This window comes from Haliotis rufescens, unplaced genomic scaffold, assembly GCF_023055435.1.
Source record: "Haliotis rufescens isolate VD_foot unplaced genomic scaffold, xgHalRufe1.0.p SCAF_3, whole genome shotgun sequence".
NCBI classification, from domain to species: Eukaryota; Metazoa; Mollusca; class Gastropoda; order Lepetellida; family Haliotidae; genus Haliotis; species Haliotis rufescens.
Genome location: NW_025964001.1, coordinates 45685739 through 45822466, shown reverse-complemented (window position 1 = coordinate 45822466; position 136728 = coordinate 45685739). Strand labels below are relative to the sequence as shown.

At 43.6% G+C, this 136728-nt stretch overlaps 3 protein-coding genes across 6 annotated transcripts; 2 read left to right on the top strand and 1 right to left on the bottom strand.

Moving 5' to 3' along the window:
- Positions 1–47966: 47966 nt before the first annotated feature.
- On the bottom strand, positions 47967–96610 carry LOC124124478 (beta-1,4-glucuronyltransferase 1-like). The gene is made up of 2 exons (XM_046487660.2): positions 94896–96610; positions 47967–49373 (listed from the first exon to the last, which is right to left on the bottom strand). Exons 1-2 carry the CDS (start codon positions 95967–95969, stop codon positions 49179–49181), a joined length of 1269 nt encoding a protein of 422 aa, XP_046343616.1. The 5' UTR covers positions 95970–96610; the 3' UTR covers positions 47967–49178.
- On the top strand, positions 78261–83912 carry LOC125384260. Of its 2 annotated transcripts, XM_048403012.1 has the most exons (5): positions 78261–78396; positions 82133–82421; positions 82622–82717; positions 83153–83257; positions 83510–83912. In XM_048403012.1, exons 2-5 carry the CDS (start codon positions 82179–82181, stop codon positions 83546–83548), a joined length of 483 nt encoding a protein of 160 aa, XP_048258969.1. In that variant the 5' UTR covers positions 78261–78396; positions 82133–82178; the 3' UTR covers positions 83549–83912. The 2 variants fall into 2 exon arrangements, with proteins under 2 accessions (XP_048258969.1, XP_048258968.1); XM_048403011.1 differs by lacking the exon at positions 78261–78396 and having other exon boundaries at positions 80797–82421; positions 83510–83911.
- Positions 96611–96654: 44 nt separating the features above from the next.
- LOC124124456 (sushi, von Willebrand factor type A, EGF and pentraxin domain-containing protein 1-like) lies at positions 96655–133792 on the top strand. Of its 3 annotated transcripts, none has more exons than XM_046487642.2 (11): positions 96655–96832; positions 100782–100870; positions 101561–101746; positions 107635–107714; positions 108423–108525; positions 110509–110730; positions 121757–121942; positions 122326–122538; positions 123694–123927; positions 124865–125521; positions 125900–133792. In XM_046487642.2, exons 2-11 carry the CDS (start codon positions 100798–100800, stop codon positions 125986–125988), a joined length of 2043 nt encoding a protein of 680 aa, XP_046343598.1. In that variant the 5' UTR covers positions 96655–96832; positions 100782–100797; the 3' UTR covers positions 125989–133792. The 3 variants fall into 3 exon arrangements, with proteins under 3 accessions (XP_046343598.1, XP_046343589.1, XP_046343605.1); XM_046487633.2 differs by having other exon boundaries at positions 101558–101746; XM_046487649.2 differs by lacking the exon at positions 110509–110730 and having other exon boundaries at positions 101558–101746.
- The last annotated feature ends 2936 nt before the right edge of the window (positions 133793–136728 follow it).

Sequence of the window (136728 nt, the reverse complement as noted above, 5' to 3'; positions counted from 1 at the left end):
AGATAACTACCAGATACGACAGTTTCATCGATGACATCAGATAACTACCAGATACAATAGTTTGATCAATCACATCAGATAACTACCAAATATAACAGTTTCATCGACGACATCAGATAACTACCAGATGGACAGTTTCATCGATGACATCAGATAACTACCAGATACGACAGTTTCATCAATCACATCATATAACTACCAGATACGACAGTTTCATCTACGACATCAGATAACTACCAGATAAAACAGTTTCATCGATGGCATCAGATAATTACAAGGTAAGACAGTTTCATCAACGACATCAGATAACTACCAGATAAAACAGTTTCATCGACGACATCAGATAACACATCATATAACTACCAGATAGACAGTTTCATCAATCACATCAGATAACTACAAGATACGACAGTTTCATCTACGACATCAGATAACTACCAGATAAAACAGTTCATCGACGACATCAGATAACTACCAGATAGACAGTCTCATCATTCACATCAGATAACTACCAGGTAGACAGTTTCATCAATCACATCAGATAACTACCAGATACGACAGTTTCATCAAACACATCAGATAACTACCAGATACGACAGTTTCATCAAACACATCAGATAACTACCAGATACGACAGTTTCATCTACGACATCATATAACTACCAGATAAAACAGTTCATCGACGACATCAGATAACTACCAGATAGACAGTCTCATCATTCACATCAGATAACTACCAGATAGACAGTTTCATCAATCACATCAGATAACTACCAGATACGACAGTTTCATCAAACACATCAGATAACTACCAGATACGACAGTTTCATCAAACACATCAGATAACTACCAGATACGACAGTTTCATCCATCACATCAGATAACTACCAGGTAAGACAGTTTCATCAATCACATCAGATAACTACCAGATACGACAGTTTCATCTACGACATCAGATAACACATCAGATAACTACCAGATAGACAGTTTCATCAATAACATCAGATAACTACCAGATACGACACTTTCATCTACGACATCAGATAACTACCAGATAAAACAGTTTCATCTACGACATTAGATAACTACCAGATACGACAGTTTTATCAATCACATCAGATAACTACCAGATAGACAGTTTCATCAATCACATCAGATAGCTACCAGATACGACAGTTTCATCTACGACATCAGATAACACATCAGATAACTACCAGATAGACAGTTTCATCAATCACATCAGACAACTACCAGAAACGACAGTTTCATCTACGACATCAGATAACTACCAGATAAAACAATTTCATCGACGACATCAGATAACTACCAGATAGACAGTTTCATCAATCACATTAGATAACTACCAGATAGAGAGTTTCATCAATCACATCGGATAACTACCAGATACGACAGTTTCATCTACGACATCAGATAACACATCAGATAACTAACAGATAGACAGTTTCATCAATCACATCAGATAACTACCAGATACGACAGTTTCATCTACGACATCAGATAACTACCAGTTAAAACAGTTTCATCGATGGCATCAGATAATTACAAGGTAAGACAGTTTCATCAACGACATCAGATAACTACCAGATAAAACAGTTTCATCGACGACATCAGATAACTACCAGATAGACAGTTTCATCTACGACATCAGATAACACATCATATAACTACCAGATAGACAGTTTCATCAATCACATCAGATAAGTACCAGATACGACAGTTTCATCTACGACATCAGATTACTACCAGATAAAACAGTTTCATCGACGACATCAGATAACTACCAGATAGACAGTTTCATCAATCACATCAGATAACTACCAGATAGACAGTTTCATCAATCACATCAGATAACTACCAGATACGACAGTTTCATCTACGACATCAGATAACACATCATATAACTACCAGATAGACAGTTTCATCAATCACATCAGATAACTACCAGATACGACAGTTTCATCTACGACATCAGATAACTACCAGATAAAACAGTTCATCGACGACATCAGATAACTACCAGATAGACAGTCTCATCATTCACATCAGATAACTACCAGGTAGACAGTTTCATCAATCACATCAGATAACTACCAGATACGACAGTTTCATCAAACACATCAGATAACTACCAGATACGACAGTTTCATCAAACACATCAGATAACTACCAGATACGACAGTTTCATCTACGACATCATATAACTACCAGATAAAACAGTTCATCGACGACATCAGATAACTACCAGATAGACAGTCTCATCATTCACATCAGATAACTACCAGATAGACAGTTTCATCAATCACATCAGATAACTACCAGATACGACAGTTTCATCAAACACATCAGATAACTACCAGGTAAGACAGTTTCATCAAACACATCAGATAACTACCAGATACGACAGTTTCATCAAACACATCAGATAACTACCAGATACGACAGTTTCATCCATCACATCAGATAACTACCAGGTAAGACAGTTTCATCAATCACATCAGATAACTACCAGATACGACAGTTTCATCTACGACATCAGATAACACATCAGATAACTACCAGATAGACAGTTTCATCAATAACATCAGATAACTACCAGATACGACACTTTTTTATCTACAACATCAGATAACTACCAGATAAAACAGTTTCATCTACGACATTAGATAACTACCAGATACGACAGTTTTATCAATCACATCAGATAACTACCAGATAGACAGTTTCATCAATCACATCAGATAGCTACCAGATACGACAGTTTCATCTACGACATCAGATAACACATCAGATAACTACCAGATAGACAGTTTCATCAATCACATCAGACAACTACCAGAAACGACAGTTTCATCTACGACATCAGATAACTACCAGATAAAACAATTTCATCGACGACATCAGATAACTACCAGATAGACAGTTTCATCAATCACATTAGATAACTACCAGATAGAGAGTTTCATCAATCACATCGGATAACTACCAGATACGACAGTTTCATCTACGACATCAGATAACACATCAGATAACTAACAGATAGACAGTTTCATCAATCACATCAGATAACTACCAGATACGACAGTTTCATCTACGACATCAGATAACTACCAGATAAAACAGTTTCATCGACGACATCAGATAACTACCAGATAGACAGTTTCATCAATCACTTCAGATAACTATCAGGTAAGACAGTTTCATCAAACACATCAGATAACTACCAGATACGACAGTTTCATCCATCACATCGGATAACTACCAGATACGACAGTTTCATCTACGACATCAGATAACTACCAGATACGACAGTTTCATCTACGACATCAGATAACACATCAGATAACTACCAGATAGGCAGTTTCATCAATCACATCAGATAACTACCAGATACAACACTTTTTTATCGACGACATCAGATAACTACCAGATAGACAGTCTCATCATTCACATCAGATAACTACCAGATAGGCAGTTTCATCAAACACATCAGATAACTACCAGATAGACAGTTTCATCTACGACATCAGATAACACATCAGACAACTACCAGATAGACAGTTTCATCAATCACATCAGATAACTACCAGATACGACAGTTACATCAATCACATCAGATAACTACCAGATAAAACAGTTTCATCGACGACATCAGATAACTACCAGATACAACAGTTTCATCGACAACATCAGATATACTACCAGATACGACAGTTTCATCGATGAAATCAGGTGACTACCAGATACAAGAGTTTCATCGACGACATCAGATAACTACCAGATAGACAGTCTCATCATTCACATCAGATAACTACCAGGTAAGACAGTTTCATCAAACACATCAGATAACTACCAGATACGACAGTTTCATCCATCACATCAGATAACTACCAGATACGACAGTTTCATCTACGACATCAGATAACACATCAGATAACTACCAGATACGACAGTTTCATCAAACACATCAGATAACTACCAGATACGACAGTTTCATCTACGACATCATATAACTACCAGATAAAACAGTTCATCGACGACATCAGATAACTACCAGATAGACAGTCTCATCATTCACATCAGATAACTACCAGATAGACAGTTTCATCAATCACATCAGATAACTACCAGATACGACAGTTTCATCAAACACATCAGATAACTACCAGGTAAGACAGTTTCATCAAACACATCAGATAACTACCAGATACGACAGTTTCATCAAACACATCAGATAACTACCAGATACGACAGTTTCATCCATCACATCAGATAACTACCAGGTAAGACAGTTTCATCAATCACATCAGATAACTACCAGATACGACAGTTTCATCTACGACATCAGATAACACATCAGATAACTACCAGATAGACAGTTTCATCAATAACATCAGATAACTACCAGATACGACACTTTTTTATCTACAACATCAGATAACTACCAGATAAAACAGTTTCATCTACGACATTAGATAACTACCAGATACGACAGTTTTATCAATCACATCAGATAACTACCAGATAGACAGTTTCATCAATCACATCAGATAGCTACCAGATACGACAGTTTCATCTACGACATCAGATAACACATCAGATAACTACCAGATAGACAGTTTCATCAATCACATCAGACAACTACCAGAAACGACAGTTTCATCTACGACATCAGATAACTACCAGATAAAACAATTTCATCGACGACATCAGATAACTACCAGATAGACAGTTTCATCAATCACATTAGATAACTACCAGATAGAGAGTTTCATCAATCACATCGGATAACTACCAGATACGACAGTTTCATCTACGACATCAGATAACACATCAGATAACTACCAGATAGACAGTTTCATCAATCACATCAGATAACTACCAGATACGACAGTTTCATCTACGACATCAGATAACTACCAGATAAAACAGTTTCATCGACGACATCAGATAACTACCAGATAGACAGTTTCATCAATCACTTCAGATAACTATCAGGTAAGACAGTTTCATCAAACACATCAGATAACTACCAGATACGACAGTTTCATCCATCACATCGGATAACTACCAGATACGACAGTTTCATCTACGACATCAGATAACTACCAGATACGACAGTTTCATCTACGACATCAGATAACACATCAGATAACTACCAGATAGGCAGTTTCATCAATCACATCAGATAACTACCAGATACAACACTTTTTTATCGACGACATCAGATAACTACCAGATAGACAGTCTCATCATTCACATCAGATAACTACCAGATAGGCAGTTTCATCAAACACATCAGATAACTACCAGATAGACAGTTTCATCTACGACATCAGATAACACATCAGACAACTACCAGATAGACAGTTTCATCAATCACATCAGATAACTACCAGATACGACAGTTACATCAATCACATCAGATAACTACCAGATAAAACAGTTTCATCGACGACATCAGATAACTACCAGATACAACAGTTTCATCGACAACATCAGATATACTACCAGATACGACAGTTTCATCGATGAAATCAGGTGACTACCAGATACAAGAGTTTCATCGACGACATCAGATAACTACCAGATAGACAGTCTCATCATTCACATCAGATAACTACCAGGTAAGACAGTTTCATCAAACACATCAGATAACTACCAGATACGACAGTTTCATCCATCACATCAGATAACTACCAGATGGACAGTTTCATCAATCACATCAGATAACTACCAGATACGACAGTTTCATCTACGACATCAGATAACTACCAGATAAGACAGTTTCATAGACAACATCAGATAACTACCAGATACGACAGTTTCATCTACGACATCAGATAACTACCAGATACAACAGTTTGATCAATCACATCAGATAACTACCAGATACAACAGTTTGATCAATCACATCAGATAACTACCAAATATAACAGTTTCATCTACGACATCAGATAACTACCAGATACGACAGTTTCATCTATGACATCAGATAACTACCAGATACGACAGTTACATCAATCACATCAGATAACTACCAGATAGACAGTTTCATCAATCACATCATATAACTGCCAGATACGAGTTTCATCTATGACATCAGATAACTACCAGATAAGACAGTTTCATCGACGATATCAGATAACTACATCGATGATATCAGATAACTACCCGATAAAACAGTTTCATCGATGACATCAGATAATTACATGGTAAGACAGTTTCATCAACGATATCAGATAACTACCAGATAGACAGTTTCATCGATGACATCAGGTAACTACCAGATAAGACAGTTTCATCCATGACATTAGATAACTACCAGATACGACAGTCTCATCGATGATATCAGATAACTATCAGATACAACAGTTTCATCGACGATATCAGATAACTACATCGATGATATCAGATAACTACCCGATAAAACAGTTTCATCAACGACATCAGATAACTATTGAAAGCTAACTAGACAGCTACACATTCTCGACGACTGGCTTTCTGAGAATAATTAAGCTCATGTTAGGCAATGTCAATCTGTTGTTAGGCTATGTCAATCTGTTGTTAGGCAGTGTCAATCTGTTGTTAGGCAGTGTCAATCTGTTGTTAGGCAATGTCAATCTGTTGTTAGGCAGTGTCAATCTGTTGTTAGGCAGTGTCAATCTGTTGTTAGGCAATGTCAATCTGTTGTTAGGCTATGTCAATCTGTTGTTAGGCAGTGTCAATCTGTTGTTAGGCAATGTCAATCTGTTGTTAGGCAGTGTCAATCTGTTGTTAGGCAATGTCAATCTGTTGTTAGGCAGTGTCAATCTGTTGTTAGGCAGTGTCAATCTGTTGTTAGGCAGTGTCAATCTGTTGTTAGGCAATGTCAATCTGTTGTTAGGCAGTGTCAATCTGTTGTTAGGCAGTGTTAATCTGTTGTTAGGCAGTGTCAATCTGTTGTTAGGCAATGTCAATCTGTTGTTAGGCAATGTCAATCTGTTGTTAGGCAGTGTCAATCTGTTGTTAGGCAATGTCAATCTGTTGTTAGGCTATGTCAATCTGTTGTTAGGCAGTGTCAATCTGTTGTTAGGCAGTGTCAATCTGTTGTTAGGCAGTGTCAATCTGTTGTTAGGCAGTGTCAATCTGTTGTTACGCAGTGTCAATCTGTTGTTAGGCAGTGTCAATCTGTTGTTACGCAGTGTCAATCTGTTATTGGCAAGGTCAATCTGTTGTTAGGCAGTGTCAATCTGTTGTTAGGCAGTGTCAATCTGTTGTTAGGCAGTGTTAATCTGTTGTTAGGCAGTGTCAATCTGTTGTTACGCAGTGTCAATCTGTTGTTAGGCAGTGTCAATCTGTTGTTAGGCAGTGTCAATCTGTTGTTAGGCAGTGTCAATCTGTTGTTACGCAGTGTCAATCTGTTGTTAGGCAGTGTCCATCTGCTCAGTATCACTTCCGTGTGTCTTTTAAGTTTTTCCCGGGAGTATGGTACATTTAAATTTGGTTATATCCGGAAATAGGACTGAAAGATACGCACTTCCACTAATGCTATATTCGTAGAGCTAATGGAATATATAGCATATGGTGGACACGAACACCTCTGGGATATATACAGGCGGTTTCACTTGGACAAGAAGGGTCTATGTAACGTTGCTGCTCGGACCTAAATAACCTGGTACGCTATATATCTTTCTTCGTATATAAATACAGACATAATAGTTTGGTATTGATAAAACATCACAAACAAATACGTACAATTCCCAGTAATCATTTATTTGTGCGCCATTTTAATTATATATTTTTTGTATTTATCGTGTAGTGTGTCGTTTTATTGGAAACTAGCAGAATGTTGACATCGCGATGTACATATCTTGGTGTGACGGCATGGCCACCTCTCTTGAAGACCATGAGGGTGGAGGGACTCAAATGTCATCTGGTTGTGAAATCATCTTTGTCACCGGATTTATGCCCATGCTACCATCCATTGGTTTGTCTGGGCCGTGAAATAGCTGTACTGAAATAGTACACCCCCACCCCCCCCCCCCCCCCCCCACCCCCCCCACCCCCCCCCCCCCCCCTCTCTCACCGCCACCACCACCACCACCACTTCACTACCTGAAACGGGAACATTCCCATTATTTAAATGTAGATTGTGTTCCTCGTCACACGTCTCATTTCTTCATTTAACCACAGTCGACATGTCCATTCTAATCCCGTGCTATGCACTGCCTGAATAGTCCTATGCGTGAACCAGTCACCAGGTGCACCCCACGTCCCAGGTAATCCTACAACAAACAAACACTGTTTGTAACCGTGACCCCATAATAATTACAACAACCCATGTGACGTCATCGAAGGAAAAAGCCTGTCGTCCGATGGTGTCGGCCGAGCAGCGGAACAGAACGTTACCTTGAGACCAATCCGCCCAGAGTGGAGACTCACATACTTTCCTAGGGGAAGAAGGGAAAGGGGAAGGGTACACACCTGCTATTAACACTCTGCACCTTGGTACAACGGCTTAACGCGCACATGTTGGGATTATGAGGGTGGTCGTAATGCTGGTTATTTTTGTTTTCGTTTAAAATTAACCAGGGTGACCCGGGTACATTGGTTTAAATCTTCCAAGAAAAATTATCTATTGACATTAGGAATTAATAAAACAGTATCAAGAAATTTTTCTTATTCTGTAAAGTCATTTGGAAGAATTCTCAATTACTAGAATTTAAAAAACAAAATCGGCTTCTGAAACTTTGGGGGATAAACTGCTACCCGTACATTCGATTGCCACACCGTCACCCACACCACACAGGCCACACCATCACTGACACCACACAGGCCACACCGTCACCCACACCACATAAGCCAAACCGTCACCAACACCACACAGGCGACACCATCACTGACACCACACAGGCCACACCGTCACTGACACCACATAAGCCACACCGTCACCAACACCACACAGGCCACACCATCACTGACACCACACAGGCCACACCGTCACCAACAGCACATAAGCCACACCGTCACTGACACCCCACAGGCCACACCATCACTGACACCACACAGGCCACACCGTCACCCACACCACACAGGCCACACCATCACTGACAGCACACAGGCCACACCGTCACCCACACCACATAAGCCACACCGTCATTGACACCACACAGGCCACACCATCACTGACACCACACAGGCCACACCATCACTGACAGCACACAGGCCACACCGTCACAAAAACCACACAGGCCACACCGTCACCCACACCACACAGGCCACAGCATCACCCACACCACACAGGCCACACCGTCACCCACACCACAGGCCACACCGTCACCCACACCACACAGGCCACACCGTCACCCGCACCACACAGGCCACACCGTCACCCACACCACACAGGCCACACCGTCACCCACACCACACAGGCCACACCGTCACCCGCACCACACAGGCCACACCGTCACCCGCACCACACAGGCCACACCGTCACCCACACCACACAGGCCACACCGTCACCCACACCACACAGGCCACACCGTCACCCGCACCACACAGGCCACACCGTCACCCACACCACACAGGCCACACCGTCACCCACACCACACAGGCCACACCATCACTTACACTACACAGGCCACACCGTCACCCACACCACACAGTCCACAGCGTCACCCACACCACACAGGCCACACCGTCACCCGCACCACACGGGCCACAGCGTCACCCACACCACACAGGCCACACCATCACTTACACTACACAGGCCACACCGTCACCCACACCACACAGTCCACACCGTCACTGACACCACACAGGCCACACCGTCACCGACACCACACAAGCCACACCTTCACCTACACCACACAGGCCACACCATCACTGACACCACACAGGCCACACAGTCACTGACGACAAACAGGCCACACCACACAGGCCACACAGTCACTGACGCCACAGAGGCCACACCACACAGGCCACACCGTCACTGCCACCACACAGGCCACACCATCACCCGCACCACACAGGCCACACCATCACTGAAAGGACACAGGCCACCCCGTCACCCACACCACACAGGCCACACCGTCACCCACACCACACAGGCCACACCGTCACCCACACCACACAGGCCACACCGTCACCCACACCACACAGGCCACACCGCCCCCCACACCACACAGGCCACACCGTCACCCACACCACACAGGCCACACCGTCACCCACACCACACAGTCCACAGCGTCACCCACACCACACAGGCCACACCGTCACCCGCACCACACAGGCCACAGCGTCACCCACACCACACAGGCCACACCATCACTTACACTACACAGGCCACACCGTCACCCACACCACACAGTCCACACCGTCACTGACACCACACAGGCCACACCGTCACCGACACCACACAAGCCACACCTTCAACTACACCACACAGGCCACACCATCACTGACACCACACAGGCCACACAGTCACTGACGACAAACAGGCCACACCACACAGGCCACACCGTCACTGCCACCACACAGGCCACACCATCACCCACACCACACAGGCCACACCATCACTGACAGCACACAGGCCACACCGTCACCCACACCACACAGGCCACACCGTCACCCACACCACACAGGCCACACCGTCACCCACACCACACAGGCCACACCGTCACCCACACCACACAGGCCACACAGTCACCAACACCACACAGGCCACACCGTCACTGACACCACACAGGCCACATCGGCACCCACACCACACAGGCCACACCGTCACCCACACCACACAGGCCACACCATCACTGAAAGCACACAGGCCACCCCGTCACCCACACCACACAGGCCACACCGTCACCGCCACCACACAGGCCACATTGTCACCCACACTACACAGGCCCCACCGTCACCAACACCACACAGGCCACACCGTCACCCACACCACACAGGCCACACCGTCACCAACACCACACAGGCCACACCGTCACCCACACCACACAGGCCACATCGTCACCCACACCACACAGGCCACCCCGTCACCCACACCACACAGGCAACACCATCACTGACACCACACAGGCCACACCATCACTGACACCACATAGGCCACACCGTCACTGACACCACACAGGCAACACCATCACTGACACCACACAGGCCACACCGTCACACACACCACACAAGCACCATCACTTACACTACACAGGCCACACCGTCACCCACACCACACAGGCCACACCGTCACTGACAGCACACAGGCCACACCGTCACCCACACCACACAGGCCACACCGTCACCCACACCACATAAGCCACACCGTCACCCACACCACATAAGCCACACCGTCACCCACACCGCACAGGCCACATCGTCACCCACACCACACAGGCCACATCGTCACCCACACCACACAGGCCACACCATCACTGACACCATACAGGCCACACCGTCACCCACACCACATAAGCCACACCGTCAGCAACACCACACAGGGCACACCATCACTTACACCACAGAGGCCACACCACACAGGCCACACAGTCACTGACACCACACAGGCCACACCATCACCCACAACACACAGGCCACACCGTCACCCACACCACACAGGCCACACCGTCACCCACACCACACAGGCCACCCCGTCACCCACACCACACAGGCCACACCGTCACCCACACCACACAGGCCACACCGTCACCCACACCACACAGGCCACACCGTCACCCACACCACACAGGCCACACCGTCACCCACACCACACAGGCCACACCGTCATCCACACCACACAGGCCACACAGTCACTGACACCATGGACTGGGTCTCTGACACAACACAGTCACTGACACCATGGACTGGGTCTCTTACACTTCACAGTCACTGACACCACTGACCGGGTCTCCGACACTTCACAGTCACTAACACCACTGACTTGGTCTCCGACACTACACAGTCACTGACACCGTGGACCGGGTCTCCGACACAACACAGTCACTGACACCATGGATCGGGTCTCCGACACAACATAGTCACTGACACAGTGGACTGGGTCTCCGACACAACACAGTCACTGACACCATGGATCGGGTCTCCGACACAACACAGTCACTGACACCATGGATCGGGTCTCCAACATCACACAGGTGCTGTGATCATGACCAATGAAAGGTAGACCTTGGACGCAAACACCTCTCAGGCTTGGACAGATCAATAGTTTTTAGTTCACAAACAAACAAAATCGATAAAAAGCAATCTCGTGTTTCTAAAGACGTAGAATGAATTCACTGTCTAATTCCCGTAATTCCGAAAGCTATACAAACATTGATTTTATCTTAGGCCCGTCTGTCCCACAATGTCATGGTGCCATAGCACTGTACGGGTAGAATGCCACAATGTCTTTGTGCCCTAGCACTATACGGGTAGAATGCCACAATGTCTCCAGTCCCTAACACCGTATGAGTAGAATGACACAATGTCTCAGTGTGACTGACACAATGTCTCAGAGCCCTAGCACCGTATGTGTAGGATGACACAATGTCTCAGTGTGAATGACACAATGTCTCAGAGCCCTAGCACCGTATGTGTAGAATGACACAATGTCACAGTGTGAATGACACAATGTCTCAGAGCCCTAGCACCGTATGTGTAGAATGACACAATGTCTCAGTGTGAATGACACAATGTCTCAGAACCCTAGCAACGTATGTGTAGAATGACACAATGTCTCAATGTGAATGACACAATGTCTCAGAACCCTAGCAACGTATGTGTAGAATGACACAATGTCTCAGTGTGAATGACACAATATCTCAGAACCCTAGCAACGTATGGGTATAATGACACAATGTCTCAGTGTGAATGACACAATGTCTCAGAACCCTAGCACCGTATGTGTAGGATGACACAATGTCTCAGTGTGAATGACACAATGTCTCAGAACCCTAGCAACGTATGTGTAGAATGACACAATGTCTCAGTGTGAATGACACAATGTCTCAGAACCCTAGCAACGTATGTGTAGAATGACACAATGTCTCAGTGTGAATGACACAATATCTCAGAACCCTAGCAACGTATGGGTATAATGACACAATGTCTCAGTGTGAATGACACAATGTCTCAGAACCCTAGCACCGTATGTGTAGGATGACACAATGTCTCAGTGTGAATGACACAATGTCTCAGAACCCTAGCACCGTATGTGTAGAATGACACAATGTCTCAGTGTGAATGACACAATGTCTCAGAACCCTAGCAACGTATGTGTAGAATGACACAATGTCTCAGTGTGAATGACACAATGTCTCAGAACCCTAGCACCGTATGTGTAGAATGACACAATGTCTCAGTGTTAATGACACAATGTATCAGAACCCTAGCACCGTATGTGTAGAATGACACAATGTCTCAGTGTTAATGACACAATGTATCAGAACCCTAGCACCGTATGTGTAGAATGACACAATGTCTCAGTGTGAATGACACAATGTCTCAGAACCCTAGCACCGTATGTGTAGAATGACACAATGTCTCAGTGTGAATGACACAATGTCTCAGAACCCTAGCACCGTATGTGTAGAATGACACAATGTCTCAGTGTGAATGACACAATGTTTCAGAACCCTAGCAACGTATGTGTAGAATGACACAATGTCTCAGTGTTAATGACACAATGTCTCAGAACCCTAGCAACGTATGTGTAGAATGACACAATGTCTCAATGTGAATGACACAATGTCTCAGTGTGAATGACACAATGTCTCAGAACCCTAGCACCGTATGTGTAGAATGACACAATGTCTCAGTGTGAATGACACAATGTCTCAGAACCCTAGCAACGTATGTGTAGAATGACACAATGTCTCAGTGTTAATGACACAATGTCTCAGAACCCTAGCACCGTATGGGTAGAATGACACAATGACTCAGAGCTCTGGCACCTATGGGTAGAATGACACAATGTGTCTTTATCCTTGCAACGGATAAGTAGAAAGGAAGTTGGAGGCATTTCCTCTGTGAGACATCCAACACCTCCTTACAGTGTCTAGATGATGAGTATCGAGATGTTTTCCTGTGTCTGGGCAGATTTGATGCGAAGATATCCAGGGTAGCATGCAAACTGAACGAGTACATGCGATCATGTGTCCAGCTTTATAGAGGGCCTCTATGGTCTACTTCCAATGCACGTGTGTAGCTTGATCGTAGCATGTACATGTGAAAAAACATCTTCCGAGGCAAGGGAGTTGACTGACTATAAAAGTCCAGTTTCAACCCTTGCCGAACTAGGCTGGTATTATGGAGTTACAATTTGGCTGGACTAACGAGTCTATGCATAGTCCAATCAAAATCGCGCAACGAAATCGAAATCCGGTTCGTAAACTGTCATGTAGATTTCGGTCGATTGCAGGATTTGCAAAGCACGTGCACAGCCAACTCGGTGTCAACAGATATTTTCCGAATCTTTTCATGTTTTTAATCAATTTGCTCATATTATTTTAATGCACTTCGTGATGTAAGATCCCTTTTATCACAATATAGATCTTGATTATCGATTAGATCGTCTTGACTGAGCGGCGCCATTTTCTTTGAAGCAATTGCAAGTGATACGAGGCGTGGAATCTGAATGGTCAATAGGAGAGGCATAAAGGGGACATAACTCGTAATAGCCACTTGTGGCGCTCCGATCAAGCCAAGGAATTCCAGCATAGTTCGGCAAGGGTGGTCAGTTAACTATCTTGCCTCGGGAATAGGTGAAAAACCTGAAACTTGAGGGACTGGTTCATATTGCGAGATTTACCCACTTTGGGATGTTGTTCACCATAGACTACCACTTCACAGTAATTTACACTTGTTCGCCTGTACATGTAAGACAGAAAAAGAATTATTAAGCTATAAGGAGACATTGGAGACGTGCCCTCGAGGACGATTACGATGGACATTGGTGTTAGGTATAGTAAGCCCTTTCACAGAAGTAACAACACATAGAGGCCACTGCTTTCTTCCTGTACAGAGTGAAATTCTCTATGGGAAAACACAAGTACACCGGAATATCTTTAAGATGGCAGCAGACAGTAACACTTATCCATAAGAGTATTCGTTGTGAAGGGCACCTTTAAACTTCGGGTGCAATTCAGAACTGTGCCAAAAATGTCTTCTAAAATATAATATATATGGACAAGACACATTTCAACAAGTGTGGGGTTTATATCAAACGGCTTAACGTTGAATGAGAAACGAAATACGTATGTTAAGTTTGACAGTTCTGAACACAGTACTATTTAAGATAGTCAGTCAGTTTGGTAAATCATTCAAAACAAGCATGAAATACTCATATCCCCCGACAATATGTCCGGTTGTGTGCAATGCATTAGCTCATGTGAAGTATGTTCACTGGACCTTTTTGTAAATGGCGTAATTGCAGCACTAAAAAAGTTATTACTGGTGTTGTTTTGCCATCTCCAGTTTATGATAGAATATGTAACCGTATTTGTTATGAGTTTATGTTATTACTTAAACAATAATCAGAGAAGTAAGGGAGTTCTTACTTTACTTAGAGATTATGAGAGCAGGGGTCACCATGAGGTGTACTGAGAAGTACAGCACCAATCATCTGATGATCTGAGTAGTAGGCTGGAGTGTCACAGCACTGGCATGATCAGTAAACAACAAGTCCAGTGTAGCTCCAAGACAGTGAGTTGGAGAGTGAATGAGTTGACTCATTTTCCGCACATTAATGAAATCTTAAAGTTTCAGCTTTTCCCTCAGATCACAGTTGAAATCCCCAGTAACTAGGACATGTTCACATTCAGGCTGCTTGGAGAGATCCTGACATGGGTCATTCGTGATGCTTTCAGTGACTAGTTTTAGTCCAGGATTGATACAGCCTGCTTTGATCCGTCTGGAATGAGTACATGCATGGTGATATGTCTTATGATCCTTAGTCTTCAAGGGAGTCTTCCTTTCTTCAGATTGATTCTGCCTATAACGGCGATGGGGAGACGACAAACAGCACCCTGGAGTGAAACTTGTTGAAACATACACAGCAATACCATGTGTTGTGACTCCTGGATATGGTTGATATCCTGGCAGGTCTCTTTCACTGTAATCATTGATGTGTGTTTCTGTGAAACACAAAACATCAAGCACACAAACAAACTTACACTGCGAGGTAGTTGGCTGGTTCGGGTGCCACTGTTCATGTTACCGGTACCCACTGTGAGGAAGTAGGCTTGTTCGGGTGCCACTGTTCATGTGACCGGTACCCACTGTGAGGAAGTAGGCTGGTTCGGGTGCCACTGTTCATGTTACCGGTACCCACTGTGAGGAAGTAGGCTGGTTCGGGTGCCCCTGTTCATGTTACTGGTACCCACTGTGAGGAAGTAGGCTGGTTCAGGTGCCACTGTTCATGTTACTGGTACCCACTGTGAGGAAGTAGGCTGGTTCAGGTGCCACTGTTCATGTTACCAGTACCCACTGTGAGGAAGTAGGCTGGTTCGGGTGCCACTGTTCATGTTACCGGTACCCACTGTGAGGAAGTAGGCTGGTTCGGGTGCCCCTGTTCATGTTACTGGTACCCACTGTGAGGAAGTAGGCTGGTTCAGGTGCCACTGTTCATGTTACTGGTACCCACTGTGAGGAAGTAGGCTGGTTCAGGTGCCACTGTTCATGTTACCAGTACCCACTGTGAGGAAGTAGGCTGGTTCGGGTGCCACTGTTCATGTTACCGGTACCCACTGTGAGGAAGTAGGCTGGTTCGGGTGCCACTGTTCATGTTACCGGTACCCACTGTGAGGAAGTAGGCTGGTTCAGGGTGCCCCTGTTCATGTTACCGGTACCCACTGTGAGGAAGTAGGCTGGTTCGGGTGCCCCTGTTCATGTTACCAGTACCCACTGTGAGGAAGTAGGCTGGTTCAGGTGCCACTGTTCATGTTACTGGTACCCACTGTGAGGAAGTAGGCTGGTTCGGGTGCCACTGTTCATGTTACTGGTACCCACTGTGAGGAAGTAGGCTGGTTCGGGGTGCCCCTGTTCATGTTACCGGTACCCACTGTGAGGAAGTAGGCTGGTTCGGGTGCCACTGTTCATGTTACCACTACCCACTGTGAGGAAGTAGGCTGGTTCAGGTGCCACTGTTCATGTTACTGGTACCCACTGTGAGGAAGTAGCCTGGTTCGGGGTGGCCCTGTTCATGTTACCAGTACCCACTGTGAGGAAGTAGGCTGGTTCAGGGTGCCCCTGTTCATGTTACCAGTACCAACTGTGAGGAAGTAGGCTGGTTCGGGTGCCACTGTTCATGTTACCGGTACCCACTGTGAGGAAGTAGGCTGGTTCGGGTGCCCCTGTTCATGTTACCAGTACCCACTGTGAGGAAGGAGGCTGGTTCGGGGTGGCCCTGTTCATGTTACCAGTACCCACTGTGAGGAAGTAGGCTGGTTCGGGTGCCACTGTTCATGTTACCGGTACCCACTGTGAGGAACTAGGCTGGTTCGGGTGCCACTGTTCATGTTACCGGTACCCACTGTGAGGAAGTAGGCTGGTTCGGGTGCCACTGTTCATGTTACCACTACCCACTGTGAGGAAGTAGGCTGGTTCGGGGTGCCACTGTTCATGTTACTGGCATGCACTGCGAGGAAGTAGGCTGGTTCGGGTGCCCCTGTTCATGTTACCGGTACCCACTGTGAGGAAGTAGGCTGGTTCGGGGTGGCCCTGTTCATGTTACCAGTACCCACTGTGAGGAACTAGGCTGGTTCGGGTGCCACTGTTCATGTTACCGGTACCCACTGTGAGGAAGTAGGCTGGTTCGGGTGCCACTGTTCATGTTACCGGTACCCACTGTGAGGAAGTAGGCTGGTTCGGGTGCCACTGTTCATGTTACCGGTACCCACTGTGAGGAAGTAGGCTGGTTCGGGGTGGCCCTGTTCATGTTACCAGTACCCACTGTGAGGAAGTAGGCTGGTTCGGGTGCCACTGTTCATGTTACCGGTACCCACTGTGAGGAAGTAGGCTGGTTCGGGTGCCACTGTTCATGTTACCACTACCCACTGTGAGGAAGTAGGCTGGTTCGGGGTGGCCCTGTTCATGTTACTGGTACCCACTGTGAGGAAGTAGGCTGGTTCAGGTGCCACTGTTCATGTTACCAGTACCCACTGTGAGGAAGTAGGCTGGTTCAGGTGCCACTGTTCATGTTACCGGTACCCACTGTGAGGAAGTAGGCTGGTTCGGGGTGCCCCTGTTCATGTGACCGGTACCCACTGTGAGGAAGTAGGCTTGTTCGGGTGCCCCTGTTCATGTTACCGGTACCCACTGTGAGGAAGTAGGCTGGTTCGGGGTGGACCTGTTCATGTTACCAGTACCCACTGTGAGGAAGTAGGCTGGTTCGGGTGCCCCTGTTCATGTTACCAGTACCCACTGTGAGGAAGTAGGCTGGTTCGGGGTGCCCCTTTTCATGTGACCGGTACCCACTGTGAGGAAGTAGGCTTGTTCAGGTGCCACTGTTCATGTTACTGGTACCCACTGTGAGGAAGTAGCCTGGTTCGGGGTGGCCCTGTTCATGTTACCAGTACCCACTGTGAGGAAGTAGGCTGGTTCAGGGTGCCCCTGTTCATGTTACCAGTACCAACTGTGAGGAAGTAGGCTGGTTCGGGTGCCACTGTTCATGTTACCGGTACCCACTGTGAGGAAGTAGGCTGGTTCGGGTGCCCCTGTTCATGTTACCAGTACCCACTGTGAGGAAGGAGGCTGGTTCGGGGTGGCCCTGTTCATGTTACCAGTACCCACTGTGAGGAAGTAGGCTGGTTCGGGTGCCACTGTTCATGTTACCGGTACCCACTGTGAGGAACTAGGCTGGTTCGGGTGCCACTGTTCATGTTACCGGTACCCACTGTGAGGAAGTAGGCTGGTTCGGGTGCCACTGTTCATGTTACCACTACCCACTGTGAGGAAGTAGGCTGGTTCGGGGTGCCACTGTTCATGTTACTGGCATGCACTGCGAGGAAGTAGGCTGGTTCGGGTGCCCCTGTTCATGTTACCGGTACCCACTGTGAGGAAGTAGGCTGGTTCGGGGTGGCCCTGTTCATGTTACCAGTACCCACTGTGAGGAACTAGGCTGATTCGGGTGCCACTGTTCATGTTACCGGTACCCACTGTGAGGAAGTAGGCTAGTTCGGGGTGCCACTGTTCATGTTACTGGCATGCACTGCGAGGAAGTAGGCTGGTTCGGGTGCCACTGTTCATGTTACCGGTACCCACTGTGAGGAAGTAGGCTGGTTCGGGGTGGCCCTGTTCATGTTACTGGTACCCACTGTGAGGAAGTAGGCTGGTTCGGGGTGGCCCTGTTCATGTTACCAGTACCCACTGTGAGGAATTAGGCTGGTTCGGGTGCCACTGTTCATGTTACCAGTACCCACTGTGAGGAAGTAGGCTGGTTCGGGTGCCCCTGTTCATGTTACCAGTACCCACTGTGAGGAAGTAGGCTGGTTCGGGTGCCACTGTTCATGTTACCGGTACCCACTGTGAGGAAGTAGGCTGGTTCAGGGTGCCCCTGTTCATGTTACCGGTACCCACTGTGAGGAAGTAGGCTGGTTCGGGTGCCACTGTTCATGTTACTGGTACCCACTGTGAGGAAGTAGGCTGGTTCGGGTGCCACTGTTCATGTTACTGGTACCCACTGTGAGGAAGTAGGCTGGTTCAGGTGCTACTGTTCATGTTACTGGTACCCACTGTGAGAAAGTAGGCTGGTTCGGGGTGCCCCTGTTCATGTTACTGGTACCCACTGTGAGGAAGTAGGCTGGTTCGGGTGCCACTGTTCATGTTACCGGTACCCACTGTGAGGAAGTAGGCTGGTTCGGGTGCCACTGTTCATGTTACCACTACCCACTGTGAGGAAGTAGGCTGGTTCAGGTGCCACTGTTCATGTTACTGGTACCCACTGTGAGGAAGTAGGCTTGTTCGGGTGCCCCTGTTCATGTTACCGGTACCCACTGTGAGGAAGTAGCCTGGTTCGGGGTGGCCCTGTTCATGTTACCAGTACCCACTGTGAGGAAGTAGGCTGGTTCGGGTGCCACTGTTCATGTTACCAGTACCCACTGTGAGGAAGTAGGCTGGTTCGGGGTGCCCCTGTTCATGTGACCGGTACCCACTGTGAGGAAGTAGGCTTGTTCAGGTGCCACTGTTCATGTTACCGGTACCCACTGTGAGGAAGTAGGCTGGTTCGGGGTGGCCCTGTTCATGTTACCAGTACCCACTGTGAGGAAGTAGGCTGGTTCGGCTGCCCCTGTTCATGTTACCGGTACCCACTGTGAGGAACTAGGCTGGTTCGGGTGCCACTGTTCATGTTACCGGTACCCACTGTGAGGAAGTAGGCTGGTTCGGGTGCCACTGTTCATGTTACCAGTACCCACTGTGAGGAACTAGGCTGGTTCGGGGTGCCACTGTTCATGTTACTGGCATGCACTGCGAGGAAGTAGGCTGGTTCGGGTGCCCCTGTTCATGTTACCAGCACCCACTGTGAGGAAGTAGGCTGGTTCGGGGTGGCCCTGTTTATGTTACCAGTACCCACTGTGAGGAATTAGGCTGGTTCGGGTGCCACTGTTCATGTTACCGGTACCCACTGTGAGGAAGTAGGCTGGTTCGGGTGCCACTGTTCATGTTACCGGTACCCACTGTGAGGAAGTAGGCTGGTTCGGGGTGGCCCTGTTCATGTTACTGGTACCCACTGTGAGGAAGTAGGCTGGTTCGGGGTGGCCCTGTTCATGGGACCAGTACCCACTGTGAGGAAGTAGGCTGGTTCGGGTGCCACTGTTCATGTTACCGGTACCCAATGTGAGGAAGTAGGCTGGTTCTGGTACCCCTGTTCATGTTACCAGTACCCACTGTGAGGAAGTAGGCTGGTTCGGGTGCCCCTGTTCATGTTACCGGTACCCACTGTGAGGAAGTAGGCTGGTTCGGGTGCCACTGTTCATGTTACTAGTACCCACTGTGAGGAAGTAGACTGGTTCGGGTGCCCCTGTTCATGTTACCAGTACCCACTGTGAGGAAGTAGGCTGGTTCGGGTGCCCCTGTTCATGTTACCGGTACCCACTGTGAGGAAGTAGGCTGGTTCGGGGGCCACTGTTCATGTTACCGGTACCCAATGTGAGGAAGTAGGCTGGTTCGGGTGCCACTGTTCATGTTACCGGTACCCAATGTGAGGAAGTAGGCTGGTTCGGGTGCCACTGTTCATGTTACCACTACCCACTGTGAGGAAGTAGGCTTGTTCGGGTGCCCCTGTTCATGTTACCAGTATTCACTGCGAGGAAGAAGGCTGGTTCGGGGTGCCACTGTTCATGTTACCGGTACCCACTGTGAGGAAGAAGGCTGGTTCGGGTGCCCCTGTTCATGTTACCAGTACCCACTGTGAGGAAGTAGGCTGGTTCGGGTGCCACTGTTCATGTTACCGGTACCCACTGTGAGGAAGTAGGCTGGTTCGGGTGCCACTGTTCATGTTACCGGTACCCAATGTGAGGAAGTAGGCTGGTTCGGGTGCCACTGTTCATGTTACCGGTACCCAATGTGAGGAAGTAGGCTGGTTCGGGTGCCACTGTTCATGTTACCACTACCCACTGTGAGGAAGAAGGCTTGTTCGGGTGCCCCTGTTCATGTTACCAGTACCCACTGCGAGGAAGTAGGCTGGTTCGGGTGCCACTGTTCATGTTACCAGTACCCACTGTGAGGAAGTAGGCTGGTTCGGGTGCCACTGTTCATGTTACCACTTCCCACTGTGAGGAAGTAGGCTGGTTCGGGTGCCACTGTTTATGTTACCAGTACCCACTGTGAGGAAGTAGGCTGGTTCGGGTGCCCCTGTTCATGTTACCGATACCCACTGTGAGGAAGTAGGCTGGTTCGGGGTGGACCTGTTCATGTTACCGGTACCCACTGTGAGGAAGTTGTCTGGTTCGGGTGCCACTGTTCATGTTACCACCATGCACTGCGATGAAATAGGCTGGTTCGGGTGCCACTTGTAAATTGTATTTTCACAATAATTCACCATATACATTGACCAAGTTCCTTTGTCAAGTGGTATACATCTCAATTAGGTAATTATAGTAACGGTTCTCAGACAACCGTACGCAGATGTTTTTGAGAATATGTAAACGGTTTCCGAGTTAGGCTCTTTCGAAGGAAACATTCGTAAAAACTTCCAAACTATCAAAAGGCACCATTTTACCACTAGACCTATTTATATGCCAAGTTTGGAAGAAATATTGTACGTTTTTCAAGATCTGTGCCAAGTTTGGGTATTTTCAGTGTTAGTCAAAGTCGTTGCCATGGAAAATCGAAAAATATTCTTTCAAAAATCCCAAAGTATCAAATTTCACCAATTTTCCACTAGATCTATTTATGTGCCAAGTTTGGTGAAGAAATATTGTTCGGTTTTCAATATCTGCTCCGGAAACGAGGACTACCGCCATTTTCAGTCTAAGTTAAAGTCGTTGCCAGGGAAACTCAAAAAATATATTTTCTAAAAATCCCAAACTATCAAAAGGCACCAGTTCACCACTAGACCTATCTATGTGCCAAGTTTGGTTAAGATATCTCTCATGGTTTTTGTGTTCTGCTCCGGAAAGGAAATGTGACGGACGGACGGACGGCACCAAATCCTATATCCCCCTTACACTTCATGGAGGGGGATAATAAACTCGAATTAGGAAGCGAAAGGACTCAGTATCAGTACAGATTAACTGTCCCAAAAACATAAACATTGTTCATAGGGTCCTTCCACATACTTTAGAGAATGATCTGAAATACTATCTATTTTTTGTTTTATTTATGATTAACTATTATCCTCCTATTTGCATTGTCGATCATCAATGAGCGTTACTGGTGTACATGCAGTCAGAGTATCTATTATATGGTCTCTGATGCAGTCTAGTCGGACAGTGGTGATACGCGAGACAGCATGAGTGTATCCCCCGTACAAATTCCATAGTTTCTAAACATAACATTAAATTAAGATTCATGCCAAATGATATTTCAAGTCGCACTACATGTATCTGCTTAGATAATCCTCCACAGTAGAAAAGGCATGTTCCGCAGTATTGTGAGTCACGCCATTGATGTTTCAGCAAGTATCGCACTGTGCAGGAACTAAGCCAGGTTCATCCGGCCGTCCCTGTATCGTCACGGTCGTCAACTTGAACGTTCTAGCGTCTAAACATCATACATATTATCATAAGGATGTGTGAGGGAACATTTCGTTATTGAAGAAAAACTAAACATTACGATATAAAAGAAGATAGCTGTATGATTCAAATAATCCAAGTTTTAATCAACTACTTATAAAGTAGACACGGCCCCATGTTAACATGCATATGATAAACGTTTATTTGTTTTATACATTATTTGAAACTTAGTGCATGTATTTTTCACTTGATACGTTCGTGATAATGTAGGTTATAAGCAACAATAAAGGCGTGTTGGTCATCTGCAGGACACTGCTGCACATCTAAAACACAAATGGTGTTAATGAAATCTGCAAATAAAACACCATATATGAAAGTCATCACACGTTTCGATTGTAGACCCTTCATAAGTGAGAATGAGTGAAATCAGTTGACAGTCGGTCGGGAAAACGCCACATTCATCATGGAATCTCATTTCTCCAGATCACATGTCTGCTTCTTCGTGTACCATCATCTAAGAATGCGTGTTCAGAAAACTGAACAATTGCGAATCCTGTCCTCCCTCTTAAAATGTCGTGACTGACGCTTATAATAGATATTGACATACAACGCCGCGCTTCGTATTTCACGGATGGTGGGTTGTATTATCTCCGCGTGATCTCTGACGTCACACCCACCTGGTCTTCTTCCTGGACAAGTTCACAGACAGAAGCAACACTCAACAGTGTGCTGCCGTTAAAAGCCTCCCCGTTTGAATTCTTATATTGGAATTATTGTGTATTGATGGGAACACTTGTACATATATATTTGCACAAATACTCGTAGAACCCTTTTCACACAAGGTGTACAAATTAGGACAGTAAGGTGTGTAGCAAGTATGGACCATGAGTTCATAAACGACCGTTTCTTGTTAATATGCGTATCCACGTGCTGGCCTGATGTGTGTGTGCCCGCCATGCATGAAGACACGCCCTGCTGTCTGCACACTGAAGATTATACAGTCAAACAAGATCAAACACATCAGGCCATTCCACCCGATATTGCCTACTACAGCACATCTTTGTCAGTAACAGAGCCGCTCCTAGCAGTTCCAAAGACATCCTCGGTGTGTACATCCACGGTACACAACTACAACGGTTTCCCACATACCAGACACGTGTTAACCTTTAGACCCGATGTATTCAAATAATAAATACACAGTTTGCGGCTAGTTTTTTAGTATCTAAACACTTTTCATAATCGAAACATGTTTCTCTATCCATTAAAATCATTAAGCCCAATAAATCACAAGAAATAAGAAATTATCTCTCTGCATCCAGAGACCATATTATATGGTCTCTGCTGCATCCAACCCCACCATTCAGCCTTGTTTTAGGTCACGTGACTTAGTCTTTGACATCAGTACTTCGTGACAATGCGCATCTCCATGGCAACACAATTGGTTTTTGGATTCAAACTAGCACTACTTTAGTCCTGGGTAATGTGTGCGCAGTTTGCAGGTAGTCAGCTGTGCTATGGTATCAGGGGCCCGGATGTGGCATGGTTTCTGGGTGAGAACGCTGTGACCACAAGGCTAAACCACCGATAATAATGACAAGCTGGAATTGCTTGTGGTGATATCATGACGTCACACCCGACTTCCCTAACGACGTGTGTAGTAACATGTCGACAGGAATCACTCAAAACAGCCTAGTTGGCTGGGTGCGCACGATTGTCTCCCCAAACCCTTCCACCCAATACCCCCACACTTTGTTAAAACAACAAAGGGAATTTGCCTTCTGTAATAGAAGAACAGTCATATGAAGGTTAAAGCTGATTAACCCATGAGTGTAACGATAAGCTCAGAAGGAATACGCTGAAGATCTCATGATCTTATTTATTTCCCTTTACTGTGTTGTAAGGATTTAATTGCGCATTTTGTTAATGAAGACCACCCACCCAAATATACCCCCAGCTTCTTTAATGATGTTGACATTAAGAAACATATAATAGTATTAAATCACTTGATAATTTAAGTTAAAGTTATTTGACTGAAAACGTAAACTGTTGTCCGAATCATGTGCTAGAATGTTTGCATTTTAAGTGCACACACACACCTGGATCCAACCCTGTGGTCTATTGGATAGTTTGTATAATTGAATTATTTGTGTGCAGCACGTCATACAACTTAAATCAGATGTGATTTTGAACAATTGTTGGATGCAATTTATGAGATTTCAAAAACTGTGAGCAGCATTATTTCCCCGTGAAGCAGCAGCCTATCTTGGTTAAACATTGCAGTTCAAGCGGCAGTGTCATTGCTTATCACATACAAAAGAAAGGCAGAACCATGTAGAAATTGCGGGGAGTATTTATAAAGTCATAATGTTTTTCACGCCTGATAAACACTGATTTATGGCTACTTATAGAAAATATCTATAGCGGTGTGAAATATTGATTGTGAAAAGGAGTTCGTGACATACGATGAAACAAATACAGGCTGACTACGCAATTATATTAATTTGCATAATTTCTCCATGTGGGTAGGTGATGTGTCACCTTCGCAGACGAAGCCCCGAGGAAGCGTGGCGTCCACTTCTGATGGCTTTCAGTCCGGGATATCAACGGTAGTTTTCGACAAAATAAAAATTCAGCCCTAGGACTGCGAATACAACACCACGATAGAAACAGTCATTTAGATCTAACTGGTTCAAATGTCAACACTGATAATGTAATTGATATAGTTCTGATAATGGTATTACTTTGGTAGTTAGACGTCACTGGTTGCGTAGTGGGTAGAATGGCAAGTAGAGTGAGGTAAATACTGGTATATAGCTATGAAACACCATCTTTACCAGCGCAGTTCTGGTTGATAAACAACTGGGTTGAAGTACATCTGCAGGGGTTTATGGTCAAAGGGAGATCACTCCCGCGCGTTGTGCTTACATAAACACATTTTTCTATATCGAGATTTGAGCTAATGTGCACGTTTATTCAAACAATATTTTTTTATGTAAAAAGTGACGAAAATCTCTGTATCGTTCACATTTCTATACTTCAGTACATATAATTAAAATTCACTTATTCACACACTTTATTCATTTCCTGTATGGTTAATCACGGAGATCACGCCATGTCACTCCTACAAAACAGAGATATTTCCACGTCACACGATCCCCTGAAACTGTGCCTACGAATAGACCATGGACTACACCTCGACCTACAGTAGGCCTGGTCACATTTATCTGACGACACGCTGCAGCCTCCTCCAACACGGGACCTTACAGCTGAAACGCCAGTGCCTCAACTCAGGTACTCTGTGGTTCGGATACAGAAGCGCATGTAAAATATACCCCAAAGTGCCATTCCCCTTCACATGCTGTCGTGCCTTCGTTTGTCTCCCAGAACCTTGAAAATAAATTGAAAAAGGAGTCCAACTCCAGTCTAGAATGATTTGGCAAGCCTATATTACCTCAGCGCGAGGAAGTTAAGGATTGTTCTGGGCTCCATTTGGACTTATATAGTTTATATTTTGTAACTATATATTTTTTCATTGAGATATAACTAAATGTCGGTCTATGTATTCACTAACCTCATCTGAACAAGGAACAAGTGAAAAAAGAGGTGGTCAAGATAGACATATACACCCGGGAGATTCAATGTTATCGTATAGGCTGATGAACACGTGACAACATCGCAGCCAGTATGCATTTAATAAACCAATACTTCTGATTGGACAGTTGTTGCTGTCTAAATATATGTGTCATGTCATGTCAGTTTCAACTATGGGTATTTAAAGTGGGAATCCCGGGGTATTTGTCAATTGGATAGAGGTTATATAAAATAGTTTGTCTTAGACACGTGTTTCTAAATGGGTAGAAGTATCTGACGACGGGACGGAGACATAGATCTGGGTACCTGGTGATGGATGGAGAGAGAGAGAGATCTGGGTACCTGGTGATGGATGGAGACATATAACTGGGTACCTGGTGATGACGGAGACACAGATCTGGGTACCTGGTGATGGATGGAGACATATATCTGGGTACCTGGTGATGGATGGAGACATAGATCTGGGTACCTGGTGATGACGGAGACACAGATCTGGGTACCTGGTGCTGGAGACATAGATCTGTGTAGCCGGTGATGGATGGAGACATATATCTGGGTACCTGGTGCTGGAGACATAGATCTGTGTAGCCGGTGATGGATGGAGACATAGATCTGAGTACCTGGTGCTGGAGACATAGATCTGTGTAGCCGGTGATGGATGGAGACATAGATCTGGGTACCTGGTGCTGGAGACATAGATCTGTGTAGCCGGTGATGGATGGAGACATAGATCTGAGTACCTGGTGCTGGAGACATAGATCTGTGTAGCCGGTGATGGATGGAGACATAGATCTGGGTACCTGGTGCTGGAGACATAGATCTGTGTAGCCGGTGATGGATGGAGACATAGATCTGGGTACCTGGTGCTGGAGACATAGATCTGTGTAGCCGGTGATGGATGGAGACATAGATCTGGGTACCTGGTGATGGAGACATAGATCTGTGTAGCCGGTGATGGATGGAGACATAGATCTGGGTACCTGGTGCTGGAGACATAGATCTGTGTAGCCGGTGATGGATGGAGACAGAGATCTGGGTACCTGGTGCTGGAGACATAGATCTGTGTAGCCGGTGATGGATGGAGACATAGATCTGGGTACCTGGTGCTTGAGACATAGATCTGTGTAGCCGGTGATGGATGGAGACATAGATCTGGGTACCTGGTGTTGGATGGAGACATAGATCTGGGTACCTGGTGCTGGAGACATAGATCTGTGTAGCCGGTGATGGATGGAGACATAGATCTGGGTACCTGGTGCTGGAGACATAGATCTGTGTAGCCGGTGATGGATGGAGACATAGATCTGGGTACCTGGTGATGGATGGAGACATAGATCTGGGTACCTGGTGCTGGAGACATAGATCTGTGTAGCCGGTGATGGATGGAGACATAGATCTGGGTACCTGGTGCTGGAGACATAGATCTGTGTAGCCGGTGATGGATGGAGACATAGATCTGGGTACCTGGTGCTGGAGACATAGATCTGTGTAGCCGGTGATGGATGGAGACATAGATCTGGGTACCTGGTGATGGAGACATAGATCTGGGTACCTGGTGATGGAGACAGAGTTGTGGGTAGCCAGTGATGGAGACACAAATTTGGGTACCTGGTGATGGAGACTCAGATTTGGGTAGCCGGTGATTGAGACATAGATCTGGGTACCTGGTGATGGAGACAGAGATCTTGGTACCCGGTGATGGATGGAGACGTAGCTCTGGGTACCTGTTGATGGAGACAGAGATCTTGGTACCTGTTGATGGAGACAGAGATCTGGGTACCTGGTGATGGAGACAGAGATTTGGGTACCTGGTGATGGAGACAGAGATCTGGGTACCTGGTGATGGAGACAGAGATCTGGGTACCTGGTGATGGAGACACAGATTTGGGTAGCCGGTGATGGAGACAGAGATCTGGGTAGCCGGTGATGGAGACACAGATCTGGGTACCTGGTGATGGAGACAGAGATCTGGGTACCCGGTGATGGATGGAGACATAGATCTGGGTACCTGTTGATGGAGACAGAGATCTTGGTACCTGTTGATGGAGACTGAGATCTGGGTACCTGGTGATGGAGACATAGATCTGGGTACCTGGTGATGGACACAGAGATCTGAGTACCTGGTGATGGCGACAGAGATCTGGGTACCTGTTGATGGAGACAGAGATCTGGGTACCTGGTGATGGAGACAGAGATCTGGGTACCTGGTGATGGACACAGAGATCTGGGTACCTGGTGATGGACACAGAGATCTGGGTACCTGGTGATGGACACAGAGATCTGAGTACCCGGTGATGGATGGAGACCTGGATCTGGGTACCTGGTGGTGAATGGAGATATATGTAGTATATACCTTGGTAGCAGGGTGGTTATGAACCATGTACTTCTGGGAAGGAGAGATATTAGTTCAAGAACTCTCAAATAGACGCAGAAATTTATATTTTAATTGCCACTGCAGAGCCAACTCTCAAATAGTTGAGCGTGGCGACAGATCTCAATAGTTTAGCGTGGCGACAGATCCCAATAGTTTAGTGTGGCTACAGATCCCAATAGTTTAGTGTGGCTACAGATCCCAATAGTTTAGTGTGGCTACAGATCCCAATAGTTTAGCGTGGCGACAGATCCCAATAGTTTAGTGTGGCTACAGATCTCAATAGTTTAGCGTGGCGACAGATCCCAATAGTTTAGCGTGGCTACAGATCCCAATAGTTTAGCGTGGCTACAGATCCCAATAGTTTAGTGTGGCTACAGATCCCAATAGTTTAGCGTGGCTACAGATCCCAATAGTTTAGTGTGGCTACAGATCTCAATAGTTTAGCGTGGGGACAGATCCCAATAGTTTAGTGTGGCTACAGATCTCAATAGTTTAGCGTGGCGACAGATCCCAATAGTTTAGTGTGGCTACAGATCCCAATAGTTTAGTGTGGCTACAGATCTCAATAGTTTAGCGTGGCTACAGATCCCAATAGTTTAGTGTGGCTACAGATCTCAATAGTTTAGCGTGGGGACAGATCTCAATAGTTTAGTGTGGCTACAGATCTCAATAGTTTAGCGTGGCGACAGATCCCAATAGTTTAGTGTGGCTACAGATCCTTATAGTTTAGTGTGGCTACAGATCCCAATAGTTCTTGCACGTGGTCGACTCTTTCATCCAGGCATTCCACTGGGATATTAGGAAATCTGTAACCGATAATAGGATGTTGATTTCATATCAGACGTTGTACATTTCATACTTCCGTGATCAATATTCAATAAAAGTAATTAAGTCAAACAGTTGTAGATTGGCGATGTCGAAATGAGGCAACACTCGTTCCTCGTGCCCAGCACAATACATCATAGGGTTGGTTTGGCTGGCAGGCAGGCAATTTGTCGGGGCGACAATCTCGGCAAATACACGCGCCTTGGATATTACAGGAAAACGTCTGCAAATCGTGTTGGTGTCGCCATTAGAAGCAGATTGTGTTTGCAGATTTAATGTCGATGAAAATGTTGTTATAGCCACGAGTCTTTCATCTGGGACTTCAAACACTTTACACTTTCTCTAATCTGTTTAAGACGGAAAGGAACATCAATATGACGATTCCGACTAAACAGATGAGTCTCGGGCGGACAGAGGTCGCTGCAGCAGTCTTACCCTCTGGCGCTGGAGCCGACCAGTGAACTGAAGATCTCTTAAAGGTGCGATAACTGATCTGCAGCAAAGTCAAGTTGTTTTCAAACTAAACGCTCACTTGCCTTCTTCAGAACACGTCACCTATCACAGTCACATTGTGTTCTCCTCGGCGATTTCCTTTCGCTGATACGTCGCTTTCAAGATTATTGCACATGTATATGTGTGTCCGTGTGTGTGCGTGCGTGGTGTATGCGTGTGTGACCCCCTTTTGTTATAGCCCGCGCCAGGCAGGGTAACAACAAGTACCCTCTTTTAACGTCTTTTGATGCGGCTGGGGATGGAAAAATTGCTCTCCGTTAAGACGCTCTGTTCCATATTAACCTGTCCTTGTAGAAACCCCGCTTCTCTCCTGTGCTTGTAGTGGCACATCCTCTCTCCTGTCCTTGTAGACACCCCGCCTATCTCCTGTGCTTGTGATGGCTCATCCTCTCTCCTTTGTTTGTAGAAACCCCGCCTATCTCCTGTGTTTGTAATGGCTCACCCTCGCTCCTGTGCTTGTAGAAACCCCGCCTCTCTCCTGTGCTTGTAGTGGCTCATCCTCTCTCCTGTCCTTGTAGACACCCCGCCTCTCTCCTGTCCTTGTAGAAACCCCGCCTCTCTCCTGTGCTTGTAGAAACCCCGCCTCTCTCCTGTCCTTGTAGAAACCCCGCCTCTCTCCTGTGCTTGTAGACACCCCGCCTATCTCCTGTGCTTGTAGTGGCTCATCCTCTCTCCTGTCCTTGTAGACACCCCGCCTCTCTCCTGTCCTTGTAGAAACCCCGCCTATCTCCTGTTCTTGTAGAAACCCCGCCTCTCTCCTGTGCTTGTAGTGGCATATTCTCTCTCCTGTCCTTGTAGACACCCCGTCTCTCTCCTGTGCTTGTAGACACCCCGCCTCTTTCCTGTCCTTGTAGAAACCCCGCCTATCTCCTGTCCCTGTAGACACCCCGCCTCTCTCCTGTCCTTGTAGAAACCCCGCCTCTCTCCTGTGCTTGTAGACACCACGCCTCTCTCCTGTGCTTGTAGACACCCCGCCTCTCTCCTGTGCTTGTAGAAACCCCGCCTCTCTCCTGTCCTTGTAGACAACCCGTCCTCTCTCCTGTGCTTGTAGACACCCCGCCTCTCTCCTGTCCTTGTAGACACCCCGTCTCTCTCCTGTCCTTGTAGAAACCCCGCCTCTCTCCTGTCCTTGTAGACACCCCGCCTCTCTCCTGTGCTTGCAGTCATTCATCCTCTCTCCTGTCCTTGTAGAAACCCCGCCTCTCTCCTGTGCTTGTAGACACCCCGCCTTTCTCCTGTTCTTGTAGTGGCTCATCCTCTCTCCTGTCCTTGTAGACACCCCGCCTCTCTCCTGTCCTTGTAGACACCCCGCCTCTCTCCTGTGCTTGTAGACACCCCGCCTCTCTCCTGTGCTTGTAGTGGCTCATCCTCTCTCCTGTCCTTGTAGACACCCCGCCTATCTCCTGTGCTTGTAGTGACTCATCCTCTCTCCTGTGCCTGTAGACACCCCGCCTCTCTCCTGTTCTTGTAGTGGCTCATCCTCTCTCCTGTCTCTGTAGACACCCCGCCTCTCTCCTGTGCTTGTAGTGGCTCATCCTCTCTCCTGTCCTTGTAGACACCCCGCCTCTCTCCTGTCCTTGTAGAAACCCCGCCTCTCTCCTGTCCTTGTAGACACCCCGCCTCTCTCCTGTCCTTGTAGAAACCCCGCCTCCCTCCTGTGCTTGTAGTCACTCATCCTCTCTCCTGTCCTTGTAGAAACCCCGCCTCTCTCCTGTTCTTGTAATGGCTCATCCTCTCTCCTGTGCTTGTAGACACCCCGCCTCTCTCCTGTGCTTGTAATGGCTCACCCTCCCTCCTGTGCTTGTAGAAACCCCGCCTATCTCCTGTGCTTGTAATGGCTCACCCTCGCTCCTGTGCTTGTAATGGCTCACCCTCGCTCCTGTCCTTGTAGAAACCCCGCCTCTCTCCTGTGCTTGTAATGGCTCACCCTCCCTCCTTTGCTTGTAGAAACCCCGCCTATCTCTTGTGCTTGTAATGACTCATCCTCGCTCCTTTGCTTGTAGAAACCCCGCCTATCTCTTGTGCTTGTAATGACTCATCCTCGCTCCTTTGCTTGTAGAAACCCCGCCTATCTCCTGTGCTTGTAATGGCTCATCCTCGCTCCTTTGCTTGTAGAAACCCCGCCTATCTCTTGTGCTTGTAATGACTCATCCTCGCTCCTTTGCTTGTAGAAACCCCGCCTATCTCCTGTGCTTGTAATGGCTCACCCTCGCTCCTGTGCTTGTAGACACCCCGCCTCTCTTCTGTGCTTGTAGTCACTCATCCTCCCTCCTGTGCTTGTAGAAACCCCGCCTATCTCCTGTGCTTGTAATGGCTCATCCTCGCTCCTGTGCTTGTAGAAACCCCGCCTATCTCCTGTGCTTGTAATGGCTCATCCTCGCTCCTGTGCTTGTAGAAACCCCGCCTCTCTCCTGTGCTTGTAATGGCTCACCCTCGCTCCTGTGCTTGTAGAAACCCCGCCTATCTCCTGTGCTTGTAATGGCTCATCCTCGCTCCTGTGCTTGTAGAAACCCCGCCTATCTCCTGTGCTTGTAATGGCTCATCCTCCCTCCTGTGCTTGTAGAAACCCCGCCTATCTCCTGTGTTTGTAATGGCTCATCCTCGCTCCTTTGTTTGTAGAAACCCCGCCTATCTCCTGTGCTTGTAATGGCTCACCCTCGCTCCTGTGCTTGTAGAAACCCCGCCTATCTCCTGTGCTTGTAATGGCTCATCCTCGCTCCTGTGCTTGTAGAAACCCCGCCTCTCTCCTGTGCTTGTAATGGCTCATCCTCGCTCCTGTGCTTGTAGAAACCCCGCCTATCTCCTGTGCTTGTAATGGCTCATCCTCGCTCCTGTGCTTGTAGAAACCCCGCCTATCTCCTGTGCTTGTAATGGCTCATCCTCGCTCCTGTGCTTGTAGAAACCCCGCCTATCTCCTGTGCTTGTGATGGCTCACCCTCGCTCCTGTGCTTGCAGAAACCCCGCCTCTCTCCTGTGCTTGTAATGGCTCATCCTCCCTCCTGTGCTTGTAGAAACCCCGCCTATCTCCTGTGTTTGTAATGGCTCATCCTCGCTCCTTTGTTTGTAGAAACCCCGCCTATCTCCTGTGTTTGTAATGGCTCATCCTCGCTCCTTTGTTTGTAGAAACCCCGCCTATCTCCTGTGCTTGTAATGGCTCACCCTCGCTCCTGTGCTTGTAGAAACCCCGCCTATCTCCTGTGCTTGTAATGGCTCACCCTCGCTCCTGTGCGTGTAATGGCTCACCCTCGCTCCTGTGCTTGTAATGGCTCACCCTCGCTCCTGTGCTTGTAATGGCTCACCCTCGCTCCTGTGCTTGTAATGGCTCACCCTCGCTCCTGTGCTTGTAATGGCTCACCCTCGCTCCTGTGCTTGTAATGGCTCATCCTCTCTCCTGTGCTGGCTCATCCTCTCTCCTTTGCTTAACTACATTTTCCATTACTCAGTATGTATCACCAGAGACCATAATCACCTCTTAGTACATATCAAAATGGATATTAAACTGAATAAAGTTTGAAAAGCTAAACAAATCGTCAGCGATAAAACATTCTTTTTTAAAGAAATTGAATTAATGTGTGTTATTGTCCCCCTTAAAGGGTAAGTAAGTTCCACATCATTCACAGTTTTTTTAATGTATGCTAGACTTCGAAATGAAACTAACATTGGTTAGATTTATGGCCAGAATTGCTTACAATCGCCAGCACCTGAAGAGATGGTGTATCGCAAGTCCCCGTGGTCCCTAGTGTGGTGGGCTAACTTTAGTTGTTAGCGATCTATAACCTGTTTTCATATTGTGATGCTGAATGCTCATTATTTTAAATATTCTCGAACTAGTTTTAGCTAAATTCTGTAACCTGTAACCTTGGTTCTCAGCGTTGAAGCATGACCTGTAACCATGGTTCGCAGCGTTGAAACATGACATGCCACACTATGCATGTGTAGCTACACTCTTCAAAAAAGAAACGCACAGGTAGATTTTAAGTCAGTTTATTGTACCTAAGAAAGTCGATATATTTAATTTAATATCATAGATACAAATATGACTATGGATCTCGATAGTCACATGTCGTTGTACAAAGGAATTTAAAACTGTTCATTGTCATGTCACATAAGGCCACAAGATTGCTCGTGTGACTCGCCCCGGGCAGCAATCACTGCTCTGCATCTCCTCGGCACTGACTGGATAAGTGTATAAATTAGGTCCTGCGGGATTCTGCGCCATTCTGCTTGTAACGCGTTGGCCAGTTGTGGGAGTGTCTGCGGCGTGTTCTGACGTTGACGTACACGTCGATCGAGCTCATCCCAGAGGTGTTCGATTGGGTTGAAATCTGGAGATCTCGACGGCCAGGGCAAAACGTTGATGTTGGCATTATGAAGGTAGTCTAAAGTGTCACGAGCTCTTTGCGCTGGAACGTTGTCCCGTTGAAACAGCTCCCTCTAGCGGTCAATTATTGGAAGAAGGTGAGGTTGAAATTGTCGAATCCACGTACACAATGTGGGGCAAAACGCTAATTTCGACGACGATAAACACGCTGTCTTCCATCTCGCCGGTGAAGAAGAAAATTGTGATTCCTTGCTGAGCCACACTCGTCTCCAGTTTCTCAAATTCCAAGGCTATAAGGTATGGCACCAACGCAAGCGTTGCTGTCGATGGATCTGTTGCAAAACAGGGACGATAACTGGTCTTCTGGGTCGGATTCAAGCCTCGCGAAGATGGTTCCTGACAGTCGGGTCCGATATCCTCCTCAAACCAGGGATGTGTCCTGCAGTCTCCGTAGCTGTGGCATTGCGATGACGTAGGTGGAGCTGTCGAATGTAGCGATCCTATGCAGGGGTGGCAACTCTTGGTCGGCCGGTTCCCGGAGGGTCTGCAGTGGAATTGAACTGTGTGTATCGGTCAAAAATACTGAGTACTTCTACAGTGACCGAAAGGAGAGTTGCCCGCCATACGCGTTGATGCCATATTATCAGGAATATTTCCAATTATCAAGGGTTAATACACTCAACGAGGTTTTCAACTTTCTTGGAGATAAAACATATTTATTTACACACCAATATAATGGCTCCAGCTATCTAAGTCGCCAAGATATCAACAGATACTTGTAAGATTGTCGGCCATTTTTCAAGATGGCCGCCAAGATCACCAAAGGTCACGTCAACGATGTCACTATATCTAAATTTAACCGTATTGGTCTGATGTATATTGATGCCAAATTTCATGCTTTTACCACAAAGTGCACGATTCTTTTTATAATATGCCATAATCCGCTTGACTAGTGGTAGACGTTGAAGTGGCATGCAACAGAGGTGAGGTGAGGTGAGGTGAGGTGAGGTGAAATGGGTTTAACGTCGCGTCCAAGATTATTGCTCTTATATAGCGACGTGCATATACGTGTGTGTGTTTGTGGTGCTGCTTGTACTAGTCCGGACTGATGCCGATTTATAGTGCTAAAGTACTCACGGAAATGAAAAAAATCTGTTTTTTCGATCTCAGATTTTAAATAAATGCAGTTAATATACAAAATATATAAATATTCCAACAACTTAATTAGTACTTATTGGGCCTTGGCACAAATACAGCGTATCAAAGGTTTTTATGTCTTTTTACACGTAAAAGTGTGCGAAAATATGAACAAAACAGACTATTGTGAAACTGAGCATAACCAGGTGTTAGTAGATCAAGGTGAATGTCCATGACCTTATGACACCTTGACGACAGGTGAACAGGTGCTTGAAACCCAGGTGCATGTGATTTGTGAGTGGTTAGTGATTTGTGAGTGGCATTGTGGGATAGTGAATCATCGTCAAAGTATCGCAAGTCCCCGTGGTCCCTAGTGTGGTGGGCTAACTTTAGTTGTTAGCGATCTATAACCCATCTCAAACAACAACTTACATGTCATTATTATTATGTACATAAACATAGCTGTTATTTTTATTGTTGTCTTGATAACTTTTTTCCAGGCTAATTTGCATAATGCCTATAGCCTGTTTCTGCCATGTCAATTTGGACTTAGTTTTATTTTTGAATGTTGAAAGTGCTTACAAATTACCTCCTGTAAAGTACATTTTGTAATGAGCACTGAGATAAAACTAGCAAATCCAGACTAGTACTTTTCCAGTTGTTTTGTTATTTCGTATTTACATCTACGTAATGCTTTGTAGCGATTATTAAATCCAGCAAAACATTTTTTTTTTCATTTCCATGAGTACTTTAGCTCACTGAGATACCATACCGCTATTTAACATGAATACCCCGCTCAGACACAGTATACTGACTCCGAGCCGACCAGTCCTTGTTTTAGACCCTTAATGCCGAGCGCCAGACAGGGTAACAACAAGTACCATCTTTTAACGTCTTTTGGTTTGACGCGGTCGGGGATCGAACCCCGGACCTTTCGCTCTCCGGCTGTACGCTCTACCACTAGACCACGAAGGCGGTCGGCGTGCAACAGAAGACTGCGATTGGATTTGTCCTATGGCGATGTTCCGAGTCTCGGCATTTTTGAACTTGAAAACTGTTGACAATTGGTTCACAAATTATTGGCTTATGCTTGCCTTTTTGTAGCCACTACCACGAGTTACGAATGCCATAACTTGCACGTGCATTTTGTTTTACTGTTTTCCTCCATGACATTTTTGAACAAGTGTGAAAACAATGCCGATTAAGACATTGCAAATCGACAATGGCTGCGTTTTGACGCACCATCTGTCGAATATCAGGCCACCAACATTTTCCAAAAACATATATCCAATTTATATACCGGATATTTTGTGTAGTCAGGTTCAATGAACTTCCTGTGCAGTTCTTTTTTTCAAGAGTTTATATGTATGATGATCCCAGAAATTACTATTTTGAAAGTAATCATCACTTAGTATTTGCTGTGCCAGGAGAGCGGAGGTTCGCTGGTTCGACCGAGGCCGCGACACACCATTATACGTTAAAAGATGGTACTTGCCGTTGCCCTGCCTGCCGCTCGGCCTTAAACTGCGGCATGGTGTTATGCCTGCATCACTTCGTACTTTCCTCCCACATCAAGCTGACACGCCTTTTTAAAACTGAAATACTGTTGAAAGCGGCGTTACAACCAACTCACTCACTCATCCATGTGATTGGATTAGTCACTGGAAGTGTTGCCACCACGCCATAGATGTGCTGTACAGCCTTGACACAGCTGTTGGCATGTCAGTGTGTGACAAACCTGTGCCAAGCCCAAACACAACCCGTTACACTAACATGATAGCATGGGTGTACCTGTTTATCCATTTGAATATTTCTTTTCTATCACGATCTACTCTGTACACTTTCTGATCTAGTTTGCCACACGGACCATTAAACACATATGTCCAATTTAACCCATGCAAGTCTACACTATTTTGCAAGTCTAGATTAAGGCAGTTTCAAGAAAGTCTATTGGCTCTTATGTATAATATTTTATTAAGATGATTTAAGAACTGTAAAAAATATATTCATTTCAGAGACGATATGTTGATCTAATTCGGATCATTCATACCTCTGTCCAATGATCCAGCACTTCGAGTCTTTATGGCTGTGGGGGAATGTCGATATACGTGTTACAGCTGCATCGATGCATCAGTGATTGATGGTATGAGTATCTGTACGCGACTTCCACGCACGAGGACGTACAATGAGCCAGGGGACGCATTGAAACCGTCCCCATCATTGACGACAAGCACGAGCACTGGAGACATATACTGTTGAAATTGGGTTTAACGTCGCGTCCAAGATAATTGCACAGCGACGTACATGCACGTTTGTGTGTGTGTGTGTGTGTGTGTGTGTGTGTGTGTGTGTGTGTGTGTCTGCTTGTACTAGTCCGGACTGATGCCGATTTATAGTGCTAGTCCACTAAGATACCATGCCACAGTTTAACATGAATACCCCACTCAGACAGAGTATACTGACCCCGAGGCGACCAGACCTTGTTTTAGACCCTTAATGCCGAGCACCAGACAGGGTAACAACAAGTACCATCTTTTAACGTCTTTTGGTTTGACGCGGTCGGTGATTGAATCACGGACCTTCCGCTCTCCGGGCGGACGCTCTACCACTAGACCATGGATCGGTCTACAGCAGTTTGAAAACGTCGACTCCAGAGAATAACTAGTCCCGATCATCCGCCGAAACAGATTCCTTTGGGCGTGAAAGGCAAAATAGCAGTGAAAACTAAACTGACGGCCAAAAATGAAATTGCAAATATTTAAAAACACAAGTCCAAACTAAATCAATGCAAAACACATCGCTCAAACACAACAATGCTCCACGGCACGTGTTTTTATGTAGAAAATGTGAAAAAAGAGAAAAACACATGTCGCTTGGGCAGCCGAAACTACACGTGCATAAGGGTATATAAATGATACGGACGGCACGTCAGACACACACACTGGTACAAAAGCACCACAGAAATGCCACGAACAACGCGAGCGGGCCCTGGGTATGATACGGGTGGGAGCCGTTTTCACGGATGAAAGCCGGTTCTATCTGTTCAGAGCTGATGGAAGTCAGCGTGTTTACAGCCGAAGGGGAGAACGAACGGCGGCATGTTGAGTTCAGGAGGTCGTATCGTATGGTGGAAGGGGTGTTATGGTGTGAGAGGGATTTGTGGGCAGGAGAAAACACTACTGGTCATCGTAAACGGAAATTTGACAGCTCCGCGTGACATGGATGATATTTTTTGTCCGATTGTTCTACCATTTCTTGCTTCCTTGCAGCCAACAACGTCAACGCGTGCCGTGGCATGCACGCTCCCCAAACATGTCCCCCGTAGAACACCTCAGGGATGTAATAGATCGCCGTGTTTGATAGCGACCACATCCTCCAGCCAAACGACAAGAACTGAAGAAGAATGTATCCCACGTGACGTCATCAGACTTTTTCTGTGCGCCGGAGAGTTTTTGCGTGTCTTGTAACAGGAAGTATACACGCTATTAAGGTGACGTGTCACTGAATTTGAGCGATTTTAGATGCTTGTGCCCTTTGTCCATTACGTCGTTGAAAGCTTTCGTTTGCTATCCCACCTCAAATCGGGCAACTGCCATGCCAATATCGGATGCTGTATGCCAACCATTACGCTGATTTCGTTGAGATTTTTATCTTTTCAATACATTTTACTTCATGCATCAATCTTTTGTGGTTTATAAACTAGAGTGATTTAAAACTATGGTCAAGATTCTTTTGGCCGTCAGTTTATATGAATGGATTATTCAACGATGACACCAAGTGTTCGCGAAAAAGGGTGAACATGTCCCGCCCTTCCGGTAGCACCCACCACTCACAGAATTTGCATAAAAAATATTTCAAGTGTCCACCGCAATGATGTTGCTGGCATATTGCTAAAAGCGGCGCAAAACCATACTCACTCACTTGACCTTAAATATACTGAACAACAAAAGTTCCTCTGACACTGAATAAGATTTCATGCAAAGTTATGTTTTTTACCAAATTTGAAACAATTTCGGTTTGCAACAGATAAAAGACTCCTGTAAGTGTTCAAATGGTTTAATTTGCCATACCGACTTCAGAAAATGCGTGATTTCATAAAAAAAGCATGAACATGCCAAAATGTCAATTTACAAATCAATAGCGTGTGTGTTCACCTCTGGTTGCGATGCAAGCAACACATCTTCGTCTCATGGAATGGACCAGGCGTCGCACAAAGTCCTGTGGGATATCTGTCCATATCTGCTGGAGCATGTTTCGAAGTTCCTGGAGTGTCTGTGGAACACATGTTCGAAGGCGCAGATCCATCTCATCCAACATGTGCTCGATTGGTGAGATCAGGGGAGCGAGCCGACCAGGGGATGACATTCACGTTGCTTTGTTGAAGAGAATCCTGAACAAGTCGAGTAATATGAGGCCAGGCGTTGTCATGTTGAAAAGTAATGCCTGGGCCACGACGACGCAAAAACGGTAGAACAGGGCCGATAATCTCGTCGCGGTAGCGCTGTCCATTGTGTTTTCCCGCTACCACTATCAAACGGGTCCTCTGTCTTGCTGTAATCCCACCCCATACCATAACGTTGCCGACCCCGAACTGATCTTCTTCCATGACACAATGATTTACGTATCTTTCACCTCGACGTCGGTACACTCGAATCCGTACAACGCTGTGGCTGAGTAAAAAACGAGACTTGTCAGTGAATAAAACTTGTCCCCACTGCATGGCCGTCCAGCGTAGACGCTGTCTACACCACTGTAGACGTGCTTGACGGTGGTTTCCTGTCAAAATGGGACGTCTGGTGGGTCTACAGGCGACAATCACTGCACATCTGAGGCGACGACGTACGGTTTGTGAAATTATTCGTCGAAGGCCAGGGATGCATCTTGCAGTCACCGTTGCTGGCTGGAATCGATTTCGTAGGTGTGTTGTTCGAATCCAGTTGTCTTGTCGATTATTGGTTACACGTGGCCTGCCACTCCGAGGATGGTCTCTGACTGCATTCGTCTGTTGCCAAAGTTGCAATAAACACCAAATGGTGTTTCTGTGGGCGTTAAATTCTCTTGCAACATCACGTTGACTCGATCCTGCTTCAAGCATACCAATGCCTCGCAGACGCTCATTTTCGGACAGGTGTGGCATTTCGTAATGTTGAATAATTGCGTAATTTTGTTGTTTTTCCGAGTGGTTGATGTCAGCACGATGCTAAACAATGTATACTGAACACCAAAAGAAACGCGAATCAAGAAGGTATAGGAAACATGATGTATTTTGTTTCAGCTGGCATAAACATAATAATGATGGATACAACACAATTCATTAGCAATAAGAAAGAGTCAGTTCTCTGGACATGCTGAAGTCAACTGGGTACACCTCAATACCTGGTATGGCCCCCATTTGCATTCACAAGCGCGACACACCGTCTGTGCATGGAGTGAATAAGACGGTTGATAGTGTTCATGGGGATGTGACGCCACACCTGCAGGATGGTAACCTCGAACTGTGCAGCTGTCCTTGGCCTCGGACGCGCCATGTTTAAACGTCTCTGCACTTCATCCCACAAGTGTTCAATAGGGTTGAGATCAGGACTAAGAGCCGGCCAGGGCATGGGTTGATATTGTGCTGTTGCAAGAAGGCTTGAGTAATCCTGGCGGTGTGGGGACGAGCGTTATCCTGTTGAAATTGGAAGTTGCCATGTCTTGCAAAAGACGGTACAACCTGGGGCCTCAACACCTGATCGATGTAACGCTGAGCAGTGACACCATGGCCCCTACCAGCTCCAACGTTCTGAAAGATAACAAAATCAGTTCTCTGATTTAACCCTATTCCACCCCAAACCATGACACTAGGTCCACCCCACGAGTTCCGTTCAAGGACACACTGGACATGATAGCGCTTACCGCGACGTCGCCATACTCTAACACGTCCATCGGCACGATCAACACGATACCGACTTTCATCAGAGAACAGAACTCTTCTCCACTGCTGATGACGCCAATTCAAGCGTGCTTGGGCCCACTGTAGTCTCAGGAGACGGTGACGTTGAGTGAGAACAGGACCTTGTGATGGTCGCCTGCATTGAATCCCTCTGTCACGAAGTCGCCGTCTTACTGTGTTGGAACTTACAGCCCTCCCGTGGTTTCCAACGACGTTCCCAGCAGTTTCACTGGCCGACAGGAAACGTTCTTGCAGATGTGACCTGTGAATGTGACGGTCCTGACGTTGTGTTGTCACACGTGGTCTGCCGGTACAGTGCCTGTCTCTGGTGCTGTTGGTTGTCTGGAATCTTTCCTGCAGACGGTAGATGGTGGAAACGTGGACGTTAAAGGTGTTTGCAACTCTCTGAACACTCTCACCAGCCCAATAGCCCCCTCTCGATCGACCTGTGACAGTCGTGGCATTGTCACTGACGTTGATGAGTGAATGATTCACAGTGACACTTTCGTGGCTTTTAAAGACAACATCTTCACGGACAGTTTTTGCGGCATACGCAGCACGTGCATTTTGTGCGTATCCATCCCACACTGACTTCAACGTCGGTGCGTTTGAGCGCTGTGGATTAAGAGGTCACTGCCCTTAACTCTGGTTAGGGTCATTTTGAAACAATTAAAGCCCATTACAATGGAACCATAGCAGCCAACCGTTTTCACAACCATTTTCCCATATTAAATAGGAACTTGAAGATTTCGCGTTTCTTTTGGTGTTCAGTATATATGGAATCCCGTTAACGCGAATGTTTTTATACCCATTCTGGGGTAGTGAAATGCATGGGGCTTGCATAAAAGTCATTTTTTGCATGGAATGTATGCTTTTCTGTGGCGGTTGCGTTTTTGTGACTTGATTCCATACATGTACTACAATATTGAAAACCAAACTTTACTTGTTTGAAAAATACACTAAAATATTGGTGTCACAGGAACTTTTGTTGTTGAGTATATATTTGGATTTGTTATCTTTGCCTTCAGATTGATTTAAATGAATTATTCACAATTGAAATTAGGATTGTAGAAAAGCAAAGCAGTATTGAAGAATGTATGATAAATGGTAGATTTAAGAAAGAGTAGAGACGAGTTAACTGCTGCTTCTCCGGCTAAGGAATGGTACAAATAAGGCTACTATGTTTTGTATTCTCGCACATGCCAAAGGTAATCACTTATCTTGGTAAAATGAACATCAGTGGCCCAACATTGCTTTTCTTAAATTTGGTTGCCTTGGAAATCACAATTTCTTTGTATGGAGACGATGTTGAATCAATTCGAGAGATGACATTTGTACAAGATTGTAATTCAGTAACAGAGAGCACATGTTAGCCTATATGCACACGCAATTCGCCCAGGTCTTCATATATTCTCCATAAAAGGAGGATCAAAGAGAAATAACCTTTTTAAATGGTCATATTTTCACAAATAATTCTCAACGTTGATTCACAGTGGAACTCTTATGGCGAGGAACACCGACAGATTATTGCTGACACGGTAAGCTGTCCTTGGCAAAGTGATACAAGACCAGAGCAAGCTTCGCAGTCCAGTACTGTAACGGACGCAAGGCGTCGAGCCTCACTGTACCCAATACGAACATAACTGGTTCTTTTCCTACACGTCAGATTTTGATATATGGTCCCAAAAGTATCATTTTAAAGTACATGTACTCTGTACTTGACTCAGATATCAAAACATTATATTTGTCTATTGTACCACATGAACGTTCGCGATATTCGAGAAGCACGTTTCACCAGGATGTAGACTTCATATATATACTCTGCCAAAAACAACAACGCAAATGTGAATTTAGATGTACATTTCAACATGTGGTAATCGATTGTTACAAATTGGCACACAATGTCATTGAGCCAGGTTCCATATGGCGCGCATGGAACAGTAGATTGGCAGGACCTGGATGGTGTAATTCCTGACACATTTAAAGGCTGTTGTGAGTGTTGCCGTGTGAGGTCCGGCGTTGACGTTCGCTTCTTGCATAATGGAAATGCCGTGTGACCGAAAATCTCATCCGTGTAACATTGTGAAGTTAAATTCCCCAGAACTTGAACCAGTCTGTTCTACCAGTGTAGGAAAAGACTGCCTACATCACAATACCACCACCAATTCTGTCCCTATCTATATGCAGTTTTGTGCATCGCCTGTAAACATGACGTCAACCATCCGCACGGAGTGTGAGTGAGTTAAAGTTTAACGTCGCATCGGCATTATTTCAGCCACATAGCGACGAAAACAAGTTGACATGTACATAATTTAGTCAAGAATACAAAGCTATATTTAATAACAAATTTGGGCATAACAATATTACCGCACGGCGAAACCTGTCTCCATACTCTTGGCACAAGGAACGTTGCAGCCGACGATGCTCGTATTTGCGCTCGGCCGATGGCGTTGTTGCGTTGGGCTTCCATCCGTCCTGGCATGATGTTTTGTTCATTTGCTGTAAGATTGTGATGGCATGCACATGGAAACCCAACGTGTGTATTGCCCAACAAGTGTTTTTTTTTGCACGTGCATGTCATGTTGGTGTGGCGCCAGGCTCTCGCGTAGTTGCTTTCGAGATGTTTCCATGTTTTCACCAAAAAATTTTCAGGACCTTATTCTTTCCACACAAATCAATCCCAATCCATGCAGAATTGATCAATTCATTTCGGGTATTAATTTTGTATGGATGTCGGCAACACTGTCAGATATTATGATTTGACTACTTTTGCGTTTCTTTTCTTTTTTACAGAAAATATATTCATACAATCTAGGAAGGTGTATTTAGTTGATGAAACGCAGGCTTGTAACTGTAGTAGCAAAATGATGAACAAGACTTATTCAGTTTCAGAATAGATAGTTAGTTTGTGTGACTGGATAATCGTCAAAAAAACCTCGACGTGATGACGCTGTTTTGGTGAACATCGATGCTGCAGCATGTATTTACGAGAATATTACCTTCGCCTTGAGCTGGAACCCTCTTGGAGTCGCATGTCCACATACAAGACACGCAAGTCTGATCAGCCTCGTGAAGTCCGTGGTAAATGTGACAGCGATTACAAGCTCGTGCTGCACGAGCAACCAGCTGTCACTCTGCCCACAAAAGCACCTGACAAAGACACCGTTTGATTTGGTCTGTGTTAACGCATCACGATTTGGTGATCAATTTGTTTGCATGCCACACGCAATTCCGAATTTATGTTGGCTGACATTACAAAGCTAAGTCAATTCTAAATGTCAACGCAATGGAGGAATCGAAGAGGCTCTCATGTTTAACAGGAATTGAATTTCTTAATTCATTTACCTTATTGAAATTCGGATAAATAAGCTAAATAGCTGAAAAACGATTCGGCTTTACGAATGGAAACGGTCACCTTTTTGCTTTTGCTTGATTTTAAAATCCCTTCTTTCAGAGACTTCCTATAGATTTCCATATGGTAATTTTACTTAGACCTGGAGTAAACAGCTAGTGTAAGAACACCAAACGCCATGGACAGCTTTAGTTGCTGTACATGCCTTCAATATTACTCTTACAGTACAGCCTATTTTGTCATCCGTTTATAGAAAGATGTAGAGGCATTTGCTTGTGTCAGAAGGCTTGCTCTGTTCATAATGTGTTTGCAGACGTCGGAGATCATAATGGATTCAAGTAATATTTAAAAAGTAAGGAGTTTCTTTCGTTAGATGTTTGTAGGTTGTAAGTAGTTATTGTACTAATCGCGCAAATAAAATAGATGTATACAGTTAAAACTTAACCTGACTTGGCCCTGGTAGGTCGAATTCATAAACAAAAGCAGTTAGAAAACATAGAACTTCCATATTTCTAAAAGTGACCAAAGCAGAATTTTCATATTTGTAAATGCGTTTCTTGGAAGTACTTCTATTGGACTCGTGGAAGGGGACACACCATGTTCTGATACCAGGGAAGGAGATCTATGCTCAACAACAAAAGTTCCTGTGACACCAATATTTTAGTGTATTTTTCAAACAAGTAAAGTTTGGTTTTCAGTATTGCAGTACATGTATGGAATCAAGTCGCAAAAACGCAACCGCTACAGAAAAGCATGCATTCCATGCAAAAGTTGACTTTTATGCAAGCCCCAAGCATTTCCCTACCCAAGAATGGGTATAAAAACATGTTATACGTTAACGGGATTCCATATGCAATGTTTAGCATTGTGCTGACAACAACCACTCAGAAAAACAACAATATGCGCAATTATTCAACATTACGAAATGCCACACCTGTCCGAAAATGAGCGTCTGCGAGCCATTGGTATGCTTGAAGCAGGATCGAGTCAACGTGATGTTGCAAGAGAATTTAACGCCCACAGAAACACCATTTGGTGTTTATGGTAAAGTTGGTAACAGACGAATGCAGTCAGAGACCATCCTCGGAGTGGCAGGCCACGTGTAACCAATAAACGACAAGACAACTGGATTCGAACAACACACCTACGAAATCGATTCCAGCCAGCAACGGTGACTGCAAGAAGCATCCCTGGCCTTCGACGAATATCTTCACAAACCGTACGTCGTCGCCTCAGATGTGCAGTGATTGTCGCCAGAAGACCCGCCAGACGTCCCATTTTGACAGGAAACCACCGTCAGGCACGTCTACAGTGGTGTAGACAGCGTCTACGCTTGACGGCCTCAGCCACAGCGATGGACGGATTCGAGTGTACCGACGTCGAGGTGAAAGTTACGTAAATCATTGTGTCATGGAAGAAGATCAGTTCGGGGTCGGCAGCGTTATGGTATGGGGTGGGATTACAGTAAGACAGAGGACACGTTTGATAGTGGAAGAGGGAAATCTCAATGGACAGCGCTACCGCGACGAAATCATCGGCTTTGTTGTTCTACCGTTTTTTGCGTCGTCATGGCAACATGACAACGCCTGGCCTCACATTGCTCGACTTGTTCAGTATTCTCTTCAACAAAACAACGTGAATGTCATCCCCTGGTCGGCTCGCTCCCCTGATCTCACCCATCAAGCACATGTGGGATGAGATGGATCGGCGCCTTCGACGTCAACCACGTGTTCCACAGACACTCCAGGACTTCGAAACATGCTCCAGCAGATATGGATAGATATCCCACAGGTCTTTGTGCGACGCCTGGTCCATTCCATGAGACGAAGATGTGTTGCTTGCATCGCAACCAGAAGTGGACACACACGCTATTGATTTGTAAATTGACATTTTGGCATGGTCATGTTTTTTAATGAAATCACGCATTTTCTGAAGTCAGTATGGCAAATAAAACCATTTGAACACTTACAGGAGTCTCTTATCTGTTGCAAACCGAAATTGTTTCAGATTTGGTTAAAAACCCATAACTTTGCATGAAATCTTATTCAATGTCACAGGAACTTTTGTTGTTCAGTATACGTTTTATGACTTGAAAGTAAGATGATCAAATGTAAGGTGATCTGTTTTATTCAGTTTTCAAGGTAGAATGCCGATTCAGTATCTGTATTATTTTCAAATTCGCAACCTGATGTTATTGACAGTGTGTAAATCGGCACGGTTCCTTTTGCCGACGGTTTATCAGATGTAATGTAACCAGTCTCTGTGTCTTGCATAGAGTGTGCCGCACTCGGGTACTGCAATCGGCAATGGGTGACTGCGAGCGGTTATACGTAGCAGTGAACATGGTCAATAGCGCTTTACATCCTACATCTGCACATGTTTTTCTTTCAGTTCGTTTTGGTAGTGTACGTTCGCTGCACAAATAATGCCACCTGACTGCCGAAGCTTACCTGGATTGTAACCACGTTATCAAAACTCAAAGATAGTGTTTATCGCTGACAAAATGGATATTTCGTGACAAAAACTCTATGAAATTGTGTGCCATTACTGTAAATAATATTCCTTATCGTCGGAATGGTTTGTTTTCACTCTATAAGTATTAGGACACATGCAGCAATCTTCGTTAATTAACCATCGCGATATTTTGTTATTCTATTTCAAGTGGCGAGGACTAGAGCTTCATATGTGTTACTGTATACCGAACCAGATCGTCCACTTTACTTCTGACACACCAACAGAAAGAACATAACATACCATTATTGTGATTCGTTTATGCAGAAAATACACTAGTTATACACCACATGGATTGAAGGCAAAATGTATACAAAATCATATCTGCTCAACAGGAATTCCTAGAGTAGAATATACTTACCCCAGGCTTAAATAATTCAAATGAAGACGACACAACTTACAAACTCCCCCGTGTAACTCCCAGTTTAAAACTGTTTCAATGGTCTTCCTTGTACAGAAAGCCGAAACGTGCGCTCAGTAGCAATCCTGACATGCCATATAGTCAGGTTACAGGAATGTTAGTCACATCGACGTCGTCCATGGTATCTGGACTGCCATGTTCTGCGTAGCCCGAACTCTGGGACACCAACCAGTCACTTCAGACTCGTATCCTGCTGAAACCCTGTCCAGTTCGTTCAAGCATTGTATGCCATTTAATATAGTTTCCCATTCCTGCAGTTACATGGTATCAATATATAGCTATCGACGTTACATGGGAATAAAAGAAAATTGAAATCATTCAAGTAGTTAAAGGCACCTCTTTCACAAATTGTCCTGTATGACAAGCCCAAAGTCCCCCGCATCTTCTGGATACCAACGTACAGAAACTGGGCACATAAACAACCAAATGTCTCACAGTTCGTCATCACAACAAACATTACACATATTCCATGTTTCCCGATTTGTTTCAATGGCAAAATGAAGTACATTTCATATTGTGTGGTTACGACTTGATATTGGCCGAACCATTCAGTTATCACTTGACTACACGTAACCATTATAATACCAAAATACAATGTGTTCTTGTGCTTGTTAAAGCTGTTAGCTGTCATGTATGCTCATGACCCGCCTTACAGTACCCCATCAATTAACTATCTATGCATATCTTGCCACATCACCTTACGGACATTTGGTATATTATAAAAAATAACATGACGAGTTGTGGCAATGATTCCTGAAAGAAAACATTACAGGCGTCGAACAAGTGCCTCCATACCATTTTCCAAACATACATCTGTTTCATTAACTATGTCATTTGTAATACATGAACGTGTAAACAGATATTGCACGGATATCATCCTTTGGTCATATAACCCCTCTGCTACTCTGTTACCAAGCAGACCTTCGCTCTACCACGAAGCACCCACCCACCTCAGGTAGTTGTGGACCATGAACTGTTTGTAGACACCACCGCTTTACCCTCCGTGACATGGAAAGGTAAATCGACAACCGCCACATCACAAACATGTTCCGGTGGAGTTTGGGTACTTGACTTTCAGTTCATCCTTAAACTTTGTAAACAGAATTTTGTTCTTGGTAAGTTCCTGGTTCTTGGTGGCGTGGAAATCCCCCCTCCTCTTGAAGCCTCTGTGGGCCAGGAATGCATTGTTGAGTACAGCGAACTGGTAGCCGGACACGTGCAGCTCGCACACCTGCAACATGGAACATAGACTGTCATTTAGTCCCAGAAATAAAGTTATCTTATTTTTACATACACTCACACGCTATGAAAAATATAATGCAAAGGGAGCCCAGAACAATTTTTAATTATTCCTAGAGCTGAGGCAATCTAGACTTGCCCAATCATTCTTGACTTGCGTAGGACTTCTTTAATATATTCTCTAGGGCCTTGGAGAAGGACTACACGGAACACATCACAACTTGTAGTTAAATCTAAAACGTAGTCAAACAGTAAACTGTATACATAGCATATACGGTGACACATTGTTCTTGTTCATAGTTTGACTTGTTGGAAATCCGTGTTCAAACTACCACAGCTCTAAACATGTTGAATAAAGATAGTCAGGTATGGATCTGGGTTTAAACGATTATCGGTGCACTTAAATGTGGTATGATACGAGGTAAACGGTAGTCCAGTTACATCACAGCGGCCTGCAAACATTTGGTATGGACCAGACTAAGTCACCGAGTCATCCAACCGATCCCCTTCAGCCGGCTCTCACGACAAGGGTACGATACCAATTAACAACTCTTGATTTTGATGATGTGTACAAGATGTTTCAAGACATTGTTTAATTATTGACCTAAGTTGACTGGATATGGTGGAGAAGTCCCTTGTCCCTCCCTTTGGCGATGCAAACAAGGGTTAATATTACAGTCCGTTAGGCTCCAAATGGCAACGACGAATTGCAAAATAACTCAAAATCGGGAATAGTCTATTAAATGCCAATACGGTACACGGCAATGAATACGCCTCAACCCAACAATATCAGGTTTTTATATGTACAAGTTGACATCTTGAACGGGCACAAAGGTAGGAGGAACAGTGCAGACACGTACTGTACGTGTTACGTGGTATACGAAGATGCACTACTCAGCCGATGTGAACCAGTTGATTTTTAAGGTGTATGATTTCTTTCAATGAGAAGCAGAAAGAGGAAAACCATTTCATGCCATTAATAAATACTTGAAACGAGCTTCTAAAGCTCTTGGTGTGTCTCCTAACAAGCTGAAAAATGTCCGTCGTCGAGACTCCAGCAATCAGAAGCAGGTGGGGAACATTTCAAAACCATGTAGGGTTGATATATTAGACGGTTTTCAGAAAAAAAGCAGATGTGCAACTTCACTAAGACTCTTGAAGAAATACCTTGGAACTGAACATGTTTTAATTGTTATTAAATACAATCTATGGTAACTTTTTCATAGATGTGGATATACTGATACAAAAAGATCAGCGGGGACAAAAGGGTTGTGTTATGTGAACGATCTGACGTCCTTTGTCTCCGAAATCATTATCTTCGAACCATCAAGCAGAAACGTGAAGAAGGATATAAGCCTGTTTTCCTAGACGAGACGTGGTAAATGCCTGTGACACAGCAATAATACCCTTAAAGGATATAGTGTGACGTGGCTGCAACGGATGGACATGACCTTTCCTTCGAGGGCTGCAAAACCACAACTCTATGTAATGATTGAATTGAGATGGTTGACAATTACACAAAGGTCAAGGTCACGCCGGCTTGGACATCACCCTTTCCACTGTGATCTGAGAGTGTTGATATGGGGTATCGTCAGATACAACGTTGGACGATTGAACACAACGTTAGTGATGGGGATAAAAATAACGAACAGCAGATTTTGTTGGGTACAGGGTATTCATTGCCGTGTACAGTATTAGCATTTAATAGACTATTCCCGATGCAATTCATCGGACTGTAACGCCGCACTCGGCATTGTTTCAGCTGTATGACGGCGGTCTGTAAATAATCGAATCTGGACCAGACAAGCCAGTGATTGACATCATGGGCATCGATCTACGCAATTTGGTTACGATGACATGAATCAAGCAAGTCAGCGTGCCTGACCACCAAATCCCGTTAGTCGCCGCTTATGACAAGCGTGGTCGCCTCTGAAGGCAAGCATGGGTTGCTGAAGACCTATTCAAACCCGTATCTTCACGGGTCTTAACTAGTACCTGTTCCTATCTATTAAAAACGTTATTTCTTCAATATGTCAGTTGCAGATGTTTGTGTTCACAGTGCAAGTACAGCACAATATGTTTAACATGACTCTAGAAGAAAACCCCGTGGGGATTCCTGGTTGGAAAAGGTCCCCAGCAATTTACGCTGTTCGTAAGACGCGACCAAATGGATCGAGTGGTTCACCCGATCCCGTTAGTCGCCTCTTACGACTAGCATAGTCGCCGAATACGGCAATAATGGGTTGCTGAATACCTGTTCTAACCCGGATCTTCACGGGTGCAATAATAAATGACAAGTCCCTAAAGACATAGGCACTTCCGGTTTAATGTCATCACTTATTGTTAAGGACAATACATGCCTAATACAATACACCTTCAAAACAGGTAGGCCCTGCTTCCAGGTACGTGAAGAAGAAAGAAATATTCTGTCCCATTTCCCATGCAAAGTATGCAGTCAATTCATTGAGCGTATGGGCAGGTGGGTCTCTTTGTCGAACGCGACGGCCTTAAATGGGACAGAAGGGGATAGAATTCCTCAGAATCAAATCCAGAGATTTGAAACAAGATACTGATGGAAAGTCAATATTTGTAATTGCAGGACATTGTTCTTCAATTCCGTAAACCGGAAGTGTGCATGGTACTGACAGTTTAGTCTGTGCAACAAAAGCGACATTCGTAATTTGTTTGGATGAAATTAAGCCATTTTCCAAATCTGTTACATCTAAAAAAAGAAAACCCACATTATTCCATGGTAATCTTGGCTATGTTCCTCCTCAACTCTTTCTTTTCACTAAATACTTTATTTGGTATTGAAATCTTTTACACATTTCATGCACTACTTCGTTAAAGTTGATCAGTCTGAGAAAATACGGGTGTTGCTTAACTAATTTCCATGTGTATAAATGTTGTGTAGATGCAATCATTATCACCCCCAAATGAACCGCTTGGTGGTTACGCTAGTCAGCTTGGTTATCACGCCGTCATCACTGTTTTCACCGCGGCCTTATTGTAACGCGGGTATATAATTATTTTTGGTGAGCTCACATCAGCATATACAAATTCTACACACGCTCGCTCAGTATTCACCTGACGGCAAGAAACGTTCAAAACTAAAAAGAGGTTGATATTCACAAAACGTTGCATGTTTACAAATGATCAAACATGTATGAGTGAGTGAGTCAAACGTCACATCGGCAGATTATTGCACTTCTTCAAAAACTAATACCGGAAACAGGCCTAGACGCTACAATATTGATAGGGCTAGTGTATTCCGAAATAACATTGATGTAGAAGTTATAAGACAGTTGCGAGATAGAAGTGATGCTGTTTGTTATGACAGTTTTGATGTTGATGTTGATACTGAGGTCAATAGGTTAGCTGAGGACATAACGCACGTGCTGGTCGATGCCGCACGGACTACCTTCGGAGTCAAACGAACTACATCTCCCTGTAAACCACGTGAGCGTCAAGACGAATAAGCCCTGGTTCAGTAAGGAATGTCGGGACATTAGACGGCTTTACCGTAAATCGAAACGTCGTTTCAAAAAAGTTCGTAATCAAGTAAATTATTCAATGTATCGCCATCATGGCAAGTTGTATAAGAAATGCTTAAATAAGCATATAAGGGATCATAAATATGAAACAAATATAATGTTACGTAATAAATTTAAACACTCGCCCAAAGAGTTCTGGAAAACACTTAATTCACAGGTGAATGATAATAATTTACTAACACCGAACATAGAAGTATTTCATAATTTTTTCAAATCGATTAATGCCTCATACCTCGGCGACATTGATGTTATAGAAGAAGATCTCAACCCCTGTTCATATGATAACTCGACTCTCAACAGAGATATTACTTTAGAAGAAATACGCTCAGCTATCTCGCGACTGAAGCGTAATAAATCCTCAGGCCTTGACTTAATTGAAAATGATTATTTGATTGATTCAATTGATATTCTGGGTGACTTTTACGTTTCGTTTTTTAATTTGATTTTATCCACTGGTGTTATCCCTGACTCTTGGTTGACGGGAGTGATTCGCCCAATATATAAGAAAAAAGGTGACTCTCTTGACCCGAACTCTTACAGGCCCATTACCATTCTGAGCTGTTTAGGAAAGTTATTTACTTGTCTTTTGAATTCCAGATTAAATAGTTACTTAGAATCAAATGAAATTCTTAGCTCATCGCAGGCTGGCTTTCGAGAAAATATGTCAACACTTGATAATATATTCATCTTAAATATGCTAAATCAGTATTTCAAAAAATCAAAACGAAAACTTGTTTGTGCTTTTATTGATTTCACAAAAGCGTTCGACGGTATTTGGAGAGTAGGCCTATGGTACAAGATGTTATCATACAATATAGAGGGGAGATTCTTCAAGTTAGTGAAAAACATGTACAGTAATATAACATCTTGCGTTATGGTTGATAACCAAATTTCAAACTTCTTTTATAGTTATTCCGGGGTTCGACAAGGAGAAAATCTCTCTCCATTATTATTTTCGATTTTTCTCAATGATTTAGATGTATATCTTGAGAGCAAAGTTTGTAGGGGCGTTGACATCACTTGTGTTCATGATGATTATGTGTATATGTGTATTAAATTCTTTATTTTGTTGTACGCAGATGATGCGATACTTTTAGGTGAATCCCAGAAAGATCTTCAAAATTCTCTTGATGTGTTCAAACAATACTGCGATGTGTGGAAACTCAATGTTAACATTGCCAAAACTAAGATTATTATATTTGGAGGAGGCGTGGGTAAAAAATCTAAATTATCTTTTCAACTTGATTCTAAACCAATTGAAATTGCAGATAATTATACGTATCTAGGTATCAACTTTCATCGCAATAGAAGATTTAATACCGCAATAAACGATTTACTGTCTAGCTCCAAAAAGGCCATGTTTGCACTCCTGAAAAAATCAAGAAACCTCAATCTAGCACTTGATACTGTAATCCAATTGTTTGATATCTTAATACTACCTATAGCCTTATATGGATGTGAAATATGGGGTTGTGAAAATGTTATAAACATTGAAAAATTTCACCTTAAATTTCTAAAGTTTGCTACTGGGTTGCGATCATCAACTCCTAACTTTATGGTTTACGGTGAACTTGGACGTTTTCCTGTGAACATTACAATTGCTAAAAGAATGATCTCATTTTGGTATAATTTAGAAACCATATCTTCTCCTTTCAAGTTGTCATCACGCATCCTTAAACTGTTCAAATTAGATCACACCCTCAATATTAGTAATAGTAACGTATGGATATCTCACATAAAAAGTATTTTAAACAGTTGTGGCTTGACATATGTATTTGATAATCCTGGTTGCGTTTGTAAACAGTGGCTTGTCTCTATGGTAGAAACAGTACTTAAAGATCATTTTATACAACAATGGAGGGATGATATAGATAAAAGTTCAAAAGGTAATTACTATAAATTGTTCAAAGATTTACCGTCGTTTGAAAAATACCTCCTGTTACCTGATTATTTCTCTCGACCTATTATGTCATTTCGGACATCGAATCATTATTTACCTGTAGAGACAGGCCGCTGGAAAAATATACCCAGAATCAATAGAAATTTATAACCTATGTAGCTCACCGGCGATAGCCGACGAGTTTCATTATTTATTTAAATGCTCCTTTTTTGATACCATGAGATCACATTATATTCCAATTTATCTTTGTAAATGGCCGAATCTCGCAAAGCTCAAGGTTTTGTTTACCTCAAATAATTGCTTAATCGTGAAAAATATCTCCAGATTTATAAGAATTATTAATAATGCTGTCAGAAGATGAGTACAACACTATAATCTACAACTTACCAAGTGATCACTACAATTAATTGTTTATGTTATAACTTCATTTGTATTGTTCCTGTACCACCTATGGTGGTTTGTTGGAATAAAACATTGATTGATTGATTGATTGATTGTAGCGACAAGCATGCACGTGCGTGCCTGTGTGCGAATGTGCGTGCGTGCGCGCAGCTGCTTGTACTAGTCCGGACTAATGCCGATTTTATAGTGCTAGCCCAGAGATACCATTCAGCAGTTTAACATGAATACCCCACTCAGACACGGTATACTCACTCCGAGCCGACCAGTCCTTGTTTTAGCCCCTTAATGCCGAGCGCCAGGCAGGGTAACAATAAAGACCATCTTTAAACGTCTTTTGGTAAGACGCGGCCGGCGATCGAACCCCGGACCCTCTGCTCTCCGGGCGGACACTCTACCACAGAGGCGGTCCATGTATGAAGAAAGCTACAAATATTATTTAATGTACTACACATTACAATTACAATCTTCAGTACCTACCCGTTTAATCTAGGATATGTAATATTGACATTATTTCGATCATATCTTGGTAACATGCTTGCGACTAGGAAAAGCAATATGGCGTCTTCCCCTTCTCGGGTCTTCCATGAAGAGAGTTCCCCTTTCCCTACTTCTCGGATCCACAGCCAGAGGAACCATCGGCGGTCAAACAACTGTAGGAAATGCCACGTGTTAATCTATACAGAATGTGGAAGGTCGGTTTCAATTGTCATCCTGTACGAGGGCACATAAAGCCAAGTTCGGTCTTCTTTCTTGCCTAAGTAATGTCAACCCCATTTACATAATAAAAAAAAGCAGGTCAAGATGTAATATCACTGGTGACTTACTAAGCTCAGTAAGAATGTTATGGTAGATACAGACTTAAACACCAGAAGGTCACCATTAAACTATGGCATTTTAACCGCTGCCAAACTTTCTCTTAATGTGCTAATTAATCAATCAATCAATCAATCAATCTGCTCTCACTATCTGAACACGTTCACAGCAGGCAGCAGTCTGATATTTACCCCTCGCCCAATCACACAGATGACCAAACACACAGGCTGTTCCGGCGCCGTTACTTCCGTAATTTGATTGAAGCGCGTAAACTGTCACATCAAACAAGAGGAAGTTTTCGAAATAGGAGTATTTGCCAAAACCCTAGGGTTTAAGAAAACTTTCACAATGCTTTCACAAGTTTAACAATTATCACTGGCAAGGAAGATTCTCGACTCAAGGGCACTGTGTAACAAACTGGAAATAATACGAGGAGGTGGGGTGATTGTCCAAATCTCCATGGTTTGTAATTGTTTAATTGTGAAACATTTAGCAATAGGAAAACGTCAAGTAACGAGCGGCGTTTAGACACTTAAGTGGCCCATACACTATCAATATGATTTACAATATTATTGGTACAATACTATTGATACAATATTCGTTTGTCCACCAATTGCACAATATTATTGTTCAATATTGTGCTCATTTGTGAAGCATCTGTCAGTGCAACTAGATGGATCTTCTCCAGCCCCAGACTTTTGTGATTCTTTCACTTTTCTTAGTTCTTTTCTACAATTTGTGCGTAGAGCATTTAATTTCCTTTTAAGTTCTTCCTTTGTTGCGTTTGGAAAATATTCACGATAGTTCAGTAAAAGCTTTTCATATGCCAATTCCTTTTTTGCTTTGTTACTGTAGTCATCACTCTTGACCTTCCAAAGGGCTGGCAATTCTCTGTAGACATCTATGCACTCAAGTAAGAATCTTCTTTCTTCTTCTTTATTTTGAGAGGACATGTTTTCTCTTTGAAGTTTGAACCCTCTATGAAATATTGATCAATAATATTGAAACTGACCACCAATGACACAATAATATTGAGGAACCTTCAATAAAAATCTACAGAGTTTTGATTTCTTCAATATATTGTGCAATATCATTTTTTGCTTCAATACATTCCACTAACTGTCAATATTATTGTCAGTAATCTATATTGACAATAATAGTGTCAATCAAATTGATCGTGTATGGGCCACTTTACATAAGATAGCTACGCAATAAATCGCAAAGAACAATGAAGAACGAAGCGTAGTTTATTTCACGATTGTTCCTTCATGACGTCATCTGTGGAGATTCGCAACTTGATGACGTCGTATATTGGACGACGTTATTTTCTAGAGGTTGGTTGGTTGTTGGTTTGTTGTTTAACGCCGCACTCAGCTATATTCCAGCTATATGACGGCGGTCTGTAAACAATCGAGTCTGGACCAGACAATCCAGTGATTAATATCATGAGCATCGATCCAAGTAATTGGGATCGATGACATGCATCAACCAAGTCAGCGAGCCTGACCACCCGATCCCGTTAGTCGCCTTTTACGGCAAGCATGGGTTGCTAAAGATCTATTCTACTCCGGATTTTCACGGGTCTATTTTTGAGAGAGAAGTGTCTAGAGTTAGTTGTTCCCTATAGATGTAGCTGGACAATGCAGATGAAGCACTGGCCGAACGATTGCGCCCTAAACTGGGAGAGATATGAAAATCGAAATTGGGAGAAAATGTGCAGATAATCGACGTGAAAATTGTGAGAATACCAAACTGAACTCCCCTGTACATAGAATGGAGCTGTCCGAGGTCGGATTGTATTCATGGTGTCATCAAGATTTAAATACGGGTAAATGTTTAAAAGCTTGTACAATTTATTGACATCTTTAAAAAGGCTGTACATAATGTTGATATATCATATAAGAAATAAACGACCCGTGGCCGTTGTTTATCGTTCAATAAAACACTGCAGACATTGTTTTATTGTACCATAAACAACAACCACGAGTCGTTTATTTCTTACATATGTGTATTACTATCATAGAATGTCTACAGCTGTCCTGTCAGAGGGAGCCACATACATACAATTCGTTAACCTGTCACTGTAGCCATATTAAGGCTGTTTATTAACCTGCACCTGCATTATAATGTCTTGTTTCGTCTCTGGTAACAGGCATCTACCTCCCATACCGTAACATGTCGTGCTCTATCCTGAACATAATAGCACCAGAGCAGAAAGGTGGATGTTGTTTTACTATACAGTCGGTTTTCTAGGATAGGCATATCAATGGTTGATTGATATTTGGGCGGTCGGGTAGCCTAGTCCCGGGGGTAAAGGGGACTTATTCTGCCGAGTCACCTGCGGAGAGGCACCATCGGGGAGATCTCGCAATTCGTTGACAAAGCCTAATATATTATCTCAGCGCAGGTGCTTAGGCAATCAGTAGACATGGAGCTCGATGTCGCGGCGACATGGACAAACCAAGCTACACGCATTGCCTTCATTCCTTGGCAACTCTTCCTAGGTTTAACTGCCTTTTCTAAATGACCCTGGCATTCTCACTATACACATTCCAAATGTCAGAGCAGTAATATGTTCTACTAATAAGTCATAAGAAATGTCAAATAATCCAAGAAACTAATATCCCTCCGATATGCTATTGACATGACCAGAGTGGCCAGTATGTGTGTTCGAGAATGACGTTCGATGTGGTGGTCAGCCATCTGTAATACCGGGAGCCGGCCTCCGCTAATGATAGTGTCCATGGCTCCTTGTACGGTTTTTTTCACGTGGAGATTCAGTGGACACAACACATATACAATCCTGAATAGAAAAGCAGCTACTGCTATCCCGTGGGTGCGTCTGATGATTCTGTGTTAACAAAACGACGCCTGTCGGAGTAGAGGTCAACATGTCATACACCTAACGTAATCTGGGATTTAGACCAAGTGACTTTTTAAAGCTAAAAAAAGGGAGCCTGAAATGGGGTGACCTTACCCCAGACAAGACGTTTACAGTACAGTAAAATATTCATCAGGTAACCGCAATGACCATGCCTTCACACCCTAGAGTCTGGGTTCTATACGATAAGGTCAACTTTGTCCGTGGTTAACCAGTTCATAGGCCCTAGAGCAGTACGTGAATGCTGACAAAACACGGAGAGTAAGAGTTGTAGATGTGACAGTAAGTTGGTTAGGGTGGCTAGACGAATCATCTGTGTGATCAGTGGCAGCGAGTAATGCTTCCTATTACTTAACCCGACATTCAGAAGAGCACTAGCGTCCGGGACGACCACCAAACGTTATATCCCAGACTGAACGCCAAACAAAGTGTATATATATAGTTACATAAAACGCCGTATCACCAATAGTGCGTGCATTACAAGCCTAATCACAAGTTTGAAGAAGTTACACATTACAGCTTTACATCTGATGTAAACGAATTTTCAGCAAGCGTGAAATACTCATATCCCGGCCAATGATACTTTCTATTGAGTGCGCGACACAAGCCCTTGGTCATAAAAGCTGTCTTGGACTTGTTCTAAAGTTTGCTAGTTAACGTCTTACTCAGTAATATTCCCGCTTTGTGTCGGCTTTCTGTAAACAATGGAGTCGGGGGCAGACAATCCAGAGATCGATATTGTGAGCAACGATCCATGACCTCGGGTAATCATGACATGCGATCAACCATGTCACCTAGCAATCAACTATGTTACATAGCCCCACCACTCGATCCATTTGGTCGGCTCTCACGACCAGCATAGGTTGCTGGGGACCTATTTCAACACGGAATCACAACGGGGTTTTCTTCTAGAGTCATGATAAATATATTGTACTCTAGTTGCACTGTGAACGCACCCATCTGCGACTGACATATTGACGACATAACGTTTTTAATAGATAGGAACAGGTACCAAATGAGACCCGTGAAGATCCGGGTTTGAATAGGTCTTCAGCAACCTATGCTTGCCTTAAGAGGCGACCATGCTTGTCGTAAGCGACTAACGGGATCGGGTGGTCAGGCTCGCTGACTTGTTTGATGCATGTCACAGATCCCAACTGCCGAGATCAATAGGGTCAATCACTGGCTTGTCTGGTCCAGATTCGATTATTTACAGACTGCCGTTATACAGCTTGGATACTGCTGAGTGCTGCGTTAAACAAACAAACAAACAAACAAAACTTCAATCGTGACTGTAAACGGCACATGATAAGGGTACATGGAGGTACGATGTGGATAAATGTCCCAATATTTGAGAGGCATCAACAAACTTGGACCGTGATAGGAGAACACATGAATGTGATGTGCACACTACAGACAGTCCTCGGTGTAGGATCTATACTCTGCGACAGACCCATCCGTGACCACCGGACTACCGGACCTGGGAGGGTAAGATGCTTGAAGGAAGGTGCGGGGATGTTGTGTACACTGAGTGAGTTAAAATTGTAACGTCGCATCGGCGATATTTTATCCACATAACGAGAAAAGGTTGACATATATACAACTGAGTTATGAATACAACGTTATATTTTATCATAACAATATCATTTACAACCGTCTAAAACCACCAGCAACCAAAGCTCGGCCACCTCTCAGGGGATCATGGGGACTTACGGTGCCTCAACAACCTGCATGATACTCCAGCAGGGTTTACGTCATCACTTTGGCTACTGGTGATTGTGCACAATACTAGCCAATATTAAAAAATGCTCAGCAATGAGTTGGCTTAAAACACTGGTAAATGATAGTTACATTGATTATGATAGGAATTGCGAGTCACGCAGGGGGACAATAATTTTACGGTACTTTAACCTCCTGGCCAAAGCCTTCAATAATCTTTGTTGACAAAAGAATCAAACCAAATTGAAAAACAAGCAATTTGTTATTCACAAACATATTTAAAATTTATGATACAGACCAATATCTTTCAAGTAGTTGAGAATGAGATGCCCGCTTACACGGGCAAAAGATCTTTCAGGTTTACTGTATGGTAATGTTAATCCTTTGCGATTGCAAAATTTACACTAAAGCAAAATAACTGAAATGGTCTGAAATAACTGTACGGGATGAGGAGTTGAGATAACAGTTTGTCAAGAGCTGCTTTAGCTGCAGCGTCGGCTTTGAGTTTCCTATTATGCCTACATGACTTGGCAACCAGCAAAATAAGATGTCACATTGGACAGTAGAAAGATCATTATAGAGTTCTGAGACATCTAGGATTATAGGGTGATAGGACTAGGCACTTTTAACTGCCTGAAGGCAAGACAATGAATCTGAAAATATGATAAAGTTTGTACATTGTTGTTTGATATAGATCAAAGCTGTTAAGATAGCTTTGGCCTCAGCAGTAAAGACTGAACTATTATCTGACATTCTTGAGAAGACAGTTTTGGATCCAATGATGGTGGCACTTGCAACTTTGCCCCCGTCCTTGGACCCGTCTTAAAAATGGATCTGTGAGGATTATATTTTGTGCGTAATTGGTTGCATTCTTTGCATATACCAAAGTATTTGTTTCGGACATTTTTAGCTGGGTGAGAGTGAGGTCTACCTCTAATTCACCATCTGCCATGGAGGAGAGGACAGAAGTCGGTAAGGAGATATGATATCAAGATCTTTTTTGAGATGCACTTATGTGTGGTTAAGTTCTTATTCCAAGTGGTGGAATCTGATTTGACAAATTTCGAAACAGGTTTACAAACAGAAGGTTGAAAACACAATTGTATGCTGGATTTTACTATTTAGGGATGTATAACAGTGATAGTTTAATGCGGCGTCGTTTGAGGGAAGGCTCATTGGCTTCCCCACACAAACCGCCCACACGACAGGTCCTAAAACGGCCCAAGACAGAGCCTTAGTCCTTGGTGGTGTACAGTGTCTAAGCTGCTGTGGAAGGCTCCACCACAGACAATGGAACCATAGTTTGGAGCGTATTAAAGATCTGTGCAAGTGAAGGAGAATTGTCTGATCCCCTTCCCACTGTTGTGTACAGCTGTAGCCTGACTGTACATTTTAAGCACACACAAACACAGACGCCAAATGTCACAGCGGGGGCTACTGTTAGATCACAGTAGGAAAATCAAGAATGCACAGTTTTCAAGTTAACAATTGTACATAGCTATACAGAGTTGGACACTAGACAGCCTTTGTATAGTAGGTCTACGGTGGTATAGATAGACTGATGGCAGACATGCAACATAACTATGTTTCTTTGTTTGCACTGCGCAATATTCCAACCGTGTGGCGGCAGTCTGTAAATAATACAACTTAATCATAAGAAACACAATTCTGTAAAAACTACTTCACTGACGGTCATGAATAACATTGTCAGAATCATGGTCCCATAGTTCCTATACAAATACTATATACTTAATGTTTGATAGTGATACTGGATATATGGAATCCTGTGTCCACAACAAACAGACATGAGTGATTAGTTTGGTGTATCCTGGAATATAGGAATTTGTCATGGGGTGAGAGTAAGGTTGGCACCGTGTCATAAACTGCGTGTCCATAAACTCGTGCGAAGTTATCATTTTTTAGGATGGTCGTACCCAAGCAGTGAGTGAGTTGGGTTCAACTCGGCTTTTAACTGTATTCCAGTTATATCGCGGCGTGTCAGCTAAATGTGGGAGGAAAGCCCGAAGTGATGCAGGTCTCAGACGTTTACCACGTCGATGAAATCTACGAGCAGGGGCATGGTGCTGACAAACCTAGAAACATAATCGGGGCGAACCGGGATTCGAACCCACAATCATTAGTTTCTGGTGCGCCCAAGGGACACAGCTCTGCACAGCGAATCGCGGCGCCTTAGACGACTGGGCCACCCGTGCCCCCCCGTACCCAAGCAAGTCACGTAAATTTGGCTGTGATGATTAATCGCGCGATTAGTATCTACAACAAAAACACTCCCCCGACACCCACATGTTCACACACTGCCACACCTACCCCGACGCCAACATCTTCACCTATATCAACATCTACCCTACACCAACATCAACATCGTAACCTATATCACCGTCTACATCTTCATCTATACCAACACCTACCCCGACATCAACATCTACATCTTCACCTATACCAACATCTACATCTTCACCTATATCAACATCTACCCTACACCAACATCAACATCTTAACCTATATCACCGTCTACATCTTCATCTATACCAACACCTACCCCGACATCAACATCTACAACTTCACCTATACCAACATCTACATCTTCACCTATATCAACATCTACCCTACACCAACATCAACATCTTAACCTATATCACCGTCTACATCTTTATCTATACCAACACCTACCCCGACATCAACATCTACATGTACATCTTCACCTATACCAACATGTACATCCTCACCTATACCAACATGTACATCCTCACCTATACCAACATGTACATCCTCACCTATACCAACATCTACATCCTCACCTATACCAACATGTACATCCTCACCTATACCAACATGTACATCCTCACCTATACCAACATGTACATCTTAACCTATACCAACATCTACATCTTCACCTATACCAACATGTACATCCGCACCTATACCAACATGTACATCTTCACCTATACCAACATGTACATCCTCACCTATACCAACATGTACATCCTCACCTATACCAACATGTACATCCTCACCTATACCAACATCTACATCCTCACCTATACCAACATGTACATCCTCACCTATACCAACATGTACATCCTCACCTATACCAACATGTACATCCTCACCTATACCAACATCTACATCTTCACCTATACCAACATGTACATCCTCACCTATACCAACATGTACATCTTCAACTATACCAACATGTACATCTTCACCTGTACGAGCGGGGTCGGGTAGCCTAGTGGTTAAAGCGTTCGCTCGTCACGCCGAAGACCCGGTTTCGATTCCCGACATGGGTACAATGTGTGAAGCCCATTTCTGATGTCCCCCGCCGTGATATTGCTGGAATATTGCTAAAAGCGGCGTAAAACCATACTCACTCACTCACCTGTACGAACACCCACCCCGACCTACATCTTCACAGGAAAGAAACTCCCTCAATGTACTACTCAGAAGTGTGACAGTTAGTATAATTTAGTGACAATGCGTAAAAGAATGTAAACTGTATATGTGAAAGTAGTATATTCCATGTGACCACAAGACGATGTTAGCCCATGTTGATAAATATATGGCGCTATCTGCAATAATCGAACCACCATTCACCGAGAATCAACATCAATCAATATTTAGCACAAAGACTTTGTTAGAGATAATGGATGCTATATAAATGATTCATAGACGGTCGTAAAACAAGGGTATAGCTATCCAATGCAATCGATTATGGAATAGGTAGCTGGTCCTGTTAGTTGTGTACTCGAGATAATCCATTAGCTGGGCAGTTATCCGTGGACCACATACTAGTACATATCTTGCAATAATGCTGAGACGCAGTGCATTGTAACTGGACACTTTAGTCCATCTTCCCCTTCTCAATATGAAACAAGCTTTTCTATACTGATACTCTTCTTCAACGACAAAGGTCACCGACACAGTTCTCCTCTCATCTTCTTGTTGCTGAGATCACTACCCATGGTTAGCAAAGAATTCAAAGAAACAACTATAATTCCCGTGTGCGTGACCAGAATATCACCGCCTTCGTATTAAACAGAGCCTGTTCCCATAATTCGCTATAGTTTGGTAGTTGCTTGTTGGCCCACTCAGAATTCACCCACCAGCTTTACGACGGAGGCCTGTTTATAACAAACCGGTGAATGCCATGACCAATGTCCCAACCGCCAGGTACGCTGCCACGCGATCAACCAAGTCACTCGATCCCCATGTTAGTAAGTTTGTTGTTGAACGCCGCACACCGCAATATTCCAGCTGTATGACAGATACAGCGAGTCTGGACCAAACAATCCAGTAATTGACATAATGAGCATCGATGTAGGCAGTTGTTATACGATGACACGCATCACCCAAATCAGTGAACTTGACCACCCAATCCCGTTAGTCGCCTCTTACGACAAACATAGCCACCTCTCACGGCAGCATTGGTTGCTCAAAACCGATTCTTACCCGGGTCTTCATGGGTCCCCATGCACAGCCCTGTATATATAGGTCCGTGCCCCATGTACGTCCGCTCTGACGACAAGATTTAGCAACTGATGATCTATTGTATCCCTTAATGCCAACGGGGCTGTCAGTTTAGATGCGGTTCAAGAAATGAATAAAGATGCCACGTCAGACTAAATAGTCCACGCCACTTGAAATAGAATGACGAAATATTGCAACAATTTTAAAGAGGGTATCTGTCTGCATGTGTGCTAATACTTTCAAAGTGAAGGCAAGCCATAAGGAATATTACTCACAGAAATGAAAAAAGTGCCCTTTTCAAGATATATCAATTTTGCTAGCGATTCAGATCATTGAGATTTGATCAGGTGGTTACAATTCGGGTAGGAATCGGCAGTCAGATGACTGCGTTATATTTAGCAGTGACCTTGGTCAATAGCGCTTTCAATACTGCGTCTGCTGGTAATAAACGCGCGCTGCACACGCTGCTAAATATAGCCGCTCGCACTCACATGACTGCCGATGACTGCCCATGTGTCGACGTAAGCTTATGCTTCTCTACTCGTATACCTCTATCTCCATAATGCTTAACATGTACATGTATATGTAAAATTAGGTGTAAAGCTGATTGATTGTTTGATCCTCAGTCGAACTGTAACCATAAAAGTCAATGATGATACTAGAGGTAAGGACGTCACGACCTTTGTTGTTATGACACAAATATGGTTTGTAAAAATGACCACTAGTATTTGCCCCAGTGTATTGGTGATAGTGAACAGGCAAGCTGTGTTTAGAGCTCTACTCCGCCCTATGTAAGTCAGTCTTCTTCCGTATAAACGCCAAATGAGTCATGGCTACTAGTGTTCAATCAACATCCAATGGTTAAGTAAACTTCAAGTAGTTTGGCTAAAGTGAGTGGTGACTGAATTGGGTTTCACGCGCTTTCAACAGTATTGTGCAGGGAAATCTTGCCGTTTCAGGCGTGGGATTTTATCAAACTGCTGAAAAAGATAAACTGCCTGGCACCAAAAATACACTGTTGCAAGATGTTTTTACCAAAAATATTTATATGTTTATTGTTTAGACACGTAGTTATAAACAAAAATATCCCTGGTTTTGCAGATTCTCTCCAAAAGAACAGCGAATCCTGGCTCGCCTAAAGGGCACAATTCCGTACTTCAAAAGGTTTGGTCTTTGCGATCTCTATGTACATGTTGTTATTTTATTTGGAATTTGATTCCATTTTGTTGCTTTATCGCCTGTTATTTGGGGTACCGTTTAACATAGCGTTCCGTCGGTGTGGAGTTCACATTAGACAGGCGCCAGGTGGGAGACAGATGCAGCCGCCAGCCATGACCGCAGTTTATTAGTAGAATCAATCATCAACGAACACCCCTCCCATCAATGTTTAGGAAGCCGTGTTTGAGAAACGATGACATTCGGAAGTCAGGGTCTTGGCCCTTGTCTGCTCTTGGAATCCAAGGTAATTGCACGATAAAGAATAGCCCTTGTGTCCCACTAAACCAACACCAGTTAATGAGTAACGCCAATGTCCATGATAGTCAGGCGGTAGTGGATTACCTGTTAATTCCACAACCTCCTGACTGTTGTGATAATGGGTGCCCTTGAGCACAATCATAGAAGTTGCAGCAGACGCAGAACCATTAGGTGCGGGATATGTTGTACCAAGGAGGGTAACTAAAAGGTATTGTAAAACGATAGTTTCTGTGCAACCATCTTCATTATGTTATATTATACATCCTGTACCAGTTTGAAACTATAGCTTCGTTTCGGAATTGATGTCACCATCTCACCATCGCATGTATTGACGGCTAGTTGTGGCCGCATGACATTTCATATGGTTTGAATGAGTTTGGTTTAACGCCTCTTAAAAGAGTATTGCAGACAAATCACGGTGTGTCAGCTTACTGTTGGAGGAAAGCTCGAAGTGATGCTGGTCTCAGATGTTTACAATTTTTGTGAAACCCACGAGCACGGGTATGGTGCTGACAAACCTAGAAACATTATCGAAGCGAACCCACAAACAAAGGTGAGTTAAGGGGAGCAAGTCTGCACAGCAAACTGCGGCGCTTTAGACTGGGCCGACCATGCTACCTCATATGGTTCGAACTAAGCTGTTGTAACAAATGGGGCCATGGGAAATATAATACACTGGATAAAGGAGGGTCGGTTTGGCAATATTTGGTGACTTCAAAAACATGAACAAAATATACATTTGTCTCTTGATATGTTGAACAAGCGCCGAGTTTATCTCGAAATATTCCCTCAACATGATCAAGCTATGAGAAAAAGGTATGTCATCGAAAAGAACCATTCGTGGTGTAACCATCATCTTATTCACGACACATGATGCGCAGACATGCCTACTTTCTTTTAGGACACTGGAAGCGTCATGGGGGTTGTAATCCTACAACAGACGCCTTCATCCTAACATCATTCAGGTAAGGTTAACATCATTCAGGTAAGGTTTGTGCTGTTTTCGCATAGGGAACAGACAAGTCAACATGTGTATGGTATCCTGGACTACACCTTTGCTCACAATAAACAATCGATGTTTACTTCATAACAACATAATCACCAGTATTGTTTAGAACAGTTGTTCATACGTTCCTCAGAATGTTGACGGGAAAACATTAAAATGCAAATGCATTTTATCAACTTGCAGGTGCAATCAAGCCACGTCGTATATGTATATATGTCCATAAAAGACTTGTTACCAGCATACCTAACGAAAATAACAGTTACCATGGTAGCCGTATACATTTGACTTGAACCATTCATGGTTTTGTGTAGAAAGTTCCTTTTCGCTTGGATCAATCCGAACATAATATTGCCATCGACTTTCTTCACCAACATAAACGATATTTGCCAGTGTAGGAACGATATATAGATCGAAACAATTTTTTTTCAATCTATATCCTTGGAAGCGGCAAACATACCTCGCCTCTACCATTACGAGTATATTGTTCCACAGCATCTACTCACCAGCCAGCATGCAGCTGGAATCGGGGCATATTATTCAATTCTCAGTATAGAAATCGGCTGCGACTTGTGTAAGGATCTCCACGGGAAAAGAGTGCAAGTGAAGGTCCAATCAAGTCGAATCCAATCAAGCCTCGTCTCTTCATAATTAACAAAAACACCTGCTCCACTGATTACCCGTTTTAGGGCCTTAAACACAAATGCAAACCAAAAACATCCGCCTTCATATATATCTTCCCCAAGACCATCAAAAATGAAAGATACGTGTCATATTTGCGCTTGAAGTGCTGGTCACACAGAAGGACGCAATCCCCGCTCCCCATCCCATGCACTGTGACCCACGAGCTGCAACATGGCGGGGCGGACACGCTTTATACCCGAGATGACCAGATGGGATTTTTCAAGAGAGACCTAGAAGCGATCTAACCCCCGGCTGTTCATGTCAAACAAAAACATCCGTAATTCCTCCCTTTCAAAACTAATGCAAGACCAATCCTGACAGCCAATCAAACAAAGAAAGAAATGCAGTTGCTGATGAAGCTTGAGTTGAGTGTGTTAAAACAGATATTTACACTCCCAAACGGTTGCAATGAAAAGCGAGTAGCGACGTGCCTCCGCCTGGGTCTATGCCACACCGTCGTTCTCCCCTGTTATTTCCCAACAAAACCCTTCATTACCAGGGATCACACTGACAAAGGTTACAATAAATCTTCCTAACCGTTTAACCGCATATTTATGGTACGGAGGCATCCAGTTCTCCTATACCTAGGGATGGCCGCCGATGGCTTTATGTCAAAGCTAATATTACTGCATTTGACTGCTTCCTGAGACAGGATAGACAAGGCATTATTCCTGAACTACTGGTGCCCTGTAGTTAGTTGGAGTACGGCGTCACTGTCAGATCACGAGACAAGAGACTGGCATATAGTTATAGGACTTCCGTATTACATGGCACGCTGATCTATTAACGAGGACCCACCGGACACACTGACGTCGCAGCTCAGATCTCTCCTATACTAGACCAGAAGAGTATTACCTTATTTCCACAGATCAAAGAGAATGATTTGGTGCACTGTTTCGCAAGTAAATGTCAGTTACGTACTCGTTAATTGTTCATGTGGTGTAAGGGCAGCAATTTAAAAACGAAACCTGGTACAGTTGCGTTGTCCGTAGGTAAATGTCACGAAAAGATGTATATCCGGCAAAATATGGCAAAAAATTAACAACGGCATCCCATGTTGTTCGTAGGAACCGATCCCGCCTGTCCACCGTCACTGTAACTGCCTCACGCATCTTTTACCTTCAATTCATTCCTCTAAACTGGTATAGACAGGTGCCCAGTTTAACGACGATCGTCTCACACGTCCACACTAAAGCTGTTTTTACTGTGCTAGCCCACTGAGATACCAACCGCAGATTAACATGAATACCCTTCCCAGAATAACAGAATACTAGCTGAGCCGACCAGTCCTTGTCTTAACCCCTTTATGCCGAGCGCCAGGCAGTGTAACAACAAGTACCATCTTTTAACGTCTTTTTGTTATGACGCGGCCGGGGATTGAGCCACCGACCTTCCGTTCTCCGGGCAGACGCTCTATCCACAAGACCACGAGGACAGTCTGTAGATTAGACATGCGAAAATTCAGACTTCAAATCATTTTCGTAATAAAGGTTTGCATTAATGGTTCAAGTGATTTTAAGGAACGACACTTGCTGCTTGCCACAATGGTTCTTGTGGTTTAAGGGATGGCACTTGCTGCTTGCCACAATGGTTCTTGTGGTTTTAAGGGATGGCACTTGCTGCTTGCCACAATGGTTCTAGTGGTTTTAGGGAATGGCACTTGCTGCTTGCCACAATGGTTCTTGTGGTTTTAGGGGATGGCACTTGCTGCTTGCCACAATGGTTCTTGTGGTTTTAAGGGATGGCACTTGCTGCTTGCCACCATGGTTCTAGTGGTTTTAGGGAATGGCACTTGCTGCTTGCCACAATGGTTCTAGTGGTTTTAAGGAATGGCACTTGCTGCTTGCCACAATGGTTCCAGTGGTTTTAAGGAATGGCACTTGCTGCTTGCCACAATGGTTCTAGTGGTTTTAAGGAATGTCACTTGCTGCTTGCCAAAACGGTTCTAGTGGTTTTAAGGAATGGCACTTGCTGCTTGCCACAATGGTTCTAGTGGTTTTAAGGAATGGCATTTGCTGCTTGCCAAAACGGTTCTAGTGGTTTTAAGGAATGACACTTGCTGCTTGCCACAACGCTTCTAGTGGTTTTAAGGAATGTCACTTGCTGCTTGCCACAATGGTTCTAGTGGTTTTAGGGAACGACACGTTCTGCTTGCATCAATGGTTCTAGTGGTTTTAGGGAATGACACTTGCTGTTTGCATCATGGGTTCTAATGGTTTTAGGGAACGACACTTTCTGCTTGCATCAATGGTTCTAATGGTTTTAGGGAACGACAATTTCTGCTTGCATCAATTATTCTAGTGGTTTAGGGAATGACACTTGCTGTTTGCATCAATGGTTCTAGTGGTTTTAGGGAACGACACTTTCTGCTTGCCACAATGGTTCTAGTGGTTTTAAGGAATGGCACTTGCTGCTTGCCACAACGGTTCTAGTAGTTTTAAGGTATGTCACTTACTGCTTGCATCAATGGTTCTAGTGGTTTTAGGGAATGTCACTTGCTGCTTGCCACAATGGTTCTAGTGGTTTTAGGGAACGACACGTTCTGCTTACATCAATTGTTCTAGTGGTTTTAGGGAATGACACTAGCTGGAATATTGCTGAGTGCGGCGTTAAACAAGAAACAATCCACGACGGAGGGACAACCAACCAGGTGACAGTTGCGAGATCTCGTCATCTACAGTGAGTGAGTGAGTGAGTGAGTGAGTGAGGAGGTGCGAGGGTGCGAAGTTAATTCGAATGATTTCATTCATGAAATCGAATCCGGATTTTCAGTACCAAGTGCGGACCTGTAAAGACTTGGCTACCCAACGCGGTCCTAAGTTCAGCAGCAATGAGTGAGGAAACCAATGGGGATCAAATCCAGTCCTTGTGTTGGTTGATCTAACTCCCTATCCACTGGACTCGTGCATCGCCCAAAGAGAGTGTCTAGCTTGGTCTGTGCAATTTATATGGTAGGACTCTATGACATTTGATATAGAGGTGGACTGGGTACAAGATTGGACACGAGTTGTTATAATCCCGCCTCCCTCGGGGTGACAAGAAGCACTTACTGTGGGTTGAGTGAAATGTTTACCCAGACTAGCCTGGGAAGGTGGTCATTATTGCTTGATAAGCTGCTTACTCCTGGAGTGAACAGAGGGAAAGCTGGCAACACCACGTTGTCTGCTGCATTGAACCTGCTAAAGCGACCCGATGTCAACTCGGTGGGCATTATACAAACACCAGATAACTCGACCCAGATTGGCTACAGACACCTGGACAATGTGAGGGGTTAACATATAAAGTAGCAGGCTTCTGAACAAACTACGTGTTGTATATGTGTGCATTATAATATCGCTACGTGTGAAAAGGACTTCATAGGAAGATGTTCACGGGCAATTGAAATGTAATGATATCATTGACGTAAAAGTTGACATGCTCCAACGAAATGAGGCCACGGTGTGATACATTTCGCCTTTGAACTTTTGAGTTTAAACTGTTCTTAGTTCGATCACTTGTAATAATAGAAAAATGTTTCAGTCAATGTAGCTGTGTACTACCCTCATCGTGAAGCGTATAATGTTGTGTACGTCAAGCCTTCATCTGGAACACAACTGCATGAATTGGTTTGGTTTGTCATTAATCCAGTTATATCACGGAGCGTCAGCTTGATGTGGAAGGAAAGTCTGAATTGGTGCAGGTCTTAGGCGTTTATCCCGTCGTGAAACTCACGAGGACAGGGTGATACTGATAAATCAAGAACATAAACTAGGGTTTGTACCCACGATTGGTGGGCCCTGGCCCACGGAGGGACGTAACTATGTACCACTGTACATTGCCGCGTCTCATCGTTCATTAAAATAACTTTACACATCATAACAGTACATATTTATACCTCCATTCTCTAGTTAAGTCCCACGACGTCTGGCGCAATCGAAACGCATTCGCGCCGCTTGGTTGCCTTTTATAACAACACAAGTTCACAAAATTCGACTTCCTCTGAAACGAGGGTCTATTTTACGCTGAGCGGAACATACAACAAACAGCAGAAGTTCTTGCAACACTGGCGAGGCATGCACGGGCCTATGCAATGCGCCAAAACAATGTGCTGATTGACAAGTTAGACATTATCAGCATTTTGTGGAAATGTGCAACCGAGAGCAATGCTATAAAACGTGAATGTCAGGTACTGTCTGCGAACCTTTGCGTTATTTGGTTATAGTCAAAGGATCGCAACCAGAGGAACTTTTGCGAGGCTGTTCAGTGGAAAAGTATAGTCCACCATTCCAGCTATATCACGACAGCTTCGGTCGGACGTAGGCTCCATAACACGCAAGACAACAGATGAAGGGCAAGGGCACCAATCTTGTTTCTGGGCGAGCAAGAACGTGGCAAAACAAGTTACATTTGATCAGTAAGGACAAGATATACGGATCGGCATTAATTGGCTAAAACAAGGACTGGTCGGCTCAGAGTCGGTATACTGTGTCTGAGTGGGGTCTGAGTGGGGTATACATTTCTCTCTCTCTCTCTCTCTCTCTCTCTCACACACACACACACACACACACACACACACACACACACACACACGCGTGCATGCATGTCGCTATATAAGTGCAATAATCTCAGACATGGCGTTAAACCCCATTTACCTCAAAGAACTAACATTAAATCATGAGTATCTTGAATATATTGCATTCGGAAGTCAGAACTTCGTCAATACACAACCACCGTCGAAACAAGTTATATTCTGCGGGACCGCCTCCGTGGTCTAGTGGGAGAGCGGAAGGTCTGGGGTTCGATCCCAGACCGCGTCATACCAAAAGACGTTAAAAGATGGTACTTGTTGTTACCCTTCGGCTCGGCATTAAGGGGTTAAAACAAGGACTGGTCGGCTCGGAGTCAGTATACTGTGTCTGAGTGGGGTTTTCATGTTAAACTGCGGCATGGTATCTCAGTGAGCTAGCACTATAAATCGGCATCAGTCCGGACTAGTACAAGCAGCCACACAAACACACACACACACGTACATGCACGTCGCTTTATAAGTGCAATAATCTTGAATGCGACGTTAAACCCCATTTCACCTCACCTCACCTCATATTCTGCGACCACATGCAACGTCTTTCTAGGGGTAGCAAGCCCTTGTATAATTACACTACAAGTTCCGCTATGTGGACACTCTTAGCAAACAATTACTAGCCCTGCACAATAACCATCCCATACTGCCCTTGGGCCATATGTCTTACTGCAGTTTGAAACATACCTACATGAAAACATCAATATTTCTTTACATACATAAGCCATGAAAGAGGTATTTCCTGTTATAGAATTTGTATCATCATTTCGCTATCATTCGTGAGGAATTAAGAGGGAGCTCATCACGGATTCCTTGACGGCGGGTTTTTAGACCACGGCTTAACTGTGGTTAACCACGGCACAACGATCGAAATAAACGTCCGTTACACAGCTTTGGGCACGACATCAAAACTCCAGAACAAAGCCTTAATCGACAGGCCATCAATATATAATAATGCTTCAATCCCAGCGGTTTATGTGCAAATATCAGCCATATGTGGAAGTTGAAAAAGCTTACAAATGGCGTACTGCTTACCTCTGGAGATTGTCGACATTGTCGTGTTAATGTGGGCGCAATGGAAGAGGGGATAACCGTAGGCTTGTGCATGATGATAACGTCAATCTCCTTCAAAGCTTTTCACTATGTATGCAGTGGACGGAGTAAGTGTATACTGCAGTTCTAATCCTTGCGTGCAATGTTATCAGTCTAAATATAAGAATATGAAGATTGTATCGGCAAACAGATCAATGGAGAAATCCATAACATCTATCTGTGCATTCCGCTGCCCTCATGCGTGATTCCCGACCTCGCCGAACAAAAGGCTGCTAAAGGTCAGACCCCAGGACGACAAGTAAAAAACACACGATCTCTTCATGCGGCATTTATTAAATTTAAACACACAGCAACTGTGGTAGATATCTTGATCACTGCACATTTACGTAAAGATGTGTAACAGGAATAAATCCAGGTCAGGCTAATTAACTAATTTCTCTAATTATATAAAGTCAGTATGAACAGTTCAGGTATTTTGCCAGTTCTTCGTGAGCTTGATGAATTGTTACAGGACACGCCGCCATAGACTTATTCAAATAACTGGGACATTAAGTGGTGACAATAGTACATCTGCTTAAACATATCGATTGTCTCCGGTAAAGAGGTCCCTGGGGACTTGCCCAGTGTAACACAGCCATGAAATATTGACACCATCTTGTTGTGTGGCGAACAGCCCTTGGTGTGAGATCAAGGGGATTATACAATAGACCTAGCACCATTTGGCACTGTACTATGAACTGCGGCCTTATAATGAAAATGGAACTTCAGATGTCGATTTCTTTGACTTTAGAACTTCTCCAATAGAAGAGATTTTGCTAAAATATTGATTCGTGTTTTAACATGAACAAGCGCGGATGAGAGTTGAATGCATGGGGTGTGTAGTTCCGATTGCAGATGCGGACCACGTAATTGACTTCCAGTGTCTATGGCCTGTATAACGCACACCATTGCTACCCCCAGCTAGTTCAGGAATTGAGTTTCGCTTCTAGTACGTTGTAATCAATCAGTTTCACCTAGACCCTGTTTGACTAATATTACGGAAGAGCAAATCGGTGAAATTTTATTCATCTCATTTCTATTAGGTACTGCGCTTCAGATTTTATCATGATAACCGACGAGGTAATTTGTAATATCATCTCCGCGTTCAGAAGGTTCAGTTATACGCGGGAAAAACCCTCTCGAAACTACGACTTCCTACTTTCAACCAAGTTGGAAAAATCGGACCCTAGTAGCGCGAAGAAGCGAAGGTCACAGATGCAAAAGCTGGGTGAGTGCTGGTCTAACACAGCTCAATATTTCTGGCTATTTCCACCATGAATTTATTGAGAGAGACAAAAGTTAAGAAAAACACAATCCCTTTTACCCAACTGAAAATGATAATAAAAAGCTAGGACAAACATCTTATGTAAACTTTGTTCCCATCAATATCCACCAATACCATACTGCAATGTTAAGCCCATGGGACACAATGTCTTCATAATCAATAGTTCACCGTCTTTTTATATATCCAAGTGGTTTTAGAGACACATTGAACTTTAAAGAAATCCATAGTTGCATGTCTCCATCTAAAAATAGTGGTTTGAAATACGATCCCTGGGGAGCTGTCTACTAAGAAAACGCCATAACTCTCCAGGAATATTCAATAGCCTTTAGACAATGAGACATTCTGACTTCTCAAATGTGTTGAAAGCCAGCCTGTGATCCAATTGAGTTATTGCTGTATCGAGTCAGTAACTGCGGTGATGTCAGCACTGTCGTGCGCACCAGATCACACGACAACTCTAAAGACTGCGTCCTTCCCGCCGTCGTACAGGTCATGCCACACACTGTACAGATAGAACGGCCGCTGTCGTACAGGTCATGCCACACACTGTACAGATAGAACGGCCGCCACCGTACAGGTCATGCCACACACTGTTCAGATAGAACGGCCGCCGCCGTACAGGTCATGCCACAGACTGTACAGATAGAACGACCGCCGCCGTACAGGTCATGCCACACACTGTACACATAGAACGGCCGCCACCGTACAGGTCATGCCACACACTGTACAGATAGAACGGCCGCCGTCGTACAGGTCATGCCACACACTGTACACATAGAACGGCCGCCACCGTACAGGTCATGCCACACACTGTACAGATAGAACGGCCACCGTCGTACAGGTCATGTCACACACTGTACAGATAGAACGGCCGCCACCGTACAGGTCATGCCACACACTGTTCAGATAGAACGGCCGCCGTCGTACAGGTCATGCCACACACTGTACAGATAGAACGGCCGCCGTCGTACAGGTCATGCCACACACTGTACAGATAGAACGGCCGCTGTCGTACAGCTCATGCCATACACTGTACAGATAGAAGGGCCGCCACCGTACAGGTCATGCCACACACTGTACAAATAGAACTGCCGCCGTCGTACAAGTCATGCCACACACTGTACAGATAGAAGGGCCGCCGTCGTACAGGTCATGCCACACACTGTACAGATAGAAGGGCCGCCGTCGCACAGGTCATGTCACACACTGTACAGATAGAACGGCCGCCGCCGTACAGGTCATGCCACACACTGTACAGATAGAACGGCCGCCGCCGTACAGGTCATGCCACACACTGTACAGATAGTGCCAAACTAGCCTGACTGTGCCAGTATCTCCCAAACGCTTTTGCTGCATTAATTTATTTTAATCTGTAAATGATAAATAAATAAAGTCAAAATGTCCGAAATGTCTGTCTGTCGTCCGTCCACAGGTTTGCTCCATCTAAAGCGTGTTCTATTTTTTCCTCAACCGTTCCCATTCGTCACCACTCGCCCCTTTCCGTAACCTGCAAGAAGACTCGTCCCCTATCGATGAATGTTATGTGCGAAAATACGACAAACCAATCAGAATGCGCGTATGATATCAAGTTCTTCGTAAAAGAATCCCTCAGAAATAATTTTTGATTTTACATATATCTTGCATCTAAAAATATACCCAATACATAGTTAAATGTGTTCAATCATACTGTATAATTTCGCATGTCCCGATGTGCTTTAAATTGCATCTGGAATATATATAATATATGGGGAAATATATGTGAACGATTACGCAACGGGTTGACAATTGTTTTAGGTATGCCTGTTTGACGGAACGCGGTCGCAAAAATGGCCATGCGAGGGGCACGAGTCGCTATTCGGCTTGTCCCGGAATAACACGAGTTGGTCACGAGTGAACCGTTCCGTGTACACTGCTGAGACTTTGCATGGCTCATCCCACCGAAAGGTACGTGAAGTGCTACGAAAAACACAACATCAACTCCGCTTGCACGTTTGGTCATGCACATATGAAGCCCATATGTGTCTGACCATCGGACGTATCGAGCTTACCTGCCGCTGACGTCAAAAGAAAAAGAACATGTCACAAGCGAAAAATTGTCATTAGTCACCTCGAGTCAAATTTGGCGGAGAGATTCCAATGAGCTTTTGAATATTGAATAGTCTCGATTAAGAATAATCATAAAAGAAGAAAAGCTATTTCAAACAAGACCATCCTAAAACAGGAACTCCTTGCCAAATTACTCAAACTATTATGTCGACAGCCCTAGTTTTTGTCTTAAGCTTCGGTGATGAGAATCAATGGTGGCTCTAGGTCCTGTCAGGATAATGGCGTTCTTACTTGGCCATTAATCTTGTAATCGCAGTTTTGTTGTTCTCTGTTTCACGTCAGGAACACCCTATGCTGGGGTTATGGATTGCCATACCCTCTCTTTAGATCATTTCCATCGTTGCTTTGTTCATCGACATCTCCACTCAATCCTTTACCTTATAACTGGATGGTAATGGAGGAGGTCGTAATTGAGGATAAAGTCGCTGAAATGGAATTGTATTATTTCCCTGAGCTTCTTAGTCGGTGATCTGATGGAAGCAGGTACAACTTGATGAGTTATCAGACGAATGTCTAAAGCATGTGAGGGTCCACATAAGGGTCCAGATACACTATGGACGTTAAACAAGAACAAGGATAGGATATGTAATTATATGGCTATTGCGTTATTCATAGTTATAACAACTACACGTGACACTGTCCCTAAGCGTGGTTGCTCTGGTGTGCTATAGCTCCGTTCACAACCAGACATTTGTCAGCACAAAAGCAATACAGACAATGCCCACAGATTAACCCAACTGTCCTGTACATATGCGACTTTCACTTGCTCCGAAGGCATCAGTATGACAAGTCACAGACTTCATGAGCGTATATATACACTTACCCAAGTATATCAAGCCTTTAAGAATTGTCGGGCTACCATGTCCCTGCTGACTGGAGCACTCTGGCCCACAGTTTGGGTGTGAAGCTCCGAGACGGCTGCCAGATATCTACCGCCCGCTGGTCTACTCGTATAAGTGGAGAGGAAATTTCACCTCTATCTCATAATGGCCTCACGGAATCTGCTTCTAAGTCTTGATACAATGATTGCCACTCTACTCCTGGTCTGATTTCAGTAAGTATAAATAATTACCGGAGCCAGGTCTGCCACTTGGCTGGACGCGAGGAATCGAAGGACGGGGGAGTAATTACCTGTATCAGGCCCATCACACACATGCAGCCTCCCATTTCTACCATAACACCTTAATAACATGTGGCTGGTTATAACGCCTCGTCTCATCAGATGACTTTGCTTCAATCTATGATTTAACCCACAATCTGTCATTTTCCAATACAAAAGGGAGGGCAAGAGAGCGGTGATGGTAGTGAGACCAATTGAGACAGTTAGCATTACTGTTCTCTCTTCTACTGTTACATTAGAACCGCTATCCCATGTACTGCCCATATCCTGCAGCCATTGTTGCCAACCGATCCCCATTCTAGACGTGTCTCAAGATGGACGAAAACTAGGATCCAGCCTGTTATGGCCACTGTGCGTTGTGGCGCAATATATATCCGTATTGCCCATCAGGCCAAGGGCACAGTCTTACAGGCAATAGTTTCCCCATGAGCATACACCTGTCCATTATGGCAAGAAGAGGAAGAACACATGCAGCCACATCGAGTGGCATGATAAAAGCATATAATTACATTCCAGACAAGAATCTGCCATTCAGTTTAGAAACGTAGGGAACATGTAGGGAATATATATGACAATGAAAAGGGTTTTGTCAGAGCAAGTCAATGTGCGTCTATAGTGATATTGTGAATATTGCAAACATTACCGAGATCACTGTAAATAAGTTTTGCGTAAGGATTTACATCTCTTGTACTATCTCAGGACATTCGGGAAAATAGGCAATCATTTAGAAAGTGACTGAAACATGAGTATTTCTGATAGTGGTGTAACGATACGGCGATACAGTATTGTATCCCGATGCACATCCCACAATATGAGGCATCGATTTGGAAAACATGTATCGCGATACATACGATATTTTCATAACACAGTTTTACTGAATGAGTTTTGATGTTTTTCCCCCCATGGAAAGACATTACCGTGCACGTAACACCGGAAATACCATGTCAACAAATCAATACTGAAGTTCGCAAATTATTCATGTAATTACACTGTCTGGCTATAAAAAGTGTTCTTTGTATATCTGGACTTATGTTTGTAACTTATTTCATTAATTTTATTCAAAATTCCTTTTAATATTGTTTTAATTAATTTCGGCGAAATCGTGTGTGAAGCGATCGGAAGATCGCACAACTCACCGTTATTAACAGCAACCACGGTCAGATTACCGCTATTGACGCCTTGAAACGAACTTTAGTTGACAGAGAATGGATACATATATCATAAATGCCTTACTTTGATTCGTTAAAAGTCATATTTGTTTTTGTTGAACGATTCTATGTCAACACGTAATTCTCGCGATCACGCGCACGGGAGCATTGACGGTGACTGGTCAGACTGGTTCCATGTAAAAAATAATACCCGGCAATAGCGATCAGCTGCTTCGCTTAGGGTTATTATTATTTTAAATATGTTTAGTAAAAGCTGTATCTAAATTAACAAGATATTGTAATATATTATTCCTGATAAAAAAAATAGTTTCAGATACAACTTTTGCCGATCCTTGCATTAAAATTCTGTAAAGTTATAGCACTGGGTGTGTCTTGACCGAATCACCGGTAGATTCCAAGAAAACGTGTGTACAGCTGATTGCTGTGTCCGGCTTAGTTTACGAGAAAATACACAAGGTAATCTTTATCCCTGGATATAAAACAATACCTAGCTGAACAAAAAATACAATTTAAACGGTAAATCAACATGTCTGGTGATTTTTTATCTCAAATTTCGAATTTGTACTGACGAAGTTTCTCATCACCCGTTCGTTTGCCGGACTTCGCTGAAGGGGTATACGGTGTATTTTTTTTCTGCGCATAAAATTCAAATTTCTTTTTTTTCTCCAAAATATTGAACCCGCTAGAGGGGGTGCGCATTATACATGGGTGCGCACTATACTCAAGAAAATACGGTACTTTTAAACATGAAATACGTTTAACAATTTCAAATCCAGTTTGTTGTTTCAGTAAAACATACTGTATTGCTGACAATTTGCTATAACAGTAAATAAACACCTGATATCTTCTTCAACTGTACTTGTCACATCTTTTAGAGAGCAGAAAGACATCAACTTGGCTTAGCTTGTACCAGTAAACACTGTATCGTGATACGTATCGTATCGCGACCCCTGTATCGTATCGCGACCTTCCCGTATCGTTACACCTCTAATTTCTGAAGACAAGTGTGCTTTAATGCTACTATTACAGAAATATGTTTGCATTCTATGCATAACCAGTAAAGTCTCAAAATGTCTTTCCCAAATTCGAAAATAACTATTTAATTACACGTATATCATCAATCACTTAAAAGACTACGTCCATTCATCGTGTATCAACAAGAAATTTGTAATTCGGCAAATCAGGTAACCTTATTGAATATCAATATCTTTCTTTGTTTAATTTGACTTCTAATAGTTGGAAACCCAACTGTAAAGCTATCATGTATGCCAAGTTTGGTACAAAAAATATTTTAAAGATTCAACAAAAGTATGTACCCCCATAAATAGTGAGTTATTGGTTGTGAAAATACATTGCAGAGCAAAATAAATTCAGACTATCACATTATTCAACCCCTTTATCAGATAAGAGGCAACTGCTTAATTACTGAGCTTTCATAGGAATTTGTTTAAATATATCATATATCATATAATTTACATGACACATCAATTTCAAGCCTCCAATTAACAAATCAATGCTCGCTATCCTGTTAACTGGCCGTATGAATACAACAATATAACGCATTTATTCGCGTAAGAACTACTTTTAGTACACTCTAAAAAACAAACGTTTACTAGAGACATGTTGAAGTGCTTGTTCCTAAACGCTAGTGTATATCTTACTTCACTGGTGCTTAATAATAACCACAGTCTGCCATACAACTAACACACACATGTGCATTCATAAATGCACACCCGTTTGTTCTTTTTCGCACCACAAACAAGTTTTTAGGACAGACATGTTGAAGTGTTTGTTCCTGGACGCAAATGCATATTTTACGTCACTGGTGTAAAACAGGTTTGAGATACAAGATACACACACACGTATTTCTAAGTGTACATCCGTTTACTAATATTACATTTTTGATCAAAATAATAGAAATAGTTATGTCGACTATTATTTCTAATTTATTTTAAACAAACTGAATTTACACTATTAAGCTTATCTATTTAGATCTATCTTTCATCTGAAAGCTGAATACCTTTCCATGGACCTCTTACGAATGGTATGTATCTAACATAAATTGTATATATCGGCAGATTTACTTCGTGTGCCTCATGCCGCATGCATCTATCCAACAACAAATCCACGCATACCTCAATATATGTTGAGAAGTCAAAATGTGATTTTTCACCCGTAAGGTCCTTTATCTCATGGTTGGTCACATGAGTTGATTTATTAACTCCAGTGTTTATATACTATCAGCAGTGTGGTAAAATATATGACGTCACTAGATGACGTCATTATACTGAGTGGTTGTCGCCATTTTGTACTAAGTGTTCCTGTACAAGATTACTCAAAATTGCGTAAGTAGTATTGCAAAACTGAAGTGAAATTTTATTATATTAACTAGTGGAAAACACAATATCAGAGTTCACGCAAGTCTTGTTTGAATCTAGATTGTTATATAGGCCTAACTAGATTGTTGTTGTGTATATCCTTAATTTTCTAAACAACTGCAGGTTCACCTTCCGTCTTCAGTGAAGGCAGGTCTACTGTCATGTGGGTATGTCTCCCTTCACACAATATTTCCGATACAGAGAAGTCACTGTTTCTAATGACGATCTCTTGTCTGAAGAAGAATATTCTGTCGATCTCAAAGAACTTCAAGCTGAATGGGAAAAGGCCAAACCAAGTAACACTCACATCAAGCTGCTACGTCAGTACAGAAAAAGGTGGATGACTTCTTTACCAGACGGAACGATCCAGCCCATAATTGAGGCGTATCCCTTTTTCTCAGAAGGACAACATGTGAGTACTGAGTAGTGACAGATGATAAGAACATGCTGTTGGTAGTCCACGATGTCTCCAAATATTATTATCAAAACACTGTACAGTTTCAGAGAACAATTGTAAACGTCATGTGCAAATGAAGGAATGGATTATATTCAATAGATTACCTGTAAAATTACTTGACTTTTGTCATTTCATACTCTTTTATTCATTCACAGGTGCTGTCGGAATTCTTTGCTATTGTGTACCCAGAAAAGGAGGAGGAACAGGCCAGACAAGATGTCTGTCAGAAGGTTGAATGGCTCCTGCGGCACGTGAGCACTCATAATATCATTTAAATAATGTCTCCTGAATAGCCTCACATATCAAAAGTATCAAAAGTACCATATACCCCCTAACAACCCCCCCCCCCCCCCCCCCCCCCCCCCCGGTCAACTTGTTTGGAGATAATTTAGGGTGAAATATGAATCAGACAAAATTATGTTCAACATAAAACGGTTAATTCAGTCCCTTATTTAGTAATCGGAATCGAAAACTCAACTGATTGGGTATCTCCACCTGTTTTCAATTACGTCACAAAGATAATGACGACGTACATAACATTGTTATGGTCTGTGACGATATCACTCCCACAAGATATATCGTTATTGTTCTTTCTCCACTTCAAGGAAATGATAAATATAGAACATGGAAGTATGTTGATGCTGGACATTAGGGTAATTTAACTGTAACTACGAATCTTATAACAGAAAGATGACATAACAGAAGTTGACTTACTGGTGGACATGGAAAAGGCTGTGGCAGTCGAAAAAGGACGAGCTAAGAAGTCCAAGTCAATCATTAGTGTCCATAAGGTTCGTCTCTCAATCCCTCAAACAGTATGCTGAATAATAAGGTGGTCTGGGGCCTTAAGGATTTTTTTCCACCTGTGGTTAAAGTATGCTGTGACCCCTTCAATTTTAGCTTTTAACATTATGCTATATGGAAATGACCAACTGACTTTCATCCTTAGTTAAAGATCATATCACTTTTTTAAAATGCAGACGTTTTTACAATTTTATCAAAGCTTTTTATACCAAAACTTAAATTTAATGTTTAACTTTCAGGTGGATGGTGTGGCTTCTGTCAAAGAAGCATTTTTTTAATCCAAGGAATTCACCTCGCCACGCCTCATCATTGTCGTCAATAAGGATGACAACAGTTTCATGACAGCCTACATTGTGGTGGACAGGACGAAGATAGTTTGCCAAGCTGCATCTATCTTGGATGCAGCAGTTGTGCTACTGGCAGCGTATTATGTATCTGATCTGAGCTACCCAGGCATATATACGCGTGCGCTTGGATTGCTGCAGCAGTTTGTGGTGGGTGACGCCTACAGTGGACCTAAAGGAACAAAATGGATCACTTTCGTGAAACGTCTCACCCTGGACTCTCCCAAGTCTAACTGACTCAGTCATTAGTGTTTATCACTGAACATGTATTCTAACATAAACATGTATAAGTGTCTATAAAGTGTTGCATCATCAGTGTTTATTTCTGTGTTTAAACAGAAACACTTGTTTTTAGAGTGTACAGAAGACAATAGTAGTGCAAAACCATGCCTTACAGAATGCTCGTGAAGATCTCGCTTAGGAATGGTCTTCACCAACCCATACACGCCGCAAGAGGCGACTAACGGGATCGGGTGGCTCGCTGACTTGGATGATGCATGTCATCGTACCCCAGTTGTGTAGATCCATGTTCATGATGTCAATCACGGGTTTGTCTGGTCCAAACTCGATTATTTACAGACCGCCGTCATAAAGATGGAATATTGTTGACTGCGGCTTTATACAACAAAAACAAAAACGAAACAAACAGAACACATTCTTAAGAAAGTTTTCAGTTAAAATTCACAAACTAATAACCTCGTTTCTGATGCGGTGACGTTTCATAGCTGATATACATGATCAACTGGCATTGCACTTAGTGCTTATGCAGCCGCTTATTCCATCTTTAAGATAAGTAAAATTCGACCCTTCTTTGACTTGGCAAAGAATCATGTTTTAATGAGTATGTCTCTATACGAGGTATATATGCCGGAGCTTCACAGAGGCAAAGAAGCAAATTGTATGTCCTGCTGCTAGTGTAATGTTCGACAACTCCCCGACAATGTATCTCCGAAGTTATCGTCTTCGTACTTTACGTATCTAGATAGCGGCAACTACATTTTCTTGACATGTTCACCATTAGGCCATATATAAGAGTCTTGGCATAACTGCACTTCCAAGTTCAACTCTAAAACTGTAACAGAGTCTTAATCATGGTAATTGTACAAAACATGGCTCCAGTTCACTGGATCAATGATAATCAGCTGATGGATATGCATCGTGCAAGAATCCGGCACAATCAGATGGAACGAACGAGAGCTTTACACCGCAGTCAGCAATGTTCAAGCCTTGTCTTGACGGCATGTGAATATTCGGGGCTGTGGTAGGAAAACCTGTAGTTGATTATATTTTATGATCCAAGCTGTCTATTCTACTGCAAAAAGCAGTGCAAATTATATTCTAACGGGGAGTGTTTATTATTCATTGATAACATCAATCTTTATAAACACCCAGCCGTATTACACATTATGTAATACCATCATGAGCTGGCAGGACTATTTTAGCCATAATCATGCATTGGTATCACTGTGCAACCGACATTATGCATCTATCATTTTTCTTGTTTTGTCAAATACGGGATTTTTGGTTTTGGAGTAGAATCTAGGCTTTGACATCGCATTCTGTCAGTCGTTAGAATCGTCGATTTCGTTTCCGTCAACCAGTGTCGTACGTCTTCAGTGCGCCAATATTGGTGTTGCTTACAGGTGATTGCAACAGTACATCATAACATGTATGTAATCTGTTGCTTTGTTCGTGTGAAATCAAATAGCCCACATAAGAGGACTCGATATTCTCTCGAGCTTCCCTCGCCTACACTGAACGAATTTGATATGATGAAGCACGATTACGCCTGTGAAAGCAGAAATTTTTAACTGGATATATTTGATAATTTTCATGGTTGTCCTTTCTTACCTGTATATTGTCAGATCTCGCATTAATTTGAGTTACGCATCATAACTACAAATGTTGCACTGATAGGCCATCCTAAAAAAATCTGTGAAATCCTTCTCCATTACCCATGCAAATGCATCACAAAAGCCCCGGTGCCGACAGGTAATGCTCTCCATAACACAACTGAAATGAAAGGACTGCTCTCGTCACGGCTTCATCTAATTTGGCAAATCCCTTGCCGCTCTCTCACCCGAGTGCTCCGCCTTGTATTTCACAATTAGCTGCTACCTCCATCTGCTGTTGGCCATCTCCCTCCATGGGCCTCCTCCTAACTTGCATGTATGGCGGCCAAAACTTCTGAAGGGCCTCGAGTGTTGTTTCCAAATTGCCATGCTTGGTCTCCAGAGCTTACTTCTCAGAAGTCCAGATTGAACGCCGAGTGCTGAATTATCTGCAGTAGCTCTGGTGTTAACGTTACAGCTTCTGATAACGACTGAAGAGACGCGTACATGCACTCACTACCTTGACGTCTTGGGGACACAAGGTCGCCACGTCCTCTGCAAAACCAGGAACGTTCCGTGATGTCCATTAGACTTCGTCTGGTCGTATACAGTGAGTTCATAGGTTGAAATGAAAGGGACTTCAAAAAGATGTATTTGAGAAAACTGAGTTTGATATCAAGGAAATGTAAATGCCTTCACCTTAAGCACCCTGGTTAAGTTAAACACCTTTCACAAAACTTTGAAATGACTAACATGCGTAACATGGACTATTTTAATCACGTGTCTGTTGAAGGGGGCATTTCGTCTTCTATGAACACACAATGCCATTTAGAAAGTGGTCAAATGTAACAAATGTTGTATTGGGGATAACACTTTCTTAGTAAAGAACAGATTCTCGTAATTATTTAGGTTGAGTCCCCACTACTAGAGCGAGGCACCTAATCGCCAGCACACACAGTCAGCGATCTAACCCACTCAGCGACCGAAGCTTCCACAAAGTGAAAGTTGGTGTGGGTTGGAATCCCGGATGGGACTCAACCTAAAAAAGTACGAGAATCTGTACTTTACTAAGAAAGTGTTATCCCAAATATAACATTTGTTACCTTTCATCTTCTGCTGATATTTTCTCGTTTCAATCCCCCCAACTTCATGGTGTTCATCAATAGTACAGAGGTTTTCCATGCCATCTATGGTCTGGTGGCGGTGTTGTGTGGTTCTATATTAATTCTTCCTCGAATGTAATCGTGTTAAGTGGCTCCCTCTATAAATTGATATAACGACTAATAGAAAGTCAGTCGATGCCAAATGCCAGATTAATATTTTACGATGCACCATCTAATTCTGCGATAGTTTTTTGTTTGTTTGTTGGCTGTTTAATGCCGCACTCAGCTATATTCAAGCTATATGACGACGGTCTAATAATCGAGTCTGCGTACAGGTTTTCAACGTGGTTCTTCCACAAAAATTATTGGTTGTCTTGTGCTAATGTATCTACAGCTGATTAGCTGAATGGAATAAAGTAGGTTCACATATACAACAGGTGTCTACCAACATATCGCACCCTCACCATCAATCACGCGATAATAACCCGCGCTATACTAGTGAATGAGTATGGTTTTACGCCGCTTTCAGCAATATCACGGCGGGGGACACCAGAAATGAGCTTCACACATTGTACTCATGTGGGGAATCGAACCCGGGTCTTCGGCGGGACGAGCAAACGCTTAAACCACAAGGCTACCCCACCGCCACCGCCCTATACTAACGTTCCTTCCCCTTGTGGAGACCGAATAGGCCCCCAGTATCCCTGTGCTGCATGACTCAGGTAGTTGCAATGTGAGATCTTGGTTATTGCGTGTCGACGGACCATGTCAAGGGTCGTTGTCCATACTGGCTTGTCTGGCCAAGACTTAATTTCACCCACCCTGCAGTGACTGTCTGGGATATTGCCGACTGCGCCATAAAACAAGATTTTGTTAATATAATCTACCGATAGATAATGATGAACAACTTATAGAAGCAGCACAGAGCTATAGATAAGCATTTGGTCATTTGGGTATTTTCCCCAAGGGGTTGATTTTGACTGGGTATCCACAAGTTTTAGAGGGTATTCAATTTATTTTACCGACCTGTTTCTTGAAATTTGGGTATTTACCTTAAAACCTGTTTAGTAAAAATCCCTGTAAATCATTTAAAATTGTGTGAATAGTAGTTTACCCTTTTGCATCTGCTTGTGGCCACTTATCCGGGAAGCTTTAGTTTGTTTACAAAACCTAGCATTGTAAGAAGGCGCTATTGGCGCTACCAATCAGCGACTAATCAAGATTCAACATGTACATGGCACGACTGGGCACGATGTGCTTTTCAATGTGGCATCTTTTAGTACGTATGGCGCAGAAGCTTTGCCGAATGTAACTGTCGGTAAGAGTATTTGGCAATCCGCTGATACACAATCATTTTATCTAAGTTGCAACATACGCAAACGTTTTATCTAATAGTTGTAATATACGCATTAATTTTATTTGAATAGCGTATTTATAGTTCTTGTTGCGTATTTGATACGCTAGAGTTGATTTGTCTGCGTATTTCAGTTTATTTAATGCGTTTTTTATGCACATACGCAGCTTATCTGGAACTCTGGTAGCACACACGTAGCGGTTGTTTACCATGCATATATTCGCGCACGCAACAAGTTATTGTAGCAACGTTTGTAATTCACCATTGTGGACCTCGCACATTCAGTGAATTTAGTGGACAACATAGATGGCCCATCATGCACGTGTCTCTATTGAAGCGTACACGCGAGATAACCTCATCAAATACGCAGGTTATGTTGATTAGGGAGAGCACTGCCATAAAATCAGTCGTAATTGCCTCCCAAAACGCTGCATATATCATACTGTTACAGGGGGAGATATGTAGGATCGTGTGATTGTCTCAGACACTTGACGAATGCTGCCCTCCAGGTGACCCAGCGTTATAGGAGTAACAGACGATGATGCTGTTAGTGTTATGACGTCTGTCTCACGCTGTAATCAAAGATGTGAACTGGATGCACAGATATCAACTGACACATATAGTCTGGGTTCCAGCTGCGTGCTTGTGTAAAATACGCAAAATAAATCACCATAACCCAATCAAGTTTTGTTGTTTGCGTACAAATACGCATGAATATAATGTCAAAGAAAGCACAATAGCACAACAACACTGTATTGTACTCAATGTAGCCTTTTCAGCTTGGGGAGGTGCCGTGCATGATTTACAGGTCTTAATTTGCCGATCGAATGCAGGTATCATGTCTACATGAAATCTACTGTACGAACTACGATCGAACTTGGACATGTATCGCTGGCGTCAGTTTATGCGCAACACTTGGGGCAGCACATGAACAGATGCAAATTAGAAGAAAAAAATATTTTAAAAGGTCTAGTCATCAGTTAAAATACTCTATAGACCGGGCCCAAGAGAGTACGAATATATTCAAAACCAAAAGAAAAGGTATCAATGCCCAATGTGAATGATCACATGCGAGTAAAAACTCAGTGTCTCAATTCTCAATAGATCGGGCCAAAGACAAATGTTATTTATGAATATCTGCCACAACGTGCGGATAAAGAAGTATGTGTCCTAATTGAACACATTATGGTATATGTAGTTTTACCATAGTTACCCCTCACTCACAGAGTTGCTATATTGCCTCCTCATAGTCCGCGATAGAACTTCCGTCATGTCTATACAGCCTGTACACTCAGTGTGAAGAGGTTATGGATGGCGGCACTCCAGTTGATGAAAGGGGTTTGGGAGTACAAAGCTATTACAGCCGTTGTTGGATAAGAAATCTCTAAATCGTCATCTTCACACATGGTGTTCTAATGTATTATAGATCCGTTATACATTTTCAATAGACTCCATGTAACTGGTGCAACGTAGTCTTTGTGTTGTGTTTGTCTTTCAACTACTTGTGGAACTATGGTACTATATGTGCGACTAATGGTTGATTGGATACAGGGTATGCCATCTTCAAAAGGCTATTGTCTGAAATCTGAACTTTCCCATGCTTATACGCCATTACACTTCTCGTACACATCAGCCTCATTACGGGTATCTAGAAATGCTGTCCCCTAGCTGTGGGAGCCCGTGAGAATGTACCTTATCCTTGTACATGTTGTTCAAGTCGTATACATAAATCTCAATGTCTTCCTGCCCGGCAATAGATGCACTAAGCCTAGTCTACCATGCAGAATACTCTTGCTGTCCAAAACAGCAGGCGTGGTAATGTTCCGCACCTTAAGAAGAGATGGGTGGGAGATTGACATTATTAAATCTGTTTTATTCAAATCGATATGGAAATGGTCCCAAGACGGCTAGAATACACGACCGGACCTGCAACCTCAAGTCAGAATCATGTTGAAGAATAATGCAGGAACGCCAATTTAGGGTGAAGCCCCGAGTGGAGTATTTTCAATGACCCATTGTGTGGCCATTGCCAGAACAACTCAGTGCAGGAGAGGACATCACGCTAACGTCTTTAAGTTACGGTGTGTCTTGGAAGACGTACTGGGCTGCCTATAGTGTACTATAGAGACGTCAATACAGGTTCAGTCAATGGGAAGCCTTCGCTGTGCCAATGAGCACCCACAAATAATTCCAGGCACATATTCTACAGTTTGCCGAACAAGGGAATCTTGACAACAAAAAGTGTCCCACGGCCATATTACCTCGGGGTAATAGATCGTGCCTACTGGGTAACTAGAGTGACTTTTAGAAAGAGAAACTTAAGGCTTAATTAATCAATTCCAATTGCTGCACAGAATGAATCCCATTGATTTGTGGGTTGCTCCCTCATTACCGGTCTGGCGTCGGTTGGAGTAGCAAATATAGTCTATTCATTATGGCAACCTGGGCTCAGGCAAGGTCCTGTTGGGTCTAAACGACTCGCTGGACGGCCGAGACTTCAATCAATGACTTAATAGAACATTGGGGCATCAATCATATCGGATCAATCTCGGCTACACAAGTAGAAACAAACTTGAGCTTGACAAATGGTTTCCTGGGCAAATAGCAAAACAATGTCACCCTCTGAAATGTGCCTGTGACTGGTAAACGGCAGAAGACTAAATGTAAATACATCTGCAATTTGAGGTTATTCGAGATTATTTCACTCATATAGTGACGTACATACACATGCGTACGTGGCTGCTTGTACTAGTACAGACTTACGCAGGTTTAAAGAGCTAGTCAACTGTTATACGATGCCACAGTTAATCATGGTTACCATGCGCAGATACACGTGGTGCAGCAGCAGGTGACGATCATGTAATAAATAAATATGTAATGTTTGTAGACACTCGTAATAATCGCAGACGCTTCAAAATCTCAGAAATGAGCCGCGTAGGAATATCCAAAACACTCTAGGTCCTAAAAGTGATAGTTTAAGTTTGTGTTATTTAACCCATGTTGAAAAAGAATTCCATAACTTTAGAAAATTCTTCAAATCCCTTTATATCCCCGCTTGATAGTGATCAGCTAACGGCTTTTTCAGTGTTACTTCAGTGAAATATTCCGAGCATGAACTTTACAGTACCAATAACTTTGTTTTTTGCGAAACTATCCTCAAATACCCTTATTTCTCTCCGTTGAATAAGTTCGAGTAGATTTCTGTTATAACGCGACGAGGGGGAATCAAAACATTGGAAATACAACTTTCTCAGTCTTTAAACAGCACGTGCCACGTGATCACGTGCGCACGGCTTCTGTTATATTTTTTTGTTTTACTATCTCTGGTACCGCACTCAATTATTTCATTCATTGAAATTAATAAGCAATGTTTGTTATCAATTTGTTGTCTGCCAACAGACGTAAACCAATATTCGCCAAATTCGATCAACATAATCATGCTTATCCGTACACTGTACTCTGCATGGATTTCCAGATATAAATAAGGTAATGGATTTAGAGTTGTACTCTTTAAAATAAATGAGTCAGATGGTAAGCAATGGCGGAGCTAAATGTCCATCATCGTGTTGTTGGATGTTTGTTGACATGAGGAAGTCACGTGATACCACCCGCGCCATCTGTAAAGTTGTATTTGAGCAAGGTGCTTATAATATGGTGCGATTTTTAATATTTCCTTACAAGTGTCAATTTTGTTCATCGTTTTCGGATAAATGTTACTCTCTTCCAATCAAAGCGAGCAAAAATAAAACGAGATGCAATCACGTGCGCTATAACGGGAGATGGCGCAATTGGTCCTCGGCGATAACTGGTCGTTAGCCAGGGGATGAAATGTAACTAAATATCAAACATACGAAGTAATATTAGATTGGAAAATCAACATCCAGGTTAAAGGTCGTCAAAGACGAACGTTGCAGTTACTTTCAAAGATGTAGCGTTCTGTCTGTTGGTCGCTCTGTGAACATGAGGTAAAACCAACACACGAATAGGGAACCAGCGTTAGAAATTGGCACTAGTCCCATAGTCCTTGCCAAACTGCCCAATAGTTAAGGTATCATAGGAACTAGTAGAATTTGCCCTTTTTAAGTGTTTTGCTATATGTTGTCATAATAAGGACTAGTGGACTATATTTTTTAGTTTCTATCACAGGAAACCCACACGAAGCAACACGGAACGCACACATGCATCACCCAGGCACAACAAAGCAAATTAATAGTGTTATCGATTTTATATCAAATGTCTCCCAACACCAGAAACTCACACTGGTTCATTACCATAGAGACATCTTTGTTGTTAATTCACGGCCATCTTGCTTACTTTCACCAAGTCTACTTTGATTGCATATTACACAGAGTGAGTGAGTGAATGAGTATACGCTTTGCGGAGAGATACAAAATGGGCTTCACACACTGTGTAGGGATCGAACCCCAGCATTCCGTGTCAAGAGTGATGGCAGAAGCCACTAGGCTATCCAACTGCACCCCCTCTTAACTAGACTGATGTGAATATACCACTAAATCATAACTACATCATTTTCAGCATATGAATTTAACAAACAAGAGTATTCACACACACTATACACTCTACGTAAATCACAGGTGAGGTGAGGTGAGGTGAGGTGAGGTGAGGTGAAATGATGTTTAACGTCCTGTTCATGCAAATTAAAACTTGAGAGGAGTAACATTAAAAGCGGGAGTTGTGATGGAAACGGATTCTTGTAGCGGAAGTTTTGTTCTCACCCTTTGTCACAACACCATGCACACTGAACTGAAATTTTGGCTGCCATGGCAGCTGATGGATTGTTGAGTTATGAATTAGCTCTACCCATTAATGAGCAATTAGTGACATCTCAATATATTTCCATTAGTTAAGTACATTGATTTGAGCAAACAATGTTTGTGCTCCGTTGTCAACAAAGCCTATACTGTTCTCTGTATGTGGGTATCTGAACTACTAACCATGCGCCCATGCAACACCATACTCAGCAGGAGCAGAACTACCGCTTTATTCTTTCCATTTCCTAGAACTCATTACATTGTTGACAAACACCTGCAGTTCTATAAGAATTATCCTCTGGCCCTCCCTCGACCAAAGGTTGCGCGTCATGCGCAGCAACCGAACCAGCTTGGTTCCCTGGGTATGGCGCCAGCGCAGCAGGGTCCACACATGTACGTGCATGTGACACAGCATATAATATTACCCACTTGCTGTGTGGTACGGATAAATGAACGATGCATATATAGTCCCATATAACTTAGGATGGCGACACTCATCTTTCATGATGTCTTTTCAAACGATAATACGTGACGTCGTTCCAAAATTAAACAACTGAGAAACACATTTTTTTCTGTATTTTCTCAGATAAAAAAGATTATGGGCATTACAAATAACCTACCCGGAATTACCAATTATCTGCCCCTTGTGTATTAGGAAAGTAAAAGGTACACAGTGGGTACAAGTAATGTTATGTAAACGTCTAAAACGTTACTTTATGTCAACATATAGGAGACACCCGCAGTCCGGATCGGACATGGCTGAGAGTAAACGAATTTATTATGTATTTAGTGAAGAAATATATTAATCTGAAAACAAAAAAATCAACACTTCCTTCAATCGGGTGAAATATTGTTTTGCCGGAACTACTTTCAGTCTGCATTATAATACGTTTTAAGACTAAGATATGTAAGATCAGTTCGAAAATTTATAACAAATAGAACATTTGACTTTTCTTGTCAAATGACGTATTTATCTCATCTTATGGCCTAACCTGCTCATTCCCTCGTCGGTTCATGTATTTTTCTGCATGTAACGACTGGGGGTTACGGATCGTCCCAAAAGAAAAGTGTGCCAATGTGCGCTGTTAGAATTACCTCAGATGCGTATACTTTATTTCATCAAAAGCAAACTTGACATAAGAATTTCAGATCGAAAACAAAAATCGGTACGGTTTCGGAAAACAAGCTGCCCCATGAAAACACCACCGGTCTTTTTTAGTTTGACCTATAATCCTTGTTCAGTGTTCACTTTCCATGACATATATATATTTGGGTGTAAGGGACTGAGAAAGAGATAGCTATATATTAGTTTTAAAATATTTTATGATTTATAGACAGTCGGAGATGTAGAAGTGGGCTGTACATCATGCAGATCGCATTGGCAACATTTCTTACGGGACGATCCGATAATAACAATGAATGGACATGATAACCGCAGCTGGACCTAACACATGTTAAAAAGTTGACATTTTGTTACTCATGGCTGCGCCACTCAGGAGATAAACATGTTATATTTGACAAGAATAGCAAAACAGCATATGCATATTTCGGACAAAATCGAACATATTCATGTTTTATAGCAGATGTCCTTGTGATATTTTAGACGTGAACTGGGGGTGCACATTGAGTTGTGCCTGTTGTCCTGGTTACAGGCTCTCGCAATCAGTGAGATCTCGCATCCTAAACACCCGACTTTCATTAGTAAATAAGTACCAAATTTAAAGTCATCTCTTTCGACAATCATGGGGCACTTCTGGGGGGCATGTGATGTCCAACGCTGTTGGTGGCAACAGCAACAAGACTCCCTGTGGCGGTCTCTGCGTGAACTTCCGTGCATATGTGGGTATGCGTTCTGTATTGATTAGCCCCACGCAGCCCAAAGTAATCTTCCAGCATAATTTGCCCCACACGGACTTTTAACAGGATTACAATATACATTCGACACGGAAAAGGGTTTAAATTAACCACACCTTCCACCAAAATATCCGTTACCTTTGACCTTCACATTGGACGGCTTAATAAGTAATATGATTCAGGCAGCTGGTACCCCCACATACACAACGTATACTGTGCGTGGAGAATTTCTTGTTCCCATTTGCCCAAGTGTTCAGGTAACACCAGGAGCGGGTGTATCGCTATGAACAACCTGCTTTTATTTTATGAAGAGTCACAAAAGTAAGTCATAGTTCAAACAGAAAAAGTATAAGTGTATATACGCACCTGACTTATCCGGTTATAGCCATACTGTTTGAAGCGCTCGTCGTAAAGCGGCATGCCTTTAGCAGCGATGTAGAAAGGTTCCCAAGAGTATTTCCAGTTAATATAATATGCCACCTGCATCCCTTTTGAATGCGTCAAAGATACCCATTTCGGGTAATTAGTAAAAGTCTGACACGGACTACAAGGATCAATGTAGAAGGGTCTCACCTCGGCCCGATCCAGTGCACCTATCAAATTAGGCTTAGTATCAGGAACTGTGACACCCTCCTTCACTTCAAATACTGGCACCACAAAAACTGTGTCCTTGGTTTCATTTGCCCGTGCTTTCAGAGCGGTGCGCCATAGATACAGGAAGTCCCCGTGAAGATTTTCCGATGGAACCATATCGATGTCGACCATAAACACCAACGATGTCGCAGAGTTTTTTATTGCGAGGTTCCTGAGTAGGTTCTGTGGGTACTCTATGCCCTCTATTGCATAGTTTGGGGCCTTCTCTCGGTCTACTGACATGTCCTCCTCACAAGAATTCACCGCTTTCCAACTCTCACTTAAGGACCGAGGGGCACGGTCGAGTGGGTACACCAAATGAAAAGAAGTCGTTTTACGAATTTTTTCTCTGCATAAGTAAAGTTTCACAATATGTTTGAGTGCCGTTTCAATATTATTGTCGAAGGTGAACACTGTCACTGAGATTGGACCATCCCACACTTGTGAAAGATGAGATAAATGATGTAAATGATTTGATGAACACTGTGTGACAATGGCCAGATCGTCTCTATTCTGGCCGGGATCGTGACTTTCTGCGGTGAGGAGGTTCGCTATGACGTGATACGTACCACTGTAATCCAGTCTGTGGGAGTTGCGAACTTTTTCTTCCATGTCATCCACGATTTCTGGTAGAGTCTTAACCTTTAGTTGGCGATCAACTGGTCCTTTATGTCGGTTCAAAGCCTCTTTTGCCTCGAGCCGTGTCAATAACGACATGTGAAATACCTGCAACACTATCACAAGGAATACAAGGAATATAATAAATTTTCCTAACCGAGACCTTTGGAACATCGCAAACATAGCCATTGTCTTAGGTTCCTGGTCTCCGGTATAATTGTCCTGTTTAGCTCGGGTACCATCGGCATCAATCAGTTACAGCAGATTGTAGTCTCATAAACACACGGGGGTCTGACAGTCCATTGTAAAGCTCACATGGACAGGAATTAATTTATAAAATATACACAACTGACAAGAAATACCTTCGGAAAATATATATCGCTGCAAATGGTTTCGTATATCGTCTGCTAGCGAAGTAAAAGGACGACCAAGTCAGTAACTCTATCTCCGCGGCGAGATAACGTCCCAAGTGGATTCTACTGAGTACTACCACTCGGGATAAGCCAACAGACTATAACATGTGATCCTCACAATACTGCAGATGTAAGAATAAGCCGGGGAAACAATCACCGACAATCTTCATGAACATGACTGTGGGCTGTGGAGCACCGAGCACCGAGTTCCCTACTCGTCTCGCTTCTACTAAAGCATTATTCACATCAATATAGCGTCTCTTTCACTACTGTCCAGTCACAATTGATCCAAACATACAGAACACACGTGGAACTTTTCACGCGATGCTCCGCATGCGGACACTCTGCGTTCGAACGATGATTGTTTTGCTTCTGTGTGTAATGTCCGGATCCAGCATTGAAATTTATTTTGATCCAAGCCCAATATCCGGACATGCGTACAAGAAGTTTCATGACGTCACGTGAAATAACATGGCTGCCGATCAGAGGTTTTGTTGACATTGTAAGAGGTGATTGACATTTGTGGTGTTAATTCTGCTAATTAACCAGTTTGCTCTGCTTGCCACTGTTGTGGCATCGGCCGGACCAAGAACAATCAAGTGACAGTGGTAACATGCATTTTGTGGTGTCTGCGAGAAGGTAATATGTGTGTTTAGGACAGTCGTGTCATCCTGACTGTCTGTTGTCTAGCCTAAATTTGAAGATTCCTAAAATAGGACAATTTACGACATCCTAACAATTTTGGTACACACATCCATCTTATTTCTCTTCCAACATTTTTATGGGTGTTCATGTTCGTGAATAGAACGTCTGGTATCATGTTCATCTTCAGTTTTGTGCATGGAAGAAGCATATTTTAGTTGATGTCATGGTCCAAGTTAATGTTTAGATTTATAATCTCAGCTATAGATCTGTGTGTGTTTGCTTCTTCTCTTGAATAATTGGAACCAATATGCATAAGATAAAACATTTGTGATGTGTTATTACCAACTTGTAATGTTTACTATCTCAGGATCTGGCAACAATGGCAAATTGAATGTTGACAGCATACTCGTCTTGTAGCAATTATTCTTCAATACATTACTCACCTCCTTAAAGGGGCACTGATCTCACGCAATTCCCCGGACTGGTTGTTGCCTTTGTTATTGTTTTTCCCCCCGTGAGTACCCGGATGATACGCAACGCAACTGAGCGTGACCAGAGACTGGGCTACCGTCTGCAAGGACAGCTAAATAAACTTGGAGGTTGGAGGCAATATTTGTTTTACGCATTTTTGCATAAACACTGATTGGTTAACTGTGATCTATAAAGATTTCGACAAAGGGCGCATGTTAATTAATTTCTTCAGCCTAAACAAACAGACAAAAAGAGCAGCGGAGCTCATCGGATGTCGTCATTTGGAAATACCCCAGATGGTTACAGTTTAATACTAAAAAAAAGTATCCATTCAGTGAAAGCATTTTCGGATTTCGGCTTGCGTCGATAATACGATTACTACTCCCTTGTTGTCATCCACGTTTTCTTGTATAACCCTACACTTGTGTATTTGTCGTCATTCACTTGATGCTCAGTTAATGAATTTATTACAGGTACAATTAGTGGTAGCACCACTTAGATTACCTGACAAAGGTTCCCATTTGGCATTTATTGTGTCTGGGGTAATTATTCAATCTAAATCCAGGTTTGAATTGAGGTGAAATGTGTGTTATGTAATATGCACGTGGCAGCCCAGCAAGAGATGAATGATCAGTTGATTTACTTTCTCTTGTAAATCAACGGATCGTTCCTAGTCATCAAAGGATTAACAGAAAATACGTTGATTGATTAATCACTGTTATCTTGCACAGTGGATATGTCAAGAGTGAGTGTTTACATGTCTAGGTTTACTAAAACAAAGGGAATACACTCATATCATGGCGTGAAGTGCCGATGTAAAAACAACATACTTTGTTCAAAGGGTCAACTGATAATACGTTGATTGATTGATCATTGTTATCTATCACTCAATGGATTTTTTAGGAACCGTGAAAATAGTTGTCACGTGGGCTTTCTCAGCCGACCATTGAGACTTGACACCTATGTAAAACACCTGAAACAATCCAAGTGATCAGTAGAGAAACGAACACGGGTTATAATATGCCGAAACTATATATATCTTTTAAAATATTTGATTGTTACTGAGACACGTGACATCGAATAAGTTTCTTTGTACAGCTGCAGACGAGTAGGATATTGTTCCTTTGTGTGGATATTCACGGATACATTCCTCGAACAAGGAAGCTGCCTAAAATTTATACACATAAATTTGGTAGGTTGTAATTATGATATCTGCATTTTGTTTTCCTTCATTTGAACCGATTCGTTCTTGTTTCTCTACGTCTTGGTTGGGAAATTCTTCAATGAGCGATAGACGTTGTTTTCACAGGTCTTTTCCTTTGTAAGCGTGTATATATTACCGTCAATTTGTAAAATGTGATTCTCTCAGGCAATTTATAAAATATGTAAATATTTCCGTCATTTTGACTAAAAAATCTGTCCAGATTGATTAAGACGATCAAAAGGGTCTACACACATCACAACAGATTATTTTGTAGGATTAGAGGCCAAACAACATAGTAATGTACTTTTCAGCGTAACATTTTCAGTCTCTTGGTGATGACATTAAACATCAAAATGTTTGGCATTCGTTATCATAATAATACAGATGGAAATGTTTTTCAGTCACTTTGTAAAATAACTGAATATTTAGACGTTTAATAAATTTGTTACACATTTGACAGTAAAAAAATATACACACTATAAAAAAGGCAATGCTCAGGTGAAATATTTACTTTGTGTTGCAAGTCAAAATAGCGTAAACGAAAATCGCAAAATTACCAAGCAAGTGACTTATCAAAACTTCGTCACCATTACCGATGCTACCCACAAAGATACCTACATTTCCTTATTATCTCGAAAACTGTATTTCATTTTGTTGATCAATGTGACCATACGCCCTTATTACTACCCATAAAAGTGACTAATGCCCTTACGAATGGCGCAGCAGAGGTCGCGAACTAGTCTAGATTTCTGCTATACATCCAGGTACTCACTGGGAAAAAACAATAACAAAGGCAACAACCAGTCCCGGGGAATTGCGTTAGATCAGTGCCCCTTTAACATGTTTAAGGCCACAGATGTTGGATAACACTTTGTTTAACCCACGATCATCTGTATCGTTATTCTACTTCCATGTTGTCACTATGTTCACTAGGGCTGCAACAAATTTGTTACGAGGTGAATATGATTCGTATTATGAATATAGGGTAACGATCGAATACAAATATTAATTCAAGAATACAATAACAAGTCAGCAGCTTATGTATTATTTGTTATATTCAGTGAAGCAATAACAACATAAATTATTGGACATGGTTTGTTAATTATTAGTATATCATACATTTATATACTGCACTTATTCAGGTACTATAGTATCTGCTCAAATGCGACAATGAGCAGTGACCACAATACTGTCAAATTAAATAGTATAAGAGTGTTTTCTATTGAAGAAAGCTATGCATATAATATGTTCTTGTGGTTATTTTTATGTAAATGCAAATGCTTGAATAATGAATTAAATTCATGAATGGGTACATTTCAGTTCACTGAATACACTGGTGAATCGTAACAGCCCTAGTGTTCACAATGTTTTCTGTTATACGTGTGTCACAAAGATGTATACAGTGAAAGTTAACCCGATTAGTTCAGATGGGACAGTTCCCAAAGAAATCATTCAAAGTAACAACTGTCTGGACACACAAATTATAGATATGTAGTATTTTAACCATATGTTGATATTCCCAACCATGCTAATTCCTTCAGAAGTTGAGGTGTAGGCTTCCAAACCAACACTGGGTGTCATTGTACATCATTACCTGATGAAGGTGTTTGGAAAGAGATGTCAATCATGAACGTGGTGAAGTTTTATTTACCAACACAATTATTCCCCGGGCATGGTTGATTATGTGTAAGTTTGGAAACAATTTTTGGGCAAATATACTGTCAAAATCTCTTCAGTAAAGGGTTGAAGTCTACCTGTCAGGAATTTTATCATGTTTATGTAAACAATATTTTAACAAATTACAAATGTTGAATTATCAAAATATTTGATAGTTGTAATTATCAGGTGTAAATAGCGAAACCTGTGCACATTTGTCAGTCAGAATGGTCAGCATGGTCAATAGTCATGTTTGAGACACCCATTCCCAGATATCTTTATGAGGTAAGGAGCTACTAAATCACCTGGTATCATCTGAAAATTTTGATTTTGAGTCAATAAACTTATCAATTCGTCTATCTACAAACTAAACAGCCAAACCCATTTTCTCAATGTCAAACTTGCTCAACAGATATTAATTTTCAGTTGATGGTTGGATCTGTTGAGGAAGAGGTGCATGGGCATGTTATTTTTTCTACACCCAGCTATCATCATGAGGATCATGAGAAAATAATCCGGGCTCCTACATGTTTTCTCAGACGTTTATTATCATGATAATTGAGTTGTTTCTTTTATGTGCCTTTTCTCATGTTTGGATTTCTTACTTTTCAGTTGATGATTTGTAAATATGCGGGCAGTATATTTCCTTCTTGGTGGTCTTCTTTTTTGGATTCCAGCGTGTCATTCCAAGTTTAAATCAGGTTTGTAGAACTGCATTTATTATACATCATTTTCTTAAATGAACTAGACTTGTCCCATTCTTCTTTGTCTATTACATCACATACATTATGCACTTCTAAACACCACTACACCCCTCAGACTGCTAATCAAGCAGACTTGTAGACTCTCCCCACCTGCCTCCCTCTCAGCGTTCTAGGACGTTTCATGTGATTTGGTTGAATGGTGAGCATGATGTACAAATCCAGTGAAACGATGATAAAAAGCTATAAGAGGATTATCATGATTATCTCCAGATAAGAGACTTAGAAATATTATTGCCAAAGAGACTGGGCCAAGTCTAGCTTGATCTATTCTTTCATGTCTATTTACTGCTACATAGTTTTACAATGAAAGGATGACATGCACCAATATGTCCTGGTTGGAGGGGTTAGCTATTTATAAATTGTAACCAAACATGTCATTTGTGCTATTTCTTTGTAACAATCAGAAAGTATGTTTACAATCATAACAATGTATAACATTCATGTCATGATCATAGAAGAAGTCTTCCTGACTATTTGTATCAGGATTGGTATTCAAATGTTACACAAATATACTTACAGATGTTGATATATATATTCAATCTGATACTATTAAGTAATAGTTAGATACTAAGATAGGCAGTGGTGTATATGATACCATGTTATTATACCATGTGCCTGCTTCAGTAGTACAGTGTCCAGAGTTGGGGTCCTTCCTGAATGGTGAGGTGAAGCAAGATATGTACAATGGACAAAGGAAGTTCAAGTGCAACTCAGGCTACAAGATGGTAGGGGAGGCCAAACAGGTGTGTGGGGAGACCGGCCAGTGGCAGCCCCCGTCTGGGCCTGTTTGTGTGCAGGCTGCTGTACAGTCGGGTAAGTGCTGGACAACAGTGGGGTTGGGGATACATTTATAATTACATTAAGTAATATGTTACCACTGTTTTACCGAGGCTGTTGTCTCCCACAACTGCTGCTTTAGCGAAATCTACCACAGAGATCTCAATTACCTCATGCAGCACGTGCGTAGCCACCTAGCTGCCATGTGCCCTTCACTCTTGTCTCTTCGCTGGCGCTCGCTAGACGTGTTATAGACTGCTGAAGCGTTCCTGTTTCCTTGACCAATTCGGTGATATTTATTATGGTTTATTAAACTAATAAACTGTGCCAGGGGCGTTTGCGGTAGCTACGCTTGGATATAATTTCCCCGCCAAACGGAAAAAAAATTTCCCGCCCTTTTTTCTATATAATCACGGGGTTCTCGTATGCAAGTTGTGTCTTAAGTTCCCCTGCTATAGTATGCTTTGTGGGTTAACATCACTTATTTCCCTATATGTTCTATGTGTATGTTCTATATCCACTTTGCTCGTTTATTTTCCTTGTGAAAATGCTCGTTTGTGAATATTTGTGGTGCGTGTGTTGTAACCATGTTTTGCTCTTTTGTTTATAGTGCCAAAATGTCTGACATGGATGTGTCGCCGTTGTCCACCCCCTCTACTACTGCAACCCGGCGTTGCGGGGTGTGTCACAAGTTCTCGTCGTCACGGGATCCCCTACGATCGTTGCCCGCGATGCAGGGTTCCTTGTGGGGACACCCGGTGCGTCCTGTGCGACGGTCTGGGGCCTGCGGCGTTTGAGCGCTACCGGCTGTATGCACAGTCCGTTTCCATCCCTGTGGTGGCCGGCATGATCCTTTCCCCTGAACCGTTGCTCCCGCTATCGGTTAAGGACCGCGTGGCCATGGTTTTTGACCTCTTTGAGGACATGCCCAAGCCCCTGCCGGTACTGCGGGGAATCCACGGCTCTGTGGGTTCCCCCGAGGTATACGATGAGTCTTCCGACAAGGCTTTCCCCGCATCAACCTTGCTGCGCGGGATCAAGCCGTCTTTGGAGAAAGCCTTCGCGGCGGCCTCTGGTCGGGGTCTCCCGTTGCCTCCGCCGTCATGGAGAAAGGGTTCTTTCCCGGTGCATGACCTTGCCTTCTCCAAGGCTGGTCCTTCCGCGGAGGCCCAAGTTGAGCAGTTGGGTGTCCGTGCCCCAACGACTGCTACGGTAACACAAGCTACCTTGCAGCAGCTGGACACCCTCGCTCGGCACTCCATGCTAGCAGTGTCTCATGGAGACACTTACCTGGCTGGTCGAAGGTTCTCTCACGGACCGTGACCAGCTCATTTACAACTGCCTGCCCGGTTTAAATGCATCCCTGGAGTACGTTGTCGGGGCTTCGGCCTTTATGTCCGGCACGTGCCATTTTCTCAGGCGCCAGTCGTATCTTGCCACCTCGGGGTTGGACGCTGCCAACCAGGAAGTGCTCCTTTCGCAGCCTTGGTCTGCGCGGACCCTTTTCAATAACAAGATCCCTGGGGTTCTGAAGGAACAACTGGCTGCTGTATCTGCCGAGGCCTCTCGGCACACACTTGATCTTGTGGGGTCCCTGCATAGGCGCCTGGGTGCCGCTCCAAAGCGGAGCGCGCCCCAGGATGCTGCAGCCGGTAGGTCTAAGGGGTCGGGTTCTTCTTCCTCCGAGAAGAAGCCCCGCCCTGAGAGCTCCGGTAAGGGCCATCAGCAGCCCTTTCCCGGGAAGCAGGGGAACTGGGGGAAGCCCAAGTCGTCTAAGGACTGCAAGGGCCCCTCTAGGTGACTCTCATTGGAGGGGTTCGTATGCCGACAGCGCCAACTTCGGTTGGACCCGAGTCACTTGGCCCTGGACAGTTGCGCCTGCCGCAGCCTGTCAGGCCGCCCTCTCCTTCCCCAGTGGGAGCCAGACTCCAGACTTACTGGGAGAATTGGGAACAAGTGTTCGACGACCTGTGGGTGGTCAACACAATCCGGTACAGCTATCGGCTAGATCTCAAAGCGAATCCGCCGCTCACCGTTGCCCCGTTGGCAGGTTTCTATTCGGAAACCGATCTTCCCATCCTCGCCGATGCCATCGGCAGGTTGGTGGAGAAGAGGGCAGTTAGGGAGTTAGCTCTACCAGAAATAACACCGGGGTTTTACTCCAGGATATTTCTCGTTCCCAAGAAGGACAGTGCCGAACTCAGAATGATTCACAATCTGAAATCGTTCAACGAGTTGTACCTGCACAAGCTGCCCAAGTTCAGAATGTTGACCTTGGCGGACCTGAAAGCTCTGATCATGCCGGCCGACTGGCTCGCTTCGATCGACCTGAAGGATGCTTATCTGCATGTTCCGATTCACTCGGACCATCACAAGTATCTCAGGTTGGTCTTTCACGTTTTTAATCCAGTTGTTAGCACAGGAGGAGAACAGTGCGACCGTCGCCCTCCAAGATCAGCTTCGACCGCATCTGGAGTGGTGGACGGTCCCTTACAATGTCTTATCAGGAGTTTCTATGCGGCCCTACCGGGCCACGTTGAACCTGTATACAGACGCCTCTCTAGTGGGCTGGGGAGCCCATCTAGAGGGGGAGGTGAGCTCGGGGCTGTGGTGTGTAGACGAACTAGGTCTTCACATCAATTGTCTCGAGTTCAAGGCAGTGATCAACGCAGTCAATCACTGGAAGCATCGTCTCGTTGACGCCTGGCTCATGCTGGCGACCGACAACACGGCAGTAGTGTCCTATGTGAACAAACTCTGGGGAACCCACAGTCACTCGCTACTCGATCTCACGTTCGAGTTTTATGCTTTGGTGGACAGTGTCCCGTGCCAGGTACGCGCCCGTCACATCCCAGGTGTGCGGAACGTACTGGCTGACGCTCTATCAAGGCCTCGGGATCCGAGCCCCACGGAGTGGATGCTGAACCCAGTAGTGTTTCAGTGGCTGTGCGAATGTTTGGGTCGTCCGATGGTCGACCTGTTCGCAACACGGTTCAACAATCAACTCCCGTTGTTTGTATCACCAGTCCCGGACCCGAGGGCCATCGATCACGATGCTCTTACGTTAGACTGGACAGGCATGGACGCTTATGCTCACCCACCGACAGCGTTGATACCACACATTCTAAGCCAGCTCCGAGGAGTTAGCTGTCAAATGTTACTGATCGCGCCCATGTGGCCGACCCCGACTTGCTGACCCAGGTCACGCAGTCGCCACTTCCACTGCCTGTGAGACCGGATCTCCTGATCCACCCTCCTGTCAGCTTCATCCAAACGCAGGGCAGTTCATCTGCACGTGTGGATGTTGTCACTGAGCGTCTGAGGAGTAAAGGTTTTTCTCGTTGGGCGTCTCGGGCATATGTTAGTATGCATCGTAATTCTACTCAGAAGGTGTATAATGCACGTTGGGTTATTTTCATGAAGTGGTGTCACATTCATTCGCCAGATAAGGTATCTGTGCAGGATATTTCTCGTTTAATGTCTCACTTAAGAGAGACCTGGGAACTCTTCGGGGGTTCCATTGCCAACTATGTCTCTTCCGTTGCTACGGTACGGGACGTTGCTATGGGTACCAATCTCTCAAAAGAGCCGGTGATTTGGGGTATTATCAAGGGTTTCAAACAGCACGATCTTAAAAAGGGCCGCCTTCGGGCACCGGCCTGGGATCTCTCCTTAGTGTTAAAATCACTTACGGAGGGTCCGTATGAACCCTTGGGTAGTGCTTCGTTACGGCATGTGACTTGGAAAACAGCATTTCTCCTCTCCTTTGCCACGGCGGCATGTGTGTCCGAGATTCATGCACTCGATGTCGCTAAAGTACGATTCGATAGGGGCGACGAAGGATCGGTCCGCCTGGGCCTGCTCATGGGCTTCGTCGCCAAGAATCAGAAATTTGGTCAAACGGAGAGAGATTTCACTGTAAGATCACTCAAGGAAATCTTACATTCTGCTGATACTGATGACAGATCGCTGTGTCCGGTTAGGGCCCTTAAGTATTATCTTAAGGCTTCGAATGAACGCAGACAAGGGCGTGGCCATCTGTTCATATCGTGTAACCCTAATCGCACTGCTGACATAACTCGCAACTCGATTGCGTTATGGCTTCGTTCTGTCATCAATCTGGCGTACTGGTCTCGGGGGTTACCGGTAGCGGGGTCAAACCTGCACGAGATCAGGGCGCTAGCGGCAACATTTGCCCTACACTCGAATATCTCTGTTCACAGAATATTACGAGGTTGTTACTGGCGTTCTGACTCGGTTTTTGCCAATCATTACCTGAGAAGGGTTTCTGATGAAGACGTGGAGGGGGTGCACCGTCTTGGGCCGCTGATCTCGGCACAAGCGGTCATCTAAGGGGTGTGTACAGTGCAGTTCCAAACTCCACAGGCGTCAGACCTTGCACGGTGGTCAATCTGGGTCGTCTCCAATGTTCCCACCGCCATGGGTACAGGAGTTGGGGTCCCGCAAGCCAGCGCGCTCACACCACAGGTGAGGCGGCTTTTTGTGTGTTTTGTCCTTATTTGTATTTTGACAATTATGTATTTGATTGTCTGTGGTGTATTCCAACCTTGTGAAAGATGCTTACGAATGTTGGAATTAGGTCATCGGCTGCGGCAATGAAATACCTATCCAGTGGGGCCGTTTGGAGTCACCAATTGTTTGGCAATGACGATTGAGCCTTACGGTATGCCTTGACAGTGCTTTGGTATCCCTATATGGTAACGCCATGCTGGGAGCATGCGCATCGAGTGCTTCTGCCTTGTTGTTTACTTCCGCTGGCCGGAAGGAACACGAGCAGTCAGGTTCGGGTTGTAGGTGCTCCCCACCGCCTACTGTGGTAGTCAGCCTCGGTATAACAGTGGTAAAGTATTACTTAATGTAATTTGTTGAATTTTCCTATTCGGAATATTCTATAAGTAATACGTTACCACTGGGCTGCTGCCCGCCCGTCCGTCCCCTGAGCACTTGCTCTCGCAAGAGACAAGAGTTAAGGGTGTCACATGGCAGCTAGGTGGCTACGCACGTGCTGCATGAGGTAATTGAGATCTCTGTGGTAGATTTCGCTATAGCAGCAGTTGTGGGAGACAACAGCCTCGGTATAACAGTGGTAACGTATTACTTATAGAATATTCCAAATAGGAAAATTCTACAATCTCGCTTATACTATCAAACACTTGTCTTTATGTATAAATACCCTGGGAATGAAATGTAAGATCAGTCACAATCTCATTAATAACAGATCTTAGTTCTCGTAACCACTAAACAAAGATATGAGGACATCCCATTACAGGTCACGTCAGAATGACCTTTCATCCGACCAATCAGAGCTTTGCTTACCAGATTGTGAACGTGACAGTTGAAATGTGTTTTCTAATCATGCAAAACTCAAAAAAGTTAACATGGGTAATTGAACTATGATCTGATTTTAATTAGATTGCATCACAAATAAATATGGACCCCTTTCACATCTATTGTGCTGTAAAATAATCAATGCAAGATGTCCAAAAATTAAATTTATATACATTCTAGATATGAGTTTGGCTTTGCAGCTGCTCCTCAGAACATGCGTATCACAGTCCAATGTGTCCGTACTTTCTATATGTCTTTAATGCACAAAGCAGTACTCCTACATTCACTGTCAGGAATCCAGGAAGCCATTCAGACTTGGTGTATTTCTATGTAGAGAGGGGTAGAGATAGTTTAAAACACATAAACATTCATTATTTTAATCACAATCATCACAAATGTATTAAAGTACAAACCCATTGTAGTATTACAACTAAAACTGCTGCTGTTTGTATTTATTTGTCTTTCTTTGTTGTGTACAACATGATTTACCATATCTCTTCATCATAAATTCACCCATGTCATTTCTGTAGTTGTGCAAAAAACATTTTCTTTACAAAACTTTTGTGAATTTCCAGGTCAGTGTATATACAGTGGAAAACATTACAACCATGGAGAAGAGTTCCATCCCAGGCCCTGTGTAACATGTGCCTGTAATGTAAGTAAACCACAGCATGCTCCTCTCAATAGCTGGTCTTTAACAAGGGAGAAACATTCATGGATATGGAACACACAACTGTTTGTTTGTTCATTGTTTAACACTGTACTCAGCAATATTTCAGCTATATGAAGGTAGTCTGTTAAGTCTGCACCAGACAATCCAGTGATTGATATCATGACCATCAATCCACGCATCAACTTAGTCTGTGAGCCTGACCACCTGATCCCATTAGTTGCCTCTTATGGCAAGCATGGGTTGCTGAAGACCTATTCTACCACGAATCTTCACGTGTGGAACAGATGTTTGCCAAGTGTAGATGTACATTATGTACAGAACTCCCTTCTCACTGTTGTCATGGTTATAGCCTGAAAAACTGGAAGAAAGTGATCAGGACTGGAATATATTTCATGAGACTTTAAATTTGATACTATTCAGTCTGGGCCGAAATCATTGAGTCTATTAGTCTTAACATGGCTCTTGACATCATTGTCAGTAGATTGTATGTGATTATGTTTGTATGGAGTTTTATTATTTGAACAAGACATGCTAGGCTGAACAGAAGGTCTGTTTGTACACACTGTCATTAATGATGGGGAATGTCTTATATTTGTTTATCTCTTGCATGTAGAGTGTCAAGCAAGTACTTGTACAGTGATGTTACACACAATCTCTGATGCGTGTATGTGTGGCATCTTGTCTTTTCAGCATGGGAGGATGATGTGTGAGAGACAGAACGTGTGCCCACAGCTCACCTGCCCCAAGATTGACCAGCTACAGATACCTGGAGAATGCTGTCCTGTCTGTAAAGGTAAGCTTTCGTTTATCATTTCCACACAGTCTATGGATGGTCTAGTGATTGTTTGATGTCCATGAGAACATTTCACTACTAGACTGTCTTGTAGTTACAGAGCTCTTCTCATCTTCTTCTATATGGTAGATTTAAAGGTCATGCTGAAGTCAATTTGATGGAACCATGATATGACAGCATGAGATGCACCATGTCTAGATCCTGCCGGTGTAAACTAGAGCAGCAATGGGGCAGACTATTTTGGCAGTACTTGAAGGTTAAACACATGGTTTTCAGTTCTCTCCAACATCACAATAGTAACCTAGGTAATGTTTATGAAAGCAATTTTTTTATTAACTTTCACATTATTATTTGCGTGCATAGCTTGTAAAAATGACTCCGTCTTAAAATCAAGTGGACAGATTCATCACATGTGATGATCTCAGCAAATCCATGTGTAAACATGGTAGATGCTGAAAATGTTAGTCAGTTTTGATTACTGGGTGGATATAGAAAACAGGAAGATAGCTTTCTGTACAGCATGAAGCCATCAGCAGCTGAAACGACTGGCTTCTTCTCATCTTACTTAGAGTTGGGATGCATTCTGAAAAGTCATATTTCATCATTTGCATCTGTTCCCAATACTGATACATGGTGTATTGTAAACATCGGCATGTTCTTGGCAGACATTAATTTAGGGTGACAGAAGTGGCAGCCACAACAAGGGGAAATAACTTCAATTATTGTATGCATTCCATATGAATACTTCCCGGGGAGATAACTTGACTTTGTGTATTTGTGACTTGTGCATAGCTTGTAGCTTCACTGAAGGTATGTATGGGCGTCATTATCTTGTGGTGTTTGTGATCATGTTACAGAAGCTATCAGTGGCCTGCTTAACATGCTTAAACAATGTTAAAGGTATCCTTTTATTGTTATTTCCAAGTTCTTCGTGAACCCAAACAAGGCTGATATTATCATGCTATATTAATGTCACTGGAGTTTCTATCCATTAGTCCTTGAGCAAAGTGTTTCTGAACAAACAGCCAAGATGCCAGCTCTCCTCATTTCAATCTCATTAAAATCAGATCTAAGTTCTTGCTGCTGCTAAACAAAGATCTGACCGTCTTTGACTTTGACCGACCACTGAAACGACTAACAAGAAGTCGACATCAGCCAATTAGAAAGCAGCTTTCTCGAGCTTTACTGCACTCGTTTCAACCTCGTGACTTTCATTTCAGACTACACTATAAAAATATGTTGACACAGATCTCAATTAAAATTTTGAAAACTGAACAAACAAACATTCCAGAATGTATAAAATCTGGTTGCGATTGTATGGCAGTGCTTCCCATGTACAGTGCAAATGTTTATCCCACGGAAGCAAGAGACAGACGATGATTTTGACGGAATCAGTCATACGGGCCGTAACTGTCTTTCAGAATACCCTACCCTGTCTTAACGTTTTCGAGGTTGCATGATTTGAAAACACATTCCGACTGTCACTTTCATGATCTGGTAAGCAATGCTTTGATTGGTCAGATGAAAGGTCATTCAGACGTGGCCTGTAATGGGATGTCCTCAGATCTTTGTTTGGCGATAGGGAGAACTAAGATCTGATTTTATTGAGATTGTCCTCATTTCCACCTATCTACACACAAAGTTAAATATCTATGAACAAAGTTAAATATTATTTTTTCTGGACACTAATGCACACCATCTTTCCAAATAAGTAGGGTACTTGTTAAGCACGCAGCCTATGAGTTTCTCTAAGTGTGTCCTACTAAAAAGACTGATGATGGTCCCAGCTCCCGCTATCACTCAGGGGTTTCAGGTCCAAAGACAGACAGTATTGACTGTCTGTTATGTGCCTTGCGAACGTTCATGATGGCTGAAACATTGCTTAACACTCACATTTCTTAACTTATGGACAGCAGGTGTAACAAAAGCCATTAGAAAACAGTTCTTTTGGACTGTGTATTACTTGATATGTATGATTCACAGACCATGCACACATTGGACGGTGCCAGCCTCCACACTTCCTCAACGCCAAGATTCGCTACGATTCTTGGACCCCTTTCAACCAGTCCCAGAAAGCTACAGTGGTGTGTGATCCTGGCTTTACTACCATCACTGAGGGTTACAAGGAGAGCTTCCGCATCACCTGCAGCACCATCGGTCTGTGGGTCATGGAGGATGGAATAACTCCCTTGCCACAATGCTTAAGTCAGTTGCTTTAACACACATCTGTGTAACATGCCATAAAATGTATACTTGATCAATCACATTGAAGTCAGGGCCCCATTTAACAAAGCAAACTTGGCACTAAGACGATTGTAACTCCCATACTTTGACATAGACTAACGACAGTCGTAGCTCTAACATTGCTTTGTGAAAGGGAGGCCAGGTCAGGGGAACCTTAAGAGATCATTGACAACCCAATCAAAATAAGGATGTCTGGTTTCTTGAGCCAATCAGATGTCAGCTATTTTAAATCTTCGTTTCTTTACTACCTTGATTTGCTCATGCCAATCTTGACAAAGTAACCCCATGCTGACCACAATTGTTCCCTATGTCATGTCTATAGTAAACCCGAATGGATGTAGATGCCCTGACACTCTCAAATGACAAGGTCTATCAATATATTATCAACAGCAGCTTTTACTATTCTCCATAAGGAACTACATGTACAGATATGCTGCTCAGAATGCTTTGCTCTCTTAGAAGCCACCATGCGTTATTGGCTGATTAGAAAATTCACCTTTTTTTACCCCCTTTGGAGGGTTAATTAGATTGATACTTGATAAACTGCTTATGTACCCCGAGACTGTACCATCATGACCTGATAATTGATGTAAAGATCATCATTTCTTTGGGAGTAAGTGACCATGATCATGATGTAATTGTAATGTTACTAGGTATTAAAATTGACCTTGAGGCATATCATTGCATGTGTTAGTATAAACAGGGTAAGGCTTGGTTGTCCAATCTCCATCTGAATAAAATTTGGATGATTTCAGTCAGAGGTTAATAATCGCACAAGAATTTCTCTGCCTGTATGTGAACAGTTACATTGTCCATGTTCCTGTGTCATATTACATTAAGTAATACGTTACCACTGTTATACCGAGGCTGTTGTCTCCCACAACTGCTGCTATAGCGAAATCTACCACAGAGATCTCAATTACCTCATGCAGCATGTGCGTAGCCACCTAGCTGCCATGTGACAACCTTCACTCTTGTCTCTTCGCTTGCTCTAGCAAGACGTACAATAAACTGCTCAAGCGTTCCTGTTTCTCCGACCATTCGGTGATATTTATTACTGTTTATTCTCTCTAATAAACTGTGCTTTTACGGGGCGTTTGCTGTAACTACGCTTGGAAATATTTTTCCCGCCAAAAGGAAATATTTACCCGCCCTTTTTTTCTATATACTTGCGGGGTTCTCGTATGCACGTTGCGTCTTACGTCCCCTGTTCTAGTATATCTTGGGGTTTTTACATCACTTATTCCTCTATATGTTATATGTGTATGTTCTATATTCCCATTGCTCGTTTATTTTCTTGTGAAAATACTCGTTTGTGACTATTTGTGGTGCGTGTGTTGTAACCATGTTTTGCTCTTTGTTCATAGTACAAACAAAATGTCTGACATGGATGTTTCGCCGTCCTCCACCCCCTCTACCCCCGCAACCAGGAGCTGCGGGGTGTGCCGCAAGCGAGGCTCTACCGGCTGTATGTGCAGTCCGTTTCCACCCCTGTGGTGGCCGGCTCGTCCGGTCGGGGTCCCCTTGCGGGTACCACCACCACGGCTGCGGCGGATCCCATGGCGGCCCGTGGGCTGTCCGGGGCTTCCGTCGCTGCATTACTTGCATAACTTGTGGACTCCAAGCTGGCGGCCTTATCTCAGGATAGGCCGCTGGCTGTTCCGTCCCCGGCCACTTTGGTGGCCGCGGGGTCCACCGGTACGGCGGCGGCTCCCATGGTCACCGGTCCTTCCCCCGAACCGTTGCTCCCGCTATCGGTTAAGGACCGCATGGCCATGGTTTATGACCTCTTTGAGGACATGCCCCGGCCGGTACCGCGGGGAATCCACGACTGTGGGTTCCTCCGAGGTATACGATGAGTCTTCCGACACGGCTTTCCCCGCATCAACCTTGCTGCGCGGTATCAAGCCTTCCTTGGAGAACGCCTTCGCGGCGGCCTCCCGTCGGGGTCTCCCGTTGCCTCCGACGTCGTGGAGAAAGGGTTTATTCCCGGTACATGACCTTGCCTTTCCCGAGGCTGGTCCTACTGCGGAGGCCCATGTTGAGCGGTTGGGTGTCCGTGCCCCACCGGCTGCTACGGTAGCGCAAGCTACCTTGCACCAGCTGGACGCCCTCGCTCGGCACTCCATGTCTCACGGAGACACTTACTTGGCTGCAGCGGCCAGTCTGGTCGAAGGTTCTCCTGCTGCTGCCTGCTCAGTTTAAATGCTTCCCTGGAGTACATTGCCGAGGACTCTCGGCACACACTTGCTCTTGTTGGGTCCCTGCCTAGGCGCCTTGGTGCCGCTCCTAACCGGAGCGTGCCACAGGCTGCTGCGGCCGGTAGGTCTAAGGGGTCGGGTTCTTCTTCCTCTGGGAAGTAGCCCCGCCCTGAGGGCTCCGGTATGGGCAATCAGCTGCCCTTTCGCGGGAAGAAGGGGAACTGGGGGAACCCCAAGTCGTCTAAGGACGGCAAGGGCCCCTCCAGGTGACTCTCATTGGAGGGGTTCGTATGCCGACAGGGCCAACTTCGGTTGGCCCTTAGGCGAACCCGAGTCACTTGGCCCTGGACAGTTGCGCCTGCCGCAGCCTGTCAGGGCCCCCTCTCCTTCCCCAGTGGGAGCCAGACTCCAGACTTACTGGGAGAATTGGGAACAAGTGTTTGACGACCCATGGGTGGTCAACACGATTCGGTATGGCTATCGGCTTGATCTCACCGTTGCCCCGTTGGCAGGTTTCGATTCGTAAACCGATCTTCCCATCCTCGCCCATGCCATCGGCAGGTTGGTGGAGAAGGGGCAGTAAGGGAGTTAGCTCTACCAGAAATAACACCGGGGTTTTACTCCAGGATATTTCTCGTTCCCAAGAAGGACAGTGTCGAACTCAGAATGATTCACACGTCCGCTCCCTGGCTGTTCACCCGGTTAACCACCCCCATAGTGGGGTTCCTCCACAGGAGGGGTGTCCGGTACTTCGCGTACCTGGACGACTCGCTAGTAGCAAATCGAATGACGGACACCCTGTCACGCCATCTGGTTTTCGCACGTCGGCTCTTGGAGCAATTGGGGTGGATTGTCAATCTCCCCAAGAGCGAGTTAACCCCTTCTCAGAACTTGCAGTTCATCGGAGGTCGGTTCAACAAGGTGTCCCATAGCCTCTTTGTCCCCCCAGACCGGTGGCACAAGATTCAGGCGATGATTGCCAAAGTCTTAGCCGTGCAACAGACTGCTCACTTTTGGGAACAGCTGTTAGGGCTACTTGTGTCAGCCCAGGACTGCACCGAACGGGGTCGTCTCCAACTCCGCCCGCTGCAACGGTTTTTAATCCAGTTGTTAGCAACGGAGGTGAACAGTGCGACCGTCGCCCTCCCGGATCGGCTCCGACCGCATCTGGAGTGGTGGACGGTCCCTTACAATGTCTTATCAGGAGTCTCTATGCGGCCCTACCGGGCCACGTTGAACCTGTATACAGACGCCTCACTAGTGGGCTGGGGCGCCCATCTGGAGGGGGAGGTGAGCTCGGGGCTGTGGTGCGTAGACGAACTAGGTCTTCACATCAATTGTCTCGAGTTCAAGGCAGTGATCAACGCAGTCAATCACTGGAAGCATCGTCTCGTCGACGCCCGGCTCATGCTGGCGACCGACAACACGACGGTAGTGTCCTATGTGAACAAACTGGGGGGAACCCACAGTCACTCGCTACTCGATCTCACGTTCGAGTTTTATGCTTTGGTGGACAGTGTCCCGTGCCAGGTACGCGCCTGTCACATCCCAGGTGTGCGGAACGTACTGGCCGACGCTCTATCAAGGCCTCGGGATCCGAGCCCCACGGAGTGGATGCTGAACCCAGTAGTGTTTCAGTGGCTGTGCGAACGTTTGGGTCGTCCGATGGTCGACCTGTTCGCAACGCGGTTCAACAATCAACTCCCGTTGTTTGTATCACCAGTCCCGGACCCGAGGGCCATTGATCACGATGCTCTCGCGTTAGACTGGACTGGCTTGGACGCTTATGCTTACCCCGCCGACAGCGTTGATACCACACATTCTAAGCCGGCTCAGAGGAGTTCGCTGTCGAATGTTACTGATCGCGCCCATGTGGCCGAACAGATCGTGGTACCCCGACTTGCTGACCCAGGTCACGCAGTCGCCACTTCCACTGCCTGTGAGACCGGATCTCTTGATCCACCCTCACACCCGTCAGCTTCATCCAAACGCAGGGCAGTTCAATCTGCACGCGTGGATGTTGTCACTGAGCGTCTGAGGAGTAAAGGTTTTTCTCGTTGGGCGTCTCGGGCATATGTTAGTATGCATCGTGATTCTACCCAGAAGGTGTATAATGCACGTTGGGTTATTTTCACGAAGTGGTGTTGTAAACATCACATTCATTCGCCAGATAAGGTATCTGTGCAGGATATTTCTCGTTTCATGTCTCACTTGCCAGAGACCCGGAAACTCTCCGGGGGTTCCACTGCCAACTATGTCTCTTCCGTTGCTACGGTACGGGACGTTGCTATGGGTACCAGTCTCTCAAAAGAGCCGGTGATACGGGGTATTATCAAGGGTTTCAAACAGCACGATCTTCAGAAGGACCGCCTTCGGGCACCGGCCTGGGATCTTTCCCTAGTGTTGCAATCACTTACGGAAGCTCCGTATGAACCCTTGCATAGTGCTTCGTTCCGGCATGTGACTTGGAAATTAGCATTTCTCCTCTCCTTTGCCACGGCGGCACGTGTATCCGAAATTCATGCACTTGATGTCGCCAAGGTACGATTCGATAGGGGTGACGAAGGATCGGTCCGCCTGGGCCTGCTCATGGGCTTCGTCGCCAAGAATCAGAGAGTCAGGCAAACGGAGAGAGAATTCACTGTAAGATCACTCAAAGAAATCTTACATCCTGCTGATACTGAGGACAGAGCGCTGTGTCCGGTTAGGGCCCTTAAGTATTATCTTAAGGCTTCGAATGAACGTAGACAAGGGCGTGACCGTCTGTTCATATCGTGTAACCCTAATCGCACGGTTGACATAACTCGCAACTCGATTGCGTTGTGGCTTCGTTCTGTCATCAATCTGGCGTACTGGTCTCGGGGGTTACCGGTAGCGGGGTCAAACCCGCACGAGATCAGGGCGCTAGCGGCAACATTTGCCCTACACTCGAATATCTCTGTTCACAGAATATTACGAGGTTGTTACTGGCGTTCTGACCCGGTTTTTGCCAATCATTACCTCAAACAGGTCGCTGATGCCGTCGTGGAGAGTGAGCACTGTCTTGGCCCGCGAATCGCGGCGCAAGCGGGCACCCAAGGGGTGTGCCCAGCGCAATTCCGAACTCCTCAGGCGTCAGACCTTGCACGGTGGTCAATCTGGGTCGACTCCAATGTTCCCACTGCCGTGGGTACAGGAGTTGGGGTCCCGCAAACCAGCGCACTCACACCACAGGTGAGGGCGGCTTTTTGTGTGCTTTGTCCTTATTTGTTTTTTTGACAATTATGTATTTAATTGTCTGTCGTGTATCCCAACCTTGTGATGCATGCTTACAAATACTGGAATTAGGTCACGCGCCTAATGCATACTTTAAGTAGGCTTGCTCTGGGATATACGGTCTGAATGAAATTAATTTCCCTCTTTTCGACTGTTTAACCTGATCTAAGATTAAGCTCACGCGGATACAGTGTTCTCATCCGCTGCGGCGATGAAATACCTATCCAGTGGGGCCGTTTGGAGTCACCAATCGTTTGGCAATGACGATTGAGCCTTACGGTATGCGCTTGACAGTGCTTTGGTATTCCTATAGGGTAACGCCTAGCTAGGTGCATGCGCATCGAGTGCTTCCACCTTGGTGTTTACTTCGGCTGGTCTGAAGGAACGCTAGCAATCAGGATTCGGGTTGTAGGTGCTCCCCACCGCCTACTGTGGTAGTCAGCCTCGGTATAACAGAGGTAATGTATTACTTAATGTAATTTGTAGAATTTTCCTATTCGGAATATTCTATAAGTAATACGTTACCACTGGGCTGCTGCCCGCCCGTCCGTCCCCCGAGCACTTGCTCTCGCCAGAGACAAGAGTGAAGGGCACATGGCAGCTAGGTGGCTACGCACGTGCTCCATGAGGTAATTGAGATCTCTGTGGTAGATTTCGCTATAGCAGCAGTTGTGGGAGACAACAGCCTCGGTATAACAGTGGTAACGTATTACTTATAGAATATTCTGAATAGGAAAATTCTACAAGTATTGTGTGTGAATGGTTACATCGTCCATGTTCCTGTGTCATGTATTGTGTGTGAATGGTTACATCATCCATGTTCCTGTGTCATGTATTGTGTGTGAATGGTTACATCATCCATGTTCCCTGTGTTGTCATGTATTGTGTGTGAATGGTTACATCATCCATGTTCCATGTGTCATGTATTGTGTGTGAATGGTTACATCATCCATGTTCCTCTGTCATGTATTGTGTGTGAACGGTTACATCGTCCATGTTCCTGTGTCATGTATTGTATGTGAACGGTTACATGGTCCATGTTCCATGTGTCATGTATTGTGTGTGAACAGTTACATCATCCATGTTCCTCTGTCATGTATTGTGTGTTAACGGTTACATCGTCCATGTTCCTGTGTCATGTATTGTGTGTGAATGGTTACATCGTCTATGTCCCCTGTGTCATGTATTGTGTGTGAATGGTTACATCATCCATGTTCCTGTGTCATGTATTGTGTGTGAACAGTTACATCATCCATGTTCCTCTGTCATGTATTGTCTGTGAATGGTTACATCATCCATGTTCCCTGTGTCATGTATTGTGTGTGAATGGTTACATCATCCATGTTCCTGTATCATGTATTGTGTGTGAATGGTTACATCGTCCATGTTCCTGTATCATGTATTGTCTGTGAATGGTTACATCATCCATGTTCCTGTATCATGTATTGTGTGTGAATGGTTACATCGTCCATGTTCCTGTATCATGTATTGTCTGTGAATGGTTACATCATCCATGTTCCCTGTGTCATGTATTGTGTGTGACGGTTACATCGTCCATGTTCCTGTGTTGTCATGTATTGTGTGTGACGGTTACATCATCCATGTTCCTCTGTCATGTATTGTGTGTGAATGGTTACATCGTCTATGTCCCCTGTGTCATGTATTGTGTGTGACGGTTACATCGTCCATGTTCCTGTGTTGTCATGTATTGTCTGTGAATGGTTACATCGTCCATGTTCCTGTATCATGTATTGTGTGTGAATGGTTACATCATCCATGTTCCCTGTGTCATGTATTGTGTGTGACGGTTACATCGTCCATGTTCCTGTGTTGTCATGTATTGTCTGTGAATGGTTACATCGTCCATGTTCCTGTATCATGTATTGTCTGTGAATGGTTACATCATCCATGTTCCCTGTGTCATGTATTGTGTGTGACGGTTACATCGTCCATGTTCCTGTGTTGTCATGTATTGTGTGTGAATGGTTACATCGTCCATGTTCCTCTGTCATGTATTGTCTGTGAATGGTTACATCATCCATGTTCCCTGTGTCATGTATTGTGTGTTAACGGTTACATCGTCCATATTCCTGTGTTGTCATGTATTGTGTGTGAATGGTTACATCATCCATGTTCCTGTGTCATGTATTGTGTGTGAATGGTTACATCGTCTATGTCCCCTGTATCATGTATTGTGTGTTAACGGTTACATCACCCATGTTCCTCTGTCATGTATTGTGTGTGAACGGTTACATCATCCATGTTCCTGTGTTGTCATGTATTGTCTGTGAATGGTTACATCATCCATGTTCCCTGTGTCATGTATTGTGTGTTAACGGTTACATCGTCCATGTTCCTGTGTTGTCATGTATTGTGTGTGAATGGTTACATCGTCCATGTTCCTGTGTCATGTATTGTGTGTGAACGGTTACATCACCCATGTTCCTGTGTCATGTATTGTGTGTGAATGGTTACATCATCCATGTTCCTGTATCATGTATTGTGTGTGAACAGTTACATCATCCATGTTCCTCTGTCATGTATTGTGTGTGAATGGTTACATCATCCATGTTCCTCTGTCATGTATTGTGTGTGAACGGTTACATCATCCATGTTCCTCTGTCATGTATTGTGTGTGAACGGTTACATCATCCATGTTCCTCTGTCATGTATTGTGTGTTAACGGTTACATCATCCATGTTCCTCTGTCATGTATTGTGTGTGAACGGTTACATCGTCCATGTTCCATGTGTCATGTATTGTGTGTGAATGGTTACATCATCCATGTTCCTCTGTCATGTATTGTGTGTGAACGGTTACATCGTCCATGTTCCATGTGTCATGTATTGTGTGTGAACGGTTACATCATCCATGTTCCTCTGTCATGTATTGTGTGTGAACGGTTACATCGTCCATGTTCCATGTGTCATGTATTGTGTGTGAATGGTTACATCATCCATGTTCCTCTGTCATGTATTGTGTGTGAACGGTTACATCGTCCATGTTCCATGTGTCATGTATTGTGTGTGAACGGTTACATCATCCATGTTCCTGTGTTGTCATGTATTGTGTGTGAACAGTTACATCATCCATGTTCCTCTGTCATGTATTGTGTGTGACGGTTACATCACCCATGTTCCTCTGTCATGTATTGTGTGTGAACGGTTACATCATCCATGTTCCTGTATCATGTATTGTGTGTGACGGTTACATCATCCATGTTCCTGTGTTGTCATGTATTGTGTGTGAACGGTTACATCATCCATGTTCCTGTGTCATGTATTGTGTGTGAACGGTTACATCGTCCATGTTCCATGTGTCATGTATTGTGTGTGAATGGTTACATCATCCATGTTCCTCTGTCATGTATTGTGTGTGAATGGTTACATCATCCATGTTCCTGTATCATGTATTGTGTGTGACGGTTACATCGTCCATGTTCCTGTGTTGTCATGTATTGTGTTTGAATGGTTACATCGTCCATGTTCCTGTATCATGTATTGTGTGTGAATGGTTACATCATCCATGTTCCTGTATCATGTATTGTGTGTGAATGGTTACATCATCCATGTTCCTCTGTCATGTATTGTGTGTGACGGTTACATCGTCCATGTTCCTGTGTTGTCATGTATTGTGTGTGAATGGTTACATCGTCCATGTTCCTGTATCATGTATTGTGTGTGAATGGTTACATCATCCATGTTCCTGTATCATGTATTGTGTGTGACGGTTACATCGTCCATGTTCCTGTGTTGTCATGTATTGTGTGTGAATGGTTACATCGTCCATGTTCCTCTGTCATGTATTGTGTGTGAATGGTTACATCGTCCATGTTCCTCTGTCATGTATTGTGTGTGAATGGTTACATCATCCATGTTCCCTGTGTCATGTATTGTATGTGAACGGTTACATCGTCCATGTTCCCTGTGTCATGTATTGTGTGTGAATGGTTACATCACCCATGTTCCTCTGTCATGTATTGTGTGTTAACGGTTACATCATCCATGTTCCTCTGTCATGTATTGTGTGTGACGGTTACATCACCCATGTTCCTCTGTCATGTATTGTGTGTGAATGGTTACATCATCCATGTTCCTGTGTCATGTATTGTATGTGAACGGTTACATCACCCATGTTCCTCTGTCATGTATTGTGTGTGAATGGTTACATCGTCCATGTTCCTGTGTCATGTATTGTGTGTGACGGTTACATCACCCATGTTCCTCTGTCATGTATTGTGTGTGAATGGTTACATCATCCATGTTCCTGTGTCATGTATTGTATGTGAACGGTTACATCGTCCATGTTCCCTGTGTCATGTATTGTGTGTGAATGGTTACATCACCCATGTTCCTCTGTCATGTATTGTCTGTGAACGGTTACATCATCCATGTTCCTCTGTCATGTATTGTTTGTGAATGGTTACATCACCCATGTTCCTCTGTCATGTATTGTCTGTGACGGTTACATCGTCCATGTTCCCTGTGTCATGTATTGTGTGTGAATGGTTACATCACCCATGTTCCTCTGTCATGTATTGTGTGTGAACGGTTACATCATCCATGTTCCTCTGTCATGTATTGTGTGTGAACGGTTACATCATCCATGTTCCTCTGTCATGTATTGTGTGTGAATGGTTACATCACCCATGTTCCTCTGTCATGTATTGTGTGTGACGGTTACATCGTCCATGTTCCTGTGTTGTCATGTATTGTGTGTGAACGGTTACATCATCCATGTTCCCTGTGTCATGTATTGTATGTGAACGGTTACATCGTCCATGTTACCTGTGTCATGTATTGTATGTGAACGGTTACATCATCCATGTTCCCTGTGTCATGTATTGTATGTGAACGGTTACATCGTCCATGTTCCTGTGTTGTCATGTATTGTATGTGAACGGTTACATCGTCCATGTTCCCTCTGTCATGTATTGTGTGTGAACGGTTACATCATCCATGTTCCTCTGTCATGTATTGTATGTGAACGGTTACATCGTCCAGGTTCCCTGTGTCATGTATTGTGTGTGAACGGTTACATCATCCATGTTCCTGTGTCATGTATTGTGTGTGAATGGTTACATCATCCATGTTCCTCTGTCATGTATTGTGTGTGAATGGTTACATCATCCATGTTCCTGTGTCATGTATTGTGTGTGACGGTTACATCACCCATGTTCCTCTGTCATGTATTGTGTGTGACGGTTACATCATCCATGTTCCTCTGTCATGTATTGTGTGTGAATGGTTACATCATCCATGTTCCTGTGTCATGTATTGTGTGTGACGGTTACATCACCCATGTTCCTCTGTCATGTATTGTGTGTGACGGTTACATCATCCATGTTCCTCTGTCATGTATTGTGTGTGAATGGTTACATCATCCATGTTCCTCTGTCATGTATTGTGTGTGAATGGTTACATCATCCATGTTCCCTGTGTTGTCATGTATTGTGTGTGAACGGTTACATCATCCATTTTCCCTGTGTTGTCATGTATTGTGTGTGACGGTTACATCATCTGGGTTCTCAGTGAAGCGGTGTCCCCTGGCCCCCACAGTGCCCCATGCTGTGTATCGGTATCGATCCTACCCTCCTGTCGTCGGGGAGGGTTCCCAGATCCTCTACATCTGCAACGCAGGCTATGAGTTCGTCGACCCCAGCGCCTCCAATCTGACCTGTCACCGGGGTGCATGGGTTGGACCCATTCCTCGCTGCGGTCAGTATTCACTTTCATTTACAAGCACATATTCTTCATATATTGTTGGTCATTTTGAGGCCACAGAAATGCTTTTTGATGTCTTTCTTCAAGCTTTACATCTACCACCAAGTTTGTTTCTTCTCAAGAGTTTACATGCTCAAGATTAGTTAACAAGCCACTCTGATGAATCTGGAGTGTTGCTAACTGTGGCGCTAAGCAACATTCACTCTAACCGGTCATGTTTAACGAGTCGTACCAGTGTTCACCAACATCTGACATGTTCCAGAGTTGTAGTCCCAGATCATCAACAAAGAACTAGCTGTCATATTGTAAGCATTAACTCATTAAGATTAACTTAGAGATGCATTAACTCATTGGGCTGTTTTCTGTCATTGTTTCAGTTAAGATGCAGACTTGTCAATCCCCACCCGATATAAATGCTGGCTACTTCACAAACTCATTGACCACGAAGAACATCTTTGGCAGCTACTACATCGGGTCAAAGGTGACCTACAAGTGCCACGATGGCTTCCAGCTGATGGGGTACCAGGTGTTGGAGTGTCTCAGCTCCAGCACCTGGTCCAGCATCCCGCCCCAGTGTCTCCCTGCTGGAGGTCAGTCATGCTTACACTGCCCTCTAGCCTCACCCACCACTCCTCCCCTCCCCCCTCCAAACCAGTTCTCCCCTGTTGAAGGTCAGTCATGTTTACTCTGCCTCCTAGTCTTACACCCCCCACCAATACCCCCCTCTCAGTGTCTCCCTGTCAGAGATCAGTCACACTTACTCCGCCCTCTAGTCTTACACCCCCCACTATTACCCCCCTCTCAGTGTCTCCCTGTCAGAGATCAGTCACACTTACTCTGCCCTCTAGTCTTACACCCCCCACTATTACCCCCCTCTCAGTGTCTCCCTGTCAGAGGTCAGTCACACTTACTCTGCCCTCTTGTTTTACACCCCCCACCAGTACCCCCCTCTAAGTGTCTCCCTGTCAGAGATCAGTCACACTTACCCTGCCCTCTAGCCTCACCTACCCCCACCAGTACCCCCTCTCAGTGTCTCCCTGTCGGAGGTCAGTCACACTTTCTCTGCCCTCTAGCCTCACCTACCCCCACCAGTACCCCCTCTCAGTGTCTCCCTGTCAGAGGTCAGTCACACTTACTCTGTCCTCTAGCCTCACCTACCCCCACCAGTACCCCCTCTCAGTGTCTCCCTATTGGAGGTCAGTCACACTTACTCTGCCCTCTAGTCTTACACCCCCCACCAATACTCCCCTCTCAGTGTCTCCCTGTCGGAGGTCAGTCACACTTACTCTGTCCTCGAGCCTCACCTACCCCCACCAGTACCCCCTCTCAGTGTCTCCCTGTGAGAGGTCAGTCACACTTACTCTGCCCTCTAGTTTTACACCCCCCACCAATACTCCCCTCTCAGTGTCTGCCTGTCGGAGGTCAGTCAGACTTACTCTGTCCTCTAGCCTCACCTACACCCACCAGTACCCCCTCTCAGTGTCTCCCTGTCAGAGGTCAGTCACACTTACTCTGCCCTCTAGTTTTACACCCCCCACCAATACTCCCCTCTCAGTGTCTGCCTGTCGGAGGTCAGTCACACTTACTCTGTCCTCTAGCCTCACCTACCCCCACCAGTACCCCCTCTCAGTGTCTCCCTGTCGGAGGTCAGTCACACTTACTCTGTCCTCTAGCCTCACCTACTCTTAATCAAAACTTATGTCATTATCTACAATTTGTTATGTTTTTGTTTCATTTTCTCACAGAAACAAGTTTCTACTGTCAAAATATGAGGAATATTAATTACGGTCACTGCAAGTGTCATCAGGAGACGAACACCGACCTTCAACTGTGCCAGCCGTTCTACCGCGGGGTGGAGGTCGAGTGTGGGTGCAAAACTGGCTACCACCTGGAGGGTGCGTCACTCCTCACCTGTGTCCAGAGCACCTCCAACCCGATGATTGGCACCTGGGACCATGAGATGCCCTACTGTGTTCCAGGTATACCATATATACAGGCTACAAGGTTGTTGTTATTGTTGCGCAGAAAACATTGCATTTTAGCCTGCAAATAATCCTTCTTTTTCAAAGATACAGTATTTTGAACCATCAATATAAGTGGACATAAGCAGTGTGAAAGATTCTGAAATGAAAGTCACTACACTAGGAGAAGAGTAAATACAGTGGAATCTGTCCAATTCAGACTCGGGTGGGAACGGTAAAAAGGTCTGGTTCACGGTATTGTCCGGATTATACAGAGTTCAAAAAGTTCCACTGAAGACAATACAAAAAGCAATGATCATTCATCTTTATTCACCTGCACATTTCTTGTACATGAAATAATGACATTAGATACACATTAAAACATTCTTAACTTGAAAAAGTCTTGGAGAACGTTTCACCATTGAGGTATCATTCACTGTGGCAAAATGGCGAACTACTGCTGATAGTCTTCACTACATTTAAGTATATCCGTGACAACCTGCTTACTTCTTCTCGGGTAAACACTTTCTGCTTTGGTTTTTGCACTGATTTAAATTACTTAATATAAAGCAACATTCTTAGCAAGTGTATGTTCGATATGCTTTTTCCATGCCACTCCCTTGGCGATTACAATTGATAACGATAAGCTGTGTTTACCGTTATTTATTTACATGCTCATGACGCCGAGTTAATTTAATTAAGCTGAGTTTCTCATCAACAGGTGAGTAAATTCTCAATTAGCTTAGCTGACAACAAAGTGTTAAGATCAATACGACTACATGCAGGATTAGCATTGTTGTTTTAGCTGACAATGACTGAGCTTACTTTAAACTGGGAGAACATTCGCTTCGTTCCAGGTCTGACAGAACCATGTGACAACCATTTCTGTTTTATGTAACTTAATATTGTTAATTAATATGATCAGTCTGTGATTGTGAAACTGTCTTTGACTCAGTTGACCCTGGAGATGTGGGGCCGGTGGACACTTATTCAACAGGCGACATCACAGACATGCGGAGTCACGTCAGCACACTGGTCATTGTCATAGCCACTGCTTGCAGTGTCTTGGGAGTACTGCTTCTTATCATGGTCATTGTTGTGTTTCGACGCCGCAAGCCACGCCCACACCTGTTCCATCCTGGCACCACCCCCCTCCCTTACTCACGTGTTCACAGCGACTCCATAGATGAGCATGACAGGCTGGCGCTTATGGCATATGCTGACGCAACGCGAGTCCATCTCCCAACTTACGACGAGGCCACGTCGGGGCACTGCAGGCCAAGTGTAAATCACCAGCCCTCACAGCTGCCACAAGTGAACCCTACCACTGAATTCAGACCACTTCCCAGCATTCCACCAACACTGCGCACCAACACTGCCGTTGCCGGGGACAACACAAACAGGCATTCAACAGTGACAACAAGCACCATCAACAGAGATGGAACATCTGAGATATTTGGTTCACTAGATACAGTCAACGTGAGCATGAGTGATGCCTCAACTTCTGTTACTGTGGAAACGTATGACAGTGGTACCTCCATGAGATCTATAGCTTCCCAAGAGGCGACTGCGGGCAGTTTCACCGCATCAGATGATAACCTGGCAAATGAGGGTAAGTTACCGCAAGCAGCATAGCAGATTTGTTAACAATGTAGATACAGAAGATTGTATGTACTACAGTCTCCTACATGAGTCAGTAAGTCTCCATTGTATAAAGATAAATATCCTTGACCTATTCTCCAACATAGGTCTATTTTGAGTCTGATTTTCAATGACACGACACTGTAACATTGTCTTCAGGGACAAGTTTGTTTAGGTTTAGACCCTTTATCGTATTCATTGTATATCCCATCTTCCACAGTGTCATTTTCATTAATTCGCAAGTTTCCTGTCATCACATTGTTTTGCAAACAAATGGAACAAATGGCATGAATTGGCCAATGTGAGTGCTTTAGTATATTATCTCTGTATTATTTCTACTGTGTTCCAGATGTACCACTGCTGGAGAATGCTGGAGAAAACAACAGTGACACATCCAGCGAGATCCTACTCACCAATCAGGAACAGAAGGAGGAGTAGTTGCCATGGCAACCTGTGGTGTGTCTGAGATGTACATAGCCTCCCACTGAGTGACAGCTGGTTGAGTGTGTGTGACAGCAGACAGGCTGTTATGTGTGAAATGTTCAAGACTGTGTCAGACACTTGATACAGCCAAGTGCGAAATCAGCATATACAGTTTTGTGTATTGTAAGTTACAGTGAAACGGGTGATAACAGAACTACTTTGTTTACCATTTGTTTACCACAGTGAAGAAGCAAACATGGTTTGAATGTGTAATTAGACTTCACCAAGATGTCTGTTGCATTTGACATACAGTATGCACTAGACCATCAGCTTCTTGTGTTATTATGTGCTACACTCGATATAGACTCAGGACTGGGGACTTACCCTGGGAGCAGGGAGCTTGTTCTTCTCCAATTGCATGATGATAGTTGTGACAGTAAGGTGAAGGTGAGTGAAAGGAAGGGTATGTTCCCAACACAAGCATGTGTCACACTACTATACTGCCTGGGAGGTTATACATAGGACTGACTTTACAACTTTCAACTCGGCAGTACTCATACGTAGTGGATGGTCTGAAATTAATGTCATCAACATTTTGAAGTACAGAAAAGGTCATTTTAACAATATATGCATAATGTTCCAGTAGATAATGTTCTATTTGATAGAGGGTAAGTGATCTCCTCAAGAACAAGAAGGTTGTATACATTCAGCATACGTCAGGTATCTATATAAGTCATAGTTCAAATGATCATCATTTCTCTCTCGGCCATGTCATGTCAGGTAGTGGAAACATGTAAAGGTTTAATCTCAATATTTCTATTGGAGGAAAGGAAACCATTGTAAAAAAATCCATGATGATATGTCGGAACCACATGACTTCAGTGGCTTCATGCCGCTTCCACTTATTGTAATTCTCAACAAAAACACCTGTGTCAGTGTTTGTTTGTTTTGTTCATGATCATGTACAACTTGTCCAACCTCTATATAGATAGGACTAGACCATGTAGACTGTGGTGAATCATATCCTTCAGATGCTTCATTCTGTCAAGGGAATACAGTCACAGTAAACCACAATCTTGTCCTGTGTACTTAAGTACCTCTCTACTTGAGAATCTGACAACCCTAGGAGGTTGCCTCAGGTGGACCCAGAATGAAATTTGACCACTTGGTCGAAGTAAAGAATGCGTAAGGTCAATCAGGTATAAGTTTTTTGTAACAATGGGGATTCCTTTCTTTACACCTCAATTTTAACAAAAGAAACCTTATGCTTTTGATATAGTACACCCTTTTGGGTGTAGACAGGCTCAGGAACAACAGGATGTATAAAATATCCACAAAGATATAATAACACAGCCTCTTTTATTTTGCAAGTGCCCGTTTATTCTATTTTGTGTACCGAGATACAGAAATCAGAAATACTGCTCTGAATTTTTCACAGGCTCATACTGAGAATTTAAAAAACTTTGATTGGCTGATTGGAATATTCATCTGATGCTCGTCTATGGAGGGTCTGTCAGAAGTTCTCACAGAGAGATATTGTGTAGCAGTAATATCCGAGGGCAGGTGCCCACTTCCCTTTGGGCAGCAATGGAGGTAGACAGGTAAACCCTGCAGGTGACCACCAGCTGACACTTGATTTGTAATGGTGTACCCAACAAGGGAACAAAGCATTTGCATAATCATTCTCAGATCTGTAGTAAATTTAGGCCCCAGAAGAATTTCTCACAGTATATTGCAGATGGGTTTGTAGGATATTAAATGTACCGGTAAATAAGGCTTCAAACACATTGGCCATGTTATTTATCATTTTACATTTATAATGATTTTTGGTGTTATTCACTGAAACATGAGACATCTTGCAAGGAGTCTGATCTGCAAAATTGATTATTCAGTATATTTAGACTACATGGTGTGTGGTGATAATTTGGGCATTGAAGAAGTGATGGTTGGTGAAGATATCTCCCTATTACTCATTACCATATTATATGGACAACTGGACCTCATTGTCATGTTTACTGCAGAAAAATCAAAAGCCTTCTGAAGCACAATTTTGTTACATTCCTGTTCTTGTTTGTGTCAATTCTTATGCTCTTCGGCCAGTGTTTGTTATATTGTGGAGATGCTGACTTCCTTCCCAAGGTCAGTCTCAGTGCCAGTGTCTGAGATTGGCTGGGAGTAGGAGTTATATTAGTTTTATAGTGCTCACAATCATATTAGATGTTGCAGCTACACACAGACCGTGGTCTCGGATCTCCAGTTCCACTACACACAGACCATGGTCTCGGATCTTCAGTTCCACTACACACAGACCATGGTCTCGGATCTTCAGTTCCGCCACACAGACCATGGTCTTGGATCTACAGTTTCGCTACAACACAGACCATGGTCTTGTATCTTCAGTTCCACAACACACAGACCATGGTCTCGGATCTACAGTTCCACTACACAGACCATGGTCTCGGATCTACAGTTCTTCTACACACAGACCATGGTCTCGTATCTTCAGTTCCACTACACACAGACCATGGTCTCGTATCTTCAGTTCCACTACACACAGATCATGGTCTTGTATCTGCAGTTACACTACACACCAACCTCGTCTGAGGTCTACAGCTCCGGTACACCGACCATGGTCTCGGATCTACAGTTCCGCCACACAGACCATGGTCTCGGATCTACAGTTCCACTACACAGACCTTGGTCTTGGATCTACAGTTTCGCTACAACACAGACCATGGTCTTGTATCTTCAGTTCCACAACACACAGACCATGGTCTCGGATCTACAGTTCCACTACACAGACCATGGTCTCGGATCTACAGTTCTGCTACACACAGACCATGGTCTCGTATCTTCAGTTCCACTACACACAGACCATGGTCTCGTATCTTCAGTTCCACTACACACAGATCATGGTCTCGGATCTACGGTTCCACTACACAGACCGTGGTCTCGGATCTACAGTTCCACTACACACAGACCATAGTCTCAGAAGTACAGTTCTGCTACTTACAGACCATGGTCTTGGATCTACAGTTCTGCTACACACAGACCATGGTCTGGGATCTACAGTTCCACTACACACAGACCATGGTCTCAAATCTACAGTTCTGCTACACACAGACCATGGTCTCGGATCTACAGTTCTGCTACACACAGACCATTGCCTTTGATCTACAGTTCTGTTACACAGAGACCATGGTCTGGGATCTACAGTTCCACTACACACAGACCATGGTCCTAGATCTACAGTTCTGCTACACACAGACCATGTTCTAGGATCTACAGTTCTGCTACACACAGACCATGGTCTCATATCTTCAGTTCTGCTACACACTGACCTTGGTCTCGTATCTTCAGTTCAGCTACTCACAGACCTTGTTCTTGTAACTTCAGTTCAGCAAATCACAGACCATGGTCTCATATCTTCAGTTCAGCTACTCACAGACCTTGGTCTCGTATCTTCGGTTCAGCTACACACAGACCTTGGTCTCGTATCTTCGGTTCAGCTACACACAGACCTTGGTCTCGTATCTTCAGTTCAGCCACTCACAGACCTTGGTCTCGTATCTTCGGTTCAGCTACACACAGACCTTGGTCTCGTATCTTCGGTTCAGCTACACACAGACCTTGGTCTCGTATCTTCGGTTCAGCTACTCACAGACCTTGGTCTCGTATCTTCGGTTCAGCTACTCACAGACCTTGGTCTCGTATCTTCAGTTCAGCCACTCACAGACCTTGGTCTCGTATCTTCAGTTCAGCTACACACAGACCTTGGTCTCGTATCTTCGGTTCAGCTACTCACAGACCTTGGTCTCGTATCTTCAGTTCAGCCACTCACAGACCTTGGTCTCATATCTTCAGTTCAGCTACACACAGACCTTGGTCTCGTATCTTCAGTTCAGCTACTCACAGACCTTGGTCTCGTATCTTCAGTTCAGCTACACACAGACCTTGGTCTTGTATCTTCAGTTCAGCTACTCACAGACCTTGGTCTCTTATCTTCAGTTCATCTAAGCACAGACCTTGGTCTCGTATCTTCGGTTCAGCTACACACAGACCTTGGTCTCGTATCTTTAGTTCAGCTACACACAGAGCTTGGTCTCGTATCTTCGGTTCAGCTACTCACAGACCTTGGTCTCGTATCTTCAGTTCAGCTAGTCATAGACCTTGGCCTCGTATCTTCAGTTCAGCTACTCACAGACCTTGGTCTCGTATCTTCAGTTCAGCTACTCACAGACCTTGGTCTCGTATCTTCAGTTCAGCTACTCACAGACCTTGGTCTCGTATCTTCAGTTCAGCTACTCACAGACCTTGGTCTCGTATCTTCGGTTCAGCTACTCACAGACCTTGGTCTCGTATCTTCGGTTCAGCTACTCACAGACCTTGGTCTCGTATCTTCGGTTCAGCTACTCACAGACCTTTGTCTCGTATCTTCGGTTCAGCTACTCACAGACCTTGGTCTCGTATCTTCGGTTCAGCTACTCACAGACCTTGGTCTCGTATCTTCGGTTCAGCTACTCACAGACCTTGGTCTCGTATCTTCGGTTCAGCTACTCACAGACCTTTGTCTCGTATCTTCAGTTCAGCTACTCACAGACCTTGATCTCGTATCTTCGGTTCAGCTACTCACAGACCTTGGTCTCGTATCTTCAGTTCAGCTACTCACAGACCTTGGTCTCGTATCTTCAGTTCAGCTACTCACAGACCTTGGTCTCGTATCTTCGGTTCAGCTTCTCACAGACCTTGGTCTCGTATCTTCGTTTCTTCTCCTCACAGACCTTGGTCTCGTATCTTCAGTTCAGCTACAACACACAATTGCCTTGGTATACACACTGGCTGTATTTATGATGTTTTCTGGTAGTCTCTCCGCATGTTGAACTGTTGTGCTCTAACGTCATCAAATCAGTGTATCTGCCAATGTGAAGCCGGGAATCATTGACTAAAGACCTAATTGTCAAAAATGCAGCATTATGTATCAAGCAAGAAGGGAAGCAATTAAGCAATTTGCAGTATGTCGTATAGTGCATATGGAAGAAGAAGGGATTAATGCTGTAATGTTCTTTAACCTATCACAATCAGCAGTATTCAAGTGCTTTTTCATCTCGTCATCAATGGAATGTCACTGCATGTTCTCATTGGTATGCAAAAACATCACACTAACCTATGGATATGATTTCTTAAAAATATATTTAAAAGCGGTTAAATTATTATCAAATGTTTTTATCCTTCAATGTGAAAATGTTAACCTTAATGATTTGCCTGTATGCCCCTAAGGTAAAGTGTGAATTTGGTGTTGCAGTTAGGAAGTGCACCTAACGCAACACAAATCACACAAACTTCCTTCTTTGTTCCTTTGGACATTTAGAGTGGATAGTACAGAGAGATATTTTTCTAAGAAAGGTTAAATACTTTAACTACAAACCAGCAGACATTCTTAACATGTGTCTGTAGAACACTCTAACACCTGGGAACTCATATTTTCACTCATAAAAAACAAAATGATTTTCATCATTTTCAAATATAAACAGCAAACAATTTTATATTTGTTTATTTGTACATATGAAGGTACAGCAACTCTGGCTAGATAATTATTATGAAGTATGTAGCAGTATGTATGAAGTATGTAGTACATATGACTTTACTTGAGATTCTGGAGCCTGGAAATTTAAATGTGGAGTAGTTATGATGTGTGAAATATCAGTCTTTTCACTTACCTTAAGATGCTGGGTAAAATTAGTCACTTATTTATCTGAATCAAATATAGGCATGATTTATGATCCATGTGCGTTGGTGTGTAATCTGTCATATTGAGTTCTCCAAGGTAAAACGAGGGACCACTCTAAGGATGCTCTCCGTATAATCAGTAATGTTCAATGTTCAGTGTTTCATCATTGCTGCCTGGTTGATTATGTGTACCAAATTTGTTATAAATAATATAGATATTACTTATTTTACAGAAGATGTTTCTTGTCATGATGTTTATGTCTTGTGTGCTTTTTATTACTTACCCTCTACATGTTTGTCAGACAAGTATTTATTGTCTTTGATGACATGGAATGTTGATGTGCAGTCTTATCCCAGGGGAGGTCTCTGTAAGGCCACAATCCCTCAGTAAGTGTTACGAGGGTCTGCTGTTCCCCAGGTGCCGCAGACTGTGATGGCCCCTCCCTTCTGAAGATGTGTCCAGTACAGGCTATTTATTGAACACTGTGTGGCAGTGGTACCATGTTGTATACAGTCATCACATGGCTTACTCATAGTACATGTAGTACCAGGCTAGCAATGACACAAATGAAGGAAGTGCAATGTTTTCCAGTGTACAGACTAGTTCCTGAAATGCTGTTAATACTGTGTAAGCTGTTTGTGATAGATAATGGTACGAAGTGTTGATGTCCGCGTCGGGATTCTGACAGGCCAGTTGGAGTACTAAGTGATACTTTCCAAGGTTAACATCGAAATAGATTTTAATACTTTGTTCCTGTTTTTTATGTATATATAAAACTGGATGCTCTGTATGCATAGTATGTAAGAAACTGAAAGTTACACAACTCAACAGTTCCCCTCTTTCCTCACTTTTCATCTCAAGTCATACCAATACAGGAATAGAGGTTGTCCCATCTTTGAAATCAAATTAGGAATGAGTTTTTACGCTATCCCACCAACCTCCTGTGCTCTTGTGTTCTCCACTGAGTGTGACCGTGCTGCAGAGTGTTGTCAGTGTATGGTCTACGGGAGGTGGGTCTCCTTGTTCCTCACATCCTCCAGATCTGATCAGCACTCTTTGTTCACCTTTACATGTATTAGTGTTTATTTAGATATATTGCCTTTCATTTCTACTTGTCAGTCTTTATAAATGTGATATTTTGTGACGACTTAAGTTTACATGAGGGATGGTTTTGTAAGGTGGTTTAAAATTTTATACTTCAGTATTTAGTATACAAGATTGCTTAGGAAGGAATTTTGTGTTTCTGGAAACATCAGATTTTAAAACAAGGAAGATAGTTTTATCTCATTCCATGTCTCTCCAGGAAAGTGAGAAGTCAGCTGATTAATCATTCTTGTGAACGAAAGGTATTTTACTTGACAAATCTAGATCTGCTCAAGACACACGTCTTCCACATGGCAACTGTTGTATATTGTAGAACAGTAGCTTGCTGTATAAGTAATCAGAATCGCATGTAGCCAATACGTTTTAATGTAGCTTGGTACAACCATACAACAGTGTCTCAGAATATACCATTTCACAATATGCAAACAACATTATTTTAGGTATTATTGAATAACCAAATATAAACTGATCTAATTTGATGCATGTACAAATTTCTACTGTACGGGTAAAATAAGCAAATGAATAGATATTCCTGTTAGTAGAATTCCAGATGTGTCATAAATTCTGAAATTTGTTACTGGATGAAACAAAGGCCCCCTGTGATAGACCTAGAAAATGTTTGTATACATGTTGCTTTGTCTGGTATATGGACATGGTGAAATGCTACTTCCGATCATACAGGCTTTACTCCACACTTCACGGCCACGTATTCCATGGGTAATATTTATGTCTATTTCCTGTGCCTGTGTGTACTTCACCTGTTGTATTGCAGTCCCGTCTACCTGCACAGATGTACATGTAGCCTCTGAGGGTGCCTATCACATTTCTACCCTTTGTTATGCAAATGTTGTCAAGCTTTATTGACGTGCATTTTTATCATTCTAGCCAACCCCCAGCAATACATTCTAATGGTTGTTGAGCATTGTAGTGGACGTTATAGTGTTGACTTCCTCATTTATATATGTAAAATAAATTATGTCATTTTTACATAGTTTTTGTTTTCTGTAATAAGTTTTCAAAAGTGCACCACATTCATGACCATGCATTTAAGAACACTAAAGTCAGTCTTTCACAGATATTGCATTTGATGATAATAGTTTGGGACAATATCTACAAAATAAATGGGTCAATGGGGAGGAGTTCTGATGGTGGTGTTTCCCATCTTTCTAAACAAAATATTCACTTTCCAAGGGGCAAATATGTTGTGGCGAAGGAAATGTTCTGTAAGGTAAATGAAACAAAATGCAGCTTCAAGCATAATTTCGAATAACCCAACCAGAAAATACATCAAGGATATTCTTATAAAACAAACTTTCGTTCACATTTTTCTGGAGCGGGATATATATCATGATATATCAGGATGGCATATAAAAAAGTCCTTGTTTTTAGCTGGATGCAAATTTTGGACCAACTGGATATCTATCTAGAAACCCATAAAAACAGGTCCATAGACTTTGAAAATGGTTTAAGCAAATATAACACCAATGATCATTTGTTTGATTGATCTACCTTTAGATTTGGTGTGGCCTGCAAAGACGAACATGAAAGCTGGTTATTACTGTAGCAATTAACAGGTCTCGAGTTTTGAAATTAAATGTATGTGTAAGCTTGATTTCTTTTATGTAGAGGAAGTGAAAATAATCAATCATTGTCATCCTGCCTACACACTATTACAATATTACATAACGCGAGCACAGATACGAGAACGGGTGCTGCAGTTAACTTATTGTGAAAACACTATACGCTTTGAAGTTTTAAGTACCTTTACTCAATTTAAGCTGAAACGGCCAAACATGGTGCTGTCAGATCACAATTATTCACAGTGGCCTTTCGATGTGTTGCATGCAAGAAGAATGTCAGAAAAAATCAGGGTAGAAAAAAATTCTAGGTAGCCTACATGGAGGATGATGCCATACACAAGTTTGTCAGGAAAATCATGGCACTCCCCTTTCTACCGGCCGCTGACAAAATGCGGATGTTTTTGAAGATAACAGAGCGTGTCCCGGCCACTGGCAAACTGCGTGACCTCATAAACTACTTTCAAGCCCAGTGGATCGCTCATCCCACCTTCTCTCCCCGATCCTGGTCTGTGTTCAACACAGCTGTCAGGACAAACAACTTTGTGGAAGGTAATAATAATACAAATAGTTCAAATACAAATATACACAATAAAAATAAAGTATATTAACGTATCAACAACAAGGTGGGTGAGCAGTCCTGGGGATCTACAGATTGATCTCGGAGCTGTTCCGAGAGGCGAGTCTGTTGCCTCTACAGTCAAGACTGATTCAGGAGGGACGACTCAGGGCGTATGTGCGCGAATCTTCCACATCTCGTCAAGAGGAGATCTTCGGCGTATGGCGAAGATACAAGGATGTTCTGTTGTTCATGGACCAATTTTGTGAAGAGGATGATGATGATGATGACGATGGACATGTGTATATATATATATATATATATATATATATATATATATATATATATATATATATGAACATATTTACTTATCTCTAAAAAGAGGAAATACAATGTAAATCACTAATCAAATACCATGTAAATAAACCCTATATTTACTTATCTCTGAAAAGAGGAAATGTAAATACATCACTAATAAAATACCATGTAAATAAACCCTATATATTACTACAAAAATCGTTGTTATCGTTTCAAAAATGGAGGTGCCGTTTTCGCCCGACCCATAGTAGCCGTTTTCGCCAAATGCGGTGCCGTTTTCGCCAGAGAAATCGGTGACGTTTTGCTGGGGTGCCGTTTTAGCCTGCACCCTACGAGAACAACATCATTTGGTTTGCCGTCACAATCTGAATGACGTCACATGGTCCCAATTGGTTTCATTGCGGTTCACTGTTCAGACGATGTAAACATTCGAGAATACTACTTTTATTTGTTCTTGAATGGTTCCAGCATGAACTTTCATGTATGACAAGGAGATCATGCTTATCTTGTTCACGCGTGTGTGGATTTAGTATTTAACCACATGTCATTTCACCCTTTGGGTAATAAATTGTAATATTACGCTGTGAATATTCAGGACAAGATCCACCAGTTATCTGTCAGCTTTCTCTCAAAGAGGAAGGTAAGTACTGTATTTCAATGGTCTCTAACACTGTGACATGTTGATGATTAATAATGACTGTTTCCTGCAGTTGTACCCGTTGTATGACTTTCGACCATGGAGGTGAGGTGAAATGGGGTTTAACGTCGCGTCCTAGATTATTTCACTTAAAGCCCCACCCTGACTATAAATAGCCCGCAAGGTGGCGGTGTTTCAGTTTCGAACAATGACTGACAATGTAAACACAACCGAGTGTCGGGAGACTTTTTTTGAAAACCATAAGGGAACCAGATCACCATTGACCGTCAAACTTCGTATCAACTTGAATGACAAACCATGGATACAACAAATGGCTCCATATCAAGATATAAGTCAATAGATTTTCTGTAGTTTTATCATAAAAAAATCTTATCGATCGTGTTTGGCGTCTGCATCAATCACAGTGGGCGGAGCTTGTTTACGGTTGCGCTATAAATAGCAAAGCACATGGTCATGTGTACATGTGACACATTCAATGCATTTGTGGTCAAAGTGAATTGTGTTGCATATTTTTTCGGCAGAACAGCAGCAGAACATCAGTTTCGGTTAATGTAACAGTAACGATATCTAAATACGAAATTGACGACGCGATTCTTTGATTTCAATCCGAAAATTACAGATATTTGTTTAGTTTTGGTCATTTGCATTCAACAGTTAGATTTGTGCCACACAATAATCAGTTTATATTTATAAAACCTAAATTATTACACAGATTTTTCAACTAGTGTTTAGGAAGGGGCCTAATTTGAAGCACCAGAAGTTGCGCCAATATTTCTCAGCTTGACTACAATAGATGAATATGTCACGTGTA

What these genes read in the sequence shown, in the direction of transcription:
- LOC124124456 (XM_046487633.2), top strand. Translation starts at nt 100,798, where the DNA reads ATGCGGGCAGTATATTTCCTTCTTGGTGGTCTTCTTTTTTGGATTCCA. An exon ending in TCATTCCAAGTTTAAATCAG is followed by an intron (nt 100,871 to 101,557) that starts GTTTGTAGAACT and finishes TGCCTGCTTCAG; the next exon opens with TAGTACAGTGTCCAGAGTTG. An exon ending in CCAGTGTCTCCCTGCTGGAG is followed by an intron (nt 122,539 to 123,693) that starts GTCAGTCATGCT and finishes ATTTTCTCACAG; the next exon opens with AAACAAGTTTCTACTGTCAA.
- LOC124124478 (XM_046487660.2), bottom strand. Translation starts at nt 95,969, where the DNA reads ATGGCTATGTTTGCGATGTTCCAAAGGTCTCGGTTAGGAAAATTTATT. An exon ending in GCTATAACCGGATAAGTCAG is followed by an intron (nt 49,374 to 94,895) that starts GTGCGTATATAC and finishes TCCATGTTGCAG; the next exon opens with GTGTGCGAGCTGCACGTGTC.
- LOC125384260 (XM_048403012.1), top strand. Translation starts at nt 82,179, where the DNA reads ATGTCTCCCTTCACACAATATTTCCGATACAGAGAAGTCACTGTTTCT. An exon ending in TTGAATGGCTCCTGCGGCAC is followed by an intron (nt 82,718 to 83,152) that starts GTGAGCACTCAT and finishes ATCTTATAACAG; the next exon opens with AAAGATGACATAACAGAAGT. An exon ending in CAATCATTAGTGTCCATAAG is followed by an intron (nt 83,258 to 83,509) that starts GTTCGTCTCTCA and finishes TTTAACTTTCAG; the next exon opens with GTGGATGGTGTGGCTTCTGT.